At 42.2% G+C, this 144179-nt stretch overlaps 1 protein-coding gene across 2 annotated transcripts; it reads right to left on the bottom strand.

The window, feature by feature from the left end:
• Positions 1 to 70803: 70803 nt before the first annotated feature.
• On the bottom strand, positions 70804 to 120876 carry USP12 (ubiquitin specific peptidase 12). 2 transcript variants are annotated; one of them, XM_075592218.1, is made up of 9 exons: positions 120719 to 120876; positions 98373 to 98453; positions 86881 to 87094; positions 83937 to 84166; positions 81043 to 81119; positions 80797 to 80880; positions 78989 to 79186; positions 74613 to 74691; positions 70804 to 73847 (listed from the first exon to the last, which is right to left on the bottom strand). In XM_075592218.1, the coding sequence occupies exons 1-9, from the start codon at positions 120764 to 120766 to the stop codon at positions 73746 to 73748; spliced, it is 1113 nt and encodes a 370-aa protein (XP_075448333.1). In that variant the 5' UTR covers positions 120767 to 120876; the 3' UTR covers positions 70804 to 73745. The 2 variants fall into 2 exon arrangements, with proteins under 2 accessions (XP_075448333.1, XP_075448334.1); XM_075592219.1 differs by lacking the exon at positions 70804 to 73847 and adding an exon at positions 76583 to 76661.
• Positions 120877 to 144179: the final 23303 nt, after the last annotated feature.

The raw sequence follows: 144179 nt of genomic DNA, 5'->3' as shown, positions 1-144179 counted from the left end.
AGATATGACCTCATCGGGGACCCCGTGAAGGTGGTAGATTTCTTGTATCACCACCTCGACAGTCTTGTCTGCCGTGGGGAGACCTCTGGTGGTGAAAAAAATGAATCATTTTGGTGAGACAGTCCCCAACAACCAGTCTAGTACTGCACCCTCTGGAAGGAGATGACTTTAACAGTTAGAAGGTTCTGCTCTATTTAAATAAAGCCACACATGACAAACACTGAAAGTGGAAAAAGACCTATATAACAATGAGAAATCCTAAATTACAAATAAAGTAAATTTAAAATGAACAGTCGGTATGTTCTCTTTAGCCAATAAGCAATCAACCTCTACTGCCATATTTGTATGTACTGCAGTTAATGTATAGCATAGCTGAGTTAAAAGGTATTGAATTTAAGGCAAGGGTCGATTTATTCAGAGGGCATATTAGAACAAGACTAATGAATTATATATAGCTACTGATTGACTTTATAGACCAAGAGCATGGAATCAAATATTGGAGCATATTTATACATTAAATCTTATTATGAGGGTTTTTATTCATAGCCCTCGATTCACTGTTAGAAATATGTTGATGTAAAGTGAGAGAGATCGTCACGGGAAACCAGGACTTTTAACACTTTTATACCGGGATCATTCACTAGGCAAAACAAGATAGTGGAATAAAATGGAGTTTGTCGGGTAAACCCGCGTACACACAATGAACATACAAAATACAGACTTACTGGGGGTTCTGGGGTGAAAACTAGGCTCAAATAGGTGCAGGGTGCCCGATTCAGAAAGCTTACCCTGACCAGGATATCCACCCGGTCTTCCTGGTCTTCTTTCCAGCTAAAATCCTTAGCTGCGACCGCTACGTTCTAAAACAAGAACTTGGTCCTCGTGTCTGACTTAGCCTCAGCTGGGCAGTCTTTTTTGCTCCAAAAATGAAGCCAGCTGCTCTACTATTTGTAACAGAGCAACTTTGAAAAGTCTGCCTTTGCATCACTGGCCCAAGTCACAGGATCGTCTGTTTCTCTGACTGGGGCTCCTCCTTACATACCTTCCGCTGTTCTATGTTCAGTATGGAAGTAGGAGGAGCCACCAATCAGAGCGTTGGAATTCATTCCCACCAGCCAATAGGAGTAGTGGCTCATCCTTTAGCTGATGTCAGAGGAGGGGGCGTGCAAAGCCAGCTTAGGATGCCCTGTGGGCGGGATATACAGATTGACCAATGGGAAACGCGCCTACATTCTGCGGCTTCCCCCAGTCAACCCATTGCCACCTACTGGGCAGGCGCCACTGAGTCTGACAGACCAAAGTGTCCTCCCAGCAGGGGGTGTCTGTTCTCCAGACACAGTACTCCGTCCTGCCCCGGCCACTTCAAACCTCGACACCTCTCAACATCCCGACTCCTTTTTGAAAACCGATGTTAATCCAGACCTCCCGGCACCTACTGTATATGGATGCCCGGGCTGACTGAATAGACATTTATAGTAAATGAACATAACACGATAAGACACTGCACAAGTTATTATCTAGAAACTCTTGCTTGGGAAGAATACTTTATTTGGACGACCTTTGATGTGTCTCCTTTATACACCATTATTGACGATACACATGGGTGTCACTGTCCACCAGGCTTGGGACACAGGTTTAAGATTACAACTCTCAGAGGCATTGCAACACAGGACTCTCCCACTTCCTGGTTAGCCCTACTTAAAGTCCAGAAAGTGCTCAGTTACTGGCATTCAGTTTCTGTTTTGCCCACACTCCTGTACTTGTCTCCTGCCCAGCTTAGTATATTGCTAAATGGTCTATGACATCAGATCTGCTCTGGATTTTGCCTTGCTTAACCCCTCAAGTAGGAAGGAAATTGTAGACCGTGGTCACAGCAACTCCACCAGCCAACGCATTGAAAAAAGTAAAAAACTTTATTTAAATTTAACAGTGAGCATCAGTACCATACACTCTGATGCGTTTCGTCCAAATTGACTTTTTCAAAGAGTGATTACCCATGCATACTACCGGATCTTATATAGGGCATGACGTATCAAATTAATTATTCAATAACAGGAATGGGACTTCCCCTTCACTTGTAATCAATTTAGACCAATAGAATCAGTCCCACGTCACCCCAAATATAAAGAGACCGAAATATGCAACAAAACACCACACAACATACAAATATTCTAAGAAAAGAATACAGAGAAAAAGAATAACAATATAAAAACATGGTATTAAAAACAAGACAACCGAATGCTCACATAAGTATTATAAACAAGAAAATATATAATACAATATAATATAATAAATGTGGATACTGAATACAAAAATTAATTATATAAATCAATTTGGTATTAATAATTTTAAACCATATAAAGGTGCCATAATTACAAGTAGATTAGGGGCACATACATGGGAATGTAGGAATCCTTTAATACATTAGAAAATGAAAATAAAAAAAGGTCACACAAACAATACATACCTAATATCATTCACATAATGTAAGCTATTCTAATACTGTAATGATCGTTGATATACACCCTGAACACTCCCCCCACACATGCCAACCAACCAAGAAGTGTTTAAACTCCCATTCCTGGTTGATGCCAAATGGATGGAGAGTGTTCAAAGTGTATATCCAGTACATTTCCTGTCTGTTCAATATGCCTTCTCTATCACCACCCCTTGCATGAGGGGGAATGTGTTCAATAGCCATATATGAAAAATTGTCTATACCACCTCTAGGACACCTAGAAACATGCCTAGGCACCGGATGTGATACATCTTTTCTTTTAATCAGACGAACATGCTCTGCTATCCCCATTTTTAATGGTCTAATAGTTCGTCCGACATATTTCTTATCACATCCGCATTGTAAGAGATGTGGTATTACAATTCAAAAAGGTTTTAATATAATAAATCTTTTTACCATCATCAAACTTAATAAATTTAGTAGTATGTACATATTTACACATGGAACAATTTCCACATGCAAAAAAACCTTTTGTTATCCCTCGTATATTAGTATATTCTGAACGAGTCTGGAAAAGGCTTGGTGACAAATGTGAGGCAAGGGTTTTAGCCTTACGATAAGTAAACTTTAGACCGTTTTTTACAAATTCAGAGATGTCCTTATCCAAAGACAACGTTTGCCAATGCTTTTGTATAATGTCATGTATTCATTTTGATTGACGATTATATGTAGTAATAAACAGAGGACTTGCATCGCTGTATCTGGAAAAGGATTTCACATTATTCTTTGCTACCCTCTTTTTACTTTTCAGGAGTGTTGATCGGTCCATAGATTGTGCAGATTCAAACGCTAACTCAACATCAGAATTAGTGTACCCTCTGGCTAAAAATCTTTTTGACAGTTCCCTGGATTGTACAAGAAAACTATCATTGTCAGAGCATAATCTTCTCAACCTGATAAATTGAGCCTTGGGAATGCTTTAAAGTGCCTCATTTGCTGGTGTTGCAACTCAGTTGCTGCTTTGCCCACGCTCCTGTACTTGTCTCCTGCCCAGCTAAATACAGTATTTATCTAAATTGTGTATCATCTCAGATTTGCTCTGAAATTTGCCTTGCGTAACGCCTCAAGTACTTTGCCTGCTATTTCTGATTACTTGTATATGACTTCGGATTGCTCTGAACTTTGCACTTGCCTTAACCCCTTAAATTATGCTGCTGCATTCTTGTTGAAGACCTCAGATTGCTTGCTTCAGCTATTGATTAAACTCTATTTTCTTCATCTTCCTTCCTGAGCCTCTATCATTCCGCAGCATTCTCAGAGTCATGCCATCAGAAAAATATTGTCCAAAGACAATGGACTAAAGCAGGATCAAATTGATTTTCTAAAATTTTTCGTAACAGGATAAGATACATTTTAGATCACAATTATTTTATGTTTGAGAAAAGTTTTTTTTCGACAGATTCATTGCACCACCATGGGATACTAGGTTCACACTAACCTAAGCCAACCTATTTAGGGAGGTGTGGGACGAGGACTTTGTTTTCAACAATAACCCCTTTGGTTCAATCCTGGTACTCTGGCATCGCTACATAGACGACATCATCTATATTTGGAATGGTGAAGAAACCCTCCTAAAGAGGTTTATAGAATACTTTAACACCAATGGTGTACATTTGCACAATTGGATAATATAGTACAAACAAAAACGCATTTCAAAGAGCTAGGTAGCAATAATTGTATTCTCAAAAGTAATTGATCAATTCAGGAGAAAAAGGTTTAATTGCTCTAAGTTTGAGACATTTGAAGAACAATCATTGATTTTGGAGATTAAATTGGTAGACAATATAATCCTTTAGAGGTGAGAGACGCAAAATATAGAGCTGGGGACCTAGACAGAAAGGAGATTCTAACCATCAAACAAAAACATAACTGTTAGACAATTGAATCCCTTTCATTATGAAGTACAGTACAATATTCTTTTAAAATGTAGAATATCATGTGTATACATTAGCATATTTTAAGACTGGACACAATATTGGAGGATTAATTTTTTTAATGAGAGTTTTTATTAGGGCAAATAACCTTAAAAATAAATTGGCACCAAGTCTATTAAAAACTGAGATCAATAAAAAAAAAATGGCTGTCCCAAAAGCCAAAGGGTTTTTATTTATTTATTAATTCTGACAGGTGTAGGATCTGTAGATATGGTCATAACAAAACTGAAAACAACATTTGCATAAAAAAGGAAGAATTTGAAATCTCGTGTTTTATAAACTGTAGAAGCAAGATGTCTATCGTCTGATTTGCCTGTGGGGATTCAATGATGTGGGACGTACTAGAGTGTGAATATTGGATCACATTAGAAATTTCGAGCTGGGTTTGGAATCCCACAGTGTTCCACTCCATTTCAAGAAGTATCATAGTTCAATTCCTGAAGGTTCATTATATTTAGGCATTGACTACGTTCAGCCTAGTAGCAGAGGGGGGAATAGGATAAGAGCCCTTTCTCAAAGGGAGCCCTTTTGTGTCCATAATCTAAACTAAAGTGCCACTTTAACATGTCATAGCCATGTCTCTAATATATTTACTATAAGCCATTTAAAGGATCTGCACAAAAAGAGAGAGACATTCGTTTTTGAAGTAATCCTCCATAATCCTTAACAAGCATATTATAAATACAGTCATGAAATTTTAAAGTGGCACTTCAAGGCATCACACAACAGATAAGTGGAGGTGATCTGCATAAAAACATTACTGATATTCCTCCACAAAATTAACAAGACCCGTCACCAGGAAACTATCTAGTATTAACACCAGAGCTAACAAAGCATTTTTTTCATAATCAGATCCAATTGCACATGTTGATAAAACCACGAGAATCAAAGAAAATCTCCCTACTTGTCAATACACAACTTTTACCTGGTTTACAGGATCCCCACTGACTATAAGGAGGTCATGAGTATAACAAGATAAAAAACATAACTCCAATATAATCAAATTGGAGAATGTTATCGTGGTAATTAGAAAGTAATGGGTCACAGGAGACCAGGACTAATACCAGTGATCAATATCACCAGACAGAAACACAAGAGTTTATACAATTAATTTATTGGAAAACATTAATCCACGACAATACAGATAAACAGATAGCACACTACGCACAACTGAGGAAACTGGGGTACCTATAGTCTTAGGTGCAGGGGCCTCCATAGAGAGATTTTCCATGATCTTTCCCCACAGGATGTCTTCTGGGCTGGACTCCAGGCCTGGCACAAGCACTGGAATCCTCTCTGGTACAGAAACTTGAGTGGCAGCTAACAGTCAAAGCGAACAGATGCTGCTTTTCCTTCAGGTCACTTCAGCCTCAGTAGGGGTCTCCCTCACAACCTTCTTATACACTAACCCACAACTTTGCAACATTCAAGGTGCTGTCTACTGCCCAGCCCCTGGTTGGTGGGTTAAAAAGCAACATTAGAAAGAGCAACATGCAAACTGCTGCAGGGAAATGTCGCAGACAACTTTTGCAACATTTCTCCTGCAACCAAAATGAATCCCTGGTCCCTGAGGTGCTGGAACCAGGCAACATAATACATAGCTATACATTCACAGGACATAATACAATGGTATTATTGATAGGTAAGGTTAATGCAGGGCTTCTCCCTCCACCACATGCCCTCTTGACCCCATTCCCTCCTATCTCCTAAAACCTCTTGCTCCTACTATAATCCCTAAGCTCGCACACATTTTTAACTCCTCCCTCTACTCTGGTACCTTTCCCGCCTCCTTCAAACATGCAACAGTTATACCATTACTCAAAAACAGCAAGCTTGACCCTACCTGTCTTTCTAACTATCGACCTGTTTCCCTCCTGCCTTTTGCCTGTAAACTCCTTGAATGTCTTGTATTCTCTCGCTTGCTCCACTTTCTCAACACCTATTTTCTCCTAGACCCTCTAAAATCTTGCTTCTGCACTGCTCACTCGACTGAAACAGCCCTTAATAAATTAACTAATGACCTCCATGCTGCCAGTAACAGAGGTCATTACACTCTGCTCATATTACTTGACCCCTCTGCAGCATTTGACACAGTGGACCCCCCCCTCTTCTCCTTCACATTCTCCTTACTCTTGGTATTCATAAAAAAGATCTATCCTGGATCTCCTCTTACGTCTCCCATCGTACTTTCAGTGTCTCTTCTGCTAACACCTCCTCCTCTATCGATCTCTCTGTTGGGGTACCCCAGGGCTTTGTCCTGGGACCTCTTCTCTTTTCTCTATACCTACTTTCTCTAGGTGACCTAATCACATCTCTTGGGTTTAAATATCACCTCTATGCTGACGACACACAAATTTACTTTTCAACCCCTGACCTTACACCTGTTGTAGAGAAAACACAAAACCCCAGCAAGCTCTTTTTGGGAACCTCTGAGCCCCCACAAAATATATATTTATATGTATATAAGTGTCAAAAAGGAGTGCTATTGAGCGTGGCATATGTATACAACAGACGACAGAGAAGCCCAATGCTACATCCAACATGACAGAAATACACAGTAAAATACTTATATACTGTATTCTCTTGAAAAAGGGTAATTTAGTTTAACCCTTTGTCCAAAGCGTTGTAACCTTGCGTGCCACGACAAGGCAGACACCCGTTCGCAAGTCCTAACACTACCAAACCTCCCAAGTTAAAAAGATGGGGAGGGGTGAGCTCTGGGGGGAGGTGTCACCTACCTCCATTTAACTGTTACCAGTCAGAAATTGATTAACACACACACATTCCCAGCTAGCTCAAACTCCTACACCCACCGCATCATGGGAGGTTCTGGCATTTTGCTGAATGGACAAGACTCACTGTAGTTGCTTCCCCTCATACAGAGGTAACAGGAAGGGTTCACAGTTTTAGTGCTAGGACCTACATTTGTGGTTATACTTTGATGTTTGGTATGCAGGCTTACAACGCTTTGGCCAAACAGTTTAACTAAATAACCAAGTAATTACTATTATTATTGAAGTATTTAAACTTTATACTTATAACCATATATGTTTTGTTAATTGGATGTAGCATTGGGCACCCCTGTCTTTTGTTGTATACATTTGCCACGCCCAGTAGCACTCTTTTTTTGACATGAATATATATTCATGATGCGGTGGGTGTAGGAGTTTGAGCTAGCTGGGAATGTGTGTGTGTTAATCAATTTCTGACTAGTAACAGTTATAAAGGAGGTAGGTGGCACCTCCCCCCAGAGCTCACTCCTCACCTTTTTAACTTGGGAGGTCTTTCACTTTGCTTCAAGAACAGGACCTACTATGGTTCTTTCCTCTCATACAGAGGTAAAACGAAGGGTTCACAGTGTAGTGTAGGACCTGCATTTTTGGTTATACCTTGACGTTTGGTATGCAGGCTTACGACACTTTGGCCAAAGGTTAAACTAAATAACCAAGTAATTATTATTTAAGTATTTAAACTTTATACTTATTACCATATATGTTTTGTCAATTGGATGTAGCATTGGGCACCCCTGTCTTTTGTTTATATATATATATATATATATATACACACACATATACATATCCATACAGTATACACACACACATTGTTTTAAATATTTCATGACATCATGGTCTGCCATGAACCTAAACACATATAACTGGGAGACATTTCATGTCCCTCTTTAAAATACAACTGAGTAAACACTTTACTCCGTACCCAATGGCTTAGTGCATACAAAATGTTTGGCTCCCTTCTACGTTAGTCAGACATTCTTTTATTTGCCTGACGCAAAGCGCTTACAGTAAGCGTTCATCAACAGACAGATCCTAAAAACATGCCAGAAAAGTATTTACAACTGGAAATCCCACATACCAATTCTGCTATAGAACAGGACATTTACGAAAGTGTAGAAGCTTCCTGGTATATTAATCCACACTAGAGCAATCCTCATTTCTTTTGACAATTAATTCATTTGTTTCTAATAATATAATCTAGAGTCAAAATAACACTATTACCATCTTCACTACACAGAAAATTGAGAAGGACAAAAACCACAGGTTTCTTATTCTTGTTTTGTGTCATACAAAACAAGAATACAAAACAAATCATACATTGATTTTCTCTTGGACTGCATGATCAAAGAATGCTGGTACGATAAAATGTGTTTGAGTAAAGCCAGATTGTTGGTAATAAAGTGTAGCCCTCCTTACCCGGCTCCAAAGAAGATGACATCAGATTGACTAAATACAGGGGCAATGCCAAGTCTCTCATACCTATTCAGGCTGCTGAGTAGGTGCAGTCCCATTTCCAAGTGACAAAGGCGCTTCAACATTGAATTCCTTCAATATTATGCATAAAACAGGACTGGATAAGGATATGGATAAACTGCTTGAAAGTAGTAAAGTCCCCAGGTGGGCTACTACTCCCTGAAGGGTAAGGTGTAAGGCTGAAAAAACCCCATCAAACCCTCATTGGGATGGTCCCTGGACTCACATTGAGCAATCATAAATGAGAAAGTACTCACAGAAATCTCTTGATCCTAAAGGCCTGGTAAGCGTGCAGCCAGGAGTAGAAAGGTAAATCTGAGAAACAAGGTGATTCTGGCGCAGCAGCCAACACTCCTTGATAAAGTGTTTTTGTAACACGAAACGCGTAGGAGGGTTAGTGCCTCCACTTTTTTAGATGGATCAATAAAAGAATACTTTTAATACTATCTGTTTGGGACACACTTTTGGCTGCTGCGCCAGAATCACCTTGTTGCTGAGTAGGTGCAGGCTGGGCATTAATAAGCAGATAGAAAAGGGATGGGCACCAGGATCTTTTGTGCTTAATTTGACATACGTCTGCAAGGCTCCACAGTTAATGACATGCATCTCACTTGATAGAAAATTGTGTCAAAACATACAACTGAGAACTTCATCCCCGTTAGCTCTCACTAATACACTGGAGAGGTGCTTATACTTATTGCCTGTAGGAAGGGATACATTGGCACTCTGGCATAGAGTTACAGATGCAGCGGCCGTTATTCGAACAACTTCACGCGTTGTATACCTCGGAATACCCATGTCATGGCGCGTGATTTCTTCCTACCGTACCACCTTTAGGCGCAAGTGCATAAAATGGCATTTTAGTGTTCTGATTTTTAAACACCTGAAATTAACACAGTAGCACAGTACTGTACACATTACAATTCATCAATTTCATTGCATTTCATTGCACACAAAGAACCTAGTGAACGCAAGTGATTTAGAAAGGCGCTTTTAACACAATATACAAGTCATCAATTTGTGATTGTGATCAAGGAAATATTAAATAGTGCAAGGTGAATTTAAGCAAAAAATCTCAACCTCCAAAGGGAATAGTACAGATTCCCTATAACAAGTAGATGCATCCAGGGATTGGAGGGAGCATATGTCTGGAACACCCCAAAAAATAAAATACAAATATCGAGTGTAATACAGCCATAGCAATGTGAAATAAACGGATAGCTCTTGGCTCTTACGAAGAACCTACTTACAAGAAGTAGGATAAAATACAGCGATGACAGGAGACCGTATGGCAGCTTATTCCAGCAGGTAAGTAGGTCGTTGTATATCTCAGGGAGAAAAAAACAACAGAGAGGACTGCTAGTGCAGACCAATAAACAATTTATAAACAAATAAAAAATAGCAGCAAATGTACTCACATGGTGTACATTCAATATAGGCACATCAAATTGTGTGGTGAGCTGAGAGATGATCTGACGCCGAAGAGGGTAAGTGTGTGTGTCATCTGTTCCGTGCTTCTCCAGCTGGTGCCTCACTTCAGATGGCATCCTACGTCACATCCGCCGGTGTCCCAGCTACTTCTGGATACTCAGGGAAAGGGGCGGGTTTGCGGCAAAGGGTCCTCTCGGCTCAGGATCAACAGCTCTCGCTTACAGGCTCGGCTCTACGCGTTTCGCTGATCTCAGTCAGCTTCGTCAGGAGCATAATATATTCACTTTAGCAGTACCAGCACAGGATTTAGTATCAGGGACCTGTACTTTCTGTCCCCTCCCCTGTGTGTAGGTTTTTAAGGATTACACTGCTACATTGTAGTATACTTGCTCCTATGTGACTATCCTTCAGAGACTCTGTTTAGGGCAATAAAGTAATTTAGGAATTTATAGTATAAATCATCTTAAGATAGAACCAAAGGAAAAATATGTGTTAATATGTGATTTCACGCTCCCATCAATGGAAGATGAATGTGTATTTCAACAATTATTTTGGCAATGGTGTATCCATGTCTTACATTTTGTAACATGAAATACCTCAGCTGGCAAGACAGTAGGGTCTGTGGGTTTTTCTACGCCTAGGCCTGATTTATTATGAAGCCATAAAGTAGATAACACAGGAAGATACAGCAGTGTGGTAACAGATTGTAAGGTAGAGTGTTTACAGAATGGTGTTAAATTACTGTGCATTCTATGGTATCCCATACAACAATGTACGTGTACATGTGTGTACATGTGTAGGTACCTCAGCAATATGACGAGCCATTGAAGTTTCTCTTTTGTTACATGTGTGAACCTGGCCCAATTCTCTTTTCTAAAAATCTCACAAAATTGTGAATCATTCAAGTCATGGCTATTTGTTGATTTCCCGGGTGTAAAAATCTGTTTCTCAATTATCTTACGATATCATATTGCTACTAATAAATTGCTTAATTTCAGAAGTTTTCACCCTAAACCACTAAAAAAGGGTACACCGGTGGCTCAACTACTACAATGATATGTTTCAAATAAGAGCAAAAGAGCAAGAAGGATTCTTTATTGATAGGGGTTACAGTAAAAGATGTGTGAATAGAGAATATTTGATATCTAAGAGCTCTAGGCAGGACTCGATATTAGTACCTAAACCTAATGGCAATATGCGTAACCAGGAAACACAGAACTCCATACAATTCATTTCTACATATAATACTCAATGGAATCAAATCCGAGGAGTATTACAAAAGTACTGATCAGTTTTGCATATGGATCAGGAGCTCTGTAAATTTATTGGCCCTAGAGTCAATTTGACTGCAAAAAGATTGCATAATCTTACGTGATAGGCTTGTTCATAGTCATTTCAGTAGACCAGTTCATAATACCAATACCACTGATGGATCCGAACCATGTGGTAATTTTAAATGGATATATATATATATATATATATAATCAAAAAATAAATAGATGATACCGTTCTGTGGCTAACGAAATGCTTTTATTTGTGCGAGCTTTCGAGATACACTGATCTCTTCTTCCGGCGATGTTACAATGAATGAAGCAAAAGGTATACTTAAAAACAGTGTCTCTTGGAATGTTATCTGTGCTGTTCCTTCCCCCGGTGTGGATGTGTTTTATGGCTAGAGGTGTCAAAAGGTTACTGTGAAAGCAAGTGAAGAAAGAGTGTGTATGTGTATCAGTGTGAATAAAAATGAATGGAGAGCCCACAGTATATACAGTGCTTTACACAAGGTGTGTGTGGAGTGGGAGTGGATATAAATGGTGTGGGTGGGTGTGGAAATGTGAGAGTTTGTAGCACAACTAAAAGTGTGTGTGGATACTAAGTGGTCCCTATTGGTGTATAAGGATGGAAAAACAAGGAGTAATAGTATGTGTGAGAGACAGCTGTGTGTGCATACATATAGCACAGTATGTACAGACATGGCCTTTAGCACTCATGGGACGAGAGTTCACTAGTGTCAGTAATGACTCATAAAATTTTGATCTCTGTTTAGGCCACTGCTAAGTGTCCCGAACAGTTGCATAAATTTGTATTCATGCAACCGTCTCTCTTTATACATATACATGTAGAGGTATCAGTACCGTGTTAGCCAAGCTTCAATAATCAAAAAATAAATAGATGATACCGTTCTGTGGCTAACGAAATGCTTTTATTTGTGCGAGCTTTTGAGATACACTGATCTCTTCTTCCGGCGATGTTACATTGAATAAAGCAGGCAAGGGGTTTACTCAAAAACAGTGCATCTTGGAATGTGCCTAGAGCCCATCCCTCCCCCTGTGTAGTGTGTGATTCATGACTTGAGGTGTTAAATAGTCCCTGAATGTGAGGGACGTAAGAGTGTGTATGTAAGTATGTAAATATAAATGAATAAAGAGCCCAGAGTGAATACACTAAAACCACTTGTCAGAAACACACCCAGCTATATCCAGGACACCACCGACCTGCTTAACAAACTTAATGCCATTGGCCCCCTCCCAACAGGAACACTACTAGCAACCATGGATGTACAGTAGAGTCACTTTACACTAGCATCCCCCACAAAGATGGGATTTCAGCCTGCAGATACTTTCTGGGACCGCAGGAGCCACTCACAGAGACAGTGACTAAATGCATCGAATGTATTCTGACCCATAACTACTTCACATTTGGAAATGACACATACCTCCAGACAACCAGGACCACTATGGGCACTCGGGTGGTGCCACAGTATGCCAATCTGTTCTGCGCAAAACTGGAAAGTGACTTTCTTTCCACCTGTCACTTGAAACCCCTTACATACCTTCGCTACATTGATGACATTCTCCTGATTTGGACATCTGGCGAACAGGACTTCCTACAGATCCATGAGAATTTCAATATGTTATATATAATGAGGAATTACTATACTCTGCATTTATATGATCTTAAATACTCTATAAATCACCATTGAAGGTTTTCTGGATGGCCCTTGCTCTAGATTATGCAGATGAGTAATATCTCTACGTCCATTGATATTAATATATTGAATGTATGTAGGATTTATTCAATTGTTATTAATTGTCTATAAGCATTGATATGGGGTCTGTAAATGTAACCCTGTTGATTTGGGTATGGGGACATTCTTGGGCCCCTTTTGATCAATTGATATACTCTGCTGGGATCCTCTAGTATGAGTCCATATGTATATACCTGCATATCAATTGACACATATATACAAATATATTGTGCTCTGTGAATTGTTAATTGCTATTGTGTATATTTATGCTTATTTATATCTTGGTCTTACATACCCTTATATTGGTCAATACCTTTCACTTTTGTACTCTTTTTGAATTAGTGTGTATTATGTATTTCTTTTGGATGGTTACATACTCTCTGTACTAATATGCTCCTTTTTATTACTTCCATATACTCGTTTAAAATCATGATATCACTACGTCTCCTGTGGACGTACTAGCTTAACCATGCCACTGATGAAGCAATATGTAAAACTCTGTCGGGTCGCTGTTGAGAGCAGACGTGTATGCAGCATGGGATTGTTTGGTCTTTTTTTTCCCATCTGCAGACGCCATTCCCCCTACTTACCATTCTGGGACTGTGGACTTTTTTAGAGGACTATGCAGTGGATAGTAGGGTGATATGCATTGACAATTCAGCCCTATTTACAATAATACCTGTGTAACCATGCTGTAAAATGGCTGCAGTCATCTCTCCTGCTGACAGTAAGGCCTGGTAAGTTATGGGCATGCCAGCAGTTATCATGGAGGTTTGCCCTCACACCCTGGTGAGGTGTCATATGTCCCATAGGAAGTGACCACATGCTGTGTGTCCACGGTTAGTGACATCAGAGATGTGCCTGTTCCTAGGTGATATAAGACACAGCACTGTCTAAAGTTAGTTGAGTTCCTGTTGTTGTGCTGCCTCTGTTCAGTAAGAGGCACATGGAGGTCTGCAACATTGTTGCAGTAGTCTGATGCAGAGCTGTGAGTCTGGCAGCACAAGGCAGACAGAGAAAAGCTGTTGGAGTGTTATGTAAGAACTATGAGACAAGGAGCAAGTTTGAGTGCAGGCTTGGGAGGAGACAGCTTATAAGACTGTGACCAGGGACCTGGCACAGGGACTATCTCCCTAAAGGGGAGATAGGGAACCCACCAATTAAGGGAAGAGATACCTTTCAAAGGGAAGTGCGGTGAACATGGGAGGCTGAATATACCCCATTGTGGAGGGCAGCTGGCCCACCGTACTAATAAAGATGTTCCTGATTAACAACACTCTCGTGTGCAAGTGTGGAGTTATTGCACAGAGAGAAGCACCACAGAGGAGTTCCTCATCAGAATCATCCCCAAGCGGACGCCGGGATCCTGATGAGGTGGAGGCGCTGCACTGGATATAGGTAGGACTCAAGCACACTACCTCAGCTGCCTGTCTGGGTTGGCAAATCCCCACACACCATCATGCGGGAGACTCAGGAGTCCTGTTGCCAACAGGTGCACCACCAGACATCACACTGTAATGGGGACTGGTTAGACCACAGGGGCCAATATGAGATTGGGTGGGTCAGGCCGGTTCAGAAAACCCGTTACACCTGTAACAAGGACCATTAGGTTAGTTCATGATAACTTTAAGTGATAACATGCTTCTCCTCTATGCACTTTAATAACAACTATGCTAAGGTTATACTGTATTCTCTATTGTTCCCGGGTACTGTTATTTGGTCAGTGAGTAACCTTATCGTTTCTTCACTGTTACCTTTTTGATTGCTGCTGCACATTACATTTGTCAGGCGCACAGCAAACCTTTATAGTATAACTAGCTGAGAGCCCCGGCGTTGCCCGGGATGTTTGTGGTGTGGGTGTGGCATTTGGGTGAGGAGTGGTCAACGCGGCCCATGTGCGGTGGTAGTGCTGCTGTGGCTGTACTGATGGTGATTGTATCGGTGTGCTGATTTTGGAGGGTTTGGTGCTGATGTGGGGGTGCGGATGTGGGGGTGCGGATGTGGGTGTGCCGATGGGGGAGGTGCAAAGGTGCCGATGTGTGGGTGCTGATGGTGTTGATGGGGGCTGGGAATGGCGGGGAGCCGAGAATGCCAGTGTGCTGGGGGGGCATGGGATAGCGGTGTGCTGATGTGGTTTTGCTGGGGATAGTGTGTGTGTGTATACGTGTGTGTGTATACACACGTGTGTGTGTATACACGTGTGTGTGTATACATGTTTGTGTGTGTGTATACATGTTTGTGTGTATACATTGTATGTGTGTGTGTGTGTATACATGTGTACGTGTGTGTGTGTGTGTACGTGTGTGTGTGTATACGTGTGTGTATACGTGTGTGTATACACATGTGTGTGTATACACGTGTATACACATGTGTGTGTAGACATTGTGTGTATGTATATATTGTGTGTGTGTGTATACATGTGTACGTGTGTGTATACACATGTGTGTATACACATGTGTGTATACACATGTGTGTATACATGTTTGTGTGTGTCTATACATGTTTGTGTGTATACATAGTATGTGTGTGTGTGTGTGTGTACATGTGTGTGTGTGTACATTTGTGTGTGTATACATTTGTGTGTGTGTATACATGTTTGTGTGTGTGTATACATGTTTGTGTGTGTGTATACGTGTGTGTATAGATGTGTGTGTATACACGTGTGTGTGTGTGTGTGTATACATGTGTGTGTGTATACAGTATGTGTACATGTGCGTGTGTGTATGTCTCCATGTGTGTGTATACACATGTGTATATACACATGTGTATACACGTGTGTATACATGTTTGTGTGTATACATAGTATGTGTGTGTGTGTGTATACATGTGTGTGTGTACATTTGTGTGTATACATGTTTGTGTGTGTATACACGTGTGTATGTGTGTGTGTGTGTGTGTGTGTGTGTATACATGTGTGTGTATACATGTGTGTGTGTATACATGTGTGTGTGTATACATTATGTGTATGTATACATGTGTGTGTGTGTGTGTACATGTGCGTGTGTGTATGTCTCCATGTGTGTGTGTATGTCTCCATGTGTGTGTGTACGTGTACATGTGTGTGAGTATACGTTGTGACAAACGGCTTACTCCGGGGCTCCGCCGTCTGTCCGGGACTGTTAGAACACGGTCTTTTAGGGTAGGTTAAATGATGAGACGTCACGTACTGTTCCTTTAAACAGGCTATACCTGGTTTATTCAGTCCCAGGCACTGGGACTGCTACAGTGTAAACAGAAAACAAAGCCAAACAAAAAGCTGCTCGTCTGAGCGATAACTTAAAACTTAGATGTCCCTGACTCAGAGTTGGAAGTGGCTTGTCCACTTCCACCAACAAAATAAGTACCTTTGCAGTCTTTAGACAAACTAACAGAATGAATGAAGCGATTTGGGAAAGAGGCTTTCTCACCCCTCTGCAGTTCAGCAGCCTCCCAGGCTCTTGGGCGGGGCCCAGAGGAAACAGGAAACAGGTCTTATATACCTGAACTCTAATCAGCATGACAGGTGACAGAAAACAGGCAGCAGACAAACTGTGGAATGGAGTGCCTGTACTACGAGGCTGCCCTGTTCAGCTTAGACAGGACAGAAACTGTTCAGTATCCTGGGAGCCCTGTATATGGAGTTTATTACCAACCCCTGGTTTCTGTCACATATCCTCCCCCCCAGCTCAGACCTCGAGGGGTGAGCGACCATGGATATTAGGGAGTGCATCCTTGACAACCCGTCGGCATTGCCATGTTTGTGCCCCGACCTGTGTTCCACAGAAAATTTAAAGGGCTGTAGGCTTAGGAACCACCTGGTCACCCTAGCGTTCTTCTCCCTATTTTGACACATCCAGGTAAGGGGTGCATGATCTGTGACCAATCGGAACTTTCTCCCCAACAGATAATACTTGAGTGTCTCTACAGCCCACTTTATTGCGAGACACTCTTTCTCGACTATGGAGTAATTTTTCTCCTGGGGATTTAGTTTCCTACTTAAATAAAGGATGGGGTGCTCCTCCCCTTGAGACTCCTGGGAGAGTACCGCCCCCAGCCCTACCTCAGATGCGTCGGTTTGGACTACGAACTCTTTGGAGAAGTCAGGTGTGACCAACACTGGTTGGGCACAGAGAGCTTCTTTCAGGCTTCTAAAGGCCTGTTCGGCTTCGGGGGACCACTTTACCATTAGCGGTCCTCTTGCTTTTGTGAGGTCGGTTAGTGGGGTTGCCTTAGTTGCAAAATTGGGAATAAACCTCCTATAGTAGCCAATTAACCCCAAAAAGGTCCTTACTTGTTTTTTTGTGACTGGCCTTGGCCAATTTTGTATCGCCTCTACTTTGAGTGTTTGTGGTTTGAGTAACCCTCTACCAATAGAATACCCCAGATACTTGGCCTCCTCCAGACCAATAGTGCATTTAGCGGGGTTAGCAGTTAGTCCAGCAGACCGAACTGCGTCGAGCACAGCTTGGACCTTTGGAAGGTGGGACTGCCAATCTTCACTATGGATTACCACATCATCCAGGTAGGCGGCAGCATACCGAACATGTGGTTTTAAAATTTTATCCATCATTCTTTGGAATGTGGCGGGAGCTCCATGTAAGCCAAAAGGCAGCACCTTATATTGAAAGAGGCCGTCTGGGGTTGAGAAGGCTGTTTTTTCTTTTGCCCTTTCTGTGAGGGGAACCTGCCAGTACCCTTTTGTTAGGTCTAGGGTTGTGAGATATCGGGCTTTGCCCAGTCTCTCTACAAGTTCATCCACCCTGGGCATAGGATAAGTATCAAATTTTGACACCGCGTTTAGTTTCCGGTAGTCATTACAAAACCTTGTTGTACCGTCTGGCTTTGGGACTAAAACTATAGGGCTGTTCCACCCACTTTGGGATTCCTCAATTACGCCTAGTTTTAGCATTTTTTTAACCTCTAAACTTATAGCCTCTCTCTTGGCCTCTGGGATTCGGTACGGTTTAAGGTTAACTCGGACCCCCGGTTCAGAGACTATGTCATGTTTAATTACGTTAGTTTTACCTGGCTGTGTAGAGAAGATTTCTTTGTTCCTTCTCACTAAACTCTGGACCTCTCGTTTCTGATGCACGGACAGTGTTTCAGCTATGCTAACCTCTGGGTCAGTTTCTTGATTCTCTGACGGACCTGGGGGTACTAGGGTTAACAAGACCTCTCTATCTTTCCAGGGCTTGAGTAGGTTTATATGGTAAATTTGCTCAGGTTTCCTCCTACCTGGCTGCCTTACCCTATAATTTACTTCTCCCACTCTTTCCAAGACCTCATATGGCCCATGCCATTTAGCAAGGAATTTACTCTCCACGGTGGGAACCAGAACTAGTACCCTATCACCTGGAAAAAAAATTCTGACCCTAGCACCCTTATTATACGTATTCCTTTGTGCTTCTTGAGCTTTCTCCATGTGTTCCCTCACTATGGGTAGGACTGCAGCAATGCGGTCCTGCATCTGGGCAACATGCTCTATTACACTTCTGTAAGGGGTAACCTCGTGTTCCCAAGTTTCTTTGGCTATATCCAGTAAGCCCCTTGGATGTCGGCCATACAATAGTTCAAACGGGGAGAAGCCTGTGGATGACTGGGGAACTTCCCTAATGGCAAATAACAGGTATGGTAACAAACAGTCCCAGTTTTTCCCATCCTTATCGACCGCCCGGCGTAACATGCTCTTTAAGGTTTTATTGAACCTTTCCACTAAACCATCTGTTTGTGGATGATAGACTGAGGTTCTGAGATGCTTGATTTTTAGGAGTTTACATAGCTCTTTTGTTACTTGGGACATAAATGGTGTTCCCTGGTCAGATAAGATCTCTTTAGGAATTCCGACCCGGGAAAACAGAAGTACTAACTCTTTTGCTATGTTTTTAGCAGAGGTGCTACGTAGGGGAACTGCCTCCGGATATCGGGTAGCATAATCTAATATTACCAATATATGCTGATGTCCCCTAGCAGACTTTATTAGGGGTCCTACTAGATCCATAGCAATCCGGTCAAATGGTACCTCTATTATGGGAAGGGGTACCAATGGGCTGCGGTATGCTTTGAACGGGGCGGTGATCTGACATTCTGGGCATGAGGAACAATAGTTTGTAATTTCTGCCAGAACCCCAGGCCAATAAAAGCTTCGGAGAACCTTTTCTTTTGTCTTTTCCACCCCTAGGTGTCCCCCCAATGGATGACTATGTGCGAGGTGTAATACTACGTTACGGAATGTCCGTGGTACCAACAATTGTTTAGTTGTAACTGATTTTCTTTTATCAACCCGATATACTAGGTCGTTCTCTACCTCGAAGTAGGGGTAAGCAAGTGACCTATCTGGTTGGCCATGAGTACTATTCTGGTCCCGTATATTTCCCCTTGCTACCGCTAATGTGGGGTCCTCCCACTGGGCCTTCTTAAAACTCCCAGGACTGACCTCTAGGTCAGCGAGGGTCTTATCCTGTACTGGGGTGGTAAGTGCCTGATCAACATCTTGATTTGGGGTATTCCCTACCAAAGTAGTGATGGGGAAGGGAATTTCACAGCACTCCTCCTTTTCCCCCTTCTTATTTGGGCCCTCGTCAACATCCATTTCTGAAAAAGGGAAAGGATTTGTTTCTTCTAACACTTCGTTATGGTCCGCTATTGAACTCTGGGCGCTATTCTGAGCTGGGGACCACATTTTTAGAAAATGGGGAAAGTCGGTCCCTATTAACACATCATGTGCCAGTTTGGGTACAACACCCACCTTGAAATCTAAAGAACCAAATTCTGTTTCAAAAAAAACATCAACAGTGGAATATTCATGATTATCCCCATGTATACAACAAATTGCCACTCTTTGTGAACTGTTTACCTGTTTCTTCTTAATGGGCAATAGGTATTCGGACACTAGTGTGACCATGCTCCCAGAGTCAAGAAGTGCCCGAACCCTCTTACCATTAACCTTTACAAATGCCCACAGATGGTTATTCAAGGGGTCCTCTGGGCTAGGGCCCATACATTGGGACAACAGCGAATAAGGTTCCACGCTGTTGCATTGCATGGGCTCATCATTTAGTGGGCAGATTTTTGCTGTGTGGCCCCTCTCATGACAATTTACACATTTAGGTACATAGTCTGTGTCCCACTTAGAGCCTTTTCCCGGCTCCCCATGTTGGCTATTGCCCTTAGTGTGCGAACCACTGTTGCTGGAGCGGCGTGAAGGTGGTCGCCGCTCTTCAGCGCCCCTTAACCCCGGTACCCTTTTACCGTCTCTGGAAGAGTCCTGGAACCTCGGGTAGTGGGGTTGCTCCACGACTGTGGGTTGCGGGTGCTCTTCTGCTGCACTGTACCTTTCTACAAGGGCCACAAGCTCATCCGCATTGTGGGGGTCACTCCGACTGACCCAACGACGTAAGGCAGAGGGAAGTTTCCTCAAGAACTGGTCCATGACCAACCGTTCCACGATGTGGCTTGCTGAGTTGATCTCGGGTTGTAGCCACTTCCGGGCGAGGTGGATGAGGTCATACATCTGGCTTCGGGTGGCTTTATCCATCGTGAAGGACCATGCGTGAAACCTTTGGGCACGAACAGCCGTGGTTACGCCAAGGCGGGCGAGGATCTCGAACTTCAACTTTGCATAGACGTTAGCTTCGGCTGGCTCTAGATCAAAGTAAGCCTTCTGGGGTTCGCCGCTTAGGAAGGGTGCGATTAGACCAGCCCACTCAGCTTCTGGCCATCCCTCTCTCTGTGCCGTGCGTTCAAACGTGAGAAGATAGGCTTCCACATCATCCAAGGGTCCCATCTTCTGAAGGTAGTGGCTTGCCCTGGTCATTTTCGGAACTGGGGCTGCCGCTGCCAGTGGAAGGTTACGGATAGTCCCCCTCAGGATCTCGAGTTCCTGCTGTAAGCCCTGAGCGAACCGCTGTTGCTCCTCTCTCAGCAAGCGGTTTGTCTCTTGCTGGTGTGCATTCGCGTTTTGCAGGGCTTCATTCGTCTGTTGCTGGTTTGCATTCGTCTGTTGCTGGTTTGCATTCGCCTGTTGCTGGTTGGCATTAATCTCTTGCTGGGCTATTAGCAGCTGTTGCTGGGCTGCATTCGTCTGCTGCTGGTTTGCATTAGTTTCTTGCTGGGCTATTAATAGCTGTTGCTGGGTTTCATTCGCGTCTTTCTGGGCAGCGACATTACGTACCAGCGCACCCACCACGTCTTCCATCTTGTTTGCAGAGGATGAAAAAAACTTTTTTTTTTTTTTTTTTTTTTTTCAAAGTTCTTCAACCCGCAGACCCCCTAGTGCTCTGCCCGCATTCTCCACCATATGTGACAAACGGCTTACTCCGGGGCTCCGCCGTCTGTCCGGGACTGTTAGAACACGGTCTTTTAGGGTAGGTTAAATGATGAGACGTCACGTACTGTTCCTTTAAACAGGCTATACCTGGTTTATTCAGTCCCAGGCACTGGGACTGCTACAGTGTAAACAGAAAACAAAGCCAAACAAAAAGCTGCTCGTCTGAGCGATAACTTAAAACTTAGATGTCCCTGACTCAGAGTTGGAAGTGGCTTGTCCACTTCCACCAACAAAATAAGTACCTTTGCAGTCTTTAGACAAACTAACAGAATGAATGAAGCGATTTGGGAAAGAGGCTTTCTCACCCCTCTGCAGTTCAGCAGCCTCCCAGGCTCTTGGGCGGGGCCCAGAGGAAACAGGAAACAGGTCTTATATACCTGAACTCTAATCAGCATGACAGGTGACAGAAAACAGGCAGCAGACAAACTGTGGAATGGAGTGCCTGTACTACGAGGCTGCCCTGTTCAGCTTAGACAGGACAGAAACTGTTCAGTATCCTGGGAGCCCTGTATATGGAGTTTATTACCAACCCCTGGTTTCTGTCACAACGTGTACATGTGTGTGTGTGTACGTGTCTACGTGTACATGTGTGTGTGTGTCTACGTGTACATGTGTGTGTGTCTACGTGCGTGTGTATACGTGTGTGTGTGTGTCTACGTGTGTGTCTACGTGTGTGTGTGTGTATACGTGTGTGTGCGTATACGTGTGTATGTGTGTCTACGTGTGTGTGTCTACGTGTGTGTGCGTATACGTGTGTGTGTGTGTCTACGTCTGTGTGTGTGTCTACGTGTGTGTGTGTACACGTGTGTCTACGTGTGTGTTTGTACGTGTGTGTTTGTACGTGTGTGTGTGTCTACGTGTGTGTGTGTGTGTGTGTGTGTGTATACGTGTGTGTACGTGTGTGTGTGTGTGTAAACGTGTGTGTCTGTGTGTATACGTGTGTGTCTGTGTGTATACGTGTGTGTCTGTGTGTATACGTGTGTGTGTGTGTGTATAGGTGTGTGTCTGTGTGTATAGGTGTGTCTGTGTGTCTACGTGTGTCTGTGTGTCTACGTGTTTCTTTGTGTCTACGTGTGCCTGTGTGTATACGTGTGTGTGTGTATACGTGTGTCTGTATAGGTGTGTGTGTTGTGTGTGCGTGTGTGTCTGTCTACGTGTGTGTCTGTCTACATGTGTGTGTGTGCCTACATGTGTGTGTGTGTGTGGTCTCTGTGTATGTGTATGTGTATGTATGTATATATATATATATATATATATATATATATATATGTATATATATATATATATATATATATATATATATATATATATATATATATATATATAGTGTGTGTGTGTGTATGGAGGGTTGAGGCTGGCAATGAAGGAATGGGGGGGTGTGGGGGGAGAGCTGCTTACCTTTCAGTCGGCAGCATGTTCCTCGAGGTGAGGCCTCCTGCAGGGCGGGAGCCCCCCCGGCAGGGCGGGAGCCCCCCCACTGCCCTCCGGCTCGAGGTGAGGCCTCCTGCAGGGCGGGAGCCCCCCCGCTGCCTCCGGCTCGAGGTGAGGCCTCCTGCAGGGCGGGATCCCCCCGCTGGCCTCCGGCTCGAGGTGAGGCCTCCTGCAGGGCGGGAGCCCCCCCCGCAGCCCCCCGGCTCGAGGTGAGGCCTCCTGCAGGGCGGGAGCCCCCCCCGCAGCCCCCCGGCTCGAGGTGAGGCCTCCTGCAGGGCGGGAGCCCCCCCCGCTGCCTCCGGCTCGAGGTGAGGCCTCCTGCAGGGCGGGAGCCCCCCCGCTGCCCTCCGGCTCGAGGTGAGGCGGCGGTGCCGAGGAGCGTTGCAGGCGGCGCCGGGTAGGCTGGTCTTTGCTGTGAGGGGGGTGGGAGAGGTGAGCCGGTGCCGAGGAGCGTGCAGCGAGGCCCGTGGGTATGTGAGGCGGGAGGCAGCGTGTTGTGGCCGCTCCCCCGCGTGTGTCCCGGGCGCTCGCTCCGCTCCCCCGCTGACTGTAGCGGCGCCGGGGTGTGAGCTTGGGGGGGGGGGGGTGTGTGAGCTTGGGGGGGGTGTGTGAGCTTGGGGGGGGGTGAGGTGTGTGTGAGCTTGGGGGGGTGGGAATGTGTGTGTGTGTGTGTGTGTGTGTGTGTGTGTGTGTGTGTGTGTGTGTGTGTGTGTGTGTGTGTGTGTGTGTTTTTTTTTTTTTTTTTTTGTGGACCTTTGGCCCGTCACTCCGCCTCAGGGGCGGGCCAAGGGGGTGGTGTGAGTGTGTGAGGCCAATGAGAGGTGTGCGGGGGCGGGCGGCCCAAGGGACCAATGAGATTGCCGCTAGGGACACCGGACATCCAGGCAGGCAAACATACAGTGCTTTCACTAATATAGTATAAGATGTGGTATGGGGTTGAATAAATATATGCATAAAATAAAAAAGGTTTATTAAATGACTTCGTTAAAATCGTGTTGTGTAGTGTGATGTGTATGACACAGATAAAAATAGACTGGTTAAGTCTATTCCCCTGCATACTCAGGTCACATGTGTGAGGCTTAGCACCGATAGCAACGGATGTACACCATTTAGTCTGGACTCAGTGATCAGCTGCAAGCAGTAACACTTCACACCCTGATAGCTCTCCTATGAGTGCTATTTTAGTACAACCATCCCTTTAGCATTGTTCACCATTGGTAGTGACTAGGATAACTGAGTAGTACTATAGACTTAACCAGTCTATTTTTATCTGTGTCATACACATCACACTACCCAACACGATTTTAACGAAGTCATTTAATAAACCTTTTTTGTTTTATGCATATATTTATTCAACCCCTGACCACATTATACTATAAAGGTTTGCTGTGCGCCTCTTAGAAGGGACCTTTGGTGCCTCCTTTAGGCACATCTCTTTATCTTCATACCTACACACCATCGGCAGCACGCTAACACCATCTAGGGGTTTCTGAGCGAGGTTCCTCTCCACAGTACACATTACATTTGTCACAAGATTTTTATACTATTACAGCTTTACGTCTTCTTCTACTCATTCATGTTTAGATTAAGTGTTTTTAACTTTGGACGTTCCTTATCTATAATGAATTAAATGATTGTTATATTTACACATACCAAAGTGTGCCCTATTTTGGGAACAATGCTATATCCCCTGTAGGATATACCCTTTCTTTGTTCTATGTGGGAACCTGGCCCAATTCTCTTTGCTAAAAAAATCTCTCAGAAAATGTGAATCATTCAAGTCATGGCTATCTGTTTATTTCCAGGGTGTAAAAATCTGTGTTTGTCAATTATCTTATAATATCATATGCAATACTTGCAAATGTCTGTTCATTTTTGCCACCATTTACCAGCTTTTTCAGGAAATCACCTACATTTTGCTGAAAGTTGGAATCAGAGATGCTTTAAAAAAAAAACCTTAAGAGTGCTGTCAATACGTCTTTGCTGTGCTAGGGAGGAGGTGAACTCCAATAACTTGAAATATTTAGAACTGATATTTGGAAAAGTTTATTTGTTCACATATTTCACGCAGCAAAAGTCCAAAATTGTCCAAATTTGTTTAAAAGATTCACACAACTCCACTGAAAACACTGCCAGTGATGGACTGCAAAATCTCATGTGTACTGTATTTGACAGGGCACAAAATTGTACTTTTATTAATAACTATTTAAGCAGCTCTTTTCTCTTAATGGGACTCAAAGCACTTCAGTTACGAAAAGGGGAAAAAAAGAAGAAAACATTTAAGGTCATAAAAGGGACCAAACACAGGGAAAGATACAATACAGGAAGGGACGGTACTGTGGCTATTAAATGCCAGACAGGTTGTGGTTGATTAATTGAATGCCTGGGTAAACAGCCAGGTCTTGAGCCTGTTTATATAGATTTAAAGAGAGGGGCCTCTCGAACTGAATGGTGACAGACTGTTCCAAAGGATGGGAGCAGCATGTCTAAAAGCTCGGGCCTCAAAGGAAGTCAAGGAGATTCTGGGAACTGTTAGGAGTCCTTCACCTGCAGATCAGAGTGAGCGAATGGTAGTGTTGGGAACTAGAAGCTCTATAAGATAGCTGGTCAGGTAGTGCTTTGAATATCAACAAGCCAACCTTGAAATAAAGTCTCCATTTTACAGGCAGCCAGTGTAGAGAACAGAGCACGTGTCATGTGGCAAGAACGGGTCTGGTTAGTTAACCTGGTCGCAGTATTCTGAACCAGCTCACCCCGCCCCACTTTCCAATTAGCAGCTTTTTTTTCATGTTCCTGTGTACAACAGATCCACTGTGGTCATTCTCTCTCCAGCAGAGGTAAATAAGGATTTTACCAGGTGGTGTTAGGACCTGCAAATTGGTCATGCCGTGACATTGGCTGCAAGCTTATAACACTTTGGCCAAAGGGTTTACCTAAATGACCCTTACTCATGAGAAGATTAGCACTGAAGTATAATACTATGTATTTTGTCACTTCACATGTAGCACTTGGCATTTCTGTCTCTTATTCTGTACCAGCTGCAAGCATTGCTGCTCTGTTTCCGGAAGATCCAGGTAGACTGCATTGCCATAGTCCAGGCGTGAGTACACAAAGGCATGGACAAGCATAGAAAGATTCTCTGAGAGGACCAAATGCCTAATACTGGCTATCTTTCTTAGGTGGAAGAATCAAGATTTGATCACGTCTGACACTTGATGTTTAAGGGTCTAGTAAAGGACAACAGCAAGATTCCGCACACAGGCAGAGTTTAGCAACTGGGAACCCCAAAACTTACAGTCAGGTGGTTGACCTAACTAAAGTCTTGTTATCTACTGATGATGAGCATCAACGACAAGTACTTCTGTCTGATCATTTCAGCAAACAAAGTGAATGGCAGCATCACTTTGTTTGGATGTCAGTTGACTGGCCCAATTTGGACCCGGGAAATCCCTTGGGTGCGCTGGCATTGTGTGAGTGGCTTGCAATCTCCTCTCCCTTCTTCCCAGTCCTGGCGGAGCAGACGTTCTCTCCACAGATCAGAGCTTCTCCTCACACCCTCTGGTCCCTGGGTTAATGACTGATAAATGCGCTGATAAAATATTGCCCTGCTTCTCTCCTGTGCTAAATATTAGTTCCTAGTGTGAGAAGAGAAGTAGGGAAGTATTAATTAGCGTGCTGGGATTAAGCAGCTTATCAGAAGTGGGCGTGGAGAAGCACCTGTTACCTATAATGTTTAGCCTTATCCAGAAATAGAAATATAGATGGATTTATAGTGTATTCATCTATAAAAGTATTGCTTGCTTATAATAATTAATATAATTATATGGCAAACTATTATTTAGGGAGATGAATGTGTAGATATGTGTTCCAATATGAAACACATTCACACATGCATGCCCATTGGTTTATGAGAGTTTTGGCACGACAGATTCTAATCAATTATATAAACATTAATATTTATTAGAGCACAACAACAAAATATAAGACTTCACATGGTAGTACTACATATACATCCTTATAAGGTTTGTACTTATTACAGGCCTAACAAAACAATACAGTCCATACTATCTAACAATACATTGCTATAAAACAGATACAGATTTACAAGTGCACAAGAATTATGATCATAATTACCTTCTCTGAGCTCCCTTCTCCTCCTCTCCTCCTGTACTTCTCTCCTAACTAACTGACAATCTTTCCTAGTTTAAATGGGGTTTCTACACAAATAGCTCAAAATGTAGGAGGTTCTGATTGGTTGAGGATGTATGCTTAAACCAAATTGTGTTTTTCTCTTTGAAGATCATGGGGAAAAACCTAGAAATACCAGATTTATCAATAGATTTTGGACAGGTCAACATACTGAGGGGAAAGAAACAGCTGCTCTTGCGTGGGAATCTAGATGTTAATTCGGGAACCACAGTATTGTTTGTTGAAGTCCCTGATAATTAACAAGAGATGTTCGGACAGGTAGTGAAGTAAAGAAGCCGTTTGTTGTCAACATATCTCTCCTGAAATGTTTTTCCAGGTGAAGATGGAGAATCTATTTTAAAAAGACAGTTTATGTATCCAGTAATAAAAGCATTCCTGTAAGCAATTCTCTTGGGTAACACACCATGTGCAGTGGCAATGCCCCGGAAAGTCACAACCAATGCTAGGGTCACCCTTTATGGCCCACACAAAGCTGTCAAATATAAAAACACTGATTTTAAAAAGACATTCTTGTAGCTCAAAGAATACATATAATGATGAACACTTGTAGTAGGCTTTGGATATTCTCTTTAAAGTACTTCATAAAACAATTGTATTATATAATAACCATTTTATTGACCAGAAAGAAAAACCAAAAAGTGAAATAAGCCAAGTGGAGGAAGTCTGAAGGAAGGCACGAATAACTGGCAGAAATGTCTCAAAGTATCTTTGATTTTATCAGGCACAGTAACAATACAGTTAATTTTACAGCGGATTCCCTGTGTAAAAGAGACCTTCCTTTGTCTAGACAAAAAAAATTCACTCTCAGGGCTGTAGATTTTTATTAGTGTCTTGTACAGCTTCATTTCACACAAGTCACACCCATCCCTAGCCAGTCCCCACAACAATCCTCGTTCTGTATCTTGTTTCTTCTTTCTTATAGTTTGTGTATACAAAAAGAGAGTTTATATGTATGTGCAGTGAAAGACATGCACTTTCCCCTCTACTACAGTTCATGAAATGGGACCTTCCGTCACAACCGCCAATCCTGGTCAGCCGCCACCATTCAGTCACAGACAGTCAGCCGCTGGCCATTTCACTCCAAAGGCAAGTGATTAGCATTAGGGGTTTTAGTTTAAGGGGTTCAGATTTTTAGGTGGTTAGAGTAATGGGTTACGGTTAAGATTTATAGAGTAAGGGATACAATTAGGGGGTGAGGGATGATTAAGGTTATGTTTTTTAAGAGTACGGTGTATGGTCACGTACGGCACACCTGTGAGCACGTGACCTGCTTATCGGACATGGGTTAATACACAGTTCTCCAGCTGGCCCACTTTTCAACTTCAGCAATAGTCCCTCAAATGAACAATATCTCCACTCAATCCGTCCCAATATACCATCTGTCATGGACAGCACACTGGTGAGCACGTGATTTATATATGCCTTTCTTAAGCAAGGTACTGTACGTAAAATTAGTTAATATTAACCCCTTACTCAATTGCAATCTAATCAGCTTCCACCACCCAAGAAAAATGCAGACAAAATATGTAATTATATATATCTGAAAGGGTCCAAGGTCTCTGTTTTATAATGAAAAACTATGCACTTAGCCCACACAAATATGTTATAGCAAAATGTGACCAAAAATATAAGTTACTCTCTACAAAGCATGCAATATTTCATTCAGAGCCCAAAGAATTACTTATTAAAGATTGTTTTAATATATATATCAAAATACAGTGCTTTAGATTACAGAAAATTATTATGACAAGAACACAGTTACAATAAATGTAGAACAGTTTCTTAAAATAAAAGGATATAACATACTGTACGTAGAAATTCCTATAGTTTAACATGTCATAGACTTTTCCCAGAGAGGTCATTGGCGTAGGAAAGATGAGAACTCATGTGTCTGATCCCAAATCACACCTGTTGAATTCTGATTTTCTATTCAAACATGCTTTATTCCCAGACCTTCTGCATTGAAACACATATAAACCCACCCCTGTCGTATTTTAGCTTGGGCTGACAGTTTTATGACTTAGAAGAAAAACAAAAACTCGTTACGTGGCATATAATGTCTAACTGGATATAGAAACACACTAACAACTTAATTTCCATAATACAGATACAGCGGCCGTTATTGAAACACTTCACGCGGTGTATACCTCGGAATACTATGTGATGGCGCGGCATTTCTTCTAAACACCTGAAATTGACACAGTAGCACAGTACTGTACACATTACAAGTCATTTAATTGCATTTAATTGCACACAATCCATGAAATTCAAACAAAGCAACCATGATAAACACGTGTGCCTGGGGCGATTGGCTGCATTAATGCCGCGTGGAGTACAGCAGCGCACACGAAACCGGCGCCGTGACTTGTTCAAATAACGGCCGCTGCATCTGTACTCATTCAGACCCCATCGTCACTGTTGTGTGTGTGTACTTCACATACACGACTGCATCTGAAATGACAGCCTATCGTCTATTTTAGCAGGAAAACAGTTATCTGCCTTTGGCACCCTTAATCATGAAGAGTGTGGTATGATTTGATTTGTCTTATTGCAATAGTGCCAGTAAGTGCCTATTCTGTTATTATTCAGAGTAGGTGTCATCACATGATATCCTCATAAAGTCCTCCAACTAAGTGATGTAGAAAGGAGAATAGCATCCGGAGAAGCAGCAAACAACTGGCAAAGCTGTGAATACGTACCCAAGGTCAGAATGAAGGCTTTATTGATACACACAAAAAGGACAAGCAATCTCCATGTCCTCCCTCTACGCATTTCACGCCTAACAGGGCGCTTTGTCTAGGTGGCGACCTGTTTCTCACCTCTCTATGTGATGCACATTTGATCATTCAAGAATGTTACGGTTTTCTTTGAGGCTGAGCCCCTAGCCGTCTAAACTTTTCCTATTTTCCTTTTAGCGGGCCATCAGTCATAGCCCCCAATTACCCCCCCTTTGTAGATCAGGACAGACACAGGAATTGTCTTGACCTGTCAAACACAATTTATTGTATTTTTAAGACAAACTGTAACCACATTAACCCCTGAAGCACCAGATCGATTAAATTACTTAATATTCCTAATTTGTTACCTTGAGAGATATCAAGGGATAAACAAACAATGCAATACCTCATCAACCAGCAACAAGGTAAAAAGCTTCAACAGATAAGCTATCTAGTTCCATTTGTAATCATGCAAGAATAGAAATAGTATTTTAGTTAAACTAATGAGTGGTTGGTTAATACCGAGTTATTCAGCTGCAAGCAGGAAACAGCTTAATGACAAATAGCACAGCTACAAAAAAACATTCAGTGTGTAACGGGTTAATTTTCATGTCTACTGTAAAGTATCAGTGAGACGATTCGAAGGGTCATAATCCTACGACATGGGTAATCCAGTCATGTCACAGAAGTACTGTACCAACAACATCATCATCAACCAGAAGTTATGTTGTTACAAATAGCAAGAGACGTGGTAATGTAATTGCATATGCTTTAGTATAGTAAACTGTGCCACATTGCACCAAATCAGAGAACACTGCATGTTTATGTAGTCACAAAGTATGTGAAAGGTTTTGGGCATCCGAAGGCAGGAGCACAGAGAACATATCAATGTCCTACTAACCCATGGGACCAGGGCATTGATGTGCTTGCTGCTGAATAAAACAGATTGTACAAGGTTGGTAGATGTATGTAGAAAAACATTAATGTCTTACACGTTACTGTATAGGAACTTTATGGTTCACTTCAAGAAACCGCTCACACCGTTTTTAGAGTCTCTTAGACCTCAATGATTTTACAGCTGAATTGCCATAAATGTGAGAGAGCCAAACGCTTTAGTGGTCACTCACTTCGAAATAGTAGTATGTCCTGTATGTTGTTTTAGGCTTACTTCTCCTGGCCTTCCCATATTCCTTGTATCACTAATTAATGTCACATTCATTCATTATTTCAGTCTCCTTCACATTTTCTGTACAAAGTTCTAGCCTCTAGGTGTCCATCATTTGCTTATTTTAATTTCCCTCTGTGTTCTCTGTAGCAGCAGAAACAGGTAGTCACTGAGTTCTAAAGATTCTCTAAAGAATTCAGACTTGTGTCTCAATTGCATTGTATGATCCTGCAGGTTTAAATCCTGGGGAGGCTAGAATTAGACGCATTCAAATCTATGGTCTATGGCTACAGCACAGAAATGAGATGATTATTATGACTAGTTGTAGCTTTGCGTCTTTAGACACACACCCACAGGAAATTAGGCTTTATTTTTTTGGGATGAAAAATTGGGAGGAGCGCACAAACCGAATGGAGTTTAAATATTGAATGTCAATTGGCCCATTTCTTGTAGGTTTAGATCATTGTTGAATTAAGGAATTCTTATTCTCAAATATGTTTTTTGAATTTATTATTTATATATATATTTTAATTTTTATTTAATTTTTATATATTCTATTTTTCTGTTTTCTTCTTTTTCTTTTTTCTGTGTTCTTTTTATACTTTATAAATTTTGTTCTAAGTCCATATATTATCATCTGAGACCTTAATTATATTTTTGTTGATTTAATATTATTATTGTGTCATATTGGTTTGCTCCTTCTACTGGTTATCAATGTTTTCTTGTTTTTAAATTGTAATTATTTCTAACAATTTTTTGGGTTCTTATATGTTTCATTGTTTTTTTTTCTTTTTTTACCTTTTTCTGTCCCTTATTCATCTTTATGGTGTATAGAGGATTTTCAGTTATTAGTTATATTTGAATTTGCCTTCTGAACCCTTTTTGTCCTATTGAGGCCATTGTATTTATTTGCCCTCACTTGTTTTAGCTTTTCTTCTTTCCTGCTTTGACACTTCCGCCCTTGGACCACGCAATGGCGTTCTGCGCATGCGCAATTCTTGCGCATTGCGTCATGACATCATCACGTTGCTGTTTTTGGTGCGAATTGCCTACAGGTAAGAAGGTATTTATTGGGTGGTTTCACATTGTATTTTATCCTTGATAAAGAACGCTGTGACGTTCGAAACGCGTTGGATGGGTCTCATGACACAATAAAGTACCCTTTTTACATATTTTGCTTTTGGGTCCTTTCCTGCTCCATTCGGTTTGTGCGCTCCTCCCAATTTTTCATCTCTGCATACCATCATTGGAAGCTGCACAGCCAGCCAGCTACACCAAGGAAAGTGCGTACTTTTACCAACTTAGGGGAACCTGCCAATGAGATTGATCGTGGGTGGGCTTGTACTACCCACTACCTGTCTTCAGGAGGACTGTACCCATTATTGTTGTTGCATTATCACTATTTCATATTTGTGATTATGGATTTCCTTTGGATGGTGGTTCTGGCATCATATTATCATTGGCCTGGCATTTTGCACCTTTACCATTTTTCTATTTATTTTTTGGGGTACTTGCCAAAACCTCAGTCTCTTTAAACTTTCTCTCTCTAACCCAAAGACACTACACTACTACTAGATACATTTTATTGTAGAATGATCAGATTTCTAGCATGTTATGTGCCTGTTTTGTCACTCCTGCTTTAAATTCCTGTGCTTTCCGAGAACAGATCACAATGTAAATATTGACTCAAAATTACAATTATGTCAATGTGGAAACATAGCAGGGGAAGCCGAAAAAGTTAATCCCGGATGTTTAGTCTATGGTTTTCCATATGAGATCACAATAAATACTTTAAGACATACTGTATCCAATTGCCTTTATCTCTTCCAAGTTTCTGCTCAAGGAGTTGTTTTATGATTAGCTCCTCTGAAGTGTAAATCTCAGCAGCATTTGTCATCGTTTCACAGTTTATTATGGCGACACGTGCATGTTTTGTGCTGTTGGCAGCAACGTTCATTCACTTCCAAGTGCTAATTTCTTCACCTATCATTCTCATTTTTCATTTGTGACCGTAACAATTCTTCACAGAAACAAAAAAGTATATTATTGGATTATCTTTTATAGTAGCTATTCTATCTTTTAATGGGACCTCTGATTGGATAATTCACCCCTCCTATCCAGGCACATAATTTCTCCCACATACAGGGGCTCTCATCATCTTTTTCCCCTACCAACTTTCATTGTGTTTCTCGTCGTTCCAAAATGTGTTAAATTGTTCCAGTATGATGGACTAGTGTAGTGGTTTATGATTTTATCTTTGGAGAGGCCCAAAGCCTGCAGTATTGTTAACATGGCAATGGCTGCTGCTAATTTTCAGTTGCTCCATCCCATAGGAAAAACAGAATGGACTACAGCGTCTCACTCATGCTAAGGCAGCGTCCATGGTTAGCGCGAGCATCCGCGCACAGCACGATCAAAATGCTTAAGGCAATGATCGCAGCCATAGACTGCTCGTGCATGTTCCAGCACGATGGGGCACCCAAAGAATCAAATACATTTGATTCTGCAGCGCAATGGCCGGGTCACGTGAGCGGATCGCCCAATGAGGGCGAACCAGCTCCCGTGACGTCACAGCCACGCCTCAGAAACGTCTCCCCGTTGCATCTACGCAGGCCACAAAATGATGCGGCTAAGGCGTGTGACATCACACGCATGGCCGCGAGTGCGCGCTGACCCTGGCAGCAGCATAAGTCTCTCTGATAAGGCTTTGGAAATTGGCTATTTTTAATTTTCATTGTGGATTATTTTAATCAAATTAAATCTCCATGCATTGTCTATCTGTAGATCCTGGTTGCTGCCATAAGAGCAAATCCCAGCATCCCAAGGGCTTAGTGTAGACTACACAAGATTTCACTGTTTATAGAGCCCCAATGTCTCTCCCTAACCTTTTCCAAGAGCTTGAACGGTATGGGTCAATCTTTGGGGTTGAGATCAATTTAAAATCACAAGCCCTAGATATTAATCTACCCCAATATGTTTTTAAACTTTCAAAGTTAAACTTCGATTTCTCATGGCAGCAGTCATCGTTTTCTTACCTAGGAGTGAATATATATGAAACCTATGACTCTCTCTATAGCTCCAATTATCTACAAATTATCAATGACTTGAAGAAGAAATTAGAAACCTGGAGCAACTATTGTATTTCTTGGATTGGCAAAATGATATCCGTCAAAATGAAAATTCTCCCCTGTACATCAGTTTCGTACATTACCAATCACTATCTGGAGCAAGGACCTGAAAGACCTCCAATCATTTATCTCTAATTTTATTATCTAAAGTTCCCAGTCAACATTGATCCCAGAGGGACTGCGTGTATCCAAAGAGAACATCCAAAACATCTCACTCTTATGCAGGAGACTCAATCTATCGCTTCCGCGAATAGATGGTTGGACATGTTCTATTGTAGTCCAGGATTCAGAGGGAGCGTAGTTATCCAGATAACCCCAAGGATAAAAGAAAGGGACAAATATAGTGTACTTCTGTATGATGAGTCTGGATGTAGAAGAAATCTTGGCTCCTACAGAATGCCTACTTACAGTGTAGTCTAGTAAGCAGTGAGAGAGATGTTCAGACGACTGGATCAAGTATTCACACAATGAAGAATGACTGAATCAGGGCACAGTGTTGTTGGTCAATCTCAAGGAGACAATAGAGAAAGGGAAAAAGACCAATTGTGCAGACCAAACATAAATGTTATCTAAAAATGGCAGGATAATATATGTACTCACATTGTGTATATATAGCATGGACACATAAAATGCTGTTAGACGCCCCAGGACATCTCGCGCCGTGGAGGTGATGTTATACGCCGCTTCCCCATCACTTAGTTCGCTCTCTTCATGTGTATGTTATTCTCCAGTTCCGTGTCTTGCGTCACATCCGGTCTTTCGGGATAGAGAGGGGCAGTCTTGGATCGGCAAATCCTCCTGGGCACTGCCTCATGGCATTGCAGCACTTAGCAATGGCTCTACGCGTTTTGCTGAGTGCGTAGAGCCATTGTTAAGTGCTGCAACGCCGTGAGGCTGTGCCCAGGAGGATTCACCAATCCAAGACGGCCCCTCTCTATCTATCCCGAAAGACCCGATGTGATGCCACCCTAACTGGAAGTGACGCAAGACGCGGAACCAGAGAATAACACACATGAAGAGAGCGAACTGAGTGATGGGGAAGCTATGGCGCGATATGTTCACGGGCGCACAACAGCATTTTACGTGTCCATGCTATATGTACACAATGTGAGTACGTATATTATCCTGCCGTTTTTAGATAAAATTTATATTTGGTCTGCACAATTGGTCTTTTTTCCTTTCTCTGTTGTCTCATTGAGATTGACCAGCAACACTGTGCCCTGATCCAGTCATTCTACATTGTATGAATACTTGATCCAGTCGTCAAAACATATCTCTCTCACTGCTTACTAGACTACACTGTAAGTAGGCATTCTGTAAGAGCCAAGATTTATTCTACATCAGACTCATCATACAGAAGTACACTATATTTGTCCCTTTCTTTTATCCTTGGGGTAATCTGGATAACTACGCTCCCATGAATCCTGGACTACATTGCATTCTATTGGGAACCTTAACCACTCCCATCAGAGGTTGAGATACACCCACTACCTTACATATTGGTTTAATATTTGTTCACTTACTCACTATTTTGAGCACTTATTTTTATGTGATATTCACATTATTTTGTGATCACATTATTTATATTAGTGTGTTTAAGCGCCGTCCAAATCACTTGGGTGTTTGGACATGTTCTATTGCCATAAAATGGAAATTCTTAAGTCCTCCTTGGGGTCACTGTACAAAATGTCTTGACAGGATGTTTTAAATCTTTGTTTTTTATAAGACTAACATGTTCCAGCATGCGTTGTTTCAAGGATCTAATTCCTACATAACCCTTAGTACAATTGCACCAAATATAATACACAATGAACTGCGTATTGCAATTTATAAAGGATCTGATTACGTAGGGGTTCTTCATTTTCTTAACCCGCAAGGATTTGGTGTTAGGAGCATATTCACAGATTTTGCAAGAACCACACTTTAAAAAAAACATTAGTGGTCTTCATATTAGTAAATGCTGAAGTTTCTGAAGTGAATAAGCTTGGAGATAAATGTGTTGCCAAGGTTTTGGCTTTTTTTTAAAAACAAATTTAGGACCCATTTTGGTAAACGAGAGGAGCTCAGGATCTAGACCCAGAATCCCCCAGTGTTGGTTAATAATAGATTTGATCTGTTGGGCCTGACTACTAAATAGAGTAATGAAAAGAGGGGTTACTGACCTGCTCTTAGCCTTTTATGTTTTTGACACTTTTGTATATCCACATTTAGATATTAATTTGTCGCGATCCAACAGTAGGGCTTGATCAAAGGCGGCTTTGATAATGGAGGCATTATACCCACTTTCTTTAAATCTATCCATTAGGTCCTTTGATCGATATATATGAATGTTTCATCGTTGGAACACAGTCTCCTTAATCTAAGGAATTGTCCCTTAGGTATTCCCTTGACCAGGGGTGGCTGCTGTCTGCCCTTAAATACGGGTTTCTCGAATTAACCTTCCTAAACACATTCTCTGAATATTGAGTGAAAGATCAATATATAAGTGTAAATCAAGATAGTTAATAGAATTGTAATGACTTTCGTGAGTGAAAAAAAACAATCTAAATTTCAAAGAGATAAAATGGACTTCAATAGTAACCAAGTCTATGTGTGGCAGAAGCCAGTCGTGACTCCATCAAAAGAGAGATCCTCCAATCAAACTCCTACAAAAATAAATTCTGAAGAAAAAACATGGTGATACATCAAGTTTTGATTTGGACGCTTCTGACTGACTATAGAGAACACGGGGTATTTGTCTCTACGGAAATAAGAGATACAGGAAGATCAAACAATAATGAAAAGAGATGACAAAGTAGATTTTCTACATGGGAAAAATCCTACACCATTTTTTTCCAGAGTCAAAAAACTTGAAACGACCAAACGGACAAGAGGAGAAAACAATTATGGAGGGACAGGGTCAAGAAAGACATTCTAGACAGGGAAATCAACAATGTCATTAATATATCAGGAGTGGAGCTTACATATCGTCAACTTATGTTACTCAATAAAAGCTTAAATTTTGCCTCACAAGCGGACTTCCAACTGTTTGACACTATTATCGATTTACAAAGGTTCACCAGAAAATTGGCGTTGAAGAAATTCTTTTAAAAAAAGAACAACACTTGTCGGTAAGGAGGTGGAAGACCCACGGCATACTAAGTGAGTAACTTCTTCTGTTTATACTCGCTGTAACGCTGATCACCAGTCACAACGTTCAATATTGCAGACTCATAAGATTTACCTTAACAAAAGGCTATTGAGCATGCATACATGATGGTGTTCACAAAGGTTGCTTAAGCTTTAAAATCAATGCAAATCACCGACTACGTGGGACAATTTGAGCGGGCTTATTATACTATCTGGGAGCTCACATTTATGTGTACACTATATGGACATTTTCTTGATAGCATCACTGGGGGTTTTGCTCCCACCACCTCTCTTAAATCGTAACCAATCCTGAAACATTTGAATGCTATGTGTAACGGTGCTCATCTCAGATCTGGAAGCAGGATATGGAGACTGACCACAGACCTTGGGACTGAGTCCTGAGAAGGATAGCGTAGTCGGTGTCCCAAGCAGAAATAAAGGCATTCAGCAAGGTTTGTAGTCGGGGAGTCACAAGCAGAGGTCAAGACTAGTGTAGGGAAACAGGAACAAACATGGACTTCCGGAAACAGACACCTTGCTCAGGCACTGGGTGAATGGAAATGACTTGCTTATAAAGGCCTAGCCAGGTGTGAAAAATCTCATCCTCCAATTTGAAATAGGGTGAGTGAAGTCACCTCCTCTATTTGGATTGTTTACGAAATGAGGCTATTTCTGGGTTTCGGCCATCTTGGCAAAGTGTCAGAGTACATACGGCCGCTTTGGTTGAGGCAAAGCACCTCGGATGTGCCAGTGCTGAAGGGGGATGGCCACAATGGCGGGCCCTGGTAGTATACAGGACCGTCTTAAATTCTCATCCAACCTCTCCACCATAAATTCAGTTATGATGCTCTTTTTTGACAACCCCCGACTTCCAGCCTGGTCCCCAGGGCAAACTTTTCATGTTTGGCAGTGTTGGATGATGATGTTTGGGACATCTAATTGGCGATGCCTAGAGCTCCATTTGCACGACCACATACTGTAGGAGAATATACAATATTGTTTTGCTGATAAATTACCCGTTAGAATACACACTACTAGCAAGCTAAATTCTTCAAGCTGTTTTGGGGGTTGCGGACAGAATGGATCTTTGTCACACATTTGGTGGTCCTGCTGTCCTATAGTCCCATTCTGGAAACAGATTTTCACTCATTAATTCTCTACTGGGCCTCTCATTAAGACCCAAGCCCCGGGTGACGCTGCTGAGCAAACCAATCGAAGACCTACCCAGAAATGTAAATAAACTTATGGGCCACATCCTCACAGCGGCTAGATGATGCGTGGTTACCCTATGGAGTAAATCGAGTGTGCCAGACCTGAATATAGACAGGGGCAGGATACATGCATGTTTTCACTACAGACACACATACCGCTTTTCTGAATGAAGTAATACATTTGTGCAGGAATGGGGCCCATCTCTAGCTTGTGAAAGCAAAGATGGGTTTAATATAGCTGCGGCCCTGCTATAGATCCCCATCTTACCCCGCGTAGCCCAAGGGTGGAACTTGTACTTCAGTATATTTGCTTGACGGGACAGTTTCTTGCAATGTGCAAGATATTTTCCATGTAAAAGTCCTTTTTTTTTAAATTGTATTCCTTCCTTAAATTTGAATTTGATAGTGTGTGTGAGTGTGAGACACGTATGTTTTCATGCTCAACTGGTATGCATATATTTCTATAGATTGTAAGCTCTTCGGAACAGGTACTCCTCTTCCTAAAAGTTACTTTTATATCTGAAGCACTTATTCCCATGATCTGTTATTTGTATTTGTTATTTATATGATTGTCATGTGTATTACTGCTGTGAAGCGCTATGTACATTATGGGCGCTATATAAAGACATACATACAAGATGTGACTGAACAGTAGCCCCATGTGCTGTATTCATACCATATCCCTTTTATTTTTTTCTGTTCCCCTGAAAACTGGTCAAATAAAGTAAAAAAATTATATATATATATTTGCAATATTGCATTTATTTGTACAAAATTAGACATCTATAAACATCTATAGATATTGTTAAATAACTGTTCAAGTTTCTTTGTAAACATTGTAAGCTGAAACATCAAATGATTGATTTCCTCTAGTTTTCCCAGTGATGTTAATGACAAGAGGAAACCCCCCCCCTCTCTCCTTTCCCTTCACTTTAATGATCTTTTGATAAGGCTAGGCTGGCAGCTTATGGGTACAAGAAACACTTTACAATCCCTCTCCATTCAGTGGCCCCAATGAAAAGGATAGTCATTTTCAAAGAAATTTAAAAAATCAAGCAGCCAAATCTTTGCTTTATTAATAGTTTCATTTGTTTAAGACAATTCAAATGTAATATATACGTCACATAAAATGTGTTTTGGCAGTTATGATGGGTTGCATCTTTAAAGCAGCAGTCTTCACTGATTGCCATTTTGAAAATGTAGGCATTTGAAGTATTAAGTGTCCGGGAGGTTGAATTCTCCCAGAGCCCAATGCAGTCTAAAGGTTACCATGATAACCTCAGACTCTAGAGATTAGTCATTATTTTAAACACAAAGTACAAAGGAGGAGCGCAGGGAAAACAGCTTTGTTAGATAAATATTCCTCATTTATTTTACATGCAATATCAATAAAAACTTACAATAAGTTAAATCACGTGGACTGCGTGCTTCCCTCACACAACCGACGTTCATGGAACGAGACCCATGGCGTATCCTGTGGTCAGTTCAACCCGGACCACCAGACGGTCACCAAACAGAAGCAGACCAGGGCAGACTTCCCAAGGTAACCAGCAAATCCTGCGAGAGCAGCTGCTTAGCTAGAGCAGCGCTCTCTTGATTCACCAGGGGGCGGAATCTCCGCCTTGTCCTAAACGTACTGTCACACAACGTTCTAAGCTGTATACACTTCACGAACCCTCGATGCATTTCGCGCTATTGATGCTTCTTCAGGAGTTGTGTCTTACAAGCTGGGTAGTGTCCCCTTTATACGGACAAAATTAATTCTATTGGCCCAGACAACTTGACTTAAAAACAGTTATTGGACAATTGCTCTAGTATAGACAGGTGGTTAAAGTCATCTAAAAAAGACAATATTAGTACAGCATACATAGATACAAAATTACAGCTGTGAAAAACAATGACAACTGTTAAGATTAGTATCAATAAAATGCCTACAAATTATTAAAAATTACAATAGCCTCACATGAAAAAACTGCATACCCAAGGACGATCTCTATTAAGTGATCCATATTAAGTGATCCATAAACCCCCTAATCACTAAATATTCTGTTTGCAAATCGTAACTTAGGACATGAGTCTCAAAGAGAATCAAATATAAAAATTAGATAAGTAAATTAAAAATCATCAGACTTTTCTTCACATCAACTTAATTCTTATAGACCTCATGTTTATAAAGGGAAAAGGAGAAATGAGGGGGGGGAGAGGAAGAGGGAGGAATTGGAAAAGGTGAGGGGTTGAAAAGGTAAAAGATATGGGGAGGGTAAGTGGGGGGGGATGCGACAGTTGAACAGTGGACTAGGGAAGAGGGGGAGGGAGGGGAAAAGTGAACAAGCTGGGGAAGGGGGGCGGAAGGGGGGCAGAAGGGGGGGAGGGAAAATAGGAAGGCTGTGATAGGGGTAGGAAGTACCTAAACTGGGATGGGAAAACAAGGACATATTACTAGGGTAGGGGTATAAAACGTCTAAAATGAATAAAATGACAGTCACCTATTATAAACATCACAAATTTACAGCTTGCAAACAACTACCCAAATTTCTACTCATACTATTACTCTCCTTAGCAGGTGATATTGAACCTAACCCAGGTCCTCCCATTTTAGCTCTGTCCCATACCCCTGAGAATTCCACCTTTAAATTCCAAAAAAGGTTATCTGTCGCCTATATAAATATCCGGAGCCTGCTGCCCAAACTGGACACACTAAGGGCATGGTGCCTTATGCATAAACCCAACGCCATCGTTCTTACAGAAACATGGCTAACCCCTAAAACTCCCGATGCAAATATCGCCATTCAGGGATACTCCATTTCTAGGAGAGATAGGTCAAAGAGAGGAGGAGAGGTGTTATTTTATATTGCAGACACCTTACACTGTTAAATTGCCCCCCAAGCCCACGCTCTTTTGAAATTCTAGTTGGCAAAATCTGCCTCCCCTTTTCTAAGCCCATCTTGCTTGCTGGCATCTACCGCCCCCCTAAAGCCCCTCTACAATCCCTGACTGATATCACCCAGTTTCTTGGCTCAATTTCCTCTCTGAATGAGAAGAGTGAGCTGCTAGTTCTTGGGGATTTCAACTACAATTGGCTTGACCCTTAAAACCACAAAATCCAGACACAAATCTAATCGCTTAACCTATCGCAACTCATTTCCCAACCCACACAGACAAACCTGAAATCGAACAATCATTCCTTGCTAGACTGGATTCTCTCCTCAAACCCCAGCAGAATCCAATCCTCTGGCATCCTTCCTGATATTTTCAGTGATGTTGCAATAGTGTACTGTGTAAGGAAAATTAAACCGCCCCATTCAAGCCCTAAAGTTCTCCTCACTAGATCATTTAGAAACTTTAACCCACAACAGTTTCTGGATGACCTTACCAACTGCCCATGGCACAGAATCGATTTAATTCCCGACCCTGATTCTGCGCTCGACTATTTCCAATCGAGTTCTTAAAACTCTACGTTCCCCATGCTCCACTACGCAAAATAAGGGTACGGGGGACCCACCTTCCATGGGTTACAACTGACCTTATAGCACTCTACCAGTTCAGGGATACCTTGTGGAAAAGCTACAAAGTAACTGGCATTACCAAGGATCTCAATCACTACAGATGCCTGCGGAACATGTGCACAAGGCAAACAAGGCATGCAAAAGCACAATATTACTCTGAATCTCCACCAGAATACATCAAACCCAGCTAACTTCTGGAAGGTTATCAACAATATATTCCAGCCTTCTAACCATCAACAACCAAGTAATATCACTAAGGGGGATATTACTCTGACAAACCCCACTGACATTGCAAATGCATTCAATGATTACTTTGTAGGGTGTGCCACTAACTTATTAGCAAAACGCAGCCCAAACCACAAACCTGAATCTCATCCTGGGAGTACCCACATAGCCCCACCCCCTCCCAACACTGCCCACAATTTTCAATTTGGCCCAGTATCCGAAGAGGAGATTACACAAGCGCTCCTCAAACTAAAACTAAGCAGCCAATGTGGACCTGACTTACTACAATCTAGGTTCCAACGATTTGGTGCCCCAGCCATTTCCAAACCAATTGCTTCCATAGTCAACTCTATCCTGTCTGCAGGCCATATCCCTAAGACCTGGAAAACTGCCAGAGTTGTCCCAATCTTCAAAAGTGGGGATAAAAACACTGTCTCAAACTACAGGCCAATCTCACTTCTCCCAATTCTATCCAGTCATGGAAAAATGTGTCCACTCCCAATTAAGCGATTACTATACCAAGACAAATTTCCCTAGCCAATTCCAATCTGGCTTTCGCCCCAAACACTACACCATAAATACCCTGCTAAAAGTTTGCAATGAAATCCAGTGTGGAATGGAACGGGGACAACTCACTGGTGCAATATTCCTAGATTTTGCAAAGGCTTTTGATACTGTTGATCATGCTATCCTGCTTAACAAACTCCAGAGCTCTGGAATAGGGAATCATGCTTTAAACTGGTTTCAGTCCAACCTATCAGGAAGATCCCAACATGTGTCCATCTCAGGCTCTAACTCCAACCCCTTGGATATCACCTGTGGTGTACCGCAAGGCTCTGTTCTGGGGCCCCTACTCTTCTCAGTGTTCATTAATTATCTTCCCACAGCTTGTCAGGAAGCCTCAATACACATGTATGCAGATGACACAATCCTATATGCACACAGCCATAGCCTCTCTGACCTTCAACACATACTTCAGTCTGACTTTTTGAGACTCGAAAACTGAATTTCCCAAAACAAGACTGTAACAATGGTATTTGGGACCAAGACTAAATTTTTAAAGCTTCCAGTGACTGAGCTCCAAATTAGAACCAACACTAACACCACCCTAACCCCTGTCACTAGTTTTAAATACCTGGGCTTATGGTTTGACTCCCACTTAACATTCGGGATGCACATTGATACCCTGACAACCAAGACCTATGCCAAACTAGGGGTACTTTACAGGAACAAATCCTCCCTAAGTCTCCTGGTCAGAAAGCTGTCGCACAGCAGATGCTAATGCAATTATTGACTATGGAGACATAGTATATGGCTCTGCACCTCAAACCCACCTTAGCAAACTTGACACCCTCTACAATTCAATTTGTCGTTTTGTTCTCCAATGCAACTACAACACACATCACTGCGAAATGCTCAAAGAACTAGATTGGTCATCACTAGAGTCTAGGCGCAAAGTTCACATTTCCTGTCTTGCCTTTAAATTCTTCATGGGCAACCTACCCAGCTACCTGAACAAGCTCCTCACCCCCACCACATGCAGCACCTATCACCTGAGATCAGACTCCAAAAGACTGTTCATGGTCCCAAGGCTCAACAAAGTATCTGGATGTTCCTCCTTCTCTTACCGTGCACCCCAAAACTGGAACAACCTACCGGAGACTCTCACATCCACCACCAGTTTAAATTCTTTCAAATCTAAGGCTGTCTCACACTTTAACCTGGTCTGTAACTGTTTCATACGCTCATAATATATATTTTCTTTAACTGTGCATGCAATGTCTTGTATATAATGTATACCCTGTTCATTTATGTACTGTAACTGTATTTGTAACCATGTATTTGTCTTAACTCTGTGCCCAGGACATACTTGAAAACGAGAGGTAACTCTCAATGTATTACTTCCTGGTAAAATATTTTATAAATAAATGTAAAATGACTCTTAAAATGTATTATGAAGTGACCATGGGAACTAATTAAATGCACCCAAGTAGAAGCTCGAGGGAAACCCCACAGATTTGATCCTACACCCCTCGCTCTAGTTCCGAAAGGGGTTCAGCTCTATCTGTTCATTTAAACCCCCGGCGTTCTACTGTGCAACGAATGTATCTAAAATTGTTCCCTCTTGAGAAGTTTGAGATCCCCATCTCCATTTGTAATATCTTGCATAACTACCTCTAACCTCCTAAAATGTAATCCCTCCACTGGACCTTTGTGATGGTCAAGGAAATGTTGTGCCAAATTGTGTATTTTTTTTTCCTTTTTCCCACAGGCGCTTTGCATTTTTTATGCCATTCACATGCTCACCTATTCGCACTTCAAGGGTCTTATGGTTTTCGCCACATAATACTTGTTGCATGGGCAGTCAATGACAAACTACAAAATTCATAAGACAAGTAATAAATGTATTAAAGTTATACTGTCACCCAGTTCTATAATCTACAAAGGTGTTATCTTGTGACAGACCTACACATGATACATTTTCCACACCGGTAGTTCCCAACAAGTCTTCCCAAAAATTGATTATTGGGAATCGTTTTAATAGGTTGTTTTAAAGCACTAGGTGCTAAAATACTTTTTAGATTCCTAGCCTTTCTAAAAACTACCTTGGTTTTATGTGGTAATGTCGATCGTAAAATCGGATCAATTTTTGGAACCGTATCCATTTTTAGAACATCCCAATGTTTATAGATCTTTCTTATATATTAGTCTCATCTTTGCAGTAATCTGAATAAACATTGGTGTCTCAGCTGTTGGAGGTTAGTGGCTCCTCCTTCTCAGGTTTTAAGCCCGCCCCTCCCCACTTCCCAAGTTAGTAGGTCCTTTCATTCTACTGGATATAGATCCAATGTGGTCTTTCTCCCTCCTAATAGAGGTAAATGAGAATATTAATCCTAATATAGGTATATTAGTATTTTATCTGGTAGTGTTAGGACTTGCGAACAGGGTCTGCCTTGTCGTGGCTCGCAAGCTTACAACGCTTTGGCCAAAGGGTTACACTAAATGACTCTTTTTCAAGAGCATAAGTATTTTACTGTGCATTTTTGTCATGTTGGATGTAGCATTGGGCTTCTCTGTCATTTGTTTTGTTAATGTTAGAGGCTTGATTCTTATCTCTTGGAATTAACAGTGTATCTCTGGGTCTAAGTTTACTTTTTCTCATAGAGTCCTGTATCACATCAGCATTGTAACCTTTTTCCAAAAATCTCTGTCCAATGACCTGAGATTGTTCTTCACAGTCCACAGGCTCAGAACAATTCCTACGAACCTGTAGGAATTGGCCATACGGTATATTATTGAGCCATTGCAGAGAATGATTACTTCGTTAATAAAGATAGGAATTTACATCTACCTTTTTAAAATGTGTTCTGGATGAGATTCTGATCATTACAGTTTAAAAATTGAATAAACTACGCCATGTCTTCCGAGGACCCAGACCAGATCATCATCAATATATCTGCCATAATAAAATACATATTGATGAATTCTATTGTTTATCCATATGTATCCCTCTTCCCATAGACCCATAAACAGACCTGCGTAATTGGGGGTGAAACGCGTACCCATCGCTGTCCCATTGACCTGGATATAGTAATCACCCTCAAACAGAAAATAACTATGATGCAAAATGTGTGCTACTGCCTTGATACCCAATTCATGTTGTATAGAAAACCAACATCTAAAAGTGGCCCAAATAAAATGATCCTCCCAAATAATATTGTGAAGTGAATTTAAAACTTCCATACTGTCCCTAAGGTACAATGGAAGCCAGGAGGTAAGTGGTGCCAAAGATGTGTCAACATAATGTGATAAATTAGCAGTAATTGAGTCTATACCAGACACAATGGGACAGCCGGAGGGATCTTCTAATGTCTTATGGATCTTGGGAATGTGGTACATTATAGGCACACGGGGATGGGTATGGGTATGGGTATTATAAATAATTCCTTTAAACTGAGTATTCCTGCTGATTTTGCAATCAAAAGTTGGTCCAAAATGCTAGAAAACTCACTAGTGGATCTTTTCCTAGCTTTCAATGATACCCCATCATTCGAAGTCGGTTAGCTTCTTTTAAATAATCTGCTTGGTTTTGTAAAACACTGCCTCCACCCTTATCGGCTTATTTTATTAAATCTGATTTTAATTTTTTAGAGCCAGTCTTTCCTGATGTGTGAGGTTTTCATTAACAACATAGTACCAATTATTACTACACAACATTTGACTCTTTTCCAACTAGTTTTCCAAACAGCTTTATATAAGGTCCTTTGGACTCTTATGGATAAAATATCAACTTAGGTTTTAACCCTGTGTGAGATTTTTCTTAGGTCACTTTCTTCATACAAACTCATAAGATCCTGATAAGTTTCCTCATCAGTATTAATTTGACTGTCACTAATGTGGCTCAGATTTAAAAACATTGCCCATAATGTCTAAATCTTCAAATAAATTGATCCAATCACTGGATCAATTAACCATGGATGTTTGAATTTCCACCCGATTGTGTACTATTTCCGGTGACGTGGTGGGTACTAATTCTCCACCATCCTCCTCTGACCCTTCCACATTTTGTTCTCCTTTTTCAAATGTTTTAAATTTAGCAAATTGTCTGTTTAATGCAATTTTCCTTAGAAATGTTTGCATGTCAATATATAGGTTAAATTCGCTTGGTTTCTGAACAGGGGAAAATGACAATCCTTTCTTTAACACACTAAATTGAGATTAGTTGGTTAAAAACTAGACAAATTGTAAATCCCGCTTCCTCTTATGCATTCTTCTGTAATCGGCCCCCCTTGGGGCTATTGGAATTTTTTCCTACTCTCACCTCTTCCTCCCCTTAGTCAGGGTAACAGGTCCGGAGATTTGATTTGTGTCACTTTCTTCGGTCTCGTCCCCAAGCAATGGCATGGGTCGTCCCCTAAAAAAAAGATGACTGTATTGGAACTACAATGGGAGTTAGAGGTTCGGAATTATCTGAAGCAATTTCACTCTAAACCTGGAAAGCATTAGACACTGGGATTGGCAAGTTTCCAGAAGTCTTGGCAACAGCTATTATTATTTGTTCTACTTTCCTCATTACTGCTCCATTTGGAATGGGTGTAGGGACCTTTCTTTTCATAGCGTTCCTTTTTTTCCCTGGTTCCTATTTTTAAAATGTACCTTTTTCTTGTAGCCTTGAGAAGGATTCATTTCACCTGATTAGTAGTACCCTGACTTGGTTTGTTTTTCACCTCTATCAGTCAACCTTATGGTATTTCCTAGGCCTCTCCCTAACTATAGGGGATTTTGTTTGGAATACCACATAGGAGGCATCTTCATTTACACTTTCAATATTCCCAATATTTTGGTTTCGTGCCCAAATATATTGTTTATTATTTTCATAGTCAGTTTTGTCCCTGACATTTTTCTTTTTATTATTCATTTGATTGATCTTATATTCATTCAATTTGTCCACCATTTCTTTTTCAAATTTGATCAAATCATCTTTATTCATTATGGACATTATTTTGTCCCCAGTCTCTACTTTCTGGGAACTCAGTTTTTCCAATGCTACATCCCGTTCATCAGTAGCTTCATTATTTAAAAAGAGCAAATGCCATTTTCCAAGGTATATTGCATCATCTAGACCATAGGTGGGCAATTTGGGCAATATTAATCCTCTAGGGATTCTGCGAATTTGAACCGATTGCTCGAGACTTCGCTTATCCCACCACAGTCTAGATTCCATAAACATACATTTTTCTAGGGTATGTCATAACTGATTGATGTCCTGAGAAGGAACAAAAAGGATTAAACCAGTGTCATCCATTATTTTAAACACTATTATAAAAAAAAAAAAAGAAGAACATGCTCAGGGGGCAAGATACTAACATTATATGAGTTAAAGCAGCAAAACGTGAAAAAATCTATATGTTTTTTTTTTTTTTAAATAAATCAGTTCTGTAGTATTAGATAACTCCTAATGCCCAATGTACTGATAATCCTTTGGTTGCAACTGTAACCCTTTAATATGTCATATCGACTTCCTCTTTTGAAAGTCTCTGACATACCTTTTTAAGCTCTGCACTTTGTCAACGCAGTATCATAACCAGATCTGTTGCTGTATTCCAAACAGCAGACTGTCTATTGCTCTGGAAGCTGTTACAATAATGTGTTACTCTTAGTAATATAATGTTACAGATCAGCTGCAGCATTTCACAGACTGCAGCATGGAGTTAGAGGGCGGCCATTCAGTTAGGCACACAATCAGGATTTTTACAGATTTATAAGAGGAGAACCAAACGATCACCAGTTTAAAAATGTATAATTATACAAGGTCATATGCTTTACATATAAAAAAAAAAAGGGAGGGGGGCGGACACGAATGTAGTATTGCTGCTTTAAACTTAGGCCACGATTATAGTGCCGGCGGCGGCGCGCGCAGCCAAATAACTTCAGTTGTTGGAGGCTAGGGAACATGAGCGTAAGGCTGTCCGTTTTGAGGAAGGAACGTTTTAAAGTTAAAGATTGTTGAACTACAGTGATCTTCAACAACTAAGGACTGAAGGGCTTCAGTTAATGCTGTGAATGGTGAATTGTGGGGCAGGCTGGTGATTGTAATGCAAAGATTCTGGATTCAGCCAATAACTTGCACATCGACTCAGCAAACAGTCTTAAGAGATGTAATGAAAAAGGGGTTTCACTTAGCTTCGGTTATGTTCTCAGCTTGCACAGCATACAACAGGAAAACGCTTCAAACACCTGGGGGAGCCCCAATCAGTCGTCTGATCTCGAGAGAGCGAGTGGAATTCTTGGCCAGGAATCTGCATGGTCCATGGAGAAGCATCTGGCACTATCCCAGCCTAGGCTCTTATTTATAGCATATTTTGTTAGGCTTCCTCCAAAGTGCTAAGTGTTGTAGCAAAAAACTTCCTTTGTACAAAAGAGAGGGAAAAGAGAGAAAGAGAGAGAAAGAAAGAGAGAAAGAGATCGAGAGAAAGAGATCGAGAGAAAGAGAGACCGACCTGCTCACCCAAAGCACTTGCCATGGCACACTTAGGCCTCGTCCAGTGTGGGTAGAGGCGCGCTGACATTCCAGCGCTGCGCCCTGCTCGGCTGAGCGATTCCTGGCCGGCTAGGTGCGCGCGCAACTGGGGACACGGCCTCTACGTCACGGAGCTGGTTCGCTCTCATTGGGCGAACCGCTCACATGACGCGCTTGCGAGCGGCAAATTCAAAATTGCTCACTCGGCAAACGGTTGAGCGTCGAGCAGGCGCGCCCGCCCGCTCACGCAGGATACGTGCAGCAACGTGTCCAGTGTGAGCGCGCGCACCCGCTCAGCACCACCCTGGACGAGCCCTTAAGCTGATGAATGGTTCCCATACATTCACACTTCTTGTATTAAACAACTCTATACATGTAGCAAAGATGTGATGAGAGCTCTGCTTAACCAAAGCACATGTTATGGCATACTTAAGCTAATGAGTGCCACTTTCCCATACAGTGATGTATTACAATAGGCCATCAGGACTTGGATAAGATCTTTTTGTTTCATAGCTTGGTTTTTATTGCTATTTTTGGGGAGCCTAAGGTGCCTCCATATTTCATAAAAGGTAAGTGGGAGCCTCGCTCAAACCCCAAATCTGGGTATCTGCGTAAGTGCACTTGTGGTTTAGGCAAAGTGCACTCAGAAAGGTCCCTATTTATGGCGCACTGCAGACCAATTTATAGTATAATAAGGTCAAGGTACATCTGAAAATTAGCAGTTAAAATAAATTTTATTAGTCAACATACTATAGTGATAAAAATAGATATAAATCCTGATAGGTATATCTATAAAAGGAGTTACTCAAAATGGAAATCCATGTGTAGCTAATAGTAAGGGCACCTAAAGAATTCAATGATGCCTATATCTTGAGTGTAGACACCAAATAGCTAGATAGTGTTACCTGTGCATGCTAATTGTATCGCAACTGCTTACAAAATACACGTAAGAAGGAGGGTAAGTACTCTCTGGGATATTATGAAGTCAAATAATATCCCTTATTCAAACAGATAACTCAGTATGAGGGGAGTTGTGAGTGATACAGTTCTCCTGTGGAGGACTTAATCTCTGAACAGGGTTGATAGCTACTTGATTTGTAGCCTCCTAAGTCTCTTCTTAGCCAGACTAAAGTCGTCAGTTTTTAACAGTTTGATGAGGAGATTAAGCAGTTTAGCATAAGGAAAAGCAGGTAATTGCTTATATATACATGTCTTGTGTGTCAACTTGTAATATATAATGCGGTGAAATCATGTTCTTATACGTTTAATGCAGATTTCAGTGGTATGGTCTGCGCATGCGCAGTATGTTTCTTGACGGATGTACAGCGCGATAGTGTTGTTGTGCTAGCTGATACCGCCCCTTGAGGGAATATATGGTTGGAAATCCCTGTCTCCTGATTGTAAGTATCAATCAAGTAGGAGTTTGGTGGTATTGCTGTTTATGTCGTATATATATCACATAAAGCTACAGGAACTCTTAAATGTCCATGTAATATCAAATTAATGGATTTTTGTAGATCGACAGACTCATGAATTTAGTACATGAAGATACATAAGGTAAAGTTGAGTCGAAAGGATAGCATAGTAGCTCTTGTCCCTGTACATTTATATTTGTAAGACAGCTGCTAGCATGTTGTACATTATTCCGTCATTAGTGGGGGACTAGCCCACTGCAAAATAGCTTCCGATGTTATGCTATATGCTGAGGGTACACATCTGAACTGCCTCTGTGTCAAGGAGGAGGTTTCATCATTCAGCGATATATTGCTGCATATGGAATGTTGCTGCACACTGTGAGTAATGATTAGTGCTGGCTATGTTGCCAAATGATATAAAATAGGATCTAGCTATTTGTAAAACATACTGGACACCTAACAAGCTCCTATTGAACCCCCAAAATGACCACAACATATATATAAGCATATGAGTGTCACAGAGGAGTGCTTAAATGGTTATGGGCTCACTCCATAGCATCTTCCACTCAGGGGAACTTGCCTGCTTGCAGTTTGGCTGTGACATCTCTAATACAGAGTGCTTTTCCTGGTAATGTACAGGTTAATAAAAGCTTCAGTCAGACTCAGAACTTTGCAACTAATATTGACAGATTTACTATAAATCATTCTTCCTGTTATTACACAGGTCATTAAGAATTTATATTAGCGTTAGGGACCCCTGATATGTGGTCTGCCTTGGCGTTGGCTCAGGGGCTTACAACAATTTTGGCCAAAAATGTCAAACTAAAAGACCATTTTACTTATTAGATATTTATACATATATATTTAGGCACTGTACCGTGTATGAGTCTCACTGGATGTGCTAAAAACTGAGCTTTGTCTGTGTTTTATGTTCTGTCTCTGGTTTTAAAAATCTAGCTATTTGTACATAGGATATCCAGATGGAATAAACTGTCAAAATTAAGCAACCATGTCGGCTAAAACCCGACATACGTTTCATCGCTCTAAACGCGACTTCTTCCGGGGTGGGCGTTGCCACGTCTATGTCGGCCCCTTTATGCGTAACGGTTGCCGTGGCAACCCATAGACGCTAATTAATGCCGTATTTTGTACTGGTGGTGCATAAGTACTGCACTCAAGTTGCATAAAAGTTGGTGATTGATACATTGAAATAACTTGACCTTGTTTTACGTATAATGGTCACATCATGTGACTCTGGCTAAGTGAAGAGCCTAATGCTATTGCTAAGAATAAGGAATATAATAAAGAAAGCTCCCTTAGCTCATAAAAAGGGAGTATACACAAAGCCTTCATTCAAACCAGATGGGTATTGAGTGTGTAATGTATATATCCATATGGCTTCACATTGCAAAAGTTTTTTGACCCAATTGCCTTTTCGTATATTGGGGGCGATATGCTCAATTCCTTGAAAAGTTAGGGTTCCCAAGTCTCCGGCATGTTTCTCTCGAACATGTCTAGAAACAGGGGTATCAGTGGAGTTTCTGATAGAGCCCAGATGTTCTAAGACTCTTCTCCTTAATTCTCGTTTAGTTTTCCCCACGTATTTCATACCGCAGGAGCAAGTGATAAGATAAATAACTCCTATACTTTTGCAATTAATGAAATCTTTAATAGTGAAAGTTTTTGTATTTTGTGTGTTCATGAAGGTTTTGCTTTCTATCATGAACTCACAAGCTTTACAGTTGTGCCACTTGTAAAAGCCTTTTATGGTGAGCCATGTTTTGCCTTTGTCTTGTGAAGTGACTATGCACAAGATGGTCCCTAATGTTATTGGATCGCCTCCAGACAACTGATGGCCTGTCTCTGAGGACCAGTCTCAGATCCTCATCGCAGGTAAGTATGTGCCAGTGTTTATTTAGTATATAATTGATGTCTTTCCACTGACTATTATATGCACTGATACATCGGATTTCTTTCTTCTCATCAGTCTTTAGTTTGTCTGTAAGGAGGTTCTCCCTGGGTGTAGTTACAGCCCGATGGTAGGCTAACTTCAGTTGTGCCTTAGATTCCCTCAAGGGGCGGTATCAGCTAGCACAACAAAACTATCGCGATGTACATCCGTCAAGAAACATACTGCGCATGCGCAGACCATAACACTGAACTCTGCATTAAAACGTATAAGAACATGATTTCACCGCATTATATATTACAAGTTGACACACAAGACATGTATATATAAACAATTACCTGCTTTTCCTTATGCTAAACTGCTTAATCTCCTCAACAAACTATTAAAAACTGACGACTTTAGTCTGGCCAAGAAGAGACTTAGGAGGCTACAAATCAAGTAGCTATCAACCCTGTTCAGAGATTAAGTCCTCCACAGGAGAACTGTATCACTCACAACTCCCCTCCTACTGAGTTATCTGTTTGAATAAGGGATATTATTTGACTTCATAATGTCCCAGAGAGTACTTACCCTCATTCTTACATGTATTTTGTAAGCAGTTACGATACGATTAGCATGCACAGGTAACACTATCTAGCTATTTGGTGTCTACACTCAAGATATAGGCATCATTGAATTCTTTAGATGCCCTTACTATTAGCTACACATGGATTTCCATTTTGAGTAACTCCTTTTATAGATATACCTATCAGGATTTATATCTATTTTTATCACTATAGTATGTTGACTAATAAAATTTATTTTAACTGCTAATTTTCAGATGTTCCTTGACCTTATTATACTATAAAATGGTCTGCAGTGCGCCATAAATAGGGACGGACCTTTCTGAGTGCACTTTGCCTAAACCACAAGTTCACTTATTCTTCGTTTATCGCCTCCATATTTCATGTTGAAATGGTTCATGTATGTGTTCAGGAAATATATAAAAATATATTTTACTGTTACATTTTATTACCATGTATTCTCGCAACCCAGGGGGAGCATATAGGAGAAAAGCAACGACAAGAGAACAATCTAAGTGCAGACAATTCAGTTCAATATGAATTAGTGTGATGAATAACTTGGCTCTTATGTGCAGCCTACTCACAAGATAGTAGTAGTGTATGGGCAACAACAAGTAACTTGGATCTGTGAAATCTTCTGTATACAGGAAAAGTTACACTCCCACTCAGATGTCAAATCGGTTATGGCATGAAAGGATAAAGAAAGATTTCCATGGTGCAGATCAATGGTACAAAATAGATGCTTTATAATGATGCTAAAAATTGCACACTAATGTAGCCATGTCTAAGATTGGTGTACATATCTCTTTCTCATGCTGGCAGTAAACCTGGTAAGTATGCAGGATTGCCAGCAACAATCATGAGGTTTGCCCTCAAACCCTGGTGAGGTGTCATATGTCCCCAAAGGAAGTGACAGCATGCAGTGTGTTCCCACTTAGTGGTACAGAGCCTGTTTGTTCTCCGGGGGGGTGATATAAGACACAGCACTGCCTAAAGTTAGGAGTTCAGTTTCCTGTTTTTGTGCTGCCTCTGTTCAGTGAGAGGCAGGTGAAGGTTTGCAACAGTGTTGCAGTGTCTCCTGCTAGCTGTAGTCAGTGAGCAGAAGCAGCAGAGTAAGGCCTGGGACCCGCTGCCCTCGTTGGCGCGGGCAGCAATGTAGCGAGTTCCCCACCAGCAGGGGAATCCTTGCGAGCCGGTCCCGGTCCCCACTGGCTGCACAGCTGACTACACGCTGTAGCGCGTCAGCCGCTAGGAGACACAACAGAATGGTGTTTCCTAGCGTTGACGCGTCACGTGGTGTGGCTGTGAGCCAATGGGGAGGGGAGGCTGCGGGAGGAGGAAAGGCTTCGGGGAGCGGGGAGGAGTGTGGAGTGAAAGCAGCGTGAGTGCCTGTCTGTGTGTGTGTCTGAGTGCGTGAGTGCCTGCCTGTGTGTGTGTGTGTATGTGTGTGCCTGTCTGTGTGCGTGCCTGTCTCTGTCTGTGTTTGTGTGTATATGAGTGCGTGCGTGCCTGTCTCTGTCTGTGTGTGTGTGTGTGTGTGTGTGTGTATATATGTATGTATGAGTGCCTGCGTGTGTGTGTTTTTTTTACTTACCTGCAGCCCGTGGCAGCCCGTGGAGGGAGGGGGGGGAAGAGTAGCGGGTCCCTCCGCTCAAGCCACGCCCCCCCTCCCTGTCAATCCTCCCACTCCCGCCCACCTCCCGCTCCGGCCCCTCACGTCATGGCCGCGCCCCCTCACGTCATGGCCGCGCCCCCCCCCGACCCATTTGGCCACGCCCCCCCGCTCCGAGAAAAGTATCCTGTAGACCTCAGATCGCGGTACAGCGAGTTGCACGCGCCGCCGGCAAGCAAGCCAGCCGTGCGGACGCGTGCAACGGGACCTTAGCCTTAGAGGAGCTGAGAGAGACAAAGCAGCTCAAGAGAGGAGCTTACAGCAGCCAGAGAAGCTGGGGAATCTCTCTGAGAGGATAGGTGGAAAGCAGCTCTATTAGAGGAGAAGGGACCTTTCTAATGGAGTGCTGCAGTGAGATGAGCGGCTGAGCTGTTTAGCTGTGAGGGGCAGCTTGCCCATACCACCATCAATAAAGATGCCCTGTTTGAATATACCTCCACTGTGTGAGTGTGAAGTTACTCAGCAGTGGATGGCACCACCAAGAAGGAGTTCCTCACCAGGACCATCTCCCTGCGGAAGCACAGATCCTGATGAGGTGGAGGCGCTGCACTGGATATAGGTAGGACTCGCACACACTACCTCAGCTGCCTGTCTGGATGACATCCCCTAATACCATCAAGCGGGAGACTCAGGAGCCCTGTTGCCTACAGGTGCACCACCAGACACGAACATGTAATGGGGACTGGTTAGACCACATGGGCCAATGTGAGATTGGGTGGGGGAAAACCCGTTACAATTGGAGGCGCTGCTGAGATGAGGACTGCTCCCCAGGACAGGACAGGTTTTTCAACGGGACAGGTTTTCAACGACAGAGGAGACCATGCAGCAGTTTCAAAGACTTTGTATGCAGCACAGAACAGCAGCCATAGACTCTGCCGTGAGGGAACCCCTCCTTGAAGCTTCCCCAGGGAGGGGGTTACCCTAATGAAGAAGACCTTGCTGTGGGACTATTCCTGGTGGCTATGCACCAGGGAGCGTACGTCTTTACATGCACTTCAAGGGGACAGAGGCTGCTCTATGATTGCATAGGGACCTTTGTGCACCCATCTACATTACCAAGAAGAAAATAGGGGCCGGTTCCTGAGGCTTCACCGTGGAGCTGGCTGCCTATTAATGGCACTGCAGCAGGGGCGTCCCCAGGGAAGTGTGGCCACCCTCCTGTACCCACAGCGGAGAGTGAGGGGGACAGGGAACTATGGGGATTACGCCTATGACCCCTGTGCACCCCATCTAAGAAGAAAAGGGAGGCAGGTCCCTGAGGCTTCACCAGGGAGATGGCGGTCCCTTAATGGCACTGCAGTTGGGGTGACTGACCTGAGGCGTCCCCAGGGAAGTGTGGCCACCCTTCTGCACCCCACGACGAAGAGAGAGGTAAGGGGGCAGGGACTACATGGGAAATGTCTGTAGGTCCCTGTGCACCCAGCAGTAAGAGTTACTGCCGTCCCTGTGCAAGGCGTTCCCTGATGCTACCCCAGGGTGCGTGATACTCAAAGATTTCAGGGACAGAAATGTATTTTAGGCTCCTGAATGCAAACGGAGACCCCACTGTGCTGGACTATGTTCAATCTGGCATTTCCTGCTCCTACAGGGATGTCATGAATTTTGTGCTCTCAAAATGGCGGCTCCAGCTCTTCTGAGGGCCGCATGGACTCTCTTTGTGCTCAAAATGGCGTTTCCCACCTTACCAGGGAAGCCATGTGCTATTCTGCAGAGGATTTCTACATTTTGCAAGCTTGTGCTGATCTTCAGCTTGCAAGAAAGTGCAGGAACTGTTCAAACCCCCCCCCCCCCCCTTTGCTTGTTCTGGATTGGACTATCCTATCTACCAGGGGGAGGAGCTAAGTGTATTCCACGGAGCAACAGGAAGTGAGGGGCCAGATGCACTTCCACTTCAAACACTGGTGGTTGTGTCTGCCAGGCTGCCTTGCTTGCTCCACTATGAGAGACTGGGCCTGTGTGCTGAGAAGCCTGTCAGCAGCACAGAGGCTGATGACATCATTGAGGTCTCTACCATTACCTCCACCATACCCGAGTATGCTATAGAGCTGTCAGTTCCAGTAACTGTTGCTGGTGCCTTCCATCTGATCCATGCTGCCAGCGTGGGTGCTACACCACAGAGGTATCGGCCGATGCCTCCCACGTACCCGATGCGGCTGGGATCTGCCCTGCTACTCATGGCGGTGAGCTGCTTGTTCTGTCTACAGATCCCCGCTGGGATCAAGCCCAGAAAGCTGTGGAGCTGTATCTGCGGCGTCAGCAGGAAAAGTGCCGGCCGGCACCACCCATGATGACTGCATCGACTACCATTGCTACTCCACCACTTGGAGCTAACATGGCCGCTGAGTCGCCCGGCCGGGTGAGCTCCAGAGAGATCCAGGCCGCTCCGGTGAGTACTACCCTTCCGGTTGATCCTTTCCTCCTGACATGCAGGGAGTGGAAGAAGTCCCGGGAGGCCTTCAGGCCAAGGCGCTGGCTGAAGCCCGCTGCTGTAAGAGCATAGGGAGGGGCAAATTGAACTTGACCCAGGACTGTGCCATTGCTCCTCCCGGGGAGAGTTCCCTGAACGTGCCCCCTAGAGACTTTGGTGCTGGCCCCTTGTCACCGGAGGCCCCAGTCCCTGAGTCTTCTGCCCCGCATTCCCCATCCAACACCAGTCCCAAGGTGCGACCCTTGACCCCCAGGCCCTCTTCACCTGGAAGCCCCGTGGCTGCCTATGGACAATATGATGTTATGTCTGCTATGCAATTGGAAGGGTCTGTGCATTGGGGGGGATTGTGAAAAGATAGGCTATGAGTTCCCATATCTACCTAATGATACTGGGAGAATAATCAGGAACCTGCTCATTACTATTAATGTGTTCTATTACTGCTGTAGTAGAAATGGTTCTGTTTAGTTAGTCACTGTATTGCCATGTATCTGTCTCCATGCAGTAGTGAGTATGTCAGTTCTGTCAAGCTGGAGTGCATAGGAGTTATTGCATTTCAGCTCATGTAATTTACAGGTGTTGCTCAGCAAGGTAAGGGTTATACCTGCTGCAGTCCAAGCCGGGACGGTTGGAGTTTTACCAGAGGGAGTATATAGCCTGGCCTTCGGTAGCTATTGCTATTTCTGGGCCTTTCCTCTGTCAGTCCTGTTAGAACAGGCAGTGGAAAGGTTAATTCCTTCACTTGGCCTGTTTGTGAGTTTCAGCTCTGAAGTATTGTAGCAATATTCAGAGGCGGGCCTAAGCAACCTTTGAGCATGTTAATCCAAAGGGTAGATATGGGTTGGAACACCCCTTGATGTGTGTGTGAGCCAATCGGTATCCAGCTTTGAGTTGTAATGATTCAAAGTTAGAGACACTCCCTGAGGATATTCAAATTGAGACATGTCTCCAAAAATATAGTATGTCAGTTAGTTAGTAGGAGTAGGAGAGAAGAGATTGAAGAGAGGGGACAGAGAATCGTTCTCCCCCTCTTGCCCCACCTGGGTAAGGAGGGGGGGGGAGGTTAAGCTGCCATGAGCAGAAATGCAGAGAGCAAGATCAGGCCTATGATGTTCTGCTGTATGCTGTGTAGGCTGCTCTGAATAAAGAACCACAGAAATAAGCTGCTGTGTGTGCATCACTGTTCCTGGTGTGAGGAGAATGGAGTGTCAGTGGGGGTCTCTCCTCCTCCTACTGGCTGGAGGCACTGCACCACCCAGAGAGAGCAAGGTAACCTGTCCCACACCACCTCCTGTCCCTGTCCTGGTTCTCCCCACAACACCGCGGAGCCCTCAGCCCTCCTGTTTACCAGCAGGTCACAGCACCCAGACCACTCAGAGTGACCAGGAGTGTACCCCCCAATCTCATGTCGGGTGGGGTACCATAGAAGGGTTACACTTACATGCTGTTTTATTATTTTTATATTGTATCACTCAAAGTGAATATGGATGAGTTTGGATAGTGCCGAAGCTCACCCCCCGCCTCCGTTATGTGGCCTGTCCGCACCGGGCCGTCTACTATCTGCCTTGCACTGCAGCGTTCGGAGCTCCGCTCCGTCGCTGTCCCCAGTGCGTCGCGTCACTTCCGGTCTGCGTATGGGACTCCGCTCCGTCATGGTCTCCAATGCGTCACGTCACTTCCAGTATGGCTTGTGATAGGCAGCTACTTGGTACCAATCCTCTCTCTTCCTGGGCGGTTCTACTCAACGTGTTTCGCCAATAGGAAAGTCGGCTTTATCAGTAGTATGACGCCCCCCTCCCTTCACATGCTTTATATACCATGATCAATTAATTTATGTATTAACCCCTACATGGTCCATAGAAATGGGAGAAAGTTGGGTTAGGTTAGATGTATACACATTACTATGATGAAAAAGGAGAGATTAATAGTAAGTGCCATCTAGATGATTCTCTAATGGGAACTTTAAGTAAATATATTCATGCACCTACTCTTTTCTGTATGTGTGTGATAGAGAGTATCATATAAATATATCAGACCAACAGGATATAGGTTAGGGAATACAGGGATCAATGCTCATATATAGGCACAAAACTTGTAGCTTGGAAAAATAAGGGATTAATGGGGGAAAAAAGGGGAATTGGAAAATAAATCTAAAATAATAATGTGAATACATCAAAGCTAGATGCAATTAACTGTAATGGCATACCAACAGAAAACATAACAAATATCAAATGATAAAAAACTGGGTGTATTCCCAGAACATAAATATAAGATGAACATATACAATAAAACATATGATAACTAATTAATTGAGTATGTCCCATAAACAATGGGCACAACAACAGGACATAATAAAAAGCACTATTGTATAAGGAAATGGGGTGAACTGGTAAATTAATACATATGCATAAAAAACATATATACACAATACAGACGACGTGTTGAACTCCTAAAAGGAACTGGGGTATGTGGAAAAAGAGAAAAGACAATGTTAAAACCAAACTACTATCTTAGGAAAGGTGCAATATCTATCACCAGGGAAAAGTTTCAGATTGAATCATGTATAACCTGTAGAACAGACTATATTATCTATATGCTCGAGTGCCCATGCAAACTGCAGTATATAGGAAAGACCAAAAGACCAGTTAGGATTAGAATACTAGAACACCTAAGTAGTATAAAAAGACAACAGGTCACACATGGCGTCTCTAACCATTTTTTGGAAAAACCAGGGAGACTCTAAGGGATTAACCTATATAGCCATTGAATCCGTGAAACAGCACTGGCGAGGGGGAGACAGAAATTTAGAACTTATTAAAAGAGAGTCCTTTTGGATTCATAGGTTGCGAACCCTTTCCCCTAGAGGTTTGAATATGGAAATAGATATTGCACCTTTCCTGAGATAGTAGTTTGGTTTTAAACATTGCCTTTTCTCTTTCTCCACATACCCCTGTTCCTTTTAGGAGTTCAACACGTCGTCTGTATTGTGTATATGTTTTTTATGCATATGTATTAATTTACCAGTTCACCTCATTTCCTTATACAATAGTGCTTTTTATTATGTCCTGTTGTGCCCATTGTTTATGGCACATACTCAATTAATTAATTAGTTATCATATGTTTTATTGTATATGTTCATCTTATATTTATGTTCTGGGAATGCACCCAGTTTTTTATCATTTGATATTTGTTATGTATTCTGTTGGGATGCCATTACAGTTTATTGCATCTAGCTTTGATGTATTCACATTATTATTTTAGATTTATTTTCCAATTGCCCCTTTTTTTCCCATTAATCCCTTATTTTTCCAAACTACAAGTTTTGTGCCTATATGAGCATTGATCCCTGTATTCCCTAACCTATATCCTGTTGGTCTGATATATTTATATAATACTCTCTATCACACATATACAGAAAAGAGTAGGAGCATGAATATATTTATTTAAAGTTCCATTAGAGAATCATCTAGATGGCACTTACTATTAATATCTCCTTTTTCATCATAGTAATGTGTATACATCTAACCTAACACGACTTTCTCCCATTTCTATGGACCATGTAGGGGTTAATACATAAATTAATTGATCATGGTATATAAAGCATGTGAAGGGAGGGGGGCGTCATACTCCTGATGAAGCCGACTTTCCTATTGGCGAAACGCGGAGTAGAACCGCCCAGGAAGAGAGAGGATTGGTGCCGAGTAGCCGCCTATCACAAGCCATACGGGAAGTGACGTGACGCATTGGAGACCGTGACGGAGCGGAGTCCCATACGCAGACTGGAAGTGACGCTACACACTGGGGATAGCGACGGAGCGGAGCTCCAAACGCTGCAGCGCAAGGCAGATAGTAGACGGCCCGGTGTGGAAAGGCCACGTAACGGAGGCGTGGGGTGAGCTTCGGCACTATCCAAACTCATCCATATTCACTTTGAGTGATATATGCTGTTTTATTATTTTTATACTTAAGTGTGCAATTTTTAGCATCATTATAAAGCATCTATTTTGTACCATTGATCTGCACCATGGAGATTTTTCTTTATCCTTTCATGCCATAACCGATTTGACATCTGAGTGGGAGTGCAACTTTGCCTGTATACAGATGATTTCACAGATCCAAGTTACCTGTTGTTGCCCATACACTACTACTATCTTGTGAGTAGGCTGCACATAAGAGCCAAGTAATTCATCACACTAATTCATATTGAACTGAATTGTCTGCACTTAGATTGTTCTCTTGTCGTTGCTTTTCTCCTACATGCTCCCCCTGGGTTGCGAGAATACATATCGACCATCTGGGACTAGTGAAGACAGTCCCTTCCAGAGGGTCCGAGCAGGGAGTTGCAACCTTTAATAATCACTTTATTTGGCACTATTTGAGTCACAAAGTCACCAATCATTTATTGTTTAATATTTCACTTTATTAGTAGTGATCACTAGTATTGTTTTAGCGCCTGTTTCTGCACCATCACTCTGTCACATTTTATTACCATGACCATGTTTGGCCAATAGACCGGTAGCCATTGTTAGATGGAGCGATTAAGTGTGTTGGGGTGGAAGAAGTGTGGGTGAATGATGGGATTAGGTGTCCCGGTGGGAGGTTAGGATCCATATAGTAAAGGTGAATAATTGGGATTTGATGAGGTTTTAGAACTGTGGTAACTAAGGCGTTTATAATTCAAAACTTATCGATTATGCCAGGCATACATTAATTTAATAGCATCTTTTAATAGCATTTTTTTCTTTCATTTTGTAAATTGTGGGCAATATCATTTTAATGAATTAGTCAAAGTGTAAAATACATTTGGGAGAAAAGGTCTTAAGTTTTTTGGCAGTCGAAGCAGCATTTTCAGTCTTAAATGAATAGGGGCATTCGACGCTTAAAAATGGCCGAGCCGATTTTCTAAAAACGGCTTTGTAGTACAAATCTGATCAGCGCAATTTAGAATGGTCACTCAGGTGGTACATTGTACAAAGAAGTAAATTGTGTGATGCTCATTTTGTTTTTCCAAGTTAGACTTTTGGGCTCAAATTTGCAAAGCTAATGAACATATCTAAACCATTTGGGAGCTGTGAACCTTCGGACTTCTGGGTCATGCAACTGCTAGTAGAGCAAAACCATGACTGTGACTTGCCCTGACATCGAAAGCGTAGGAGTTCCTCACTAGATAAACGCAAAACATTCATGACATTGGTGCAAAGTCATGGAGCACTCAAGTTAATGCCACTTGAGGTAAGTGAAGCAAGTTTTTGGGTGAGGAGTCTGTAGCACTTGTACTCGGATATCTTTGCAATAATTTTGACAGTGGAGAGTTTTATCCTTTATAGAGCTGGCCTAGCCCGCATGGGTGGCTACAGCTATTGACCGGGGGGTGCGGGCCCCCCCAGCTAGGCTGGTGGTCGCGTGCGCGATCGGGGAAGGCAGTTGGTTTTGTAAATAGGGCCAAGGAACAAGCAACTGTCACTTGTTCCTTGGCGTTCAAACTGTTTGGACACTCTCCTCTCCTACATTTTAGTAGGTTAATCGGTTTAATCGCGCAGTGGGCCCCCCTCCCGGGGTGAGGGACCTCCCTCCCCTCCTCGTGGTGAGGGACCCTCCGCCCCCCCTCCCTCCGTGTGTTTTTTGCCGGTTTTGCCGGTGGTGGGGGGGGGGGGGGGATGCAGGTAGGGCTGGTGTTTTTTCCTGCCTTTCGTTTTGGCCGTGCTGTTTGTTTGGCGGCAGCGGGGGGGGGGGGGGGGGGGGGAGGAGGCGAGAGATGAGGAGAGTGACTCCTACCTGGGCTGATGCATAGAGGAAGGCGCATTGGCTTGGAGGTTTTTTCTGGCGCCGCTTGCGAGGGTGGTCCGGCGCTGTGGTTCCTGTCCTCCTATTGTGGCCGCTTGTATGGCTGGGAGGGGGAAAAGAGGCTCTCCCAACCCGCGCTTAGCTGTGCGGTTGGGCTAGTGGCAAGGGAAGGTCTGTGTGGTCACATGTTGGTTTGGGCGGAAGCAGCGCATGGGTTTCATGTGGTCCCGCCTCCTGACGATGATCAGGGGGTGGGAGGGTGTCGGGGGGGCTGGGGGCAAGGCTGTTGTTACGGCTGGGGGGGGCAGTTGGTGATTTGGCTGGAATGGTGGGCTTTTGCCCCCCCTCCTCCTCGGGGAGTTATTGGCCCTCTTCCTTCCCCCCTTTTTTCTTTTCCACTCTTCTACACAGTGGTAGGTGGTCAGGTGGGGCTGTCCATTAAAAATGTTTTTTTTTTAAATTAAATAAATAAAAAAAAAAAAAAAAAAAGGTTTTTAAAAAAAAAAAACCGCCTTTTGAGGTTGGTCTCGGTTGTGGTTATTGGAAGCCAATCCTAAGGTTTTTCGTGTCGTGGGTGACATCATACTTTAAAAAAAAAAAAAAAATGACAGCAATGGTTGGTTGGATGTTAGGTCGCTAAGGGATGGAGGTGGGGGGCGTTAAGGTGCTAAGGATACAAGCATTAATGCGGAATTTTTTGTGTTATTACAGCTTAAGAGCGGTTCTAAGTCTAATTCAAGTGAACTGGTTTTCGTGGAAGATCGGCCAGGCAAGAGTTCAAGAGTAGTTTGCTGGCAGGATTTAGGTGGTGAAATTAAACCAGTGTTTGACGAGCCATTGGCTAAATTACAGCGTTAGTAGCGATGTCCTTTCAGGTCAGCACCATGCAGCTTTTGGCGGAGGCGCACAACCATGAGGAAGGATGGTTTCAGAAGCAGATGTGTGCACTAGTGCTGAAAGCTGGGAGTGATCAAGGAAGTTTGGGCAGTCGGGAAAACGCGAGAGGACAGGGCGGTTCCCATGCTACCTGCGCTGAGGCGTGGCCATCATCAAGTGATGAAGGGGGTCCTTGTAACGGAGCACGGGAAGCGTTGGTGTTGCAGAAGGGTATGTCACGGCGGAGTTTTTGGAAATCACAGCCTATTTGGTTAAAGGCTGGGGGACTTTTGGGAGGAGCCTGGAGATGGGTCCCCAAAAAAACAGGTGTTGGACATGGGTCCCCACAAAAAAAGGTGTGGGACATGGGTCCCTGGGAAAAACAAGGGTGGGACATGGGTCCCTGGAAAAACAGGTGTGTGACATGGGTCCCTGGGAAAAACAAGGGTGGGACATGGGTCCCTGGGAAAACAGATGTGGGACATGGGTCCCTGGGAAAAACAAGGGTGGGACATGGATCCCTGGAAAAACAGGGGTGGGACATGGGTCCCAACCTTATATAAAAAAGAAGAGCCTGGATGGAGGCGAGCAGTAGGCGGCTAAGGGTTCCCTCCCTACCCCCACAAAAAAAAAAAAAAAAAAAAAAAAGGGGGGGGGGAAGTTGGGAGGGGGCCGACATGCTCGCCATCGCCGGTTACAGGTGAAAGGAAGGCTGGCAAAGGATGGTTGGTAAATAAAAAAAAATAAATAAATAAAAAAAAAAATAAAAGTTTATTCAGGAATAAAGGTTAGCCTAATTGTGGGTTTAATATTTGCTTCCTCATTTACAAGTAAATCTGGAATGGCCGGGACGCGGTCGACCTCGCTTTGTGGCGCTGGTACGTCGTCCACGGCTCACAAGCGGTCCGGGACTCGGGTTGAGCTTGCTGTCAGAGGCTTGGAGGACAAGAGTCTCTGGGCAGGTCCCGACAGGCGGTTCAAATCACCGCCGGGGACTGGGGCATCGAAGGGTAAGCGTAAAAGAGTTGCTTGTTTGGGAAATAAGGGTGTTACCTTGCCAGGCATTGTTAGCTCCCCTGGGCCACAGGTGTTGGATTTGGGGTTAGCGAGCGATGCCGAGGCAAGAATGATTAGTGCGGTGGTTAAGGGCGTTCAGTTAACATTATTGCCGATGACAACGTTATTATCCACTAAGCAAGCAGTGGGGGCATGCAAGTCAAGCGAACAGCAGGAGGGGTCAGATTCAGTGCTTGACGGGGTGAGCAACAGTGGAACAGTGGGTGGAGAGGTGGCTGAGGTGTCTTTGGGTGTGGAGAGTACAGTAGGTTGTACCCTTAGCACAGTGCCGAAAGTTATTCAAGATGAGTTAGCATCGGCCACAGCATTGCCGGTGCAGGTGGCGGAAAAGGAGCTGATTCAACGGCAGTTGTTAGTTTGCTAGGTGAGCATTCAGTGGTGAATTCAGGTGCTGGGCAGGGGACAGGGCTCGGAAGGCCATTGGCAGGTTCAAAAAGGCTGTCGGATGCGGCCTAAGGGGACTCATGTACGACCATATCACGTTCCTTAGGCGTGCATTTGTCAAAGGAAGTAAAGGAAAAAATTTGGGCGGGTGATTACGTTGAGATTTTGTCATTGCTTCCGGGGTACAATGAAGCGGTAGCTAAATCCGAAAAGAAGGGGGAGGCTAAAAAGGAGGATGTGGAAAAGCGTCTTTTCCACGCACGTTCAGTAATTGGTCGCAGGCATTTGGGATTTTGGCGGGCGTTGCGGGGGAAAAGGATCCGCAATTATGCTCGGCGCTTTTTAAGTATCAGGATACGATTAGAAAAGCGTTTCAGAAACACGGGGGTATGGGATGGTGGGCCTATGATGTGGAGTTTAGGCAGAGAATGGAAGCTAATAAAGGTGTGGTTACATGGAATTGTAAGGATGTGGATTTGTACTTGGAGCACATTTCAGGGGGAGGAGGGTCGTCCTTTCGTGGGTCAAATAGCCTCAAAGGGGTCTGGCGGGAGCATTTTCAGGTGCGCACATCAGGGAGAGGGCGTGCAGGTGGGAAGCAGTCGGGGGTATGTTGGGGTTACAACGAGTCAAGATGCAGATTTGAGAATTGTAGATTCCAGCACACTTGCGCTGGGTGTGGGGGTCAGCATCCTAAGGTGCTTTAAGAAAGATAGTAAGGGTTTCAAGGGAGCAGGACAGCAGGCTGTTCAGGAAGGCGGGAACGCCAGTTTCAGCAGAGGCAATGGCGCCTTGGCTGGAAAAATACCCCAATAGACGGGCAGCTAGCTTATTACGAGAGGGGTTTAGGGAAGGATTCAGGATCCCCTTTGAGTATCAGGAGGGATCGGGGGGCGAGAGGAATTTGAAGTCGGTCAGGTTGAATGGGGATGTGGCAAAAGAAAAAATTGATAAAGAGATTGAGTTGGGCAGAATGGCGGGTCCTTTCCTTTCCCCGCCCCTGAGAAATCTTAGGGTGTCACCGTTGGGGGTGGTTCTGAAAAAGGAGGCGGGGGATTTCAGGTTAATTCAACATCTGTCTTACCCGAAAGGGTCGTCAGTTAATGACGGGATAGATAGGGACTTATGCTCCGTAAGCTACGCCACTTTTGATCAGGCGGTGGCTTTGGTGGGAAGGATGGGGCAGGGGGCATTGATGGCGAAGGCTGACGTTAAGTCAGCTTTCATACTCTTGCCGGTACATCCAGATTGTTTTCATTTATTGGGCTGTATGTTGGAAGGGCGTTATTTTGTTGACCTTTGTTTACCTATGGGTTGTGCATTGTCTTGTTTTTATTTTGAAACATTCAGCACATTTTTGGAGTGGGTGGTCCGCAAAAGGGTGCAGGCAGCAGGGATCATACATTATTTGGATGATTTCCTTTTCGTTGGTCCACAGGGGTCTGATTTGTGCGCAAGGTGGCTTTTTCAATTTTCAGCCATGGCGCGCGAATTTGGGGTTCCTTTGGCGAATGAAAAAACAGTGGCACCCACAACCACTCTGTTTTCTGGGCATAGTAATTGATTCAATGAACAGGGAGTATAGGTTACCTCCTGAGAAGTTAGTTGTTTTGGAGAGTATGATAAAGGAGTTCATGCTTCTTAGGAAGGCCTCATTAAGACAGTTTCAGGTTTTGATGGGCCATTTGGTGTTTGCAGCTCGCATTATGCCTGTGGGAAGGGTGTTTTCCAGGCGCTTGTCAGCAGCTACAGCGGGGGTATGGCGTCCCAACCACTTCATTCAGGTCACAACGGAAATCCGGAAGGATTTGGCGGTGTGGCTAAAATTCTTACAGAGTTACAATGGGAGGACGTTGTGGAGGGGGCGTCCAGCGCAGAACGCTGAGCTGCAGCTATTTACGGATGCGGCTGGGTCAGTAGGGTTTGGTGCATATTTTAATGGAGCTTGGTGTGCGAGGAATGGCCAGGGGATTGGCGAGGGACTCAGCTTATCAGGAATCTGACATTTTTGGAACCTTTCCCTTTACTAGTGGCTGTACATCTTTGGGGGGACAAGTTTGCTAACAGGGAGGTGACGTTTTGGTCCGACAACTTGGGTGTGGTGGAGGCTGTGAATAATTTTGGTTCACGGTCCCCAACAGTGTTGGTTCTGTTGAGGCATTTTGTGTTACGGTGTTTACAGCTTAATATAGGTTTCAAGGCTAGGCACGTTCTTGGGGTGGAGAACAACATTGCTGATGCATTATCACGTTTGCAGATGGAGCTGTTTCGGAGGTTGGCACCGGGGGCGGAAACCCAGGGCGAACGGTGCCCAGCAGTCTTGTGGGATCTGGTGATGGAGGTGTGATTGATTTAATCAAGGCTTCACTCGCCCCGGGTACGTGGGGTGCTTATGTGGCTGCTTGGCGAGAATTTCGGGAGGTGGAAAGGATGGCGGGAGGAAAGATCTCGGAGGTAGACATTTTGTTGGGTCACATGATGAGTTTGAGGGACAAGGGTTTAGCTGGTGGATCCATAGGGAGAAAGATGGCAGGTATATCGTTCTTCCTTAGGCTGAATGGTAGGGTTGATGTGTCCAAGTGTTTTGTGGTAAGGAAGGTGCTAGCAGGTTTGGTTAAAAGGGATAACTAGCAGGGATGGCAGAAGACCAGTGACGCCGGCAATTTTGGAGGGTTTGTTGCGGGCCACAGACGTGGTATGCTCTTCCAGTTTTAAGGCAGTACTTTTTAAGGCCACATTCATCCTAGCATTTTTTGCAGCTCTGCGAGCAGGTGAATTGGTTTGTGTTTCCAAGAAGGGAGGGGGTGGCTTGCAGCGGGCTGACGTAAGTTTAGGAGAAGGTTTGGTGAGGTTGCTGGTACGGAGGTCTAAAACGGATCAGAAAGGAAAGGGAGCGTGGATCTTGTTGAAGGGCTTACCTGGAAGTGTGTTGTGCCCAGTAAAAGCGTTGGAAGATTATTTGGCCATTAGGCCAGAACAAGGGGGTCCACTGTTAGTGCACAAGAACGGTGGGGCATTGTCAAGGTTCCAATATTTGCGGGTCTTTCGGATGTGTCTCAAGCAGCAAGGGTTAGAAGGGGGGCAGTATGGAACACATTCTTTTCGCATTGGGGCAGCGACGGAAGCAGCACGCGTAGGGCTCGCGGTAGCAAAGATACGGAGGATTGGGCGCTGGAAGTCAGACAGTTACCGGACATACATCAGGCCGGAGAATGTTGCGCTAGAGTAGACACTCTGCCGTTGTTTTTCTTTTTGCCCACCATTTCTTTGCCTCCTCAGATTCCGTGGTAATTTGGATCGTGGGAGACTCAATGGTACACTGGGCGGGGAAGAGGGCGAATTCGCGCCCCTACGGAAAGAATTTAGGTTTGAGTATGGATCAGGTGGAGGTAACGTGGTGGGGGGGGGATGAGAGGGATGCGGTGGGGACGGCTTTTTCCGCTGCTAATTTCTAGGGCCAGGGGTAGGAGGGCACCGGACATTATCATTATTCATGTTGGGGGTAATGATGTGGCAAAATTGCGGTCGATTGATTTATTCCAACAAATTAAGCAAGATTTGGCGCGCATGTTAACGTTTTGGCCAAGGGTGCAATTAGTTTGGTCCGAGATAATATGCAGGTTGGTTTGGAAAGGTGCGCGTATCCCGGGGAGAGTTAACAAGACGAGGAAGAGGTTAAACAGGAAGGTGGGGAATTTCTTGGTTCAATGTGGGGGTTGGGTCATTCGTCACCCGCAGTTTAGTTTTAAATTGGGTGGATGGTTTAGGGAAGATGGGGTACAGTTGTCGGATGTGGGGGTGGACATGTTTAATAATGATTTAAAGGAAGGTTTGGAAGAGGTCATAAGGGGTATGGCGGTACGGGTCTGATTTAAGGGGGTTAAACAGGCCCGTTGGTGGCGGAAGTTGGGGGGGGTTTGGTGCTTGTCCCCCCAGAAGTGGCTCGGGGCTGGTAGTCAGGGGGTTTGAAGCGAGGGGGCAGGTCACCGGGACGTACTTCCGGGTGCCCCCTTTGCGTTGCCCAGCTCTGAGCATTCTGGCGCGGACAGGTGGTACGCTATCCCCATTTGTGTTAATAAATAAGCCGCAGCCTTTTACCTCCATAAATGTGTCCTCTCGTTATTTGTATGTTTTTATGTAGAGGGTTTATAGGAGAGGGGGGGGGGGAAGCTCGCGCCTCCTTGGTCATTTACCCACAATAACCTTTGTGTGTGAGGCTTAAAATTGTGAAGCTTTTTCCCCACTTATCGATGCTTCGGTATAGGTACGGAGCCGGTATTGCTGTTCAGGACGTGCTGACAGGCGCATGCGCGAGCTGCCGTTTGCCTATTGGGTGAGGGGAATCAGCGCGTCACTACTACGGCGGGCTGTAGGGCAGAACAAGTGTCCATACTCGCGAAGTGCGCGTACGGACACAGGGGTTTGGAGCTTTTGAAAATATGTCCTTACTCGCGAGTGAATTTAAAGTGAGTGTCCTTAAACCGGGGTATGCCTGTAGTATGCAAAAATATGGGTCTTTATGCTCTAGCGCAGTACTCTCGGAAATATGGCTTTACAATTTCTTTTTGGGTGGTTAAGTTAAATCAAATACTATTAACATATTTAAAAATCATGAACGTATTTTGCCGACCCATGGTTTTTGGCCAGGGGAGAGATTGTCACCACGGATGCTGCACCTTGATTTAAAACAGGGAAACTTCTAGGTGGTCGCAAGCTTGGGACACCATTTTTTTGTTTGTTTGTTTGTTGTTGTTTGGGCAGTTCGGCAACTAGAATGGTCAGTTGTGGAAACGCGGGGAAGGCAGGCGGTTGAGAAGCTTGTTAGTGGCAGTTAGTAGCCTATATACCGGTTGCAGAAGCAGTTGGGGAGTTATTTAAATGTACCTTCATCGCCCCCCCTGTTTAATTTTGGCAGATTTTGTTGATATTAAGATTTTATTATCAAGTTGCATTTAAGCTTGTTAAAATGTTTAATGGTGTTAAAAATATGTTATAAATATGAAAAATATTTTTAAAAAAATATAGGTTTAAATATGTTGGTTGTCACTGCTTTATTTTATTGTATATCAAGTTAAAGCTCTTTGGTATGATATTCATATATAGTTACTTATCTTATGGCCGGAAGGCTAAAGTTGGTTTCTGTTGCGGTTACTGTATGTGAAAGGTTTGGGTGTGGTAAGTTTAAGCTCTTGACTGAGAGGTACAGAAATATTTGGTACGATATTCCTATAAAATCGCTGGTTACCTTATGGTTGAGGCTGGTTTATGTTTGATTATTATAGATGAATATTAAATTAATAAAGCTGTGGCCTTTACCACCATTTCCATATCTTACTGTCTGGTCTCATTATTTATTTTAATTTTAAAAGGGCACATGCGTCCTCGGCAGGACATTAAAAATGCACTGAAAACCATTTCTGTGTTGCTTACACTCATTTATTTCTTTAGAACAGGAAATCATAACAACACAACAGGTTATTTCAAGCAAGCCCTTTAATACACCCGCCAAACATCTATAAATCTGTATCAAAAGTGCAACGTCTTATAATTTATATGTTGTTTAATACATCTAGTATGTTAACAAATAACATACATTATATAATAAAATTCTTGCCTCCAATATACAAAATAATGGACTGATGTCCAAATCAACAATTATATAGTTACACAGCAATCTGTTCCACCATTTACAACTGAAAAAAACTCCTTTGTCTGGACTAACCCCAAAAATATTTCTAGAATGCTTCATATGTTGGTCATTTTGCTTGGTTAATATAGTTTTATTTTAATAAATTGCTAATTTCTGACATTAACATTTTCAAGAATTTAATTTCTTTTTCAGCTGCACTAGAAGTAAAAATTAACGTATCATTCTGAACCACCACCTCATAATAGTATAATATACACACACAAAAAAAAAAAAAAAAAAACATTTATGAAATGGGCTGCAGGCGTGAAGTAGAAATTAAAAATCCTATGAACATTCATTTACCACACTTAACAAAAATAATTCTGTACTTCATGTTGCTATATAAAACATGTTTAGTAACAAACCTTGGCGTTTAATCATATAAATAAAACTAAATTAAAAATGATCGTGTAAAACAAAGTTGTCAGTTACTGAAACGAATATGAAACACTATCACACTGCAGTGCCTCTGTTTTATGGAAGTAAGATCTCCTTTCTAATCATGCAGTGTTCTTCAAAAGGTTTAAACAACCCTACGGTCCCATGAATTTATAAAGGTTACACAACCAATTAGGTGCAAGCGTAAAACAATTTTTTTTTTAAAGTGTGTATATTTCAGCTACAGATATCTCACTTGAATTGAACTGGTATGCAAATTAAAACACAAAATCAAGAATATATATATATATATATTTAAAGCAAGATACCAGGACAGCCAAGGCTGTACAAATATTTTTAAAGTGTATGAAAAGTCATAACAATTAACTTTATTTTAATTGACAGATAATAGATTGTCTCAGCCCCTTTGAAACTGGAAGCAAGCAATGCAGAACAGAGTATTCTGGTGCAGACCCGTCCAGCACAGATTGGGCTAAAGGCTCTGTGTAGTAAAGTTGGTAATTGGACTGGAAAAACATGGAGTTGTTTCCTGAGCCAATATAAGTGTTTACTGGTAATAAAGCAGGTTTACTGTGATTAGCAGCAGAAGACAAGACAGTCTAACCCATATTTATGAAGCAGTCTTCTGCCGTAAGACACCTTCCAGTACTGGAATAAACCTTACAGTCCACTGACTTGAGATTTATGGTGTCTAAGAGGGATGTTAGATGGTGTCTAATGGCACAAAAACTTTGTAAATATGGGCTTTTTCAAATAGGTCTAAACAATATTCATAAAATATTCTTGGAAAGCTACGGATTTATGGTCTTGCCAGAATTTGAAAAAGGGAATGATATCCAATCCTGGTTGCCAATGTTTTAAATACACATTCACCCATTTTCCAGACATTACATTCAGACTCTGTCAGACAACATACTGATGCATGAATAAACAGGTGTCAATCACAAAAGAATACATAAAACTTTACATTATACATATTACTTGGTGCTGCCATGGTTGAAATCTCAAAGCCCAACTATATCACACCCTATATATATATATAAAAAAAAAAATACACTTTCGTTTAAAAAAATGTTACCCACTATGGGTTTGGAAATTCTTTATAATTTATTCTTTTCATATTTGTTATAACAAATGTTATAAGAAACTGTCCATTGGAGAAATATTGGCGATATTGAAAAACTGTCTAGGCGACACATTTTCCAATAATATTCCCAACATGCACCATCACCATATGCACTAAGAACTATATGGATTGATTTAACACCTTCGAACCATACAGAATATCATTCACTGGAGCCATCATGAACATAGAACATTTAAAAAAAAAAAAATTGGGAGGAAACATTTCTATTTCTCTCTTTTGTTACATAAGGTATCATCTCCGGCTGGGGTCAAGATTTCCAAAGCCTTTAAACTATATTGTGTTGCATATCATGACTTTTTCTTCTTCTTCTGAATTACACAGAACGGCATTAAGACTGATCAATAAATTAAATCTTCTACAGTCTGTAGATCTATAATACATGACAACCTTAAATTAACTTGGTGAATAATATTATATGTGTGTTAAAAGTAATGATCATTGCATTTCTGGGGCAAGAGCTACAAGAAAAGCCATTATTTGTGACAGCTCGAATAAATAGAAGATAATGTCCGACAATAAAACCAGCGACCCCAAAATAATAGGGGAATAAAATACACCAGTTATTGTTCCAGATCTTTCGACATATGTCACTACACAGCAAGCTTCTTCAGACATTCAAAAACACACTGTTGAGCCTACAGTATGTGACTAATGCAACTTTACTGTTATTCGTGTTCTCTAAGAAAGGCAATTGCGGCTGCTGGGCGCAAATATATTTCTTGGTAACAACTGGTTATGTTTCTTTTAAATGCAATGACATTTTTAGGTATAAAGACTACTCCTTGCATTTTCTATATAGAATGGTCAGTGTAATACAGACAGGCTTCTATCGTTTCCTTGAACCCCATTGAAGGTCAAACTGCTGTTGTCATGGCTAACAAAAAGGACATCACTCAATTACTGGAAGTCAGGCTCATCAATAGAAACCGCCATTTCTGCTTTCACTTATTAGCACTGATGGAACTGCATGGTGAGCATGATACCTGAGCAAATAAATCAATCATCATGATAGGAACTTCTTTATCCGTGTTCTTTGCTTCGGCGTGTGCAAACTGCGCTAATGCCCCCCTGAGCTCCCGGCTGTCCTCTTTTCTGTGTTTATTATATATCAGTGCTTGCTTCCTTTTCAATTTATGCAGAGAAGAAATGAGGCAGAAAGGATCTCCTCGTCACAGTTCTCATTCAGTCTCGCGACTGATAGAAGAGGATGTAACCAGATTCAGAGTTCTTTGAGATGTCTGATGTCAACCCGTAGAATTCTTCAATAGCTTGTGCATCTATTTTCTGGACAATACAAAGCAAGCAACTTGTTTGTAAAGCTTTTAATAGAAAGGACACACATTTACATGGACAAATTGAAATGCATGACGCTTTGGTGTATTGCATAGGCTGGATTATTCTTAGTCTCTCTGGGGCACAATCTATTTCATTTTAAGCATACAAATCTTTTCAGTGCTTGAATGTTAGCAGCACCAGGGAACCAAAGCAACTCTGGCATTAAGACCATATGATCCATCACTAGGGATGAAAAAGGAAGTCCCTTGGTTATCGCACCTTGAAATGAGCAAAAAAGGCATGACATTCACTGAACGTCGTAACGACTGCTAGTGTGCTATGCTAGTCCTTATGAAATGCAGTAAACGTCAAAAGGGGCACCAAAGGCAGTCCAACCCAAGCCTAAAGTTAATTATTCATTAGGTGACTGGTACCTTTCAGCGTATTTGAAAACATTTTTTACTAACTTAATATCGCTATGGTAACTGGAGATCAAAACTGAATCAAATGAATGGGAGTTAATGCAGATTCAAGTGCGGTAACCCACAATGGAGCTTGATGAATCTGGGGGGAGGAGTTGGGGAAGGAGAGAAGAGTGATTGTTGGCATGTCCATGCCCTGAATTTTGAGGTCTAGTTTAAACACTTGATGATGCTAAAGACATGGAAACGGTTTGAGGGCCTGCGTGTCAAACATTTAGATGCACACCTAATATCGGTCATCACATTTTGGTGCTTTCCAGTAACAATTGTAGCATGTATGAAGGCGACTCACCTCTACAATATCATCATCAAACAGCAGCCAAAAATCATGACTCTTCACTATTGCAATATAATGTCCTCGGTTTGGACCACTGTAAAGAAAACAAAATGGCATTTGCATGGTTTACTTGAAGTTGAATTTGAAACATGTCACACTTAGATGCTTAGATTGTGTTTATTTTTTTGTGCTACACAGAACAGGGATTCTCATAGCAATTAGCTTAAAGCCCCTTTTTTTTTAACCAGCTGCCAATAATTAAGAAAAAGATTGGACATACATGACAGTATATAATGATTCAGCGTGCTACATCATTCCTTTTTAAAATTGTATTTATTTTAACAGAACCTGAACCAGGGGTCCCCCTGGAGCTTAACCCCACTATTTCTAGCTCCAGTGAGCCCCCTGTTCCGTACACACTTTATTTTTATGCGCCTGTAAAATATAAATTTCAGAGAAGCTGTAATGATCTGACTGACTTCCTATTGGCCTGTGGGAGTGATGGCAGCCATATGGATATCCCAAAAAGGCACTACTTCAATATTAATTGATACTTTTTTTTTTATTGGGACCAACAATTGATATTTTAGAACAAGTGTTCGTTCGTTGTACTGTTCCTCACGTCAAGCAATGGTGATTTACAAAAAAGTTTCTTCTGGTTATACAGTACACAGATGCAAAATCCAAGATCACGATCTAAGACGCATGAGGTAGAATCAGAAAGAAAGGCAGAGGCATAGCAATGGTCAACAAACAGAACAATAAATGGATGAAAGGGATAATGAAAAATGTGGAGTGCATGGAGAGAAATCGACCATCACAACTACTTTAAGCTTGAACAAGGAAATTTACTTGCAACTAATGGGGATTGCAATGGACACCAGGATTGCACCACACTATGCCAATCTATTTATGACAGTTCTTGAACTCACATTCGTAGCCACAAATCTTACAAATACACTATAATATGGACAGGGTGAAGGACATCAAACTACCAGTTCAACTGAAAAATCGATTACTCAGCAAACCTAATTAATTTTCTGGATACTACAGTAACACTGAGGAATGGCAAACTATACACATACATACACAAAACACCCACAGACAGGTGTAGTTACTTCCACAACTTCCGCTTCCATCCTACACATACAAAAACAAACCATCATAAAACAGCTAAGCTAAAAGGTATCACTGCATATGTTCGGACACTAAAAACCAGAACAGACACCTCACAACCCAGACTAAAATCATTCAGACAAAAGGGATTTATGGCTATTACCCCAACAATCACATCTGCACTGAAAGCACCATGAGAACACCTGCTACACTAAAAAAAAACAAAATGAAACCACACACGCATATCATCAGTGGCCAGTTAAAAAAAAACAGATGTCAGTAAACAGAAAACTTCCTAATGTACTTAAGGATGATGGTACAAGACCATGCAAACATATATGTGAACATCCCAGTGTCACAAAACCAGGATATTCAATATGAAAGGATCATACTGCTGCACATCTAGGAATATGGTACGGATTATTCAGGCTACATGGCTACTTGGTGAAACCAGCCAAAAATTACAAACCAGAATGAACTGGTTCAGACACACAACGAAGAAAGATACTGCAGTGACAACACTGCTCACAGTCCGATCAATCCCTTAAACGATTTAAAGATCCAGATTTTTTTTTAAAGCACACAAAACAGAAAACATTTAAAACCCAAAATGATAATGCTACGATACTAAAAAAAAAAAAAGATGACTTTACTTAATACCAATCTGGAGTTTCTTATACACCATCAGATTTGTATATACAGTCATTGTTCTGCATCTCTCTGACGATCTTACGCCCCTCTCCTACTGCTGCTGGATGCTTTGTTCTCCATGCACTCCACATCTCACCATCCTTTTCATGCATTTTTTACCCCGTCCGCTTATGTGCTGTCCATATGCCCCTCTACCAGTCTTTTTGATTCTACCTCACCTGTCTTAGGTTGTGGTCACAGACGGAACGCCGTTCCTCAGGTAGGGCCTGGGAGGGCTGCAGAGTGCACCCTAGAGAACTGCCGAAACAGGATTATTCAATTATTTTTTACAGGATTAGAAATGTTTTTTTTTATTTTTTTTTTTTTTTTGCACAATCCAATTTTTTAATTCAAATAAAATGGTTGCAAAGTCTTGTTATAGATCTCTAAAATGAAATTGCATTACTCTTCTGGCCCTCCACACAATTTTACGGTCATCTGCCAACTGACAACTGGTTGAAGAGCCATGTAGCATACGGTAATGTAATGCAATGTATTGTTGTCGTCTTACACTTTCCCACTTTACTGTAGTATGTACGTAAAATGTTGGTGGTAATATAGTATAATAAAGTTATTTTTGCTCCATTTGCATTACATAGAGCAACAAGACTGTTGCTTGATGCACATTACAGGTTTGCATCCTGATCCATCTTTTTTCCATCGTTTCTGTGCATCAGAAATAAACCTAAAACCGAGGTCTATTCAGATAGATTACACATTTGTGCTACACTTTAAAATCATTTTGGTCTTTCTCCAGTTTAATTGGACAGAACTATTGTATAAATAGGAATTTAAGGCAGATGACCCACCTCATCTGCTTATTTTCCTACCTACTGTCAAGTCTCAATTCCGATCTATTACACTGTATTATTCTCCACAAGCAAGCACTGCTGAAAAGCTGTTCCATAGATCCCCTACTCTTTCAGTGATGTAATTCCTTCTGTTTCCTCTGAGCCTCGGACACTCCAGATTCAGAGCAAAACCTTTTTCTAGCGTTTCTCTCTGCTGAACAAATGCTTCCCTCCTGTACTGTGCATGCCCATGTCTTATTGGTTTTCCAGGTTGTACATGTCTGACGTAATTATGTATCATGACTGATCAACTAATGTGGAGATTAGTAGATAACCACATTCATTATAAAAGTTTATTTGATGATTTCACAGGCTGAATGATGAAATGGAACAGTGTTGCAACGGGTAAGATAGTCTGGCATTGTCGGCTAACAACTCCATTAACACAGCAATTCACGATTCTCCCCCCCCCCCCCCCTACAAAAGGTAACAAAATTGCAGTTTTGTTACATCTGGAGAGTACACATGACATGCAAGAATTAAAAACCAGGGGTGGGAGCTGAAAAAGGGGGGTGGAGGGGGAGAGAGGAGGGGAGTCTGGTAGGGGAAACTCCTGCTGTAAGTTACTACATTTTCAAATGAAATTAGTTCCCAACATGTTAAGTTAAGAGTATTGTTTGAATTCAAAGAATGGGAAATGAACACATTTAAATTCCATTGTGGGCCCGTTTCTGAATTCAACATTTTATCTGTGTGCCACACACATTAGAACGTTCAGTGTTCTGACATTTAACACGTTAGGAGAAAAGAATGGGGAGTTGGAAGTTCAATTACGTCAATGTGACTCATGCTGGCCTATTAAAAGTATCAACTTGAATTTTTTTTAAATTTTGTTCCAGGAACAAAAAAAGTTGCTACTGATTTTGCCGTCTTACATGAGTTATACCTTTTAGAGCCACAATCTGTTCTTCTCATTTTTATATATTTAGCTTTCTCACCTCACCATCGGGAATCTCAAGATACATCAAATATTCAGCGCTCATGAATTAACGCCAAGAGCTTAAAATCTGAAGTATATGAAGCCGCCTTCAACCAATCAGTAACTTTCAGGTCACAGTTTCTGATTGGCTCACAGGAAGAAGGCGGTCCAGTTGCTATTTGAAAGAGGGCAAATGCCCTTGAATAAATGTAAAAAAAAAAATTTTGAAAGAAATCTGTATCTAGAACCAAGGGAGTATCCGGTTATCAGACTGTGTTCCTTCACATAACTCCAGCTGTGCAGTTTGGAGAATCTCCTGGGTCTAAAAACCATGCGTCTAACATTTATGTCATTTGTAGGCACTGGTCCTACAAAAGATTTTGACATCCTGATAAATACACTATTACAGGTCACAATCATTGACTTGGAAAAAGATCAAATTAAAACTTAAGAAAAAAGGATTAGAAACACTTAAAAGCACAGATATTTCCTTGCTCCTCCTTTTCTCCCTTTTTAACATACTGTATCTTGAACCAAGGGTATCCCAGATTCACCTTACCTTTTCTGCAGCTACCGTTACTGTCCAATTAACTTTATTGGTGTGTGTATCATGTTAGAAAGCCAATCAATGCTAAGTTCATAATGAGACATCAACGGGCACCATTAGGACACCAAGCATATTGATTGGTTCCTGGATAACCTTTTTGATGTCAAACGAGGGGTTCCTAGATGAAAAACTAGGAAAAAAAGGAAGAGGAAGAGGAAGAAGAAGAGGAAGAAAGGGTGTGTTGCTTTGACATCTGGAAATTAATTACCTTCCACAATGGACTACCACAGCTACAAGGTCATACATTCTGTCTGGATTGACAGCATCTCCTGATGTGTTAAAAAGTCGAAGCTCTAAAGGAAAAACGACCCTGTATGAGAGTTTTGTGTATCGATGCAGCTGATCCATGTACTTGAACCTCTTTAGGTGGAGAGCTAGAATCATGGGCAGCTTTTTTACTTTCATCCTGGAATAAAAAGCAAAAATGCAGGAAATAATAAAGTGTGACCTGCTCTCCTTCCAGAAAGTGAGGGTGACCGTTTCAAACACACACAGCTCCAGTTTTTTTTTAAACTTGAAGATTACTTTTCAAAGTTCCATTTCTTAAAGTAAACAAGTCAGACAACTAGAATGATGCAGGTAAATCAAATCTGAAGGTTAATAACATTTGAAAATAAAATAAGAAAATGAAAGGGTGAATTTAAAAAAAACGTCAAGGACAAACGTTTACAGAATATCAGCCGTTTGTTTATTTTTTCAACAACTAGTGTCTTTATTCCATTATGTAGTCTTTTTCCCTGTGTTATTGCCATATACAGTAAGGGTTTGATCACCAAGTATTTCTTAATATATAAGTTGATGTACGTATTTACATGTAGCTGTTGGGGTATTTAACTTAACTTTTTTGTGGTAAATCTGAAAATCCAATGAGCCAATTTATTTTGCCGTTCAGTTTTAATGATTAATATCTATTTAAAACTTTAAGCAAATGAGTCACAAATCAAACAATTTTAAATATATATTCTTTATTTTAGTGCACCAGCAAGGAGTGTGTAATAACCGATTTTCTACTAAGATTTTATTACTTCAAATACAAATAAATGTGCCAAATCAGTACTATGATCAATACTATAAGGAACATTTCTAATGCATTATGCATGTATATTTTTATTTACATAGAGCGCCTTCAGCTGTACGAGAAAATACCGCACAGGGAATTATAATTGAATAAATGCAACAAAGAAAATCAGCAAATATGAAAGGCAATCCCTGTCCCGGAGATCTTACAATCCGAGTGGTTTGATGGGGGACTTACAGAGACAGCAGGGGAGGGAATAAGTTCAGTAGATGACAGTGCTTGGCTACGATGACTGGTAGGAGCGACAGGGTGTGGGTTCGTATTCTTTAATCTTGTATGGTGCCGACTACACAACCGAATCCAATAAAAAGATCAGAGGCACATACTGCATTTAACAGCAACATTAGCTCGTGGTTAACACCTTTGGTGTCAAGGAGTAAAAAGGAAGAAGGCCTTCGTTTAACATGACAGGACAATGCTGATAAATGTTGTGATATTGCGCCATATATGCAAACCTACCGATACGAAGGCTGAATGAGTGGCAAGAACACGGCATTTGAAAAGGTGAACCCTAGGCTTGACTGACTGTCAGTGTGTCAGAATTGGATAGTAATTTATTTGGGGCTAGAGACTTGAGTCCAGCATTTTTAGTTTTTACAGTGCTGAATAAAAATGTTTTTTATTTTTATTTTACAGAATGGGAAGCAGCGGGTCGCTGGAGCCGACCGCCTTCTGTTCCTCTGCCGGTTAGATGGCGTCCAGCACGCAGAGCACCATCTCCCTTAGAAAATATGCAGGGAGCCCTTGGCGTAGCCACTACCTCATGGGGCCCTTGGAGTGGGTTAGTACTTGTGGGATGATGTACGAAGAAATACATTGGGGAGGATTGTAGTAACATTTCAAGTTATGAAAGTTGCTGTGAAAGCTTAAAATGAGACAGTAAAAATCTGTGTACTATGCTGAAAATATGCATGGTGCAATGAGATTGAATGTTTTACCTTTTATGTGCTTCCTGTTTACTGCGACATTCCTCACAGTAATATTTGTATTCACTACAAAGTGTTTCTGTGTTGCTAAAACCCCTGGATACAAAAAAAGAAAGAGAACACCATTCAATCAAACAAAAATTGCACAAACTGATGAATGCACACGGATTTAAAGATTTGATGCGTACAAAGTCACTGTACAACGCAATGGTAACAAAGAAATAATGCAATACTTCAGGTGGAAACCCGGATAATTACCTTAAGCAATGAGTGATCGATGTATTTTGTTCCACATCAACAGAAAGATCTAAAAAATCCTCATCTTTGCTGCTTATCTGTGAAATACATATAACAAAAACAAAATGTATTATTATAATGGGTAGACACACTTGTGCTACTATATCTTTTGTACTACACATTCATTTGAAAGGTTTAAAATAATGGCAGACCTAAAATATGTCACACTTCTCACCAACACAATGTGGACTTTGGTCAGACTGAAAGACTACACAATGATCGGAAAAATGTTTCTACTACCTCGCTCAACAGATGTTATAAACATTTTTCATTTTATCGCTGATTTTCAGCAACATATTATTTTCTAGAAGCAATACTAATTTTCCAATTAGCACACTTTTCAAGAACTTCAGTTTTCAGAAAGACTTCTACCAATAGAAGTCAATAGCCGGCTACTTTAAGCCCTGTAAGCCATGCCACAGTAAGTGTAAAGAGAATATATTTCCTGGTCTGAAACTGTTCTACCACTAAAGCATCTTAGTTTACAGTCTCATAATTAAGAGACTGCATGAGGTTAGTTTTATAGTAACGATGCCGAGGTCTAGCAGAAATGTAGGACAAGGACAGGACATATATTTTTCATGTTCAAGTTAATCACAATAAACGTTCTTAGCCATCTAACCCCCCACTGCTTTGATGTGTGTGCTTTGAAGTAAATATAATTATTGGCACGCTAAGGATATAGCATCAACACTTCTTGTCTCTAACTTTAAACCTTCTGCAAGAACATTTTGTTGAATGTGACTACTACTATTTTACACATCAGCATCTTTTTATTTTAACAAAACCTTTTTTGTATTTAATACTCAATAGTCACTATCACCATTTAATTTACTTTTTTTTTACTACCTTTTTACTACCCAACAGTAGTATTTCTAAAAGTAAGAAAACTCAAAATGTATGACATGTACCATTTTACTTCCAGGAAAACAAACATTTAAAATAGTTTCAGACAGGCATACAAAGGAAGTTAAGGGTAGATTTGACTTCTAATTTCTAAAGAAAAGGCAGATTTCTCATGTTTGTTTAACTTTAGTAGATCTCCTGATATCAAAAGTAGTTTGCATCTAAAGTCAATCTAAGAGATTACATACTTGTCACAACCATGGTACTAGCAATAAACAGTTGCCTAGCTATTTATGTGAAAGTCCCTGTGATGGTAGGGGTAGATTTGGCTGCTTGTAAATAAAGGTTAAGACTGTCATTACCCATACCTATCAATTATATGATTTACGTATGTACAGTTTAGTGTACCAGTCCTACATATGTTCCTCTAAAAGGATGTAAAACAGTGGTGTGCAGCTCAGTGCAAGAGTGGGAACCTGTAGGGGTTAACTCTCTCTTGCAAACTGAGCTATCACAACAGCGCTTTGTATTGTAGGCCGGGACACTGTAATGGAATTAGGTCCATTGTTGAGGAACAAGAGAGAGATTGACTACCTGCTGAGTGGAAAGCTGTAGGGGTAAAGGGGGGGCTGTATCTGTATTGTTTGTCTGTAGAAGAAGATTGTATCAGCATTGTCCTGGCCCACCTTCAACCCCAGAAATCTCATCAACTGGGTCGGGGGCCGTGTGCAGAAACCAAGAATATTGTCCCTGATTGAGACAGGGGTATAAATACACCTGCTCCCAAGCCTCAAGAGAGTCACTCTGGACTGGATATTCTTTGTGAAGGCTGTGTGCTGACACGGGACTGGCAGAGCCCCTGTAAAGGAAGAGCTGACAGGGAATCAGCAGAAGGAAACAGCAGAAGGGAACCGACGACACTCAGTGTAGGGGTCTGGAGCATCCAATGTTGCTGCGGTCTGTGTGTGCAGCATTGGCCGGAGCTGTTTGGAGTGAAGTGATGGCAGGGAATTTAAAACGGCTAGCTAGCGGAGAGCAAGGCAGTGCTGCCCATGCTACAGAGGACAACGGCGCAAGTTGGGAATGCATAAAGGTAAACTTCCGGACAGAGGTCCCCACACCTAGGACTTTAGGTCAGTTACGTGAGTTTGTGTGTGTGTTTTATGTACTGGAAGTCTGTGGAAACTTTTTCCAATAAATTCACTTTTGTTCAACTCTGCAGTTCTGTTTAGTGTACTGATCCCTGGTGTAAATTGTCCTGTTCTCCTGTGACAGACCCAACATTTGCAAAAAGGGACATTAGTGCAAGGGAAAGCCTACTCTTACTTGTAACTTCAGCAAACCTTCCACTGTGACAAAATAATTTAACACAATATTAATTTTAAGACACACTTTGGGGAAGATTCACCAATGTTTGATGTGCGGTATTGCAACCGGCTCGGCTTTTAAGTCAATGACAGTAAACGGTGGATTGGGGATTGGGTGTGACAGCCCTCAGACGGTTTTGGTATTGTCACCTTTCAAGAAAAATATTTCAAACTGTGCAATGAATTTATTATATAGCACTCTGCTAATTTTCTTTTTTGGGGGGTGGGGGGGAGGTAGAATAAAACGGCTGACATTCCTTCTAAAAGAAACATTTTAATTCAATATGCAAGAGTCAAAGCTGTAGAGAGGAGTCAGAAATAAATGAAAAAATGATACTAAATATTTTTAGCATACTTTTCGTTTCTTATATCTGTAGAAGGTTTTTGAACCGTTAAGTACAACACTTTTCATGGAAGTTTTGTTCTTCCCAACTAAATAATTTAGGCTCTAATAGCATCCACAATACTTTTAACCTCTTTGCTGCCACAAGAGCGCAACACATTGTTCTAGAATGTGCTTGCTGGCTCTTTAGAAGCAGAGGGGGCGCAAAGGCTTTCAAGTATCATTTAAAATGACCAGCTTTGTACATTAGGATTCACTTTGGGTTGTGCAAACGATATGAAAAAGAAATCTAGACTTACCGTTTCACAAGTAAGACATCTGGTTTCATTAGTTAATGTTCCCTGAAAGATCTCATGAACCCAGGTCGGGTCTGGTGTGCTATTATTGTTCTCGTTGTCGATGTTACCATTAGGTAGCCGTCCATTTTGTTTTTCTTGCTTCCTCTCTTCTTGCAAAATATCAGCTATCGTGTTTAGTAGATAGTTTAAGAATTCATGAGCGTCCTGCTGCATATAGTTGTCAAAAAGCTCTGAAATTCAAAGTTTACAAAATAAATAAAATACATACAGTTCTAAAGCTGTAACCACATTCGCAATGTATCATATCGTGTGTAGGATACCATCATAGGGTACGTAAACTAAGCTATAAGTAATAGCACTGCAGAGAGGGGAGCTGAGCCAATGCATGTTCAATATACAGTATGTTATATGTGACTGGTTCCCTTCAGTGATGGAGGACATGCTGACTTTCTTTGTCATGCATGACATTTTATAAATCAAGGTGTCTAATACCAGAGATGAACAAATGTATTCTCCTTGCAATCAGGGGGAAAAGGCAGCACTCCAGAGGACTAATATTGGATTTATTAGATCTGATCTGATTTCATTTTAATAAATCCAACATTGGTCCTCTGGAGTGCTGCCTTTTTTTCCTGATTGGACAGAGAATGCATTGCTTCATGGGTTGCGCCGTTTGGCGCATGGCGTGCACCCGAGGCAGTTTCTAACAAGGGGTCATATGAGTGCACCTTTTTTCTATACCCAGAATACTAGAGATGAAAATGAAGTGTGATGCTACCAGGGAGTATGGAGAACCACTCGTTTTTATATTTACACACCAGCCGTATCAATACTTTACTAATCGCTCTTTACAAATCTGCAGTCCCTGTGATTTCATAGTAAAACGCTCTCTTTCTGTAGTTAGAGAATATATATATTGCATACAGCTCCACCCAAATGTTTGACAGGTTAACATTTTTCTTGAATTCTCCCTAGTAACCCTTTTAAAAACATTGTTAAACGATGCTACGATTTTATATTCTTTTGCATTCAGCAGCTCACATTGGACTCCGCTTGGTGAGACACCTGCTGTGGCCTCAGCTTTTGGATTACAAATATTCTTCCCCTGTCCTCTCTCCAGTGGCTGATCTCACTTTCATTATCCCCTCATCTATTGTATCAGTCTACCCAACAGTAGCAACCGCCAAAGTTTCACTTCCCAATGTAATCTATTGCAAAAGAGAAAAGGAACAATTTTCTACAACTATTGAGGCTTTAATCCTTTTAACAGGACTCCTATAGGAAATAAATCTGAATACTACTCTACCAAAAAAAAGGGGGGGGGGGAAATAATGAGCTACAGAATGTATTAATAAATAGGTGCTCAAGTGCAGAAAGGTTAATGTAAAATGTATGAGGGATAATATTCCGGACTCCATACTCAACAATAATTTAAAAACAACCACAATGAAACAATCAGCTGTAATAAATGGTTAAAAAGCTTAACAGATTAATGGCAAAGATACAAGCATGAGGAGTTATATATGTATATAAACATTTTCCCTACTGTGGTGTCGACAAAAAGGAGCAAAACAACAATCAGCAAAAAAAAAAATCTAATTGCTCTAAAAATATAGTAAACACACAAGGGGACTGTGGGTCTTATCCATTAACATGCGATAGTGCAGATTGCAGATCACAGGGAAACTAGCAGTTTTGAAGAAGCGCGGTACGATCGGCACTACTGCAGCTTAATGAAGGATCTAGAAGGGAGATTCTGAAAGTAAAACTACTTTGTCAGTAAAAAATGTAAATAAGACAGGATAAGACACAGGTATTCTAAATAAATGTTATTTACAGTGGGGAGTGCAGAATCATCGAAAATAGAAGAGAAAAGGATAATATTGCAGGGGCCCTTTCCTCCCTCATGCTGGTTATTACCATTTTAGATGCGAGTGTTAAAGTTCTACATTTTCTGGTATTATAAAACATTTTTACTATCTAGACTTGTGTACTCATATTCTGGGAGAGGCGAAGAGAGATATTCAGCATCCCAGCACAAGAATCCGTGATTATACACCATTGCCTGTTTTATTTGTGACCATGTGAGTTTTGGCATCAAAAGATTCCGAGTCTCGTGAATTACCTGACTTTATTTACAATATTGCACTATGTATTATCCTTTTCTCTTCTATATCCAATGATTCTCCCTTCCCACTGTAAAGAAGATTCACTAAGCAAGAACTAGAAGGACGTTCCATTTTGGGTTTCTGAAAGCGTATCTTTATATTTATTTCTTTATTCACCATTTTTTTCAATTAATCACTTAATTGTCACTTTTGAAAGAGCGCGCGGTTGTTTTCACTTTTTGCATTCTAAATAAATGATAACACTATATAAAGGAAAAAAAAACAGTGTTTTAGTCGAATGCTCATGTCTAGCTATGAAATGATGATTGCAGAGATTTTAAAGTTGCATTGGGGTTGACTTAAAAAAACAACTCAAAACGGACACCAAAAAGTCTTGAAAACTTCTGGGAGATGTAACACAGAAAATTTCGATCACAGTCTTAAAGGAGAAAGTAATGCAGATATGTAGAGAAAGGAATATATTTTATGGTCCAAAGAAGGGGAGTGCACTTTTAAACTAGTGTTATTTAAAGCCCTTTAATTCTGGAGCAGGTCCAACAATTAAGAAATGAGGCCCACATTCTAGCAAGCAGTGCTATGCCATAAGATAACTTGCAGCGCTGAAAAACACCTCATGGCCCATTCCCTTGGCTGGACTGTAATGTGTTGCTAGCTGCTGGAAGGTAACTTATGGAATAGAACTGCCTGGTAAACATAGGCTTTAATGTCCATAGAAATACTTCCCAAGATTGGGCAACTAGAAAATGCAAAAAATAAAATGCTGATCACAAGACAGATGTAAAGGCAATTACAAAGTACGGCTGATAAGTGGATACCATTTTCTTTCCGTAACCTGGTAATGAACTTCTTTGGAGGGATCACTCCAACTTTTTTCTTCTGAGTTGCTATGCTGTGGAAGAGATCTGCCAAGCACGTGAGAAGATTCTCTTTCTTCCTAGGCTGACTCTTGTAGGCGAGAACTTTCTCCCGAAACGGACGGCAAAAATAAAGTGCTTGAAGAACGGAGTTGCAGTAGCAGGTGTTCCCAAACTGGAAGGCAACAAAGGAAACACACATCAAATTAAAATGTTATACAATTTAAAGATCGCTTCAATGATAATCCACCAGGTTGATTGCTTGAGCTGGACGAGGTTCTCCTCTCCCTCAGTGAGTGCTCTGGATTTTATATATTCTAGAGGGGTACACCACAAAGAAAAAAACGAAAGTATCTAAAAGTATTTAAAAAAAAAAAAAAAAAGTGTGCCGAGCATGGTGCGCATTTTAAGTGAAACTTTTGTCTTTTGTCACAGAAATTCTAATTGTGATTGTGTTTTGATTTTTAATTAAAAACATCACCATTTCAGTGCTAAACCGAAAAGAAGTTTGACTTAGAACGCGTGTTTTAGCTATTTGCAATTCTATATTTATAGTAACTGTGAATTCCTCGTGTGGGTGTGCGCCGCGTCACTGTCAGTGTGCGTCACTGTGTGTTGCCGTCGCCGCCTTCCTCCTCCTCGTTACCGGACACGGTGGAGGAGCTGTCGGAGTCCCGCACCCCAGCCCGGAGCAGCCCCCTAGGTGGAGCTGCAGGGACACGGTGCATCTTCCGGCCGAAGGAGGAGATCTTGGGTGGGCCCAGATACAAGCTCGGTACCGGACTGGTGTTCATGTATGCTGTGGGGAGGTGGGCGACGGCGGCGCCATGTACTCTGTGCTGAGGGGAGGGGGGGAGAGTGTGTGTGTGTGTGTGTGTGTCCTCGGCTCCTCTCTTGCCAGCAGCCATTTTTTTTTCTATCGAGTGAGTGGTTGTAAAATGACAAGAGTCAGAATGACAAAGAGTGAATGTTATATTATGTTAATTGAAACACTAGTATCCTTAATGAAACCTAAGAGATATTTGGGGATATTTGTTGGACACCCTGCATAGATTCCATTTACTCCTAGCCCTCAGGCGAGGGCAGTGATGTCCCAATGCTCGTTAAATAACAGAACAAAAAAAATATCATAAAGTTTAAAAATGCAGCTAAAGCTGTTAGAGATGTGAGATTTGAATGCATCAAATGTGTCTACTCATGAAGTACAAAATCAAGCATAAAATAGAACAGAAAGGGCTAAACTCCGGCAGTTTGAAATATTCTTCAGATACAGCATTTTGCTACCACTTATGGTTACTTCACATTCACCTGAATGGGCTGTCAAGTGTCTTAAAGCTTGGTGCTGCTTTTCTACACAACGAACATTTATCACTTTCACGGATTCTCAGCCTTCCATTGAAGGGACCAACATGATTAAGTAGTTCTGTTGCCCAGCGATGCAAAATGCAAACCACTTCATTCATTTATCTGATTGTTTGGCTTAGGTAGTCTAAAGTGTACATTATTACTCAAACAAAGCAATACGAAATGGACTCTGCAAATGATAGCCTTTGGGATACTGCTGACGCACTAAAATTAGGTGGAATTGAACAAACATTTTCCTACAATTAGCAAGATCGACATTTACATAGTTGTTCAAAAGATAAAACGTACATACCGTATTTCCTCGATTCTAAGACGCAACTTTTTTCCCCCATTTTCACGTCTGAAATAGGGATGCGTCTTAGAATCGATGTTTCAAAAATAAAAAATAAACCTGCTTGGGGGCGCTGCTGGAGCAGCTGCAGCAGCTTTCTGCGCTTACCAAAAGCTGCTGTTATTGGCAGTGCGGCGGCTGGTTGAAGTGCCGGCTGCTTCAACCACGGGCCCCCTCCGCAACTCATGATGTACTGCAGGAGGTGCAGAGGGGATCAGCTGGAGCAGGGATGTGTACATTGCCCAGCAGCAGCTTGTCACCCGGCTCTGATCACGACTCCAACTACGTGTCCCCCCTCCCCCTCGTGATGTACTGCATGAGGTGCAGAGGGGATCAGCCACAGTGGTGATGTACAGTATACCGCCCCCCCCATGAATGATGAATGTAGTGCAGAGCATAAAGTTGTACTGTAGTATAATGCAGTTTAGTGTGGATAAATGTATGCCAATGCTTGCTAGTAAAAAATCTGCACATTTAATTTATTTCCCCCCCAATTTTTGCATTTTTTATTATTAAATCAATGGTGCGTCTTGCAATCGAAGAAATATGGTATTAAGGAAAGCATAGTAGTGCCCCTTATCTGTATGATATTGCTGTGTGCTCGTGAAACATATGCAATAACTAGAATACCACTGATGGGGCAGGTTTAGGTATTCAACATCTTTAAAGGTGGCTTTTTAAATCTCAGAGTTTCCATATGTACATATTAAATCTGATGGGACTGGAGCAAGTTAGGTTAAGCTGGGTTTTTTTTTAGTGGAGAATGTTTGGTTGTAATTTCAGGTTGGATTTTTCCGCCTAATCGTATCCCATATCCTAGATGATTATTTGATACATGGGGCTAGGCATAAATTGGGTTGGATTATTATTGGGGTTAAGCACATAAGATTGATAATTACCTCCCTTCCAGAGTACCTGTAGTAATTGAAAAATGTCAATTTTTATTATTATAATATGAAAAAGTCAAAAAAAAATTATCATGTGCAGAGCACTGCAATTCTTTGGAGTGCAGAGTCAGTCGTTTTCATTATTTTGTACAGAATTGCTCACGCCACAATGAAACTGGAGCATCCTCCACTCCCTTGTCCTGCGAGAGCCAGTCCCCGTCTTGAAGTCTATCTAACGGTGTTTCCACCACGGTTCCTAGGAACCCTTGGATTTCCTGAAATTTTCAAGTCATTTCAAAACGGCACCAAATGCAGAACATTTTCAATGTTTCTGATCTCATTTAGAAGGTTGCGGTTCCGCACAATGCATCTGATCTCAGATGTGCTACAGTGTTAGAGGGTTGGGGTTCCTCACAATGCATTTGATCTTAGGACATGCTATTAGAGAGGATTAGGCTGCGCTTATAGTGCACGCGACGGCGACATAGCAACGGAGCGACAGTGCTACCAGAAATCTGGTAGTCACCGATTTGATTTTTTCCGGTGACTGTGTCCCCTTGCGGCCAATCGGGAGCTTTTCCGTGCCTCTGCCCTCCCCTGTTATGACGTCATCCAGCGACGTCGCCTAAACTTCCAAATACAACTCGTCGCAATGGCGACAGCATCGGTCGCGTCCCCGGCTGTATAAGCGCAGCCTTATGGTCCCTTAAAATTTCACAATTTAATGACCGGGTTCCTTAACCAAAAAAAGGTTGGCAACCACTGGATGTGTGTAACAATGCAATTTAATTGCAACTCCTTTACCTGGCCATTAAATGTAAAATTTGCATCAAAATTTAAGCAATTCAAGTCACATTCTAAAGTCAAACTCTTAGATCTGCTGTCGAGCTATAAGCATGTTGAAATCTACTAGGGCATTTACCCCAAAAACACATCATAGAGCACATCACAACTGCAAAGTCCACATAACTTTTTTCATTACAGTTTTGTAATCCAGGGAGCAGTGATGTAAAGTACGATTTTCAAAGAGGGCCAGAAAAAGGACCAGGAGGATTCGAAACCACCAAGTGAAGCATCAGTGTTTATCTTAACACATTGATGCTGGGATCAGCTCATGGACTTCATTGTTTTGGGACGTTGTCTATGCTGCATAATTGCTGACAGACTAGTAGATTGCCTATTACTTCCATTTTGTCCAGGATCTATCATTCAGGAATGGTTGTTGGGGGACCAGTTTGTCTCTTATTTTAAATTGTTTTCATATATGGTCATTTTGGAGTTTAAACGCATTAGGTGCATTTTTGGCAAAAAAAACATACTAAATGCCCTTCCGGACTTGGAATGTCAAGAAATTTCTACTGACAAACGCATTTTAATCTATTTAGTCACAGTTCAGTTATCAAAAGATAAAACTCGCCATATAGGATTTTGAAATAATGGCGAACAGAACATTTAAAATCACTTTTTCCTCAGTACTCAAACAATGCAGTTAATGACTTTTACCTCTACGACGACGATATATTCTCTTTTTTTAACTTTATTTTTCTCACGTGCATATTGCTGTGCATTTAGGGCTTTTCCCCCTTGATAACAAGAAATAGTTAATGGAGTGCTATGTCCTGCTTTTTTTTTTTTAATGTTACATTATTGCTCATAGAATCTGAAAGCATACAGTCCTACTGTATATGACACAATGTGGGACTGCATCTTCACAATATAGTCATATTGTAAACTAATATGATGGTAATCACACAATATTACACATGAACAGGTATAATATCAAAACGTATGCAGTGGTTTATGGTGTAATGACCATATGTTTAAGAGAGGGAGTTTGTCATTGTAATGGCACAACACAGCAGAAAGCTCCAGCAAGTAACATGTTACATACAGTTCCTTGTCCTCACAGCGTCATTAGATGAGAATGCTCAGCAGGAGACACTCCATAACATCACTATACCGAGCTCATACTTCACAATAACTAGTTGAATACAAGTCCAGGAAAAAGCTGCCTTAACTGGAAAATAAACTCCTTGGGGTCAGGAACTGGCTTCTTATTGTCTCAGTCTGTCCGAACATATACGCACTCTTCTGTTATACTATGTTATTGGCCTCCCAGCCACATTGCAGTTGTGATTTAGAATATGCTGGCGATGAACAAATAAAAGATGATGATTGTCACGTATGGCACACCTGAGAGCAAATTACCTGCATACAGGACAAGGGTAATACACAGCTTTCTAGCTGGTCCACTTTTCACCTTCACAAAGGTCCCTCAAATGAATATCTCCCCTCAATCTGTCCCATATACCATCTGTCACGAACAACACACTTGTGAGCACGTGATTTAGATATGCAACCAGGGTTAATATACACGGCTACTCTAGCCAACTCACCTTTCTCCTCTGCAAGGTACTTGCAATGAGTTAATATTAACTGCTTACTCAATTGCAAATCATATCTACTCGGTTCCACCACCCGAGAAGTATGCAAAATATGTAAAAATATATATATATCTATCTGCTAGGGTCTCAGGTCCCTGTTTATTATAGAAAAAATTATGCACTTTTAACACACAAAAATCTGTTGTACCAAAGTGTCCAAAAAATGTAAATACTCTACAAAGCCTGCAACAGTTCATTCAGAGCCCCAAAGCATCACACATACATACACACATACTGTACAGCTTGGGTCTCTCTAATACTTAGACACAGGCAAGCCTTATTAATAGATTCAGGTGATTATGGTGGAAGTAAGTAGACTAATCATGACCGACTTGCTCCTAAATTTCAGTAACAAATGGATATCTGTCCTTGGCATCTCTTACCCATGTATAGTGTGTGGTCTTATTGCATGGGTCTGCTTGCAACGATTAGATATCTAAACGTTATACTCTACATTAGAGGTGGTCACTGGATATCCTATTTTTTTTTAATAAATTCACGCTTTTGTGGAATATATTCTTAGCCATGCCCCCTGAAACTTGCAGAACCCTCCAGAGAATGCCTTTGAAAGTAACTTTAAAGGGGTCCTGTTTATAAAGAGGTGAAAAGAGCCATATTTTAACCCCATCCCTGGCAAAACAACTGCCATTTTCTTGAAATGCTATCACATCTTACTTGTACCTTAGTAGGTCATAAGTGATAACCCACCCTAAGCACTCTTTGAAGCTCTGGACAGACTCAGGAAGAGTCCTGACCTATCATAAACTGAATATATTGTATTTTTCAAACCAAACAATAACCACATTAACCCCTGAAGCTCTAGATTCATTAAATACATACATTTTCCCTGCAATTTACCTTAAAATGATAATAAAAGCCAAAGAGAAATCTTTTTAGTTCTGTGCTCCAGTTCTATTCCTTGTGCCGATTATAACCCAGCACCCACTGTCCACCTAATCCAGGGGTGGCCAACTCAAGTACTCAAGAGCTGCAAACAGGTCAGGCTTTTAGAATATCCCTGCTACAGCACAGGTGGGTCTGATATGCTCACCTGTTAGCAGCTCGAGGACTGGAGTTGGCCACACTTGGCCAAATCTCTCACCTTTGTATGTATTGTACGTCTTTATTTATATAGCGCCATTAATGTACATAGCACTTCACAGTAGTAAATCATATAAATAACAAATGATATAAATAACAGGTCATGGGAATAAGTGCTTCAGACATAAAAGTAACATTAAGGAATAGGAGTCCCTGCTCCGAGGAGCTAACAATCTAATTGGTAGGTAGAACGTAGATACAGGAGGAGGGAATTCTGGTAACTGCGTCTGTAGGGGGCCAAGCTTTATGTATCATGTGGCCAGTATTATCCACAGTGCTATTCATATGCTTCTTTAAGCAAGTGTATCTTAAGGTGGGTCTTAAAGGTGGATAGAGAGGGTGCTAGTCGGGTATTGAGGGGGAAGGGCATTCCAGAGGTGCAGGGCAGCCAGTGAAAAATGTTTAAGGCGGGAGAGGGCTTTAGATGCAAAGGGGGTAGAAAGAAGACATCCCTGAGAAGAACGCAAGAGTCGGCATGGTGCATAGCGAGAAATTAGGGCTGAGATGTAAGGAGGGGCAGAAGAGTGTAAAGCTTTAAAAATTAGGAGAATAATTGAGTGCGAGATGCGGGATTTGATCGAAGCCAGGAGAGGGATTTCAGGAGGGGAGACGCGGAGACAGATTTAGGAAAGAGTAGAGCGATTCTGGCAGCAGCGTTTAGGATAGATTGTAGGGGAGACAGGTGAGAAGCAGGAAGGCCGGACAGCAGGAGGTTACAGTAATCAAGACGGGAGAGAATGAGGGCCCGAGTCAGAGTTTTAGCAGTCGAGCAACAGAGGAACGGGCGTATCTTTGTGATATTGCGGGGGGAAAGCAACAGGTTTTAGAAACGTTTTGAATGTGAGAGGAGAATGTGAGAGGGGAGTCGAGTGTGACCCCTAGGCAGTGTGCTTGCGCTACTTGGTGAATGATCGTACTTCCAACAGTAATGTGAAAGGCGGTAGTAGGGCCAGGTTTGGAAGGAAGTATGAGGAGCTCTGTTTTTGCCATGTTAAGTTTAAGGCGGCGGAGGGCCATCCAGGACGATATCGCAGAGAAACATTCAGAAACTTTGGTTTGTACAGCAGGTGTAAGGTTGTGGGTTTTAAAGTAAATTTGTGTGTGTCATCAGCATATAGGTGATATTTAAACCCAAGGGATGTGATTAGGTCACCTAGAGAAAGTGTGTACAGAGAAAAGAGAAGGGGTCCCAGGACAGAGCCCTGGGGTACCCCCACAGAGAGATCGATAGAGGAGGAGGTGTTAGCAGTAGAGACACTGAAAGTACAATGGGAGAGGTAAGAGGAGATCCAGGATAGAGCTTTGTTCCGAATACCAAGAGTATGGAGAATGTGAAGGAGAAGAGGGTGGTCCACGGTGTCAAATGCTGCAGAGGCCGAGTAATATGAGCAGAATGAGCAGACCTCTGTCTTTGGCAGCATGGAGGTCATCAGTTGTTTTAGTGAGGGCTGTTTCAGTGGAGTGAGCAGTGCGGAAGCCAGATTGTAGAGGGTCTAGAAGAGAATAGTTGTTGAGAAAATGGAGCAAGCGAGAGAATACAAGATGTTCTATGAGTTTAGAGGCAAAAGGCAGGAGGGAGACAGGTCGATAGTTAGAAAGACAGGTAGGGTCAAACTTGCTGTTTTTGAGTAATGGTGTAACTGTTGCATGCTTGAAGGAGGATGGAAAGGTGCCAGAGTAGAGGGAGGAGTTAAAAAAATGTGTGAGCATAGGGATTATAGTAGGACCAGGAGGTTTTAGGAGATGAGAGGGAATGGGGTCAAGAGAGCATGTGGTAGAGGGAGAAGAGGAGATCAACAGTGACACATCCTCCTATGAGACCTTTGCATAGGACTTAAAATACCAAAAGGTAAACTACCGGTTTACCTGTAAACTAAATTTCTTAGACAAAGTCTAAGATACACACGCAATTTGAAAGGATTACCATAGAGTGCATTGAATGATGATGCCGACATTACTGGTCTCTCTTGGACAAACATTGTTTTGGACTGGTCTTGCACAAAATATTATAAGAATAGTCCAAATCAATACAAACTTTATCAAAAACTGCAGGCAATAGAGCCATTGTATAGAAATATTCCAAAGTAACATACCAAAATATATTTAGGGGATTATTTTTTAAGTTAAAAAAAATTAAAACACAGTATTCTTAGTTTCCAATAATTAAAAAGACTTGTGTATGTATTTCTACATGTCTTGTATTATTAGTTGACCTGGAGAGACCATAAGCAAAATCATTACATTGTCAACGAAAAGCATCCAAGTACAAGTGCAATGTATCTGTGATGTCCTGGTTTTTTTGCTGCGGGCTGCACCATTGCAGGAAGCCAATCACAGCATTCCCCACTCTGCTGCTTCTAGAACACTCCCATTCAGGCCGTGATTATACCAGAAATCGTGCGCGACGGCGCACAGCTTCAAACCAATAAAATGCAATGAAAGCACACATACCAATCGCGACAGTAGCGCCGCAAAGCTTCTGTCTCATGGAGACACACGAGAGAGAGAGAGAGAGAGAGAGAGAGAGAGAGAGAGAAGAGAAGAGAAGAGAAGAGAAGAGAGAGAAGAGAGAGAAGAGAGAGAAGAGAGAGAAGAGAGAGAGAGAGAGAGAGAGAGAGAGAGAGAGAGAGAGAGAGAGAGAGAGAGAGAGAGAGAGAGAGAGAGAAATTATATGGCCATGTCTCCCTGCAGTAGTGCTACAAATCGCTTCTGCATGTGCACATGTAGCGCTGCTACGTCGATGTCACCAGATTGCTCTGCAGTTTCTGGTTAATTGAGGCCTTAGCAATGATATTTCCTGTTGCTCTTTTTAACTGTGAAGTCACCAGTCATAATGAAGCAGTGGCTTTACTCTGGAGGACCAGCCAATAAAGCCAAACCACCTACGACATTCGTGCGTGCGGGTGTGTGTTTGTTTACACACAAATACACACCATGGCGAATGCTGCATTTGAAAGTGATTAAAAGCAGCTTTACAAGCAGGTCATCTCTGGAGTGCTTACTGAAAGCATAAAAATATATTTGTTTTATTGATGTTGTTTTTCTGTAACAGAGTTGTGGATGGGGGTTAAGCTAATAATGTAATTTTCATGGTCACTATCCCATTGCAAAAAACGTAGACTGACTGATACCATGTAACTTGTAAACACCAGCGGAGAAACAAGATTTATGAAAAAGATGCCAATAATGACAGCATAAATCAAGGCCCTTAGCAGCAGGCAGCACACTAAAGCAACAGGCCTGTGTGTTTGCTTATTTAGATACTACAGCTTTTCCAAGATGTTTTCATAGCCTGAAAGGCTACAAAAAGATACCCCGTATTATTATATGGTGCAACATTTTAAGGTAATGTAATTAATTATACAAGAAGACAAGAAAATAACAGAATTGATGTACAATTTTGCTGCTCAACTCAAATATAGCACTATTTAGATACACTATAACATGTTAACCATTCTGTTTTCTCCTTTTCAAATATAATCGTATCTCTTGTAAAGCTCTTGCTGTGACATTAAGAGGCACTTGCCTTATTTAAGAAACAAAATGAACACACATTTCTCTTTCACCATTTGGAGATCTAACTGAAGGAAGGAAAAACCATTGTAAATGTGCTTTTATAAATACATTTGTCAATGGCATAGTGAATTTAAATAAACAAAGGCGCAAGCTGGGAAATGGTGAACACAATTTGATCTACCTATTTTCTACAATGGTAAAAGTATATAATTGTATAACTCGTGTGTAGGCTGTGCCTGCACTTGTAAAGGTTGTACTGTATTTTACAGGTTTAATCCCCAGGGCTATTTCATGGAACGCTGACTACTGATTTACGGCTTCACTTAGATATTTATACAGAAGAACTTTTGTACTCCTAGATATATAGGTTTGTGGTTGCTTCTTTACATGTATGAGGATTGTAGAGGGCTTACAATGCGTTCACATTGCATAGCTGGTATCTCCATAAACATAAATGGCTCATCAATCTATTGTACCATAAGTTCCCATTCAAATGGAGAGATAAAGTGACCATCCTGTGGGAAGTGATGCTCTGAGAAGCAGTGAGTGAGCCGACTGCAAGAAGAAGGAATTCAAGTCTAGGACAATTACATTCTATGATTAATCATAGAACACATCTTTGCTGATCTACCAATGACAAGCATACAGTTAACATGGGAGTCATCAGAAAAGGTTACATCTCAATAGGACTTCGGAAAGCCATAATGTTTCTGTATTGGCATGTAGGGGATATATACCCATCTCGGTTTTGAATGATTTGGTTTGTCAATTCTATTACTACATATTTAGCTTTGGACAGGTGCACTATCCCTTACAGATGTAAACAATGAAACATAAAATCAAAATAGAAAAGTAACTTTGTTTGAGCTTGTGCACGTGGCTTCAATATGGCTCCTTCCAAAGCCACATTATCAAGTTATCTGGTTTATTTTTGCCGATTTGTATCAATTACGGGTAACAATTAATAATAAGCAGTGCCCCTTCCTGTTCCAAAACAAGGTTTGCTCACAAAGTGAAGCTACATGTTTCCAGTAAATCTAGTTTCTGCTTCCAAAAATGTACATTCAACATTTGAACAGACTTCCTACGAGATTCCCCAAATACACGTTTGTAACAGCCTAAGCTAAGAACAAAACCATTGCCTGGACTGTATCTAAACAGGAAAGGGCAAAGATACGCACCAGACAAGTTGTTCTAGTCCTTAACGTCCACATGTTACATGGCTACATTTGTACTACATAGTGTAACACAATTAGTGTTATAAAAGTATTATTATTTTTTTAAACGGTTTGTTGCTGGTAGTCTTGTGATATTTTGGCTGAAGGGAGAACAGCTTTAGAAAACCAACTGATGCTGATGAAGCAAGTTGAAGTTAAGCAATTCCAGAAGGAAAATGGCAGTTTCTGCCAAAGACCTTACAAAATGTAACAGGAACATGTTTGCTTATTCTCATTTATTGTATTTCCTATGCAGGAGAGTAGCTTAACCAAAGAGGTCACTGACTTGTTGCGGTAACCTATGATGCTAGTTACATAGTAGAGGAGATGAAGAAAAAATAAATAAAAAATACATGACATGTCCATCGAGTTCAACTTGAGTTGATGGTATTATACCCATTTTGTACAAAAAAAATCAAAACAAAAACAACACACATTACCCTTTTCCTATGATTATGTAACCTCCCCAATGAAATGGGACAAATATAAAATTAAAAGGAATGAAAACAAATCGCCTCTAAACATGCAAGGCCCTTTTAGTGGGAAAAAGATGAACATTTTTAAAGAAATACAAGATTTTGTGTATACTTACGTTTACTAAACCAAAATAGTGCTCGTTTACTGGAAACTGTTCCGGACCAATCTCTTTCTCTAAAGCCGAGGCATTGGCGCCCTAGGAAAACAAACACAAAGAAAGATCAATATAAATGTATCCTTTGTTACTTTATAAAGCATACCTGCATTTAAAACCTACAGTACTTACAAATGCAGAAACAGATGGAGAAAACAGCCCTTAAACAATTAAGTGTGCCTGTTCTTATCTGCTCACTGATCACATCACTCATTTTATCCCAAACTAAAGTCTGAGAAATAAAAAATGAAATAAAAAACATAAGTAGCATGTACAGTAATCCTCCAGTTGTTTCTTCTCACAACAAGAGGCGGATTGCAGCACAAGTGCCAAGACAGCTTTGACTGTTCCCCTGCTGTGAGCAGTCACCACTGGAGAACTAAAAGGTCTTGTTGTAAGACACTTTTCTTTTAAAGCTCCTCTTCGGCATAAGTCAAGTTATTTCTGCACAGAAAGATGATGCAGTCACAAAATGGAAAACATTGTGGGTGATTCTTTTGAACTATTGCGAATACCTGCTGCTGAGTTGTCTAGACCTATCACTGCTACTTCAACTCCTGTTCCTGGGAAGGCCTGTAGAAGTGTTCACAACGAGTTTTGTGAGCTAAATAGTAATGCACTGTTACATTTAGGTTTACAGAATCAAATCAACTCACTAATGTTCTACACATTTTTCCCTTAGCGATAATCACAGGCATCTTAAAGGCTGCAATAGTCCAGCATATTTTTTTATAACTCAGCAACTGTTGATGGGGAATTATGTGTGTTATAAAGCCTATTAACATAGCTAAAGTTAAGTCAAAAACGTTAATGTAGACTATTTCCAAACAACAGTTTGTACCAAATGTATTTATGCTTAGAGATGTGCAAACCTGTACAAAATGCATCTGTATGTAAAACAGTTTTTGCCCCGAATTCGATTCCCTGAGAAACATTGTCAAGTCTCAAAGTGCTAATAATGTTGTCAAATCGGTAAGCTTTCAGCGAAAACATCGGTCAACACGTGAATGAAACATTGTGTACGTCCCCAATTAATAATATCTGCATTGGGACACTAGCGATTTTAGAGAATTTAGGAAAACTAGTATATTAAATGAAATTGTAATGCACATTGACTGAATGCTTGGGGAATCCTCTGCAAACCGTGGTTGAGCTGCAGCTTTTTTTAATGCCAAAAAAAAAAAAAATAAGCCGGTTTGCAACCTCATGAGAAAGGTTCGTACATCTTGATTTATGGTTGTTTTGTTTTTAGCCTACCATGTCCGCCTATTTTTCCTGTCTACTGCAATTTGACAGATTCCACATGATGGTCACTATTATTCCAAGTTCATCACTGTTTTAAACTCCTGAATTCTGTCTCAAGATTTACTTGCACGCATGTATCTTTATTTATATAGTGCTGACACTGTACTCAGAGCTTTACAAAGAAAATACAGTACAAGGATTTATAATACAATAAGTGCAGCAAAGTCAAACAAGAAAGGAAATCCCTGCCCTGGAGAGCTTACAATCAATGTGCTATGTTGCGAGACTTACAGAGACAGCAGGTGAGGGAGTAAGTGCAGTAGATGGCAGTGCTTGGCCACAATGGTTGTTAGGAGTGACTGTGTGGAACAGTAATCATGAGTGCAGGCTATTGGGATGCTTATTTAAGAGGTGGGTTTTCAGGTTGGACGGTATTAGATTAGATGGGTGAACAACATTAGCAGGGAGGGAAGAGGTGGCAGAGAGGTATAGGCGAGAGCAGGTGTGTATATGGCTGGGTCAGGATTAGGAAAGATATCCCCAGCAGCAGCAAGGAGTAGAGAGAGAGAGACAGGAGATAAGAGGATTTGTAGGGGCACTTTTTATTGAGGGTATAGAAGTTGTTGGGGAAGAGGTGTGTAAATAGTGGTGCAGTGTCTGGGCACAAGCATAGGTAGCGGGGGAGGAGAGATGAAGAAATGTAGATAAGAGGAGAGTGGGGAACTTGGAGAGAATAGAAAAATTTACAACAAAGGAGTGAGGAAACAGTAAACAAGAAAAGCAATGGGGAGAGCATAATGAGATGCTGGGAGTGAACGGTAGGAGTAGAGAGTTCCCTGGTATTGGAGGAGAGGAGGAGTAGGAGTTGAAAGATCAGGTGTATAAATTATGCCTGGGAGGGCACTCTAGCACTGAAGGTTAAACAGCAGTTTATATAGTAGATATGTAAAAATTGTCAGAGCATTTAGAAAGCAAAATTCTCCCAGTTCAAGAGTTGCTGATGAAATCCGGAATACAGTTATTCTTGTATACGTCACCTCCACTTTTAACCCCACAGACACTTCATGTGTGCCTCTTAAGATGTTTGATTCATTTACCTCTCCATAGTTGCCTTGAAGGCCCCTCTCCCACACCCTTAACCATCAAACATTACAACAAGTGTAGATAAAGAGTTCCTTGTTGATCCGAATGTACGCAGTGAACCAGGAAAGCACGGGAACAAAAAGCGGGGACCAAACGATAATATGAGGTAGACAAGGTTTTTAATCCAAAAATGTGGCACACATGAACATACAGTTAAGGACAAAGTGTTCCTCTAACATGTTTCGCGCTCTTACAGCGCTTTGTCAAAGACTCTTTGAAAAATATACACAGTAAATACCCAGTTCACAACTACCAGATAAAATACTAATATACCTCGATTAGGATTAAATTTCTCATTTACCTCTGTTAGGAGGGAGAAAGACCAACATTGGCTCTATATCCAGAAAAATGAAAAGGACCTGCTGACTTGGGAAGTGGGGAGGGGCGGGCATAAAACCTAGGAGGGGGGGGGCACTAACCTCCAACAGCTGAGACAGCTGAAAATAAGTGAAAAGTTGCCCTTTTTCAAGAGAATATATAAGTATTTTACTGTGTATTTTTGTCATATTGGATGTAGCATTGGGCTTCTGTCGCATGTTATATACATTTGCCACGCTCAATAGCTCTCCTTTTTGACACATATACATATATATTTTGTGGGGGATCAGCAGTTCCCAAAAAGAGCTTGCTGGGGTTCTGTGTGTTTAACTTATTTTCAGCTTTCTCAGCTGTTGGAGGTTAGTGGCTCCTCCTTCCCAGGTTTTAAGTCCGCCCCTCCCCACTTCCCAAGTTAGCAGGTCCTTTTCATTTTACTGGACATAGATCCAATGTTGGTCTTTCTCCCTCCTAATAAAGGTAAATAAGAATTTGAATCCTAATAGAGGCATATTAGTATTTTATCTGGTAGTGTTAGGACCTGTGAACTGGATCTGCCTTGATGTGCTTACAATGCTTTGGCCAAAGGGTTAAACTAAATGACCCTTTTTCAAGAGAATATATAAGTATTTTACTGTGTATTTTTGTCATATTGGATGTAGGCATTGGGCTTTTCTGTTGCTTATTGTATACATTTGCCACGCTCAATAGCTCTCCTTTTTGACACATATACATATATATTTTGTGGTGGCTCAGGGTTTCCCAAAAAGAGCTTTGGTTCTGTGTGTTATTTTAACTGTAGCATCACTCAGCTTCCATTCAAATGAAAGATTAAGATCGTGTTAAAAATAAGCAACCTTTGTGGATCTGGGCCTTTGTGCATTATTCACTATACGCTGAAGCAGTAATTCGGGACATTTTCGGTGAAAGAAACCCATAGACGTCAACTGGGATTTACAGCCACAGACAGCTAGAGCAGCCATTTCAGCGGAGAATTACCACTGTAGCGGACATTGTATTGTATTGTATGTCTTTATTTATATATAACGCCAAAAGTGTACTCAGCGCTTCACAAAGAATACAGTACAGGGAATTATAATTATACAATAAGTACAGCAAAATCAGACAATAGGAAAGGAAATCCCTGCCCCGAAGAGCTTACAATCTAAGAGGTTTAATGGGAAACTTACAGAGACAGCAGGTGAGGGAGTAAGTGCTGTAGATGGCAGTGCTTGGTCACAATGGGTGGTAGGAGGTAGGAGTGTGGAACAATAGCCATGAGTGCAGGCTATTGGGATGCTTGATTTGTGGGGTAAAATTTAAGGAAGGTCAGTGTTAAATGAAAAGTTTAACACCATTTACAGGGGAAGAGGTGGCAGGGAGGCATGATTGAGATCAGGTGTGTATGTCTGGCTTCAGGCTTAGGGGAGATCCCCAGCAGCAGGAAGGAGTAGATAGAGGGTGTGAATAGAGGATTTGTGTGGGTGTTTTTTATTGACGGGTAAAGAAGCTGTTGGGAGACAGGTGTATAAATAATGGTGCTGTGGGGAGTGGTGAAGTTGGAGAGAACAGAGATGTTCATAAAGGAGTAAGGAAATAGTAAACAGAAAAAGCAATAGGGAGGGCATAGTGAGATGCAGGAGGAGAGAGTTCCAAGGTACTGGAGGATAAAAGTGTAAAAATAAATCACAGATGTTAAAAGTTAATTTCTCACAGTGGCAAAGTTGTAATGCAGAGTCCAGATCTTCCTCCAATTTCAACTCCAAAATTAACTCTTGTAGACACTTTTGATGTACACTTATGATGTGACGCTTTTGATGTTACACAGCCTTATGGCTAACAGCCATGCTACAGTGACTTAAGTACCCTATTCACATGCATTTGACAACACTTAAGGGAGGGGTTTGTCTAATCAGCTCAGACATACAAAATAGTTAATTAGATTATCATTTCTCTCTCAATTGATAGTGAACCAAAGTGACTTAGATCGGCGCTAAACAACAGTGCTGGTGAACTATGTGATCAATTATAAAATATATAAACTGATATACCCTCATTATATTTTGTTTTTCTTGTATGACTGACTAATTGTCATTCTTTCTCTCTCCTCTCTCCCAATTACTATGAGTCATTGGTTTGATATATATATTTTTTATGTTATGTATAAGTCCTTTGACTGAGTACTTATTATTATCTTATTTGTTTTATATATGTGCGGTACATTTGACCACAGAGTTATGTACCTTTAAGGAGGAGAACCTGTGTGAAATTTGGCCAATTTTATTGATTGATTGATTACACACACTATATATGTTGTGTACCCACTGGGGGTATTACTTGCTCCTGAGGAAGCTGTTGTGAACACAGCGAAACGCGCAGAGCCTTTCTTAGCCTGCACAGCTGTTTTGGAACTGAAGGCGCCGAGTCTGCTGTGTCTCCTTGCTGCCCGCTTCCCTGTTTGCCATATCGGAAGTCGTCAACCCTTCACCGGATGTGACGTCAGACGCCATCCACCGCGATTCGACGGGGGTCACTTGGAAGTGAAGCAGCAAGGGTTCCATCTGTTCCAGCACTCTACTGCCTCAAGAAAAACGCTATGTGTACATGTCCTATGTACTTATTGTGAGTACATTTCCTATATGTGTTTTTAACCTATAAATCTGAATTTTCGATCTACACCATGGTCTCTCCTTGTCTTCCATGAACACCTACTCGAGTGGAATTTCTTCTGTACCACCAGCTGTTTGGGTCCCTGCTACTGCGGTCTATTACATACCTGCTGTTCTGCCAATGCTGATATAACCACTTACCTGTTGTAAGTAGGCACTCAATAGAGCCAAGATTTTTCTACAAATTGTATGCTATTTTACTGCACCATCCCCCCCTCCCTCCTGTCTTTTCCCCTGCAAACCAGGTAACTCGGCTGCACGCACCACCAGCCTCGCAGGCGCGCGTGCAGCACAGGCACTGGGGCCGTAGCCTTACGGCAAGTGTCCTAGGACTTGCAGTATGAGCAGTGCGGATATGTACTACGGAGAAAGTTGAGAATATCATTGTTCTGCGGCTTTGCTTTCGGTCTTCCTTTGACACTAATGAAACATTAAATGCCAATGTACAAGGTATAGAAAATAAACGCAAACATTTGAAGCTTTAACCCTTTCACAGTCAGAGAGGCCTGCAAGTCCAGCAAAAGGATTAAAGTATCAGACAAATGCATTAAAAAAAAAAAAAAAAATTAAATCAGTCACAAAAATATGCCTGTGATCTAAAAACATACAGCATTTTTTTGCAGAGACCTAAAAGTCAAAAACAATTTCCATATATCGTTAGAAAATATACTTTCTACAAACCCATGGTTAAGCAAAACTGATACCATTACTTAAGAGATAAAAGCAGTCACGGCTTCACCACCTGCCTTCTAATGGCTGGTACAAACCAAGAAGGAACCGCAATAAAGTGTTAGTAACCTTTCCAACTTCCCTGTCTAGTGCCATGTGAATTTGCTTACTGAATCAGCCCTCTGCATTCAAATCTACAGGTATTTCAACTATTGCAGCAACAACCGGTGCAGGCCGGGCAGCAAAAATGCACTTGCCCACTAGCCACAGGCTCCCTGTCAAGCAGCAAAATGCAATGAGAGATGTAGGGAGGGAGAGGGGAGGGTGGGAAGTAGGGAGGGGGAGGGTGGGAAGTAGTGGGGGGGTATTGGCAGAATGGTAGGGAAGTGGGTGAGGAATTAGGGAAAGGAGAGAGCAAAGTACCGAGAAGGTGACTGTGCACAGAAAAGAAAGGAGAAGGGTGGGAGAATAAGCAGATACATAAAATGTGGATGAGCCACAACCAAACGGAGAGAAAGTTGGAGAAATTATCTAAAAAGGAGGGGTTGTCAGGAAAAATAGTACAGGGTATAGGAAAACATGGGAATATACCTGAGAGGTATGAAACAACAACAGATTGCTAAATGACACACACACACACACACACACACACACACACACACACACACACCACATATATACACAGACTGCAATATGACCCTTTACTCAATGGCGTACATGATGCCGTAAATCTTTTAATTTACTATATTTAATAATATGTAAAATACGGGGATAACAAATCCACCCATCTGAAGTTTCCACATGGCACGATCTATTAATGATGGATAATTGGTGTTCAGTAAAAAAGTTAATATGTTCATGAAAGTGTATATTTTTTTAATTTTATTTTTAAACCCACGTCTGTATGAAAAGCAGCAGCCTCCATGCAGATGCGGGAAGAATGTCAAAGCATCATATTGCCAGTCTCTTTCACCACAATATACAGGCTACAAATCTCCAGTGGAAGAGTAATGAGATCCTTGTAGAATTCGAACATTTAAAGACAAATAAATGGTTAATGTTAAAATTCAGAATCCGATGTCTCATGCTGAAAAAATCAGCACCACACCTGGTGTCTTTGGACTCTTCTGGTCCTTTTTCCAGAATTTCAATTGAAAATCCTATTCTACATCAGTGGTGCTCAACTCTGGTCCTCAAGACCCAACAGGTCAGGTTTCAAGGATATCCCTGTTTCAGCAGGTGGCTTAGTCCAGCGGGCGAGATTTTCTGCCAGGGTCTTGTGACGTCACATCGCCACCATGGCAATGCGGCATCAAATGACGCCGCTGGGTCATGTGACGACACGTCCCACCTGGTCTAAATCAATGACGAATGTACTTGAAGCAGCAATTAATTCAAAATCCTGTGTTTTTTTTATAATAAACATTTTCCTTGCTCATTATGCACCCCCCCCCCCCCTCCCTCCACAAAAAAGCCCCGAAAATTAAAAATGCAAACTGTATTTGCTAGACACAAAGTGAACAAGTTAAAGTTTATGGGTTAAAGTTGGATTCTTCTTTTGAATTTTTGTTACGCTGATTTGAATTTTACAACGAACTCTGTGTTACTGGAAACTGGCATATTCTAGCTGTATCTTGATATGTCCGATTCCTTTGAAACTTGAAAATCTGCATGCTGTTATTCAATAATTGATAGGCAAAAGTTGATTTGCACTAAAAGTCTATAGGACTTTTTAACTTGCAACTTTGAATTAAGATAAGGTGCAAACTTATATACTGGGGCAGCGGTGCGCAATCTGGGGGGCGCTAGATATTCTGGGGGAGGAGGGGGCGAGGCAGTTATAGAGGTTGTCCGCTCTCCCCCCAGGTATTTAAATTAAATGCCAGGGAACCGCGCGAGGCCTCTATAATATACTTACCTTCCCACGACACGTCGTACTGGTATCCCGAATTCATTGGGTCACATGACGTCACCATGGCGACGCGTCACATGACCCTGCGCATCATTTGACGCAGGGATCAAGCGGGGGGAGGAGGGCGATGCGCGTGTGAGTGGGCAAGACGGGCATCTAACGAGACCGGAGTAGGGTTGGAGTGCGCCCCAAGTCACTCCCGCACACTACATTTGGGGAGGTTGTGAGTTTTGCCATTTCCCCTCTGTGTCGTTTGTTGCTTTGAGTAAAAAAACGCTATTGCACCAGTATCTTTTGCATCAGTGTTTCTTCCTTGCATGCACTGAACCATGGAGGTTTGATTCAAGATGTTCCTGTTTCACTGAGGATTTGGTGGCATTTGTTAACAGTACTGGTATCCTCCATTATCACATTATTCACTTATATCTGTTTGTAAACGTAAACACTATTTTTTCTATTAGGATTTTTTAACTGTACACAATATTATATCATGGCATATTTGTATTTTATTTATTTTACACAAAAAAACTCATGAAACAAATCTGGACATGTTCAAAAAGACTGTTCTTACTCTGATCAATGAGGGATACATTTGGTTCAAGGAATACCACTTCACCCTCCTGGTAATCACCAAAATGTCAAGAAAATAGCACATTCCACCTTGCCCTATAAGTAGTGCACATAAAGCCTTAAGCTGATCTTTTTCTCCATGCATGCAAACAGCAGAAATCTCCCCAACTTTTACACAGTTCTCCTGCATGCAGGGCTCATTAGGCAGTTCGGTGAAGCGGGTGAACCCAATTTAGATCAAGTGTCAGCTCCTTGTGACCGAGAGTCAATACATTTCCCTGTGCCTCAGGCAACAGAATTAGATTGCAAGCTATTGTGCTGCACACACTTTCAGGCCATACTTGAAAGATGTAAACCTCAATGTATTTTTTCCATGGTAAAATACTTTATGAAGAAAAAAAAAAACCATTATCCTTGAAAGGTACTCCCAATCTAAGAAAACAGTGAACTGCATACACATGAAAATCACTTTGAATAAATGAACGAGTAAAGTGTTCGATGAGTACATTTTCTAGATTGCTTCAAATTCGGCTTTTAATGTCAGCAGCAGCTGACACTTTTTATCCCTTTCCAAAGCTAGGGATAAAATACCCAATAACATAAGTAATGTGAACATCTTCCCCATTTACTATATTAATAGATTTCAATTGTGCACAACTTCTAAAAACACAAATCATCTCTTCCGTTTTTCAGTATTAGGCAATTTTATCTTGTTAGTTTAATGTGTAAATGTGTCTCGGCAGGGAGTGAAGACCTGCAGATGTGAAAATGATGGAGCCGCCACATTTTTTGAATTGCCTCCTCGCACATCGGAAGACTTATTACCATAACATTCCAGCAGAACGATATTACAGAGAACTTGCCATGGCAAATATTTCCCATTCATTCAGAAATCACAAGGAGTCCTTATGTTTACAGTCCGCATCTATTCACATTTATTTGTAGTGTAACTTTACAAATTAGGTCAACTCTGCCGGAATGGGATGTTTGGCCGCGAACAAAACACCGTCGTCGGGACACTTAAAGATGGGGCGTTGGAGCAGCCTGTGTGCGTAGCGGTCCTGCACAGGACATTTAAACATGCAGTTGTCGGAGCAGCAGACCTGGCTTGGCTTGTTGGGTCCCCGGTAGACCAAACATCGCAGCGAAGTGTCCTGCGGCGGTGTTTTAGCCGCGGTGAAACATCCTAGACCGAACTCCACTTTGCAACAGGACATTGTATTACAAACAAACCAAGCACACAAGCATGGCTAGGAGTGATCTTGTAATAGTCCTTGTAAATATAGTGCTACAATTTTGATTCTACATTGTTTATTCTATACATTAAATCATGTGATGCGACTTTGCACTATTCACAGAGCAAATACAAATAATCAAATGGATACATTTAAAGCTATTTAATTATTTTTTTAAATTTTCAGTGTGTGCAAGTTACAAAACATGGCCCTTTGTAAACAATTTTGGTCTTTGTTAAGCTATTTTTGATGTTCTGTTTTGTTATGAGAAAATACATTATATTTCTAGGCTACTGCAGCACTAAACAGTTCTTTTTATTATTAATTTTCAATTTACTTCCCCACACAAAGTTAAATTTCCTTGTACATAAGTCCTATTGATCTTGCAGCTAGAGAGCAAGGCAGGTAGATTTCTCAAGTGGTTTATCAAGCACAAGCCTTGCGTCCCTCCACTACTCCATCCAGAGACAAACACAGATCTTGACCTCGAAGAACACAAACATAACCCATCATCTAGGGAGCAGCAGATCCATATTTACTGAGCACCATTATGTCATAACACACCTGCCGGCACCAGAAGACATCTTACAATGCGTTCAAGTGAACGTGCCTTACGGGATTGAACTAAATAGTAAACATGGGCCATACATACCCTCTGTCAATAACAATTATTCATAAGCCCTTCAAATACAAATCAGAAGAACACCGTCTCAGGCACTGCCTGATAGTTTTTATATCTTCTGAAAAGATTAACCGCTGTTACAATGTCAACATCAAGACAGGCAATCACAAAACTGAGTGGCTTGACTAGGTCAAACTAAATCACATCTTAATTATCCAAGAACCTGCACAACAAATAATTTATATTTTGCAGAAGAGATATCAAACAATGTGACTTAAGTTGGATGGTGGAGGAATATTAATTATAAAGCACGGATTGTAGCTACCATTGCACCTTCCGATCACTACTCGGCACCACATAAAAAGAGAGGAGGAGAGAAGACTATTTCATAAACTGGGGGAGAGTCTTGGGCTTGTGTTTCCGGTTTCCCTGGATGGGATCAGGAGAAACATCTGTGCCACTGGTTCTGTCTCTGATATTCTTTTCTTTGGTGGCTGCAAGAAAAATCTAAAACCAAAAATAATCTCTGCAATGAACACTGAAGGAGACCGTGTAAATTTGTGAAAGTGCAATGCATCCAAAAAAAATGGCCATTCCACCAACCATTTATCTGGTTTTCCCTCTCAAGACACAAATGACTACAAGAGCAGGTGTCACAATCCATCAAGGGAGTTAAAAAAAAAATATCTATTTTTATAACCTATGAACCATCTTGATTCCATGAATGTTTTTACTGTTCCAAAACAAATCTAAACATTGGGTGTGTGTCATGAGGAGTGCATGGCTTCTGGGCACTTCTGAACTTTCTAGGTAAAACATCTAGTCATAAAAGAATATAAAAACGCAATCATGTGTTCATTTTATCAGATACACCAAGCGGCCGAGAATATTAAAAAAATCATCATTTTAAAAAAGCGTCCATTTTAAGCGCCGTGCAATGTTTGCACATCAATGCCACCAAAAACTCATACTGCGCGTGAAGTATGAAAACAGGATCAAAAAAGGAAAAGTGGTTTAGTAAACCAAATCTGAACCAAAAAAGTAGCAGGTGACAACCAGTAATAAAAGCTAAAACAAATGGCTCCAAATATGTCATTTTAGTTAAGCAAGTGGGACTGCATTTCCAATAGATATTAAAGCTGCAGTTCAGTCTTTTTTTTTAAATTAATTTTTTTACTTCAATAGTTTTATGTGTGCAATCTCGAATTACCTAAAGAACTGTATAGCTGCCGGTCAATTTGTTCTCCATGTATTGATCGGCGAAATTTGGTGACATCATTAGTGAAGGGATATGTTTTTCTTCTGCTTCTGTCACTCAGTGGAAGCTCATGAATATTCATGAGCACTCCTGCACTGACATGTGCTAGAGGGAGGGCAGGGCTGACAAAGGGGTGTGCCAGGGCTTGTGACAGGACATGAAGGGGCAGTGCCTTAGCAAATAGTTGTTAAAATAGAATACAAGAAAATTGGTCTTTCAAAGTTATTTTTTTTAAAACAGAAAATGCTAAAAGTATTTTTTCTTACTACAGAACTGATTTATTAAAAAAAAACACATGCAGGATACTGACTGAACTGCAGCTTTAAGGGAGTACCTATTAAAGCAACAATCCCCTTCAAATGGAGATAGATAGCGGTTGTACATCACGCACCACGTGAGCGCGGACGTCAAAATGTAAATTGCGAGAAGCAACCTCGCCTAGCAACATGCCGTCAGCGGCAGCGTGGCCGCAACCTTAGGCTGAGGCCCCAGTACCTCCGCTGCACGCGCGCCCGCGAGACTGGCAGCGCGTGCAGCCGGTTGCCCGGACTGCAGGGAGCTGCAGACCAAAAGACAGGGGGGGGGGGGGGGCGCGTGACGGGGGCGCGGCCGTGACGTCACCCAGCAGGTTCGCCCTCGTTGGCTGAACCGCCGGGGGGGGCGTGGCTTAGCGCTCCGTCGCGACTCCTGATCACAATTCTCTTGCGAGCAGGAGTCACTGTCGGCAGAGCGCAGCGCCCCCCCCCTGGCAGCGTTCCAATTGTGCAGCGGCCATTGTCCCTGCAGCGTCCCCAACAACGTTCACTGCAGTAGCCAGCGGGGACCAGGCCTTAGTCAGTTTACACCATTAACAGGAGTCACCATTTGACTGCTATCCATTTTATTTAACACATTTTCAGAAACATTTACCTACTAAAAGTGTGCCATTTATAAAAGGTGTTTATAAGTAGTATACATCAGAATGTGTCATTAAACCGTATTCCTCTCTGCTTAATATATTTTTACTATGTTGATTATCTTTCACGGTCTTCAGTAATGTGAAACATTTTCAATTCTCCAGTTCTGCTCTGGAGATACCATCTCATTAACATTTTTCACATTGGGTAATTTAACATGGCACCCTGCATTCATTCACACTAAGCAGAGCAAAGTTGCCTGGTAATCTGTAAATGACACATGCAAAAATCAAAGTTGTTGAAAAACTAGCGGATGAGGAAAAAGCCGATTACAGCAAAATCAGGTTTCACTTCTTCATTTCCATCTTAGAGGCATCGCTGCTCTAAAGCACATACAGTACAGTATGCCAAATCCGAACCACGTAGTTTAAAGGAGAGAAAAAAAAGACAAACCATTTTAAATATATTATGTGTTGCTATTTAAACAGGAACCCTGCCTCGCCTTAAACAGCAATCCAATGGGGTGTTTTTTTGAATTGACAAAAGGGTATGTACGAATTCAGTTTATCCACCCAATAATAAATAATACAATATATAGTGTGGATATGAATAAAGCAAAGAGCAAATTATCAACCCCTCTATCACAGTCTAGAACTATGGGATCCTGGTGATTATTTTATGGTTTTTCCAGCATACTGTATTTTTTTTTTTTTTTTAATCAGTGTTTATTGGTGTTAAAAATTATATTCAGTATGTCATTGTTATCTGTGTTCCCCCCCCCCCCCATACTCCCCCCGTGTTACCCTTTGTACCCGCTCACACTGTGGTGGAATATTGTGTAATATTTTGCGTTATCACTTTGGAAATGCTGTGATACATTATGAGCGATTGCAACAACCTTTGCTGTACACGTCTGGGCTGCTTCTCGAGGTGGGACTTCATAATGCTTAAATTTAATTTTTTTTAGCAGTGTTAACCAAAAGTGCAAGATCATCAACAGGTGGAGTTGGGTGGGTTAAAAACCAGAACCCCAACCTATAGCCCTTTTTTGTTTGTCATTTTTCCCAATATGAACATAATGCTTTTCTCTGGGATATATTTCCATATCTTGAATGAATAAATGAATACAGGCAGTCCTCGGTTATCCGACGGAATCCATTCCAGTGGTAGAAGCAAAGCTTGCGCTGGGTTTATAATAATAAGACAACTGAAGGTCCTAACGAGCTCAAGAGAAACCATATGTAATTGAAGTCAATGAAAGAGCAGTGACTTTATGTGGACATTTACATCAGCGAAATTTGCATAAGACGCGACGGAGTCTCTATGACGTCATCGGTGTGCTCCCGGAGATCCGACATCTAGATCCTGTGATTCCTCCCCACAGTGAGACACGCACCGACAGAAGCGACAGGACCCTAAAAGCAACCATCTGAGAGAGAAGGGGTCTGATTTCCTTGTCTGGCCTGAACTGATGTGACGGGATGCAGTAGCTGATGTGGTAACATGTCCCAAACATGTCATGCTAATATTTATGTTGATTAATGTACGTGCAATACTCACCAGCTGATATATAAATATTTTTTTTATATACCACACTGAGGTTTTGCGCTATTTTCTCTTTTTGTTTTTTTGTTATAGTTCAACGGTTTGTGGAGCCAATCCATGAGCACAGCAGCAACCTCCCTATAAATCATTTCACTGTTAAAAGGTTTTATAAAAATCTATTTTTTGTCACACTAACACAGCACTTCTTATTGTGTATAACACTCACTATCACTAATAGTTGATGTATGTATTTTCACTATAATTTGCACAATATTGGGCTATTGGTATTCTTAACCAAAGTACATAGGTATTTAAATTACAGAATTCTGAGCGCAGATCACCTGTTCATATTTCTATCATTATTAACCAAAAGTGCAAAATCATCAACAGGTGGGGTTGGGTGAGTTAAAAACCGGAACCCCAACCTATAGCCTTTTTTTGTTTGTAATTTTTCCCAATAGGATCATTATGCTTTTCTCTAGAATATATTTCCATATCTTGAGTGAATAAATGAGTACAGGCGGTCCTTGTTACCCGTCAGAATCCATCCTAAGTATTTCCTAATTTTTCCCATGATACATTGGTAATTTGACGCTAGCTGGAGCAAGAAAAGCAAAGCGCAATTCATGAATCTGTAGTGACTGTATTCCACTGACATCTTCACAACCAATATCCATTTTAGGGCAAACTAAGGAAGATGATAATTTAAACATGCGAAAATTGTCACATTTTATTTGTTTGTTTTTTCCAGAATGGTCTGAACTGTCAAGACTTCTCTGGAGCTAAGAACGCCTACTATCTAAAAATGATCGAAAAGACAAGCATAGAGTGTTGCTCTAATCCAAAGTAGCCAACTCCAGTCTTCAAGGGCCACCAACAGGTCAGGTTTTATGGATCTCCCTGCTTCAGCTCAGGTGGTTCAGTCAACAACTGGGTCTCTGATTGAGCTGAAGCAGGGATATCATTAAAACCTGACCTGTTGGTGGCCTTTGAGGACGGAAGATGGCAACTCATATCTAGTGATATTGTTTTCAGAACGAATCATGTAAAATCAGAAGTGACAATCCCAATCCACTAATTGGAGCAATACCAAGCAGCCATCAATCAAGATCTTTAGACATAATGGCAACAACGTGGTAATCTTGAAGGAAATGTAATCCCTAGAGAAAAGATATGCCAATAGTATTTCCCACGTCAACCATATAAATCTTTGAAGGAAGACCTTCCCCGGCCATAAAATCCTATTTATAATTTACTATGTAAATGAGCTATATTGTACTGTATTCATTAATTATTGCAAACACCGTATTTTCAAGTAAATGTTGTACTGTTTTTTTTGAGGGACAATATTAACACATCAAAGGGTATTTCAGTATATATACAAACAAATTGCGTGTTGTGTGTTGCTTTTATGATAACAGTAGCTAAAAGCTACAAACCAGAGAGTGTGACACAAATAAAGGTGTTAAATATGTCAAAACCAACCCATTGTACAAAACGTATGAAAGATTAAGATCATTAAAAATTCACTAAAAATAAAAGATTTCCAAGAAAAAAAACAGCGCTAAAAAAATCTCAGTGTAAACATGCCACATTTCATCCATATCTCACTAAACATATTAGTGACTAGAAAAAGATAACACGTGTAACAATTTAACATGAATAAATAACACTATCAGCGATAGAAAGTCTTTGCTATACAACGCACGTTAATACCCGTTTAAACAGCCAACAACTGTATACATCAATACAATTCAAATGGACATACATGACAAGCTATTCTGATTTCTACATAGGCAGCAGTATATATTTAACATCTGTATTGCTGTCTTGACCTTCCTTATCTCAAGTGTAGATGTACATACTTACTGCTTTAAGCTGCAGTGGGTAAAAGACCACTTCTTAAAAAATTGTTAATGTCCCTTTTCATTTAAACAATTTTATTTATTTATTTTTAAGAGCAATCTCTGTCCCCCCAACAAACCCTCGCTTTTTCTACAGGATTGATGCCATGCGACCCCTCGGGACTGAACAGCAGCTTTGGGGACCCCTGGTTAATGATATATGTACCGGTTAAGTGACCAGTGTTACTTTCTAGCTTTTAAAGGTGAGTAAAACGGCCATCCAATAGGAAGCTGCAACCGATGATGCCATTTTACGGACAGCTAGTGGCCATTTTGTTTCCCCTGGAAGGAGATTTAAAACACGGTATCTCAGGCACCAGAGTGTCTCCCAGAGCTAAAAATAGCTTGGATCAGCTCCGGGTGAAGCCCTAGTTCCTATCTTGTACAAAATATAGGGGTTAAGAATTGCCCAGTGACTTAACTTCTGCATTATGACTCCAGATGTAAACATAACTGATGGTCATTTTGAGATTTCTGTCATTCCTTCTATATAAATAATGGTTTTATATAAAAGCTTTAAGTGTAACGTTAAAAAAAAAGAAAGAAGCTGCGGAGTGTTTTTGGCGCAATTCATTATTATATTCTCCCATGCTTTGGGGCGTGAATGCAGTTGTAATGCAGCAGGAAAGCTTTGCATAGCCATACACATATGCACACATGAAAGAGTGCTACTTTGAACCCATCTCTAAGTATGTGTAATACATGCTGTTTTTGCACACTGTATAATGTTTGGTAGCGTGGAACAGGCACAGGGAAACCTGTGTGAGACAGAAGGAAGGACTCGACTTTGACACCAACTTCGCAAAAGAAATGAAGCTGAAACTGCAATTTAACATAACATGATCAAAGCCAACAGTCAGATTGTACCATTGTAAAAATAACAGGTGATCGTTACATAATAAATCAAAAACATTATTTTGCAATCAAGAAACCATTAAGTGCCATAACCAAGTCAGCAGGTTTCCTGTCTTAAAATAGAAAATATTTATATTAAAGGGTCACACGTTTATGATATACATTACAAATGTCATTCTAATGTCTCCCAACTTCTCCATTGTACCCTGCAGAGCAGAGCACTTAACTAGTTTTCCAAGGGAGTAAGATAACCAAAACAGAGGTAGAAAAGACACTCGAGTATGGTAACGGTTGATACATTTGAAACCATAACAATTCTTTTACTATACAAATATAGCGGGGTGGACAAAAATATAAAATACTTATATACTAAAAGGGGCCCATGAGAATTTTTAGAAGCCAGCGTTTTGTGGTGTGGGAGGGGGTAATTTAAATAAGGAGGTACAACTTAACTAGTCTTATTTACACACGGTGAGAAACGTATAGCTCTCCCCCGAATGTTGAACCTATACCACACGCAAGCAGTTAATTAAGATAGCTTTAAAGAGAACATTTCCCAGCGCATTACACTTTCAGTGGTTTTCGGTCGGACTCTGGAAGTGTCCTGGTTCAGAATAACACAATTTGTGTAGCTACACTGTCCAAAATGCATCAGAAATACTGTACAACTACAAAAAGTATACCCCAATCATGCAACTGTTTGCATTGGCAAACTGAAATCAAATTGAAATGTGCAGTGTCTTTTTAAACAAGACATTCACAATGCATAACATTCGCTGTTACTAATAAGATGTACAGGAGACCTCTTGTATAGTACCATCTTCATCAGACATACATATATACAGCCAACTATTGCCAACTCCAGTCCTCAAGGGCCACCAACAGACCAGGTATTAAGGATATTCCCGCTTCAGCACAGGTGGCTCAATCGTTGACTGAACCACTGATACAGATTGAGCCACCTATGCTGAGGCAGGGATATCCTTAAAACCTAGCCTCTTAGCGGCCCTTGAGGACTGGAGTTAGCTACTCCTGGCCAACACCAACCTATTCGATAAACCAAGCACAGTCTGTTTAATGTTCAATCTATTCATAATAACTGGTAGAATCAGAAACGTGACTGAACTACATGTACAGACAAGAGAACGCGGATTGGGGAGTGGTGTTACATGATTGCAAAGGATCAGTGCTGCAGAGAGAAAGCATATAGAACAACTGAGACAGTCAGGGTAGAGGCTGGCAAAAAAAGACAAAGCAAAGTTTGATGGGGTTGTGTTATATTCATCCTGGCAGCTTTGATGTTTATGATTCAGCTCTAGCTCATGGGATTAACAAGCAAAAAAGGTTTTGTTTTTTTCCAATCTTTACAAGGACTTTAATCTCCCAGATAAAAAACAGAGGCCTAGAAATGTCTATTAAACAAGCCGGGATATTTCAGAAAATGTGCAGATATATTCCAGCTCACAAAATACAAAGGAAATAAGGGAAGGAGTCCCTATTAGATGATCTTCCCATCAATAGCAAAGAATAGGATGAGAAATATGCATTTCAGTGATATGAACCAACATAGTGGAGCAGAAAAATAGACATTAAAATATTCTCTATAAAAAAAATTGGTTTGGTTTGCCTTCTCTCTATCTATATCTATAAATAAACAGACGACTTTACATATGTATTTAGCAACAGTGGACTGTAGCATTCAACAGAAGTATTTAAACCAATAAACACATTTAAGGATTATTTATAACCATATATTTTTTTAAAGCATGGCAAGTATTGCAAATACAAAGTGAAAGATTTGACTAGTAAATATTACAGAGCGTGCCAACAAAATCACGAGGAAGAGAATAGATCACTTCTAGAAAAAGAAATCTACAATGAGCTAGATGCATCCAGGGAATTGCAAAATACACAAGGCTGTAGTGTGCATTGTGTAAGTAGATAACATCCAAATCATTTGCAAAGACAGATTTTGTTTTTTTGTATTATTATTACACTATATTACCAATAGATTTTGAAAACCTTGTAAATACAAACTGATTATAAACAAGTGAAATAGAGACCGATTTTTTTTTATGGCGTTGAACAAAGATAATTTGGTTTACGAGAATGAGTGCAAGATACTTCTAAAGGAAGTTTAGGGAAATAAAATACTGCAAAATATTTTTTAGCTTGTTGACTTATATGAGGTTCAAGTTTTAAGGGTATACTACATATATGGGCCTATATATAAAGCGTATAAGATGTCACCAAAACCAATTGGCATGAAAGTGACCCAGGAGAGAACCAAAATTCAAGCGTCTTCGCTGCACCGATTTTTAAGGCCTCGGCGGCGCTGAGCGGGCGCGCTCATGCTGGCCGCTATGAAACACATTGAGGCAATGTGTGTAGCCAGCGTGAGCAAACGCCTTCACCTGCTCGGCGCTTAGCTGCTTACAAAGCAAGCAAATTTTAATTTGTTATCCGCAATCGCGTCACGTGAACAGTTCGCCCAATATGGGCGAACCAGCTCCGTGATGTCATGGCCGTAATACTACTAATACCAAAGGACAATAAATATGTAAATTAGCCACACTACTTACACAGAGACCCACACATATTGGAGAGAATTGCTTAGTGCTAACCATATTACTATAATGCATGGATTACAAAGAGAAGTTAAAGCAACTATCCCCCTCCTTACAAACTCCGTGTTTTCTTAACAATATTGGAACCAGGGGTCCTCCAGATCTGAACCGCACTATATTCTGCTTTGGGGACCCCAGGTTCCCAAGATACTAACTAGTGATGTTACCGGTATAACTGCATGTTTTTTCAAAGGTGCTTTATAGCCATTCAATCACAAGGCTGAAAATAATGACTGATGTGGCTTCCTATTGGCCTGAGATTTGGCAGGCATTTTGTTTCTCTCTTGCACGGAAATGTAAACAGCGTAACGTCACCAGTACCTACCCCTGGTTCACATCAAGTAGAAAAAGAACACAGGGTTAAAAAAAAAAAAAAAAAATACACAACAACAACAAAAAATAGGGGGATTGCTGGTTTGGATGTTGAAGGGATATAACCTATTATATTTTATGCCATCAGATCAAGTACAGCTTTAACGGACGGACCAAAATTTACAACACAGCCATACATTGAGCAGGAATATTAAAGGCCATGATTATACCAAAAATCACAACGCTGCGTGCCTGAAAAACAATATAAAACAAACCAGTACGAGTGCACATACCAAGCGCAATGTAAGCGCCGCACTGCAAAACGTTTGTCTCCTCAAGCGATTTGAGATTTTGTTATTCACACACGACGGCTGCATCACGTGATTTGCATGGCCTAGCACAGTGCATCATCAACCAACCAATCTGACCATGTGTCCCTGCTGTAGCGCTACAAATCTCTTTGGCATGTTCACATGTAGCACAGCGACATCGCTACAATAGCGTCACCAGATCGCTTTGCAGCTTTTTGGTATAATTAAGGCCAAAGGCTGCATCTCATGTATAAATCACAATCTGCCACTCGCAGAGCATTCTAGGCCATTGGGTAGCCAACCCCAATCCTCAAGGGCTACCAACAGGTCAGGTTTTCAGGATATCCATGCTTCAGCACAGGTGGCTCATTGATTGAGCCACCTGTGCTAAAGCAAAGATATCCTGAAAACCTGACCTGTTGGTAGCCTTTGAGGGCTAGAGTTGGCTACCCCTGGTCTAGACTATCAAGCGTGTCCTACTTTAGTCGTGTGCAATTGTTGATTCTATTTACAGTAATCTATTATCCCTGATAAAACACTAGACCTACTTGAAACAAGATCTTCATCTCAACTTATCGTTCTTGGTAAAATATTTTAAACCTTAAACAGGAGTAGCTAGTTGCTGTGGAATACATCAGGGAAGGGGACACCAAATAATAGCTGCTTACAAAGCAAACACCTAACATTTTGAAAAGCTACTCCCTATAATTAACCTCATAAGCGTGAACCTTAATAGGACAATTACAGGCCCCCTTTAGCCTTCTCCACCTCACACAAGCCTGTAACCATTTTATGATTTAATGTTCATAGTGCAATATGCAGAGTTTCATAAAGTTACTGATTCAGCTGTTTAGTAATGCAAAGAATCTGACTCCCAGGCCCAAACAAACCTGCTGTCTTTAATGCAGTGGAATCAAGTGCAAATAAAGTTAAAGGCGGCAGTTACTAGCGCCCATTTATTATTTTACTATGCCCTTAAATAACAAAATAACTCTTTAAAGCGACCTTATAGAAGAAGTGTTAGAGTCTGGGACTACTTATTTCCCATGCAAATTTCCAAACGTCACCACCTTAATTCAGTCTTCCTACCAATTCCAACAACAGGCCACAAAAATGAATTTGCCCAAAAGTTACCACACCCCCATAGCAGGGGAGAAAAATAAGTTTTACAGCGGCCTGGGGTTTTTCTCAACTTAATTTAAAACTAAATGAACACAGATTATAAAGCAAGCATTTCTCACGTACACCTGACCATGATAAATCCAAATGGCTGTGCAAGGTGGGGAAGCCACACCAAAAATTTGCACCGATGAAGGTGTGAATTAACACTGAAACGTTAACTGTTGTTAATGGACACCAAGTTTAAGACTAGTTTGCCGCAGCTTTCATCCTCCGTAATAACACTACACACTGATCAGGGATTTCTGGACACCTTGGTATTTACTGGTAAATGGAATTACAGGGGAAAGAATGCCGCCTTCAGCACAAATCCAAAGAAAAATGATGTGCTGAGCCGACAGACATCTGCAGTAATCTCCTAGAAGTTAAAGGCAATAAAGAGATTTTCGTGGAATAACCTCAAGAGGTGGTAAGGGCTAATACAGTAAGGGAATTTAAACAGGCCTGGGATAGACAAAAGTACCCTAAATAGGAAAGAAAGCCAAGGATCACACAGGGTCTGAGGTTTTACCGCAGATAGGAAAATGGGCACACACGGTGGGCGAAGTGGTTCCTATCTGCAGTCAAATCCTATGGGTCTATAATGATGCAACGTGCAAATAATGCAGTTATTTATTCAGCCCCATTACACAGATGGCATAGCACTAGCTATGAGCGCCTGAGCATGCTGCCCGCCTGTGCAGTGGAGCTGCCCCTCACCAGCAGCGGCGCACAGCCCGGGCGCCTGGACACGGAGCTGCTGCTGTGCGGGGGGCTCAGGTGAGCGAGAGCCACAGCAGGGCCCGTCCTGCGGAGTCACCCTGCAGGACCCCGGTTTCATCCAATCTCTGGCAAGCAGCTGGGGTATCACTAGGCCTCGGGACATCCCCGGCCTGTCCTGTCCCTGAGCGCCGCCTCACAGCCGCAGATTCACCCCCCCCCCCCCCGGAAAATAACATTCAGCTCCCACCTATCTCTCCCCCCCCCACCCCCTCCTCTAGGAGAGACCGGTCACCGCCGGCGCTGCCTTTCCTCCTCCCTTCTCCCAGGTGTTGACCTACCATGGTACAGATAGAAGCGATCCTGGAGACTGTCATTAAGATTTCCATCCGCCCGGCGCCATCTTCACCAGATCACAGAAGAGTAGACAGGCCGGAGGCGCGCGTTCCCGCCCGGACACGCGTACCCGCCCCACGCGCGCCCCTGCCTGGACAGCCGGGGAGCGCGCTTGGCCCAGAGAAGCACACTGATACGCGTGCACGAAAAAGTGTGGGGTGGGGGTGGCTGTGTGTGCGAGCTGAAGCATCAGCAGAATCACATAGGAGGGATTCAACATCAATACTCCTCCTCATCATCACCACCACCACCACCACACACCCAGAACCAAAATATATGTAAATGTATTAACATTCTCTGGCTCCCAGAAGGGCCAAAAGAAAGTAGTTATTGAGAAATTTTATTTATTGTATAATATAAATGATCCAGTGAATGAGAATTAGAAAAAATAAAAGGTATCCCCACTGGCATGAAGAGTAATTTGATATTAAATATTCCAAATAATGTTCTAATATTTCAGTCTTTATTTCTTTGTGAAATCTGCATTTAATTTATTTAGTTTTTCCAGTGTTTTCATTTTATTATTAAAAAAAAATAAAAAATCAGTGTTTATCACTGTTAACAATTATTATTATTATTAGTATAGTTTATTTGTATATCGGCAACATATTCCGGAGCGAAATACATTGGGGGTACCGAGTTATGTATATGTAGCCCTGTTTCCCCCTAAACAGGAAGGCTACCGGTGCTGCCGCTACCTGTTGGCTCACAGAGGTCCTAAGCCTCCGCCACTGGGAGCCTGGGGTGATAGACTTAACGTCTCGGTGCAGCGCCTCCACCTGCGAGGGATCCCAACGTAGTGGGAGGTGCCCCTCGCAGGAACCAATAATAATAACACACAGATTATAATAATAACCTTTACTGCAACACATGTATATCTTAACGGTTTCTACTAAATGCTAATAAGATACAGCTACCCTCCAAGCCACGCACGGCCGTACCCACCACCGTGTTCCCAACACCGTGTCCTTAGAGTCCCGCACCCATCCCCATGTGTGAGACAGCGCTGCCCCTTAGACTAAATGTATGGTTGGTGCTTTTGGTGTATTTAGGTACCTTCCGGGTTCTCCAACACCCGGGTGCGGCGACAACAGGGTAGATTGAATCCGCTGATCAAGCGATGAAGTCGTCCATGATGAGTCTGCCTCCGCGTGGGGTGGTATCCAGTTGGAGTGTCCCACCGTGAAGATAGTCTTTGTGCAACAGGTGTCTGATCAAAGACCACCTGTAATCAGGATGCAGCCGCGTCCTGACTGTGTCCCTTACTTTCTAATGCTACAGAGGCAGTGTCCCTATCTTATGGGCCTGTCTCTGTAGTAACCACAAGCTTAGGTTTGTCGGGGCCTCGCTGGGGCCTACTGAGGGTAATCTGGCCCAGTACAGGGGCCACAGACCACTGCACACATACACCCCAGCTCCGACTGCCTTGGTCCCCAGCTCACGAAATGTAACAACTCTAGCCGCAGGGGATTGCGGCAGCCCCATTGGCTGTGTCCGATCATGTGTACTTGCAACCCCAGTGGCTGCTTGGAGTTGTAATCCCCGCGGAGCATTTTCCTATTGCCACCGTGTGCGCCTAGCGTACTGCGCATGCGCTGACTGCAATGGCTGCCGCGACTCCCTCTGCGCATGCGCCCGCATGGCAAACATGGTGGCGCCCTGAAGAGAGAGAGTTGCCGGAGCCTCCGGCGATCCCGTCGCACCGCCGCAACCACCCGCAGCCCACCTTCGCACCACCAGCACCTGCCGAGCACTTGTGCCTTCCCGCACACAGCGGAGGTGAGGGGAATAAGGGGAAAGCACAGAGGGGGACCCTAGCTACATCCTCCCCCTGGTGAAAAATACCAACGCCCCGCTTGGGAACAGCGTAACAAAACATAAGTTTACACAATAAAAATGCAAGGCATAATATGAGCAATTTATCACATGCACTTTAATCTAGATTATATAACTCCGTAAACATATTTATAACCTAGGCCAGCTTAGCTTTAGCTGGCTGCTGAGACTCATAGTGGGGTGCCCCTAACTGATCGTAAGCCACTCTAGTGGGAGGCCGCCTCACTCTTTGACTCCTGCGAGTCTCGGTCTCTGTAACTTCGTCGTAAGAGAGATGATCTGGAGCTTGAGGCCAGACTCTCTCATAAAGGGTGAATCGGGCTTGAGCGAACAAAGTCTCTATTGGGCACGAAACTGGGACTTTTGAGGTCGAGGGGGCGACTTGCTGAAGCAGCAGGGGAGGGTACTTGAGGCTCAGACCCATTACCCGGTGCTCCTTCGGGAGGTGCCCACCAGTCTCTGATGAAATCGATGGAGGTTCCCTCCAAAGGCTCTTGATTACTTTCAGTTATTGAAACGGGAGTCTCTGCAGACTCTTCGGGCTCAGTATTAGTCATTACTGTCTCTGGTTCTGGGTCACCCTCTCCCACTTGTGGTATGGGCAACAAGTGGTTTCGGTGCCAGACCTTTACCTTGCCGTCCGCATCACGTATGCGGTACACAGGGAGGCCCGGCATCTGGGACTCTACTTCAAAGGGTCCTTCTCTCCATCGATCAACCAGCTTGTGTTTGCCGGGGATCCTTAAGTTGCGTAGGAGAACGGCATCTCTGGGCCGAAGCTCCCGATAGCGGACCTTGTGATCATATCTCCGCTTGTTATTGGTGTTTAACTGGCCCGTGGCTCTTTCCGCTAGCTGATATGCACGGTGTAGACTGTCTTGGAGTCGCTTCACATAGCGGTAGTGAGCCACATTGGGTACCCCATCAGTAGATACCCTTAGGCGGATATCTACAGACAGTCGTGCCTCTCGGCCGAACATCATGAAGTACGGTGTGTACCCCGTAGATTCATGCCAAGTGCAATTGTATGCACGCACCATTGCTTCGACGTGCTTGCTCCATTCTCCCTTTTTAGAGCCTTTTAAGGTGCCTAACATATCTAACAATGTCCGATTGAATCTTTCGGGGAGAGCGTCTCCTCAGGGTGATAGGGAGTAGTCCTAGACTTCCGAATATTTAACAGCTTGAGCAGCTCCTTGATAAGCTTGCTCTTGACATCCCTTCCCTGGTCGGAGTGCATCCGGTTCGGCAGACCGTAGTGCACAAAATACTTTTCCCACAGTACTTTGGCTACTGTGATAGCCTTCCGGTCTTTTGTCGGAAACACTTGGGAGTAGCGGGTGTAGTGATCTGTCACTACCAGCACGTTGCCGATGCCTCTTGAGTCTGGATCTATACATAACAAGTCCATGCAGACTAAGTCCATTGGGCCAGAGCTTTTGAGATGGCCCATTGGGGCTGCATGGGTGGGCAATGTCTTTCCTTGGATGCACCGTAAGCATTTCTTGCAATGCCGTTCTACGGACTCCAACATTTTGGGCCAGAAGAATCGGTCTCGTATTAATCCGAAGGTCTTATCTACCCCCAGATGTCCATGGTCATCGTGCAGGGATCGTAAGACATGGTACTGCATGCTTTGGGGCAGAACCAGCTGTCGTCTGTCAGGATGATTGTGATATGGGACTACCCGATAGAGGACCCATTCCGAATTTGACCCATTCTCTCAAGAGGGTGGCGACAGTGTCGGTGGGGACCCGTTTCACAAGGGATGGATTATTCTGATGTAGGGCTTCGCGGATAGCGTTAGCCACTGGATCGTTTATTTGTGTCATCACTGTCTCCTTCCACTTCAGGAGAGTGTTCGGAAGGATTTCCAAACAGACTAGGCTGCAGTAGGCAGTGGGAAGGGCCTGTGGGCGGCATCCCAAGGAGTCGGCTAGTCTCAACTTGGAGAACGCGACTTTGTCTTCTACAATCGCCGCGGTGGAACACATCGCCTTCATCCCTGGTCCAGGGATTTCTTCCCAGGGGCCATCATCTGACATCATACTCAAACCAGGTCTCCTAGCTAGGGCGTCGACGCCTATGTTCAGAGATCCGGGTTTGTATTTCAAAGAGAACTGGTAGTTGGATTAGGCGACCAACCACCTGTGGCTGTGGCATCCAGTTTGGCTGACGTTAGGATGTGGTCAACGGATTGTTGTTCGTTTTTACTTCAAAGGAGACCCCGTACAGATAGTCGTGGAGTTTTTTTCACTAATACCTATTTGAGAGCGAGGAACTCCAATTTGTGAACCGGATAGTTTTTCTCGCTAGGAGTTAAGCTTCGGCTCACATACACCACTGGACGCAGGCCCGCAGGATATTTCTGGTGTAGCACGGCTCCCAGCCCATTGAAACTAGCATCCACGTGCAGGACATAAGGTTTCTCGGGGTCGGCATAAGCCAGGACTGGGGCTTCCGTCAGGCTTTTCTTAAGTCCGGTGAAAGCCTGTTCGCAGGCAGATGTCCACTTGTCACCAAAGGGTGTTCGCGGAGACGTAGCTTTCTGCCAAGGTTCCTCTGGGTAAACCTTGAGTAGGCTATTAAGGACCTTGGCTTTACTGGAGTACCCTTCTACGAAGCGGCGGTAGTAGCCGCAGAACCCTAAGAAGCATCTCAACTCCATTACGTTGTTTGGTCTCGTCCAGTTCACCACGGCTTCGACCTTGGCGGGGTCGGTGGCCACTCCATCTGCTGACACTATGTGACCCACGTACATGACGGACGTTCGGCAGAACCTGCACTTATCCAGGGATAACTTCAGGCCTTCTTTGCCTAATCTATCCAGCACCTTCATGAGACGTTCCTCGTGCTCTTCGAGGGTCTTCCCAATTACAATTATGTCATCGAAGTACAGTAGACCAGGCACTCGCGAGGGTTCATATCCCCAATAATCTTTTCCATCAGCCGCTGAAAAGTCGCTGGGGCACCACAAATACCTTGAGGAATTCGGGTAAACTGATAGAACCTGAGGGGGGAGACGAACGCCATCTTCTCCTAGTCTTCAGAGCTCATGGGACCTGGTAGTACCCAGATCTCAGGTCTAGCACGCTGAACCACTTGCTTCCCATCAGCGTGTTGAGGATCTCCTCTATCCGCGGCAGGGTATACTGATCAGGTATGGTACGTCTGTTCAGAGTTCGATAATCCACACAGACGAACGGACCAATTCTTCTTCCTTACCACCATGATCGGAAAGGTGTAGAGACTTCGGGATTCGGTCACTATGCTGGCTGTCTCCGTCTCGTTTAGATAGAACGACCTCACCGGGGAGGAGATAAAAGCGGGCACGGCCATGCAACAGATAACAGAGGCTGGGCTGCGCAAAAAATCTTTATTCTGTCATGGAGGTTTAAAAAGAGAGAGAGGGAAAAACACCCCCACGCACCTCTAACGCGTTTCAGCCGCCAAGGGCCTTTGTCTTTCTATCTGCATTTCCTCTCAGCCTGGTGCACGCAAGGACTACAAGCCGGATGAAAAAAGAAGACAAAGTGAGTTTATTCATTCATTTTATTATTCTTGGAGCATGTGGGTCATATAGTTGTGAAGCTGTTATGGGGTCTGGGTGGGTTTCATAACCTCTCACAGACAACCCTCCACAGCAACGCCAGAACCACGCTCCAACTAGGGGTTTATTTGCTTACATGCTCCTGTATATAATTGTTCTTCCGGATATAGCAGCACATGCTTATTAAACAAGTGGAAATTAACTCTGCAGCATTGGTTAATTGGGGTAGCAGCACACCTCAATGCTTTTTCCATCTCGTTTAGGACGTATCTGTGGGATCTATACACCTGGAACATTCCCGGAATGGCGTGGTGTCATTCAGACGAATCGTGTCCTAGGCGTTCTTGCTACAGCCCACGTCCATCTCACTCGTCGAGAACAGTTCGCAAAGTTCCTCCAGCTGAGCACTTAGCCGTCTCTGCCAGTCTTTAGACAGGGTTGACTCGCCAAAATCAAACTGTAGCCCATCAGTCTCTTCTCGCGCGGTAGCGGGATTCACGTGCGCTATAGTCTCCACGGGGGTGACCGGGTATATCCTGCCCAGTCTCTGCCCGGCTTCAAATGGCACCAGGTACGGTGAGATATTCTGAATAGACACCGTGATTTTCTCTGAAATAGATGATGTCCACTCCCTCATTTCTGGAATCATCTTGCACCCTCTCTTGAGATCTTCTGCTGGGGTAGTCTCTAGAGAAAAGTATTTGTCGGCTTCATCTCGACCTAAATACTTGACCACAGCGGTCATGTGTCTGGTGGAATTTCTATCAACCCTGTCTCATGATTGAAGATCTCCCTATACTCTTCCTGTGCTGCGTCTCTATAGCACTCGTCCTTGAGGGCCGGGAGGATCTGCAGAGCAGATAGAGGTAGTTTACCCGCCTCCCGAAGATATGCTCGGATCACAGACCTCACACAGGTCACAGGTCCAGTAGAGAAGGTGGGAGTCCAAATGCAAGCCTAGGTCAGGGGTCAGAGAAGGCAGCTACCTGGTACAAGCTGGGGTCAAGGTAAAAGAGAATCAAGGCAGAATGCAAGAGCAATAGCAGGGCAGCAGGATGCTTGAGGCAAGCACTTGAAACATAAACAAAGTTTATGCTCAGCCAATTTGTCAGTGGGCTGGCTGAGCATATAAAGGGCAGGTAGCCAATGAGGAAGTAGTACAAGGCTGCGGGGTAATGAACGATCACAGGTAGACTGTGTACTGGTAGGCTGGGAGGAGTGTATTGCAGCTGTGGAGTAATTCATGCTAGCATTAACCCCTCGAATGTCCCTGGTATTGCGAAGCTGGAGTGAAGTGTGAGGGACGTCCTCTGTTGTGTCACGGGAGGCGGTGCGGGGGCGAAACCTTGGTCGGTCCTGGTGAGGGTAATGAGGCGCTTGCGTGCAGCGCGCATGAGGGGCATCACTCGAGATGTCACGGGGTGGGGCCTAAGCCCAATCCGTGAGGTGTTCCCCAGCCTGTCAGTATGTCTCCTGTGCACGCCCTCAGAGTGAGGTGCGTCACCCAGCACATCACAGGACGCGTCACGGGGGCGGGGCCGAGGTCCAATCCTCACACTCACACAGCTCAATGTACAAAGACTCAAAGGTTTGCTACAAGTCTCTGTTTAAAGACAGACACACACCAATAAGGTGTGTAAGCAATTAACTAAACCATACACACCCAATATCTGAAACCAGGCAGTAAAAAAGTTTGCTACAGATCTCGATTCCCACACAATAAAACTAAATTAACCCACTGTACAATCCCCAACGTTATCTTGTGCATAAGCTTTCGAGACTGCAGTTGACCCTTCATCAAATATGATCTGTAAACTGGAGATGGGAGGCTTCAGGCTTAAGAGACGAGCCAAAATACCAACTTTTTTAATAGCACTGGTCTAATATGCATAAATGGTAATGGCTGACACTCAAGAAGCATGTCCTTCAGAGGACAGGAAGGTGATCTGAGCTCGTAGCCAAAGCAGAAACAGACTAAAGGTGGTAGCTAAGGAGATAATGTCTGGAATTGATAGCAGCCTAAAATACATAAATCTATAGAGGAAGTAAAGTCAGAATGTACCTTTCAAAAAAACAGGAATGGAGAAGCAGAACAAAGAATAAGTGACAAATGCAAAACTCTGAAACAACGAGTCATTGCAAAAAACAATGTAACATTAGAGTCAAATTGGCAACTTTGAAAATCCAATTAATTGGAAACCCTAAATCTATTTAACAGCAGTATCCTCTAGATATTTTATTTAAAAAAAAAAAAAAAAAACACTGTGTGGTGCTCTTAAACATAAAGACAAAAATTGCTGGATATAGCTGTTTCTGACATCAAAAAATCATCTAATGGAATGCCCCTTAGGTATCTAGGTATGATGACCAAATAAGAGATATTACAGTCCCACATATGGTCGAATTTAGCTGGATGAAATCCCACTTAGCACTGTAGTAAGGAATCAACACACTATGGTGTCCAGACACATACACATCGACGTAGAGTAATATCTTAGGTAGTATATGGGGGAAAAGCCAAGGATCCACGTGAAGTGCAGCGTCCAGGTATGAAGGCTCCCTTGTCCTGAGGTATAGGTGTGCTTCCGTCTTCACAGCATACACAGAAAGAACGAAGAAAACCGAGCACTACTTGCATGCAGGAAAAAATAGATTAAGTAGAGAGCGTTCCCATGGAGAAAAAAAAAGTTAGTGTAGTTTATTGGATCATAAAAAGAACATACAAGGGCAGAGAGCCCACACCTACGCGTTTCGCGCCAAAGTTCTTTGTCTAGTCATCTTCTCGGATTTTATCTCAATTGCAGTGGAGAGGTAACACAGACTAGGCCTAGTCAGGATTTTAAAAAATGACCGTCCCAGACAAGTCCTGGCAAGAAAGTTAAACTTCATGGACAAAATAAAAATTCTGAAAGCTTTCAAAAAAGGAGGCTACCATATAAGAGCAAAAAATCTATAGATTTTCCAAGAATACTTTGTCTATAACACAAAAACTAGTATTCAGCAAAATATGGTGTTTATTCATCAAGGCAAGTTACAAGTTAATGCACCTGAACCGGTCGTTAACTCCCGTTCAAGTCAATGAGATGCGTTAATCTATAACAGACCTTAGAAAAATAACCCCCTATGCTTCATTCTCTATTGCCAAAAATATAACATTTCCATCATCATATCCTGCATCTTTACGAATATTATTGGATAAGATACGCACAAATCTACATTAACCCTGAGGTGGACGATCGCTTTTGTTAAGCAGCGAGATCTGCGAAGTGCTGAGACATGACAGGACACTGCATCTTTTGAAAAGTACTCAGAGCTACAAAAAGGATAAAGGATCTGGCTTTTTTTTTTAAACTGGAATTTTATTGAGTTTTTTGTTTTGGTGGGGAAGGTACAGACGAGAAGACGGGGTTGGGGGGCGGTAGTTTGTCTATTTTGGCCTTCAATTTCCACCCCCTTTTTCTGTTCTGGATCGGTGTGCAAATGACTAATTGCCTCTTTTGGGCTGCTATGTAGTAAGAAGATATGCAGGGCAGGGCCAAACCTGCCACTACTTTAGGTTGATACAAAATGTGTCTGCTGATCCTTTTTTTTTTGTTTTGCCAGATAAATGTAGTTGTTAAGATCCTGATTTTTTTGTAACTGGTTCGTGTTTAATTCAGGTCAGTTTCTAATTTTGTTTATGCTTTCTCATAGTATTTTACGAAGTTAATTTGATATATTTTCTTTCTTCATTACAGTTCTACATAATCCAGGTATGACTAACTCGAAGCTAACTTTGGCCCCTGTATGTTATCAGAGTTAGCACTGCTTATTATAATGAAATTACAAAAAAATGTAACGTACATCTAGATGAGTAAATAGATTTTAATGAAAAGATTTAAAACTCAAAAACGTGTTCTTCAAACATAAGTTACATAGTTACATAGTAGATGAGGTTGAAAAAAGACATGTGTCCATCCAGTTCAAACTATAATTAGGGCATTCTTCGAAAAAAATCCTTGACATGACGGTTTCCTTTTATGTTTTATTTAAGAAAGTTAATTTTTGTTACAATATATATATATTTTTTATTTTAAGTGTACCAGAAAAAAACAAGCTGAACATTAATAATGCTTTATTATCACCAGCACTATCTCATGTAATAGACCACTATACGTTAACACATTAAGAGTTGATCTATGGCTAATGCGAATGTAAGATCTTCTACATGGAATGCAATGGATTTAAACACTTTGATCAAAAGGAAACGAGTGTTATCACACATTCATAAAAGCAAAATATCAACTTAGCCTTATTGTAGGAAACCCAGTCAGATGCTGAAGAATGTGGAACGTTTAAAAGGCAGTGGGGTAGAGTAACGAATGCTTGCCACAAACCGGACAGGATCGCGAGGCCGAGGTGGGGATTAGAAAACACTGACCGAGTGACGCGAGATCGCGTCTGGTGTGCAGGTTCATACTCGTGGATAGCCGGGTCAGGGTAGGAGAATGTAGGATAGTTGAAGGCAAGTCGAGGATTGGAGAGAGCACGGTAGTCGAGGATTGGAGAAAGCAGGATAGTAGACGGGAACAAGGTAATGCAGGATAAGGTGAGGCAACAGTGAATGTGACTAGCACACGTCACAAGGTTTATGCTCAGCCAACTTCCTGGTGGAAGAGCCTGTGCCTATATAGCAGGGTCATTCAATCAAGCGCACGGCTGCACAGCAAACAGGATAACAATTGAAATTACTCTGATGAAGCACCAGAGTGTGTGAAACGCGTTGCGGAGCTATCATTGTACAGGACAGAGACTCAGCTGTTCAGTTGCCACTGACCTTCCCACAGAGCTTTGAGTTGCTTTCATCTAGCTAGCTCCAATGGGGGTAGTGGTTTAGCTGTAGAGACACGGTGAACATGGTGGACTACTTCTTACAGGTATCACGAGAGGACACAACCCGGAAGTAACATCGGAGTACTGCAGAGCCAGTGGGTCCCAGCGCGCGGGACTGATTTGTTAGCTCGGCGTCTACCCTTGGGTCTTGTAACAGCTTGTGTCAGACGATTCTGAACCTTCACTACTGGATTACTTTTATTTCACATGTAAGTCACTACTTGCATTTGTTATTGTATTTTTAAATACATCATTCTTTACCCTTGGTGCGCTTCTGTGCCTTTGTTTTTTGCAGGATCACAATTGAGTAAGTACAGTACTGTATACATTTTTTCTTCTAATGTTTTTCTTCACACTGCATATTTCTATGCATTTATTTGACTCTTTCATCTTCCTAATTTTGTCTCTCACAGTAAACCGATTCAGCTGCTGGATGAGATAAGCATGGAAAATGAGCAGCCATCTCCTGTCGAAGTTTGGGATATTCTGCACGAGAAGAAAAAAAAGAGAAAAAAAGCACAATAGTGAAGCAAGTTCACAACATATTATGTGCACAACAAATGGTGAGATATGCACTTACATGCCAGTGCCTGCGTTTGCAGCTTCCCTGGTTTGAACTCCATAGAATTTGTGTGGCATGCAGTGAAACATCATCTGCTACAAAATGTTAGCCGGCAAACAAAGACAAGCTAGAGAAAGGGATCTTGAAGTGCTGGAATGAGTGTCAAACTGTGGAAACATGTAATAATGACATAAATCATTTATATAATGTGTTACTGGTGGTTATTGAAAGAAACAGAATGGCAATCGGATGTGATTTAAAAGACTAATTTCCTTGTATTTCACACTTTAACTTGCATGTCTGTGAAGTATACAACTTCATGCATACCGTTTAAGAGAAGAAGGGTGGGGGCTGCTACTACTCTGTTAGCTGCAGGTATTTTCAAGACATGAGAGCTGAATTGATTTTTGGTTCAGTATCAATCCCTATCCATCATTTTCCTTGCAATTGTTTTATATTTTTGGTAGTGTCCATCTCTGGTATTAAATGCAGTTTTCCACTCATCCCCTTGACGGATTCTGATAAGGTTGTAAGCACCCCGTAGATCAAATTTGGAGAAAAGTGTAGCTCCTTGAAGGCGATCAAACAGTTTGGAAATAAGAGGAAGGGGATAGCGATTTTTAATAGTAATTTTGTTGAGGCCCCAATAATCAATACAAGGTCGCAAAGTCCCAACTTTTTTCTTTACGAAGAAAATCCCCCACCAGCGGGAGATGTGAATTTGCAAGACTCATTGCCTTGTATTTCACACTTTAACTTGCATGTCTGTGAATTATTTTGAAACCAGAGACAGAACATAAAACACAGACAAAGCTCAGTTTTTAGCACATCCAGTGAGACTCATACACGGTACAGTGCCTAAATATATATGTATAAATATCTAATAAGTAAAATGGTCTTTTAGTTTGACATTTTTGGCCAGGTGTCCAGTATGTCTGTGAAGTATACAACTTCATGCATACCGTTTAAGAGAAGAAGGGTGGGGGCTGCTACTTCTCTGTTGGCTGCAGATATTTTCAAGACATGAGAGCTGAATTGCTTTTTGGTTCAGTATCAATCCCTATCCATCATTTTCCTTGCAATTGTTTTATATTTTTGGTAATCTCTTATCCTGCTTTTTTTCCACAAAGCATACTCTTCATATTGTATTCCTGATATCTTTCTAGGAATTGGTTTTTGAAATATTGATTTTTCAACCATAACTCTGGACATTGCTTACAATTTATGTCTATTTTATATCTCCTACCCTGACATTAAACTAGTATCATTTCTTGCTCATATATCAAGACTAGCTTGTTCACAAGCTCAAACCTTCTTTTATCTTCATCAGTGCTAAATTTCTTTTCGTCTATTTCTTTAAATACACTCATAACCTGCACTCATAACCTGCTTCCATAGAGTATTCCACAAATCTACACATCATACCATCTCAGGTGGTGTGAGGGGACTAGTGCTTTCATTAGCCTATCTTTGGGTAAAATCCATAGCAGAGACAATGTGACCAGGGTTACTTGTGTAAGCTTTCAATAGATGTTTTCTATCAATAGGCATGGGTGTTAGGAAAATCCCCGTCGACTGAAATATATCCGTCCATACCATCCTTTCCTTAAGTTTTCTGCCGTTTTGCGGTCAACTTCTTGTGAGTGCGTATCTGCACTGCAACAGACCTGGAGTGTCTCTCCTTGATCGCTTTGGTCTCGTGGCCACCGATAAGTTCCTTACCTATAAGAAATCCACCCGATATTTTATTAATGTAGTCTTTTAGAAACTTCTTACGAACTGATTTACTTCAGGGAGGTGTCTTAAATCAACTGGTGCTTCCCTGGTATACCGCTGTGTTCCGATGTGACAGTGCACTTACATCAAGGTCTGGACAGTTACCTGGAGAGTCTTTCTTGCCATAAGGTGCACCCCCTCTCACGAACTTTCGTGGGCTTCTTTCCCCCCTTTGGAAGTGTACGAGGCACAGGTCTGGTTGGCTTGCCAAATTAACATTTGCTCGTTACATGGGTGCAAATAAACGTCCCCCCATTCAATATATATCAAATAGTCCACGTCCGGTTCTTTTCTCAATTTATTCAAAGACAATAGAAAACATATTTTACAGCATAATTACAGTCAGTTGCTTCATTCGGGCATATAAAATTTAGTTATGGAGTGGTGAATCCTTAGCTTGGTGCTAAATGATTCTGAATTCTATAAATCCAAATGCATTCTTTATATATTTTAGCAATCCCTGTTTTTCTCAGTGTCAGCCCAATCTTCTTAGTCAATCATCAACATTAGAACACTATTTCTTCATTTAGCAATATTTACTTTGATTTAGACAACACTCTTTGTTCTGTCACTAAGTAACTATAGTTAGCTATGTATCTAATCTTTTAAGACCTATCTCCATTGTATTGTCTTTTACTATAAACAAACTATTTAACTAACCTTTGATTCCAAACTCAAGACCATATACTATTCAACTCAGCAAACATTAAACATACCAAGTTTCTTCAATAACACAAAACATTTCCACAACTGAATGTCTTCAGACTGATTTACCTTCTTATCTTTGCAGAGGCAGCTTATCATTTTCTAATATAATTTCTAGCTTAATACTAAATTACTTATTTTAATTAGTTACATGCGGAATATATATGTCTATAGAGAATAGAGCATAATTAATATTTAGGCTTGAAATCGTCTTATCTTCATTATACATTCAATTTACAGACATTTCATGGACAAAGATAATATATGATTTTGGGCGTAAGCAACAGTTACAGACAAGATTGAAATGGGAGACAGCTGAAATATTGAAATTACTTATACTGAAGGTGGTTTTGAGAGACTCTGGCAGGTTGTTCCAGTCATGAGGTGCGCGGTAAGAGAATGAGGAGGAATTGGATTCCTTACACTGAGCATGTCACTTGAAATATAAAGTTTTATATATATATATATAAATATATATATATATATATATATATACAGTGTTCGACAAATCACCCAAAAATCTACTCGCCCAACCAAAAAATCTACTCGCCACCTAGTCCCGCCTCCAACTCTGCCCCTAGTCCCGCCCCCAACCCTAGTCCCGCCCCCCAACCCCGCTTTAAAATAAAATATATAAATAAAATACATTTAATAAATTCCTAGTCAGAACATTCGTTTTGACAAATGTATTTATTGTATTACATTATACTACAATTAGTCCTTGTTACGTGTGTGTGTGTGTAAGTAAATGTTGGATCTAGAAATAAAAGCCAGATGTGAGTGACTAGTTTCCTGAACCCCTTAACCAGTGTCTGGACGTCCCCGCTTCACAATATCTAAAGCAGCAATCCCGCCTGGGATCTTACCTGATCCGCAGTCCCTCAATGTCCAGGTACCCGCATTCCCGCAATGTTATACATTGGAGGGGAGGTGTTCCCTACCTGTCTTCTGGGTTAGGGGGGGTTCCGATGTCTTCCATGTGAAGCTTGAGTCAGATCTGGAAGAAAGCAGTATAGGTTATTTCAGTGTAGTATAGGGCAGTTAAGATATATAGGGTAAATAAGATATCCAGATCGAGAGTGTGAGACAGAGAGAGTGTGAGACAGAGAGAGTTTGGGTGAGAGACAGAGAGAGTGTGTGTGAGAGACAGAGAGAGTGTGGGTGAGAGACAGAGAGAGTGTGGGTGAGAGACAGAGAAAGGGTGGGTGAGAGACAGAGAGAGTGTGGGTGAGAGACAGAGAGAGTGTGGGTGAGAGACAGAGAGAGTGTGGGTGAGAGACAGAGAGAGTGTGGGTGAGAGACAGAGAGAGTGTGGGTGAGAGACAGAGAGAGTGTGGGTGGGAGACAGGGAGGGGGAGAGACAGGGAGGGGAGAGAGACAGGAAGGGGGGAGAGACAGGGAGGGGGGAGAGACAGGGAGGGGGAGAGACAGGGAGGGGGGAGAGACAGGGAGGGGAGAGATACAGGAAGGGGGGAGAGACAGGGAGGGGAGAGAGACAGGAAGGGGGAGAGACAGGGAGGAGATAGGGGGGGAACTGACTGACGGGGGGAACTGGGTGGGGAGATGGTGACTGACTGGGTGACTTTGACTGACTAGGTGGGGGGTGACTGATTGGGGGGTACCTTTGGTGTCCTACACACACACATATACACACACACATATACACACACACATATACACACACACACACACACACTCCCCCATATACACACACACACACACATATACACACACACACACACTCCCCCATATACACACAGACACACACACTCCCCCACATACACACACACACTCCCCCGTATACACACACACACACTCCCCCATATACACACACACACACACACACTCCCATATACACACACACACACACACTCCCATATACACACACACACACACACTCCCCCATATACACACACACACACACTCCCCCATATACACACACACACACACACTCCCATATACACACACACGCACACTCACTCCCATATATACACACACACACACACACACACACACACTCCCATATACACACACACACACACTCCCCCATATACACACACACTCCCCCATATACACACACACACACACACTCCCCCATATACACACACACTCACACTCCCCCATATACACACACACACACTCCCCCATATACACACACACACTCCCCCATATACACACACACACACGCCCATATATACACACACACACACACACACACACACACACGCCCATATACACACACACACACACACACTCTCTCACTCTACACACACGGGGGGGGCCGAAGAGAGGAAAGGCCGCGACCAGCACCACCACCCTGCTCCCCCCCCTCCCGCTCCAATCTCCCGGCCCCGCGGGCAGACACGGGGATCGGGGTGAAGCAGGGACCTGAGGGGACATCCCCGCTCCAATCTCCAGGCCCCGCGGGCTGACACGGGGATTGGGGTGAAGCGGGGATCTGAGGGGACATCCCCGCTCCAATCTCCCGGCCCCGCGGGCTGACACGTGGATCGGGGTGAAGCGGGGACCTGAGGGGACATCCCCGCTCCAATCTCCCGGCCCCACGGGCAAACACGGGGATCGGGGTGAAGCGGGGACCTGAGGGGACATCCCTGCTCCAATCTCCCAGCCCTGCGGGCTGACACGGGGATCGGGGTGAAGCGGGGACCTGAGGGGACATCCCCGCTCCAATCTCCCGGCCCCGCGGGCAAACACGGGGATCGGGGTGAAGCGGGGACCTGAGGGGACATCCCCGCTCCAATCTCCCGACCCCGCGTGCTGACACGGGGGGAAGCGGGGACAGGAAAACACCCCCGCTACCACCTCCATAACTTCGGGCAGAGGGAGCGCCGGGGACAGGCGGAAGGCACAGATAGTACTTACTGTGTCCTCCATGGGAAAAGAATGGCCGCTCGTTGGGGGCGGGCTCATATAGAGCCTGGCCGCGCGCCGACAAAGCCTGGGAGCGCGCGCCAATCAGCTGTCAGGTAGGGGTACTTTTTTTGTTTTTTTTCAGCGCGAGCAGGGAAATTTGAGCGCGAGCAGAGAAATTTAAAAAAAAAACACGTGTGCTGCTTGGGCCAATATTTACTCGCCCGGAGGTTAAATCCACCCGCCCCGGGCGTGTAAAAGGATTGTCGAACACTGTGTGTGTATATATATATATATATATATAAAAAAACAAAAAATTGTGGCGCCAAAATAATATTCTATTGCTCTGTGTAATAAACTGTAGTGCTAATATCGTGTAAATAAAAAGTGTGTAAGATTCCTAAATGTGTTTGAAAATAAAGATGTATATGTATATGCTGGGGATTACTGTTTGGGATGTGGGAGTGGGGGAAAAAAAGGAGTACCGAGGAGAGAGCTGTTAACTTACCTCCACAGTTAGAGCGACGAGAGTCCAGGCCGGCAGGAGATTAGACTAGAGTACTAGCATCCAGACACTCATTGAGTCCACCAGGGGTAAGTGTCCCTAACTGGTGGATCCAATAGGTCTCCTGTCTGCACAGGATCTTGAACCGATCGCCTCCTAGAGCACAGGGAGAGATGTATTCCAGGCCCATTATTGTCATACATTTAGGGTCCTGGTTATGATGAATTTTATAATGTCAGGAAATACCATTCATAATTAATCCCTTTATGACACTCCTCCTGTGCTCCAGGAAACGGGTGCAGAGAGGCCTTGTGGTGCGTCCAATATAACGTAACCCGCACCCACACTGGATGCAGTACACCACAAAATTGCTGCGGCAGTTGATGAAGCTCCTAACCTGATAAGTGCTATCTCTATGGGTTGAACTGAACTCAATTCCTGTTCTGAGATGTTTACAGGTGATGCACCTCCCTCGTCCGCATTTATGATTACCTTTAAGACTATTCTCAACCAACTTATTGGAAACTTTAACTGATTTTAATTTGGTGGGTGCTATGATACTCTTCATATTTCTAGCCTTTCTGTAAACAATCGATGCCCGATCAGAAAGAATGCCTTTTAAATGAGGATCACATCTAAGAATTCCCCAGTGATTACTCACTATCCTCTGGATAGCTTTATGTGACTGGTTGTAAGTTGTGATGAATCTCAAACTGGATTTCACATTTTTCTCCGAGATTACTGGTGAATTATATCTCATTCGAGATGTGACCTGTTTATTCTTAGATGTAAGCAGCATTTTGGATCTATCAAGGGAATTAACTTTCCTTAAAGACTCAGAAACTAACCTGTTGTCATAACCTTTTTGTATAAATTTGAGGCTAAGTTGTTCAGACTGCTGGACAAAATCAATATCTCTGGAGCAGTTTCTCCTGATTCTATGAAACTGCCCCAGAGGAATATTGTGTAGCCATTGTTTTCGATGGTTGCTGGATGCATGTACATAATTGTTTACAGAGACTTCTTTGAAATGTGTGGATGTAATGATGTTAAGATTTTCATCTGTGGTAAGAAGTAGATCCAAAAATACTATGGAGGTGGCGTCTACAGTAAATGTAAATTTCAATCCCAAAGGATTGTCATCCAATGATTTAAGAATATCTAATAATTGTGCCTCCTCTCCATCCCAGATGAAAATCATATCATCTATGAAACGGCCATAGTACACGAGGCCCGCTCCAAGATCTTCATTTTGCCACACAAATCTCTCCTCCCAATAACCCATGAAGAGATTTGCGTAGCTGGGAGCGAACCTCGTGCCCATAGCCGTTCCACAGATCTGTAAATGGTTAACCTCCTCAAACAAAAAATAATTGTGATTTAAAATAAATCTAACACAATCCAAAATAAATAACTTATGTTTCCTTGGGATGCACAAATCCTTGTCAAGCCAGTATTGTAATGCTTCAATTCCCATGGTATGGTCAATGCAGGTATATAATGAGGCCACATCACATGTGGCCCACAAATAGGTGGATTTCCACTTAATGCCTGAGGTGGCCTCGATGACATGGAGCGTGTCACTAATATGTGACCTGAGCTGAGCTACATAAGGTTGGAGATGATAATCCACATACTGGGACAGGCCCGACGTCATCGACTCCACCCCAGACACAATGGGCCTGCCAGGGGGATTGACCAGGGACTTGTGCACCTTAGGCAAATGATAAAATATGGGGGTGCGAGGATGAGGATTAAATAAAAATTTAAACTCTGTTTTAGAAATAATATCCTGAATGAGTGCTGTAGAAAGAAGCTCTTTTAATTCAATTTGATAAACCTGTACCGGATCAGACTCAAGTGTAACATAGGAGGCCTGGTCACCCAGGAGTCTGCGTGCCTCTAAGAGATACGCAGAAATGTCCTGGATGACCACCCCTCCTCCCTTGTCAGCCTGCCTGATGACAATGAGGGGATCTTCTTTAAATAGTTTCAATGCATCCTGTTCACCTTGACTCAGATTTTTATTTATCTTTGGTTTCTTACTGCATAATGCCTCAAAGTCCTGCAGTACTAAACTATAGAAGGCTTCAATAAATCCTCCCTTCGACTGATAGGGGAAAAATATCGATTTGGGTCTGAAAGGTGAATGTATGATTTTTAAATCATCCTCCAAATCAAAATTGCTCTCAACAGGTTGCATGGACAAATTTAAAGCGTCAATGCCATCCTGCGAAGCATTTAAAATGCCTTCTGATTCCCCCAGCAGTGAAGAGAGGGCCTCTAAATAAACATGATCCTGTGTGTTAAATGGATCCGCCTCTTTACTGTTTTAATGTTAGTTTCTTGAATATTAAAATGTCTTTTTAACGTTATTTTCCTAATGAAACTATTGAGATCCACAAACAACTGGAAGGCATTAGCTGTGGAGGTAAGTTAACAGCTCTCTCCTCGGTACTCCTTTTTTTCCCCCACTCCCACATCCCAAACAGTAATCCCCAGCATTTTCTTTCCAATCCACACATATAGATCACACCCCCTCACCACCCACCTTCCCAAAAGGGTCCCTTTTCCCTTCCCCTAACAGCATCCTATTTCATCATCACATCTATCCTTATCCCCGGTCCTTAGAATTATCACTGAGTGCACAATTAATCATATAAGATTTATTTCAAATTCATAAATTTATACATCTTTTTAATACAGTATTCATTGAAAATAATACATATACATATATTAGCAAATTGGAAATCCCTAAAACAATACAATATAATATAATCTCAATTATACACACATACAGTTTTGGTGTATTTTATACACCTATCCTTATAACTCTTTCTCTCTCCCATTCACTTCCCTTAGCTTCCCTGTTCCTTGATGGAATAGCAAATTGTCTACTATTAACACTTTTGTTATGTGTATATTAATACAATTTAATGTTTAAACTTTAATCCATTGTTATATGTAGGAATATATTGTTATTTCATCCTTTATATGCAGTACTTGTTTAACTAATATGTGTATTTTTATATGAGTTAGATTTTTTATTTGAGTTAGATGTATTCAGTCTGTCAGTTAATTTATCCCAACATATGAATTACATTTGTTTTTATTTTTAGAGTGTAATGCAGTTTTAATAATGTAATTTATTGTGTTTTGTATATGCATTAAGTGATTTAGATCCTCCCATAGTGAGTGATTATCTCCATAGAAAATGTTTCCAAACTTGCTCCTTTTGCTGCCAGTCATTTGCAGTATCCATTGAAATAAGCAGCAACTTAAAAGCAAATTAAGGGTTAAACATCACCCTGTGATTAATCACGAATTACTGGACTGGTTGTATAAAAGGGCAGGACGTTCACCCATGATCCATCAGCCCTTTGAGAAAGTCGCCGACTGGTGACGAAACGCGTCAGGGAGACTGAGAAAGCGCGATTACGTCACGAAGACGCTGCGCACGCGCATGAGGCCACACGAAGCGCGGGAAGATAACAGCGGCCATTCGGAGTGGAGAGCTGAATTCGATCAGCACACAGTCGGTACAAAGGCATCCTTATCCGGTTGGAGGTGATCTGGAGGTGATCTGGAACAGCTACCGTGAAGGGACCTTGCCCAGCAGTACCGGATGGTGGTGAATTTATTCACAAACTGCATTTTAATATTTTTTATCCTGTGAGTGCGATTCCCCCCCCCCCCTTCCATCCCTTCCCCATTTTTATAATAAATTACGCAGTATTATGCTATGGGGCGTGCGCTCTCTCTCTTTTTCTGTTCATATATATATATATATATATATATATATATATATATATATATATATATATATATATATATATATATATATATATATATATGTATATATATATGTATATGTATATATATATGTATATATATATGTTGTGACAGAAACCAGGGGATGGTAATAAATTCCGTATATAGGGCTCCCAGGATACTAGACAGTTTCTATCCTGTTTGGCCTGGGAGTGCAGCCTTATAATACATACACTCCATCCCACAGTTTGGCAAGCGCTGGAACTGAGGGATGAGAGATCCAGACCAGAGTTTGTCTGCTGCCTGATTTCTGTCTCCTGTCATGCTAATTAGGAATCAGGTATGAAAGACTGATTTCCTGTTTGCTCTGGGCTCCCCACAAGAGCCAGGAGGCTGGAAGGCTGCTGAACTACAGAGGGGAGAAGCCTCTTCCCCAAACAGGTTCAATCTTTCTGTTCATTTGTGTAAGACTGCAAAAGTACCATGTTTTGATGTTGGAAGTGGAAAAGCCACTTCCAACCCTGAGTCAGGGATATCTAAGTTAAGTTATCGCTCAGGTGAGCAGCTTTTGTTTTGATCTGTTTTCTGTTGTATGCACTGTGGCAGTCTCAGTGCCTGGGACTGAATAAACCAGGCATAGCCTGTTTAAAGGAACAGTACGTGACGCCTCATCATTTAACCTACCCTAAAAGACCGTGTTCTAAACAGTCCCGGACAAACGACGGAGCCCCGGAGTAAGCCGTTTGTCACATATGGTGGAGAATGCGGGCAGAGCACTAGGGGGTCTGCGGGTTGAAGAACTTTGGAAAAAAAAAAAAAAAGTTTTTTTCATCCTCTGCAAACAAGATGGAAGACGTGGTGGGTGCGCTGGTACGCAATGTCGCTGCCCAGAAAGACGCGAATGAAACCCAGCAACAGCTGTTAATAGCCCAGCAAGAAACTAATGCAAACCAGCAGCAGACGAATGCAGCCCATCAACAGCTGCTAATAGCCCAGCAAGAGATTAATGCCAACCAGCAACAGGCGAATGCCAACCAGCAACAGGCGAATGCAAACCAGCAACAGACGAATGAAGCCCTGCAAAACGCGAATGCAAACCAGCAAGAGACAAACCGCTTGCTGAGAGAGGAGCAACAGCGGTTCGCTCAGGGCTTACAGCAGGAACTCGAGATCCTGAGGGGGACTATCAGTAACCTTCCACTGGCAGCGGCAGCCCCAGTTCCGAAAATGACCAGGGCAAGCCACTACCTTCAGAAGATGGGACCCTCGGATGATGTGGAAGCCTATCTTCTCACGTTTGAACGCACGGCACAGAGAGAGGGATGGCCAGAAGCTGAGTGGGCTGGTCTAATCGCACCCTTCCTAAGCGGCGAACCCCAGAAGGCTTACTTTGATCTAGAGCCAGCCGAAGCTAACGTCTATGCAAAATTGAAGTTCGAGATCCTCGCCCGCCTCGGCGTAACCACGGCTGTTCGCGCCCAAAGGTTTCACGCATGGTCCTTCACGATGGATAAAGCCACCCGAAGCCAGATGTATGACCTCATCCACCTCGCCCGGAAGTGGCTACAACCCGAGATCAACTCAGCCAGCCACATCGTGGAACGGTTGGTCATGGACCAGTTCTTGAGGAAACTTCCCTCTGCCTTACGCCGTTGGGTCAGTCGGAGTGACCCCCACAATGCGGATGAGCTTGTGGCCCTCGTAGAAAGGTACAATGCAGCAGAAGAGCACCCGCAACCCACAGTCGTGGAGCAACCCCACTACCCGAGGTTCCAGGACTCTTCCAGAGACGGTAAAAGGGTACCGGGGTTAAGGGGCGCTGAAGAGCGGCGACCACCTTCACGCAGCACCAGCAACAGTGGTTCGCACACTAAGGGCAATAGCCAACATGGGGAGCCGGGAAAAGGCTCTAAGTGGGACACAGACTATGTACCTAAATGTGTAAATTGTCATGAGAGGGGCCACACAGCAAAAATCTGCCCACTAAATTATGAGCCCATGCAATGCAACAGCGTGGAACCTTATTCGCTGTTGTCCCAATGTATGGGCCCTAGCCCAGAGGACCCCTTGAATAACCATCTGTGGGCATTTGTAAAGGTTAATGGTAAGAGGGTTCGGGCACTTCTTGACTCTGGGAGCATGGTCACACTAGTGTCCGAATACCTCTTGCCCATTAAGAAGAAACAGGGAAACAGTTCACAAAGAGTGGCAATTTGTTGTATACATGGGGATAATCATGAATATTCCACTGTTGATGTTTTTTTTGAAACAGAGTTTGGTTCTTTAGATTTCAAGGTGGGTATTGTACCCAAACTGGCACATGATGTGTTAATAGGGACCGACTTTCCCCATTTTCTAAAAATGTGGTCCCCCGCTCAGAATAGCGCCCAGAGTTCAATAGCGGACCATAACGAAGTATTAGAAGAAACAAATCCTTTCCCTTTTTCAGAAATGGAGGTTGACGAGGGCCCAAATAAGAAGGGGGAAAAGGAGGAGTGCTGTAAAATTCCCTTCCCCATCACTACTTTGGTAGGGAATACCCCAAATCAAGATGCTGAGCAGACACTTACCACCCCAGAACCGGATAAGACCCTCGCTGACCTAGAGGTCAGTCCTGGGAGTTTTAAGAAGGCCCAGTGGGAGGACCCCACATTAGCGGTAGCAAGGGGAAATATACGGGACCAGAATAGTACTCCTGGCCAACCAGATAGGTCACTTGCTTACCCCTACTTCGAGGTAGAGAACGACCTAGTATATCGGGTTGATAAAAGGAAATCAGTTACAACTAAACAATTGTTGGTACCACGGACATTCCGTAACGTAGTATTACACCTCGCACATAGTCATCCATTGGGGGGACACCTAGGGGTGGAAAAGACAAAAGAAAAGGTTCTCCGAAGCTTCTATTGGCCTGGGGTTCTGGCAGAAATTACGAATTATTGTTCCTCATGCCCAGAA

This window comes from Ascaphus truei, chromosome 3 (genome assembly GCF_040206685.1).
Source record: "Ascaphus truei isolate aAscTru1 chromosome 3, aAscTru1.hap1, whole genome shotgun sequence".
In the NCBI taxonomy this organism is placed as follows: Eukaryota; Metazoa; Chordata; class Amphibia; order Anura; family Ascaphidae; genus Ascaphus; species Ascaphus truei.
The sequence above is the reverse complement of the archived record's forward strand: the minus strand, read 5'-3'. Positions and strand labels throughout refer to the sequence as shown.

Coding starts and splice junctions, on each gene's coding strand:
- USP12 (XM_075592218.1), bottom strand. CDS start 120,766: ATGGAAATCTTAATGACAGTCTCCAGGATCGCTTCTATCTGTACCATG. Junction 80,881..81,042: donor TCGATCACTCATTGCTTAAG/GTAATTATCCGG, acceptor TTTTGTATCCAG/GGGTTTTAGCAACACAGAAA. Junction 79,187..80,796: donor AAACAGGAAGCACATAAAAG/GTAAAACATTCA, acceptor TTTTTATTCCAG/GATGAAAGTAAAAAAGCTGC.